The 114637-nt window shown below is 45.1% G+C and overlaps 2 protein-coding genes across 3 annotated transcripts in view; one reads left to right on the top strand and one right to left on the bottom strand.

The window, feature by feature from the left end:
- Positions 1-2254, top strand: part of EXT2 (exostosin glycosyltransferase 2) — a 110117-nt gene extending 107863 nt beyond the window's left edge. For both annotated transcript variants that reach the window (XM_024214540.3, XM_024214549.3), the window contains one exon: positions 1551-2254. In XM_024214540.3, coding sequence (XP_024070308.1) covers positions 1551-1689 — 139 coding nt within the window. In that variant the 3' untranslated portion in view covers positions 1690-2254. The remainder of the gene's footprint in view (positions 1-1550) is intronic.
- A 13261-nt stretch (positions 2255-15515) lies between these two features.
- ALX4 (ALX homeobox 4) lies at positions 15516-79154 on the bottom strand. Its single transcript, XM_024214433.3, has 4 exons — positions 78598-79154; positions 35229-35539; positions 25769-25897; positions 15516-17772 (listed from the first exon to the last, which is right to left on the bottom strand). Exons 1-4 carry the CDS (start codon positions 78983-78985, stop codon positions 17449-17451), a joined length of 1152 nt encoding a protein of 383 aa, XP_024070201.1. The 5' UTR covers positions 78986-79154; the 3' UTR covers positions 15516-17448.
- Positions 79155-114637: the final 35483 nt, after the last annotated feature.

The following is a 114637-nucleotide window of genomic DNA, read 5'->3' on the forward strand; positions in this document are numbered from 1 at the left end:
AAAAAAAAAAAAAAAAAAGCCGTGATCGGCGGGGCAGTACAGCGGCAGGTCCTTTGCTCCTAGAGGGAGTGAGGGACCTGCCGCCCCCGAATTGCCTCAGGTGCCGCCCCTCTCCCTTGGCCGCCCCAAGCACCTGCTTGTTCAGCTGGTGCCTGGAGCCGGCCCTGCCTCCCAGGCTTGAGAGCCTGGGGGGAGGAGGCAGGGCTGGGGATTTGGGGAAGGGGCGGAGTTGAGGCGGGGCCGGGGGTGGGGTAATTAAAAAAACGGGGGCGGGGGAGGGCGGCCAAAATTGTTTTTGCTTAGGGCGCAAAAATCCTAAAGCCGGCCCTGCTTGAGAGTTTTTTGGGTGGTGCTGAAGCAGTCCCCATTGCAAAACTGTCACACTTATTTGGTATGATTGGCCAATTCTGCTCAGGAAAGCTAGCCTGGAGACTGAATGACCCCCTCACCCTTAGAAGGGTTTGAAAGTGAGCATGGGGGTGGAGAGACTTGCCCTGAGACTGTTTGCAGCACACCACTGTTGGAGCACAGTCCTACCTTGCTTTTTCTAGCCAAAATACTTGCTGCTCTTTTGTCTGTTCTTTTAATTTGAGACCAGCAAAAGAAGCAGTGACCCTTTATTTTCTGGATGGCTCTCCATCGCTTGAGCATCTTGGAGGCTCACTTGCTGTGACTTGCAGTGTCAGAAGCTTTTTAAAACTATTGTGTTAAACACAGACCTAAAATTAGCTAAGCACTGGCTGAGATGAGATTAGTTAGGTTTTCCTTACTCTGCCTCCCCCACTCCCAGCCTTGCAATGAAGAGATTAAAGGGGGACTGGACTGTACAGTTAAAAATCATGCACTTTAAAAAAACAAACAACCCTCCCTGTTACTCTGCTACTGACACCTGAGATTATTACAAGTGGAAGAATGATCAGAAATCTAATTTTTCACTAATTTTGATCCTTTACTGTTCAATTTTGCTTCATATGGACAGATAAACTAGTCAGTTTCACTTTGTAGTTTTTTATTCTGCTTCACTTTTAGGATCCCAAGCACAATCAATGCTGCTAACTTTATAGGGGAATGTTTGTTTATTTAGTAAAGAAAATCCATTTCTGTTGGAGTCTAAAAAGCAGAAAAAACATTTCCATAGGTCTTCAGTTTCATAAATGCTTGGTTTTTGCAAAACCTTCATTATGAGTTAAATTTGACCCACCATTGGCACTTTGAGATGTGTTGGCAGATAATCTGTTCTGCTTTACAGCATGTGTTGCTTTAAGAATGACTGGAATTCTAGGGGGAGGGAGAAGGGAAGCTTTGACCTCCATGTGCACATGTGTTGCTGGCAGCATCCCCTTGCTCTTCACTGTGATTAAATGGATAAATCAAAGAGCACTAGCCCTCTTCCAAACCCTCTGTCTAGTGAGGCTCCTTCTCCTATTTCCTAGTAGCCAGTGTGGATGAAATATTTCCAAGAACATGAGATAAGGTTATCAAGTTCTTTTTGGGGTGGGAGCTAGTAGCTGGCATGGTCACTTAGTTACATTGCTGTCTTTTTCATACAGGTCCGAATGCATCAATAAGTTTGCCTCTGTCTTTGGGACCATGCCCCTGAAAGTGGTGGAGCATCGTGCTGATCCTGTCCTGTACAAAGATGACTTCCCTGAGAAACTGAAGAGCTTCCCCAACATCGGCAGCTTGTAAAAAGGCAGCTCGGAAGCAAACTTGAGTATAAAAAACAATGAGAGAAAAAAGATGACCAGTGCTAAGATGAGCCTGAGGCCTTGAAGGAAAATGCCAGCGTGTGGGTTATAACTGAGGGGAAGAGGATTAATGCCAGGTTCTGATATATTAATCCATCCTTCATAATACACAGAACAGTAATGCAGAGCACTGCAGCTATTTCTATATTACACACAAATACAGGACAGGTTCTGTGCTTGTGGCTACTGAAAATGCCAAACACTTTTTTCCAGTGGAGCCTGCTTATACAGAAGGATAAAGCAGAATCTTGCTGTGTAAGGAGTGCCTTACATGACTCCCCTGTTCTGTTAAATATACTCTTTTGGTGTGATGCAACCACCAGTATAAATGCAAACTGCTTTCAATACTGGCTACAACATGTATCCAGCCTGTTTTTCCCCTTATAAGGCTGGCATGCCTACCTCCATTGAGGTTAGTTGTTGGCTTTAAGTAATTGAGCAACAAAGATCCCTGCCTGGCTTTTTTGCTTAGCAAGATAAATGTTTTTCTTAAAAAAAAAAAAAAAAAAAAAAATTAAAAATCCAATCTTTTGTTGTAGGGTTTAGGGGGCTAAACATTTTTGCATTAAATGAAAAATATTTCAGTGGGAATTGACGCAGATCACAGCCAAGGGGATGGTCTCCTTAATTTAAAGACTTAGATATCCCTACCATCACTACACTTCTCATATGTATGTATAAATCTCAGGTTTTCTGCTATTCTCATAGAAGAGAAGTCCATTCAATATAAAAGACATTTTATGGAGAGGAAAATGTATCTTCTGCCATTACTATGTTTTGCTATCCCCAAAGCTCTTCCTTATCAAGATGGAACAGTTGTTTGTTCATACAGCAGATCCATATACTGGGGTAACAGCTAAAATAGATGTTTGTATATGTGAACCCTCTTCAGAAAACAATGTGCTGTAGGATAGATTGTCATGCACCTCCATCTGCAGGAATTCCACTTTACAGCTGGTGTGTGTATGTGCAGTATATTAATAACACATACTTAGCAAACAAACCCATATAAGCTGCCCTCATTTGAAAAATTGCCAAGGGTTAGCCTGTGATTAACCTATAGAACCCACTGCCACAGGATCTTACTTGAACACATGGCTTAGTATAATTTTTAAAAGGTTAGACATTTGTTATGGAGGGTCAAGGTGTTTCTCCATGGTTAAAGTTGATCTGAATATTATCTGTCTACACTAGAGACAATAAAATTTTCAAGGATGGTCAGTCTTCGTGCTCCAGCATATAAACTGATCCCAAGCTGGAACCAGAGAGAAAGTCTCCTCTTTGCCCAAGTGGTATAGTGTCCATCTATTTGGTGCATTATGGGCAGTTTGCACTTTCCTCACTAGCATCCAGTACTGCAACTGTTGGAGGCATCATATTTGATGGACCATCTTTCTGTTACAGTATGACCATTCTTATAGTTCTGCCAAATCCCAAACAGCAGGGCAAGTGTTAGCACTCTTAGTTCATCCCTCTGCCCTGAGAGTGACAGGCAGCAATGGCAAAAATCAAATGGAAGTCAAGCCAGAAACAGGAAACATCTGCTCCCTGTTTGTGTCACCCCAGTAAAACTTTCCTCATTGCCCAACACAGTGGAGGTGTTGGGAATGAGAAGCCTGTTAGAACAGTAGCTGTGAGGGGATACTTCAACTTAGAACTCTCAAGGGAAGTGTCTGTAAACTAAATTGTCTCATTCTTGGGAATGTTTAATTACCGATAAATTCTAGGACCTTGCAGTCTTTGCTACGTTCTAACTGTGCTGTGGGGGATGGTAGTAGGCAGTGGCAGGAATAGCTGTCCCGGTGATGGTAATGCTAATGACTTTTTGCATACAGGGGGTACCACTGGGTGAGGAACACTGTTTCTCTGCTGCTGAACAGTTCTTCCCTGCAGCCTCCACACATGCACTTACTTCCTGAGTCTGTTAGTTTATGTCTCAATTATGTCCTTGTGCTTAAGAATCAGACTGCAGCTCAATTTCCATAAAGCAACTTGTTTTTAAAAGGGAAATTATGACAGCAGAATATGCTACTGAACTGACCCCAGAGGTGGGGCTAACCTCAGGATGGCAGAGGTTTGGGAGTGTTCCAGAGAGAGAACTTCTCCCATGCACACAGTCTTGAAACTGCTGCAACCTGGTAGTTCCTCCTTAAGTTCATAGGCAAAGGTTACATGTAGTTTTTGCACAAACACTTATAGCACAAGGCAGATTTCAGATAGGGGGGAATATGGTGGCCTAGAAATAGAAGTGGTGGGTGGCAGCCTGACAAAGAAGAGCTCTGTGTAGCTCGAAAGCTTGTCTCTCTCACCAACAGAAGTTTGTCCAATAAAAGATTTTACCTCACCCACCTTGTCTCTCTGAAACCCACCTAAAGTGATCTCTAGGTTTGACACTCTAAGTGATCAACAGCCCCTCATGGCCAAGATCATGTGGACTTGAGCAAGTGTCTCTTCCTTGATAAGCCCAAGAGCCATTACGTCAATTAACCTGTCACATTTTGTCCTGCATCATTTCACAGGTGTTTTTTATATTCCAAACTCTATTTAATGATGGTATGTCTCCATTCTGTGGTATGGAAAGTGACTGAATATAAAGTTGGGCAGCTGTCAAGTCTATAGGGCCACTTCCCCAACCCATTTATAATTGTTGTGTGTTTCTGAAAACGATTCAAAAACTGTAAAATAGCAAAGTGTGTGAGAGAGAGAATTGGGATGATTCTATTGTCGGTCATTAAATTAAGAGAATTGTTAACTGTTCAGCTTGTATGTTTTATTAAAAAAAGTTCAATATGGATATTAAAAAAAATTAGCTCAAAAGTATTGATTGTATTCTGTTTGACTTCTGAAGAGTTGACTGTGTACATTCCCTAAGGAACTGTGGAAGTATTCTGAAAGGAAAACTGGTTTGAAGCCGTTTAGAATCGTTCCCAGTGCGCTCAGTGTAATTGTAGTTTGAGGTAAACTGCTGTTAAGCAGTCTTGCGTCTGCTGATCTTCAGCATTCCAGTGTCTGCCAGGCTCTCATAGCTGCTTCCATGGCAAATTGTGCTTTTCATTAAGGGGTGACAGCAACAATTGAGTCAATTAGCTGAAATGGTGTGGTGATGGTGGTGGCCAGGGCATTACCCACCTGAGGAAACACAGCACAGCCCTGATGGGTATTCCCAGCAGAAATCCTGGGAATGCTGCTAGGCTGCCTGCTCGATGTCTTCATTTTCTGGAGATGGTTGCAGCAATTCTCCAAATGTTCTTGACTTTATCCCTGAATGCCTTGATTGTCTGTTTACTTGGAGAAAGACTGAATGCGTTGTTAACTCCTTCCTTTCCAGACTGGAGTGACAGCTCTGCAATCCTTTCGATCCTACCTTGTGAGATGGTGACAACGTGGGATTACTACATTTCTATAGTAACTGCGCAAGGCCATGTGCTTTCCCTGCCACCGGTTGTTTTGGGATTGGTTTGGGATTTTTTTTGCGTTGACAGTAAACTCTGGGATGGCGACGCTTCAGGTATTCAGACCATTCTCACGCCCCTTACTGCCTGTCTGCAGCCACGTAAAACTAAAATCTGCTTCAGTTGCTTTATTTGAAAGCAAACGTAGTGCTGCTGAAAGTTGTTCTGCATGGGCAGCAGTGGGGATTAAAGTTTTGTCCACACAACAGGCACCAGTGATGCAGGCTTCCTTTTTCACTGTCCCCTAGCGCTGCAAGGAAGCTCAGTCCCTGTGACCCATTCACTTAGCCTCTTTGCTGAGACCGGTGACACAAACAGTTGTGGGGTGTTTTCTTTTCTGTTTTTGAAGTCATTCGTCCACAAAGAGCTGGTCATTTCACATAACACAATGAACAGCCATAGGATGGTAATAATTTTCAGTCATCATCAGTTGCTGTGTGATACAAGGCTTCATGCATCATCCCCAGTCTTCTGAGCCACATAGTTCCCCATTCATTCTCTCTCTTTCTCTCGCATGTGCGTATGTACATACATGAAATGATAACCTGGCACACATGGCTCTGAAATGAGTTCAGTCATAAAGGAATGACTCAGAGCTCGTATGGAGACTGCCACTTATGGGCAGGTATTCTGTTATGAACTGGTACAGAAGGACCAGTAATGCTGTTTCTTGAATTGGAATCTTCTAATCTACTTTGTCATTTGCTGGGTTGGTGCATTAGTTGGAATATAGAGCAGTGATGCACATCCTGCCCACTCCTTTTGCACCTCTTCTCCTCTGGGCTCATATAGTTCAGTTTTTATATGGACAAAGGTCAGTTCAAGTCCCAAATGTAGGTTTGGTTTAAAAACAAGCTTTTCTAAAACCAAACATCACTGGAAATATTTCCATAGTGCTGTTTGTATAACTACAGAAACAGTTTAATTTGAAGGAATAATTTTCTCCTGCATGTTTGTGGTATCCAAAATGGTGCACCATTCTGCTAAAGTATGCCTAGAACTGTACACAAGAGTGAACGTGACTAGATGGTTTTAATTGCACTAGGGGAGTGTAGTGCAAAAAGTAAGCAAAACTGTCAATCTTTAGAATTCTTCCCATTTTTAATTATTTAATACTTGTAAATAAATAATCCTTCTCTTAAAGACAGAAAACATATATTTGAACCTTACAGCGTCTCTTTAATTTTTATATGTTTGGTTTGTCATTTTGTTGTATTGTTTTATTTTTCAGTGAAGAATGATACTTTTGAGAGTGTAAATCTGCAAACTTCTGTTGTTGTTGATGACTGTAATGCACCCAGAGGTGTGCCGGGGGACTCTCAAAACAGCTAGACAAGAACCCTGCTCCAAAAACGTACAATCAGAAACCCAGTCCTGAAATCATATCAATGTTGGGGGGGATCCTTGAGCTTCCGCTGAGCCCCTTGAAGTCAATGGGCCTCCTGCATGATTGCCAGAGTCCACCAAGTAGATCTCATGGTAGGATCAGAGCCTGAAACTTGGATGAGATACAAGTGAGGGAGAGAACAAACAGGAGGATGGAGAAGGGAAAACCAGGCTTCCGTAAACATGATCAGATGGTGACTGAAGACTTGTGTTGGTGAGCAAGAATATTTTTTGGTTTAATGGCTAGTTCACTTCATGAGGGATTGGACTGAGGAGCAAATTGGAATTTTCTGTTGGCTCTAATGGAGACACAAGGAGTGGGGTATAAGCACCTTCATGAGAAGTGATGGGGTCCAGGAGCATGCGGCTGGGTGGTAAAAATCTGCTTCCTGCCACACCCCCGCTTGCACTTTATTTTTGTTGGGGTTCAGACCCTCGGTCACCGGCTTCAATGTGACCAATAAAATGTCAAAGTATGGAACCAGCGTGCAGGTGCCCCTTGTGACCCATGCATGATGGACACCCGCACAACTGTCATCACTTAGCATCTCATTCCTACCTGCTCATGTGGTGCACACCTGTGGCCACTTGGCAATGAACCTGAACCGCTCAGATCAAAGGCCCCTTTGTTCCCTCGTGTGTGTTTATTTTTGACCCACCTTTCATATAGCTGTGAGCTGTTTTACTCATGAATATACTTATATTTCACACCTGGTTTACTCCATTTTCTAGGTCATTTTTTTAAACTATTGAGAATTGTTTTGTGACTGTATATTACTGGAATTATGGGCCAGATCCTCAGTGTATCTCCATTGTAGTCAGTGCTGATTCACACCAACTGAGGACCTGGCCCTATAAGTTTACCCTTGCTGAGTGTAACCAGGCCACTTTATACAGGGTAGAAAAAAAGTTCTAAATGTAAAAGGATTGAAAAGTGAAGTCCAGGAAGAAAGCAGCAAAAGGAGTAAACTACTAGGTGCAAGCGTCTGTCTTTGTCTCGTCATTGTTACAAATAGTCTGAACATTTATGCAGTTAAGATGGGGAAGTGGAAGATCTTTTACAAGTAATAAACTCATATTTGTCTCAGATTAAATGCAACACCTTAACACATGGGCGCCATATGGCCATAAACAGATGCAGCTTTCATGTATTTTGCCTTTTTCTCCAAGGGGGAGGTTGTGATTGGCCCATATTATTAAAGATTAGTTGCCTGCTTTTAAAAAAGAAAGAGGAAAAGAACCCAAAGCTGTTTAGACTAGTAGAGTTTATAGAAGAAATTGCTTTTCATTTGGATGTCTAGTACACTAACACACATACACACACAGAGGTCGCACTTGATGTTACCCCTGGTGTCCTGGCCAGATTCCCATGCGGGAAATTACATTCTGCCTCCCTAAATTCCTCTTGGAGTTTCAGTTGTAACCTATCCTCTGCCACAAAGGATGGTGGTTGGGAGATGCTGTGGTCTAAGCCTGTCTCCACCACTTTCTCAGACAGGTGCTGAGCAGAGCACCTAACATCTCAGTATCTTAATTTCCCCAGCTGTAAAACAATACTTCCTAGTTCTTATGGATGGGGTGCAGCTGTCTGTCTGTACAGTGCTCTGAATATGAGAAAGCCCAGGTTAAATATCGCTACATATAAGCTCCATTATTGTAGGTGTGTTTAATTTTAAAAATGGTATCATCAGCCCTATTCATACAGCTCAGCAAAGGGCCCAGCCTTCCATGTCAACCTTCAAACGAAGAGCAAACGTTTATGCTGGTTGTGTAGATCCCTGAAAACAGGAAATACTGAAACTGGGTTTAAGCCGCCAACAAACAAGGCTTTGCCAGCATGTGGAGACTCCGACATCTAGTGCTTGAGGGCCAGAGGAATTTTTCTCCTACAAGTGATCCAATCCATGACGCGGAATAGACAAGGGGTACACAGAATCTTATTGTTAGTTACACAGTGCCTTGTGAGAGGGAAAACAGTTACGCTATGTCTGAGCTAATGTGACACTTGGCAGCTCACTGAAGGCAAAACAAGAGACACCTGTGCAGGCACAATGCCGGGTACAGCTTAGCAGCAGCACAACAGTTTGAGTGCGCCTCAGCTCTGCATGGGCCCAAAGGGCAAAGTTCAGATCCCGATCCAAGCGTTCTCAGAGTTTGGAGCTAGTCGGGAATGCAGAGGTTTGGGCTAATCCCTGCTGGTGGCTGCTGGTGGCAAACCTGATGAGTTTGCGAGATTAGTCTGTAGATTCTCAGAGGAAAAAAATGGCCACAGCTGGAGGTGATTCCCCCAAGGGAAGCAACAGAAGATGTCCCCACCGAGCATTAATTTCTTCACTCAGAGCTGAAGGTGTGTGGAAAAAGCAGAGCAAAGGGACCAACAGGAGACAAAACCTGCTCCATGGCCTCTAGACTCGGCCTAGTCCTGCCCTTGAGAAGCTGCAAACTGGGAATCCACTCAAGCTGGTACTAGCAGCCCCTCTGGTGTGGGAAGAGCTAATGCTGATTGAAGGGCATTGCTAAGGGAGAGACTGAACCTTGTCTGATCACCATCAAGCCCATCTTTGAAACTTGGCAGTGGCTGAGAGTGCAGGGGACCTTGCACAGTAAGGCCCAGCAGGCTCCCACTGGACTCTTAGCCACATGTGCTATGGGGAAAGGGGATGTGGCAGGTGAGTTTTGAATACCTGACACATGAGACAAAGTGGCCCTCTCGGAGGCTAATTCCCAATACACTAATGTTTCCCCTTTGTCCCTCAGAAACCCGGAGTCACTATATCTGAGCTATTCTAGCCAATGGCCTATTGAAATGCAGTGTGGTCTACTGGTTAGTATAAGACTGAGGAGTTTTATTCTTGGGTTTTATTCCCACTTCTGCTGCTGACTTGTGGGACCTTGGACAAATCACTTCGCTTTTCCATGCCTCTGTTTCCCTATCTGTGAAATGGGGTGTATTATCAGCCGGCTTCATTCATTACTATTTGGGAAGTGTTCCGAGACCGTAAGGTGAAGGAGCTGGAGAAGTGCCAGGTATTATTTATAGCTTTAGAGGGTTTGATCTCTCCCAGCAGAAATAGTTCCTGATACTATCTAGTGGGAATAGTACCACCCACTTACCTCTGCTCATGCTCTCCAGTTCACCTACTAGCAGCCACTTTAAAGTACACTCTTTGTAGGTGCGAAAAGCACTCACTAGCTTTAAGTTTGCCTGTGGGGTATTGCCACGGCTGGGTTTTGGCTGTTAACAATCTCTTTGTATGGGGGTAGAGGCAGCAGTCCTGTGAGCTGCCACCTGTTGTTAATCTAGCCCCGGCTAATCCATTCTGCACTGTGTCAGCAGTTCAAAAGGGCACTGTTAGTATTTTTTGCCAACTTCAATTAATGTGAGATTTTGGAGGCCCCCTCTGATCACATTTCATCTGTCATGAGTCAGGAACAAAATAGACAGATTCCAGTTGGGAGGAGAGAAGAGAAGGAGTTTATTGCAAACAAAAACAACAACAGTTGGGTCTCCTCAGACAGTGCTGCGAGTAATTCAGTTCATTTTGACTCCTTTAAAAAAAATTGGCACCTAGAAATTCCAATCCCTCCCACCTCACCAAAAAAAAAAAAAAAAAAAATTTCTAAGTGCAATAACTTACTCCCAAAACAATTCAAAAAGAACCAAGATGCAAAGCAGTTTGTTCTTTTTTTAATATTACACTGTAACGAACTTGTAATACATGTCTGTATAGGCAGTAAAATTGTATGACACAAACCTCACATTGCAATATCTTTTCATGATTTTTTTACTCATTTTTTTCCGAAACTTTTTTTTTAATTTTATTTTTTTAATATATTCTACCCCAGGCTGTTAAGCTAAAGAAAAAAGTTGCGTTTACACAAGGTTACAATATTTTACAGCAAGACCAATAATATTGATTGAGGTTTGTTTTCTTTCTTTCTTTCTCCTTCTCTCCCATTCTCTCTTTCAAACACTGCACACCTAAACTGATATATTATTATACATTGAAAACTGTCCTTCAAAATCAGTAGTATAAAAGTCCTAGCTCTATCTATGTATCTAGCTATGTGGGATTGGGTGGGTAATCATGTTACCAGCAAAGAGTTACTAGGTACAAGGTCAGTCTTTCACCGCCCTGCAGTACCATCAGCAGAGTTGAAACTGGCTGAATGAGTTTCAGGCTGATTCTGCCCCAGTTCCCATTTGGGTTTAATCCTTGATTCAATCTGTTTGCTTTTCGCTGCGTCAGTCAGAACAGTAAAATAAACACAGTCCTGCGCGGCCGTTTGATTATTTTTGCAGCCCTTTCCAGGAAACTACCTTTTCGCCTTTGTTTGTTTTTAGAGTGTTTTACAACATACTGCGATGTCTGGGTGTACGCTGTCAAAAAGGAACACATGGGGAAAAAACCCACCCCGTAGAAACACACACGCTCTGCACACAGACACTCTCTGCACTGTATGTACACATCTGTACAGTACACACTATCCAGATACACACTGACCACATACAGATACTGTGGTATGTACACACAACACACATTGCATATACATACGTGCAGGGCATTCATTCCTTACATACTGTACATATACAGTCTGCATACAATGCACACCCCTCCCATACATGCCTTGGAACATATGGACATATTTACACATGGATACACACACACACACACACTTTTCTCTCTTGTATTTTATTATCTAGACACGACCGGCCGGGCCCCTCTCTTGTTACAGACTCTAATTCTGGAACAACAGGTCAAGCAAATTCTCCTTTGACTTGCCATCTTAGCCTGCCTTTCCAGGGAGCTAGCAATACTAGTGCCTGAGAGATGAGTCTCTGAATTCATAGCACGTTTTAAAGGAAACAACACAAGCACAGCAACTGGCTTAAGGGCCTGTGAGGAGCTTGGCCAAGAGGAGTTTTGGAACCTGCTGTGTGGAGGGAAGCAAGTCCTCTTGCCTCAACACTCACCTATGCACACAGCCCAGTGGTCTCTTAAGATGCTTGTTCTGCAGCAGCAGAGTGGAATTTCAAACCCTTTCAGAGACCTGCAAATTCCATGGGCCAGAGCTGGAGCAAATGCATCTCCATTCCCTCTAGAGTGGGCTTAGGGTAAAGCATTGTGGTTCTTGAAGTGTGGTCTGTGGCTCAGGGGGAGCCCTCCCTGGTGACTGGCAGAGGACAGCAGTGTGCAAGCCAAGCAAGGGGGGGAAGGGGATTGGGGACGAAGGGTAATGAGTAAATGTTTGCAAGTTGTTACAGAAGCGATTCTACTCCCAATAAAGCTGTGCTGCCAGGCACCTGGATAGCGATCTACACTCTGCTGCTTGTAAAACCAGCTCTGAAAACCATGCTGCTGTTGCTCTCAATTTTGCCCATTCCCATTTCCAATGTCCTCCCCCTCTTGTGTTTCTAATGGTGGTGGAGCAAGGTGGCAGCTGCTTATGTCCCTCTTGGTGACGTAGCCGTATGGCCACACTCGCTGCTGTTCAGGGGAAAGTTTTGTAAATCGACTGCCTCTAGATACTAGTAGAGGGCACAGGAGACAGCAAAACCCCATTGCGGGCATTGGGCCTAGGCCCCAAGAGGGCGAGTCTTCTAGTGCTCATTATACACAGCTGTTGAGCTGTTTTGAAAATTCCCTCAGCAGGTATTATTATTGTTAGTTCTAGTACTGTAGCATCTAGCCGTTTCAGTCATGGACCAGGGCTCTCGTACACGAGGAGATGTGCAAACACAGACCAAAAAGCCGGTCCCTGCCCCAAAGAGCTCACTTGTGGGCTGGTGCCTTGTGTCTTGTGAAATATGGCTGGTGTGTTTTCCTTTCTAAAGGCATGGCCAGAGCAAAATCATCACAATGGCAAATTATAGAGCGGAGCAAAGCCCTAGCTAAAGGAAGTATTGACAGGGTCATAAAGAGAATAAACATGAATCTAAAAGTGCCATCCCAGCCCCTCAATATAGAGGAGGCGTGAAAGACTCAGCAGTGCCATTGCGATAATTAGGAAAGCAGAGAACTCTGCAGCTGGGCAAAGGAAGCACTAGTTTTTAAAATATTTTTTTGGAGTTAAATTAACAGTTGGGTAAAAACAAATTCTTAAATTAACTAAAAAAATTGCTTCCGAGTAGCTCATAGACGCTTTCTTGCCTAGCTGTGAAAGTGATTTCTGATGCTTTCAAATGTCGCCACTCATTGTTCCAGCCTTACTTTGGGGTATCAAAATTGGGGCCCTGTTTGGAAGTGCCAATCAGATGGCAGCTCCCGTTGAGCGCGAGCGAGAGAGTCTGAAGCAGTGGCAGGTATTGCTTAACTAACAGGCTAACACTTCATTTGGAATGCCAGAGCATGCAGTCACTGCATTTAGCTAGTCGAGGTCGCAGAGCTGGGCACTATTGGTTGTTTGCAACATAAATGTAATGACTCTAAAGAATATTTTGCACAAGGATTTTAAGCTAAGTGAAATTTGGGGCTGAACCACCCTGCTAATGTCATGTCTCGGCTATAGCGTGGCGAGTGCTCAGTACCCTGCTCGATCAGGCCCAGTCCTACCCTGTGCTCCTCTACAACCGCCTCCCCTATAACAGCTCCTGCCACCCCTTCCCCCCCGGCAATCTTTGTCTCACACTAAAAATGTAGTTAAGAGCACTCTCCTCGTGTGTCCCCACTCTGTGCTCTGTGTGTAGTGCACAGGCGCTGCCTCCAGCTGGGGCTGTTTGTAGGTCCCCTATGAGAGGAGGCTTGTGCCTGATGTATAAGTGAAGGAGCATGTTTTACTGCTGAAGGCTGCAGAGTGCAACACTCGTCAGCTATGGCAGACACTTTCTGGGAACTGTCCCTACTTAGCCCAGGACCACCTCGTTTTCAGTGCCAGATGTAAGTCCATTTCAGTGGTGGGGATGAGGGAAAAGGCACGTGTTGGGTTAATAGGGGAGGAGAAGAACTGTACTGGGTTCCCTTCACCCCCATGTCGCCTCGCCCCCCCACCCCCCACACAAACATCAAATTCCAGCTGAACTTTACAGGATAGGTTTGTTGTCTCCCCAAAATCTAGCATCTCTTTAGCAAACTGTGTGAGATCAGGGCGTGTAGGAGAACACTGCTCCCTTTCCAAGGCTGAACCTCTGCAGAGCCCCAGCTGGTATGGGGAGGATAGTGTAGTCAACAGTCCCTCCGACAGCTGCTTAGTTCAGGCCGCCTGGATTTAGAAAGCATAGTGGTGACATTAAGTAGCTGGGAGTCAGAGTGAACCACGCAGTCTGGCTTTGGCCAACAGACTCAGTAAGGGATCCTCTTTATGGTCATCCCACCTGGCTCCTGGCTCTTTCCTTCTCTACAGGGCAGAGGGTGGCAGAAGTACTTTTCAAATCACAAAGGGCTGCTCAGTCTTGCTGAGGCGGTTTGGAGTGGGCGCTAGATCTGCCCCAGCATCACACTGGGGGCTTGGCTGTTAGATTTCTGCTTAAATAACATTTTAAAAGATTTTTTGTAAAACCAAGTAGCAATGGGCTGAAGAAATGAAAACAACAATCAAGGCAAGCTGGCTCTTTTCTCCTGCAGCACTGGACATCCAAACCCAGGAGCTTTGCGCTAGGGCAGAGTGAGGGTGAAAATGACCAGACCAGCAACGTTGTTGATGCAGAGCGAACAGCGAAAACTAAATGAGCTGCAACAATGGGGAAAAGCCAGTTTAGGCCTCAGTCCTTCAACTGGAGCCTGGGTTCTGCACAAGCCCCTGGGGCCACCTACTTGGATTCTATTCCATGCTCTGGACCTTAGAGGTTAAAAAATCCTTCAATTTTTATTAGGGAAAGGAGCTTTTACTAACACTAGGCGGGTGGGGGTTGTATTGTTTTTTTGTGGAAGAGGGGATTAAAATGTGGGGTTTTTAAACTTTGACAGTATCTCTCTAAAACATACATGAAAACTGGAGAAACTTTTAAGAAGGGCTTAAGTTCCCCCTGTGACTCTGGCTGATGTGGCAGGCAGCCTTGTTGCAGCAAATTAAAAACCCACGCAGGGAACATGTGCCTAATCCAGCGGTTCTCAAATTGTGGGGCGAGACCCAAAAGTGGGTCAGGACCCTGTTTTAATGGGGTCACCAGGGCTGCATTAGATTTGCTGGGGCCCAGGTTCTGAAGCTGAAGCCCGAGCCCCGCTGCCCGGGGCTGAAGCCAAAGCCCAAGCCCCAACACCTGGGACCAAAGCCCAAGCCCTACTGCTTCAGCCCTGGGCAGCGGGGCACAGGTTACAGGCCCCCCACCCAACCCAGGCTGAAGCCCTTAGGCTTTGCCCCACCCCCAGGGGCAGCAGGGCTCAGGCAGGCTCAGGCTTCAGTCCCCTCTCCTGGGGGGAGTAATCTCCTTGTGTAGTAATTTTTGTTGTCAGAAGGGGGTTGCAATGAAGTTTGAGAACTGCTGGCTGATCATTAAGCTAATCTTCTACCCTGAGGCACAACTCCTGCTCATCCTTGACTGACATAGACTCACATGGACTTCTGGATACGCGCATGACCCTTCCCTCGCTGAGTGTGGGGGAAAGATTCACTTAGAATTCTACTGACCCCAAAGACTTTTGAGGAAAAAAGAGACAGAAGTATTAGTTTCACTTAGTCTAATAAATACATATGAATGTTAGATCTAATATAGCTGTATTATTTATATAGGGCACAGCAGCGTGCTAGGCAGTACATAAATAATAATAATATATACACATAGCCAGAAACCTGAATTTTGGAAGTAGTTTCTTTGGAGACATTCCAAACCATTGTGAAACAAGACTCTGAAAAGAACCCTTAATACTCCCAAAAGAACTGACTTCCTAGCACCCAGAGACAAGGAGTTGTGGTAATGTCTTTCATTGAACCAACTTCTGTTGGGGAGAAAGACAAGTCTCTCTCCCTAACAGAAGTTGGTCCAATGAAAGAACCTCACCCACGTTGTCTCTCCAATGGCCTGGGACTGACATGGCTACAATAGCACTCCCTATTGTCCCTAACATGTTAGGCCAAGTTCATCCTGATTTAATGCTCCGGAAGTTACTGGATTTACATGTGGGATGAAATGAGCCTCCACATCACATGGGGTAGCCAGGTCCACCATCGCTCTTGTGACAAGAGAGAGGTGAAGCTATGATGCAGCTGCTCTTCCTCATGAGCCAAGGTGCCAAAGCCAGCTGCCCCTAGCCAATGCTGTTTAACATCATCACTTGAGGCATGTGCATGTGTTACATACGCTGTCAGAATTACCCCGTGCTGTTTCCAGTGCTGCTTCAAGTATCCATGGCTTTAAGCCATGGTGCAATGGGAGCTTCTGAGACTATCCCTGGCACCGCAGACTCAATGGAAAGGTTGGGAAGAACTTGGCCTTGCAGGGGAAAACTCACCCAAAGGTTTACAGTTTAACTTTGAATAGTTAATGCAGCCCTGGGTAACAGGAAACAAACAGGAACTACAGAGAGAAATCAAGAAGTACCATTGACTCAAAGGACACAGAGAGCCCAGGGAGGTTCTGCCTGTGTGCACCCTGCTGACCAGCATTTCAGAGGATGCAGACTGGAGGCCACTGCCCCCTACTACATGCTGTTCAGTAGGAGGATGGTGGTGAAATGACAAGGGATCATTCCGTACATACTGACCCAGGACAGCGGCTGTGTGTGCGTGGAGGATTCCACAACACATGAAAGCCAGCAAGCAGGGGGCACATGCTAGCGCTTGAGCTGTGATTCAAGGGAACCTCACTTCTGCTATGGAGACACAGCCCCATGCTGGGCAGGGCCCACATAGCAGCTGCACTTATACAGTTGCTAGCTGTAGGTAGAGGCCAGTAACTGCTGACCCAATAAACACCTCTTTAAAAAGATGGAAGATTAAAGGCCTGCCATGCCCTCCCTGCTGTGGACCTGTGCTTACAAACCAACTAACACCAGCTTTTTCCTAGAAGGGGTGAAGGAACCTTAGCTTACTGGGTGCTAATCCCCTCTGAGCACCTAAGAGGCAGGGAAGGGACACTGGGAAGCTGCTATCTCCCTTAATGAGCCTGAATAGAGGTGAGTGAAGTAGGGTGCAGCTGATAGGCTTAGCCTGTAACTTCAAGCTTTTCCAGCAATGGTGGTACTTAGCTCTAGCCTTGAGGTGTGCTGTAGGAAAAGACAGACCATCCCTTTCCCCATCCTCCCTTGGCGTCTCTGCAAGTCCTTGCTTCAGCTAAGCTTGTGCAACACCGAGAGGAACCGGGGCAGGAGTCAATGGGGGTAATTTCTCTTTCTTTTGGGCCAAGATTCTATTGCAAACTCAACTCGCTAGTTGTGACTCCTGCTAAGAGGCCAAGAGTGATGGCCCTGCGCCCACCCCAGGAGGTGCCTCCTTGCTGGTGCCAGGCATCACCCCCCGCACCTGTTGCCTATATGGGACAGAATAAAATGGATTAGAAATGACACTTCAATACATGGGTGGAGGGAGGGGGAAATCAACTGAAAATGACGGGTGGCTGATTGGAAAGTCCGATCTGGTGTCAGAAAAGGCACGGGGAGAAAAATGCCCTGGTTATTGGGAAACACAAGCATGACAGTGAAAGGGAAACGCCACCTGTTAGAAGAAAACCCAAGTCTAGCTGGGATAGGAGCGACTCCGCCACTTCCTCTTATCCTGCTTGAGCACAGGAAGCTGGGAGCTCCCTGTGTGTACGTTTGAAACACTCCACTTACGGTAAGATACGTGTTCGCTGTACCTAGGATAGCTAAAAGTGCTGCATTCGGCTCCCCAAGGAGGCAATGGCTGTCTTGAGTCCAAGCGGATGGTGGGTTTTTTTGGTTGTCCCTGTTTGCTCTGTCAGTGTCTTGAGGGCGTTGGCTGCAGCCCTGTCATGTCGCCCAGGAGATGGCAGCACTGTGCTCCTTTGCCTTCATCCTCAGGGCCGCGATGCTGGAGGTTTTGCGGTCAGGCTCGCCGCTCAGCTCGTAGCCGTTGATGCCCGGGCTGATCCCAGCGGTGCCGAAGAGGCTGCCCATGTGAGTCTGTCCCACGTGGCTGCCAGGGCCGGAGACACTCAGGAACTCGGAGACGCCGCCAGCTGCATGGGGGTGAGCGTGGGGGGACATGCAGGAGGGCACCGTGTCACAGGGGACCACGCAGGCGGGGACTGGGGAAGCGGCGCCATTGTTGCCAATCCAGGATGGGTTCTGGATCTGGGGGAGGAAAAGAAAGCTCAGTGTTAGCTCTAGGGCAGCCCTGGAGACGGAAGAACTGGAACAGCACAGGGAGGAACAGTCCTGGCTTCTGTCACCCCATGCCCTGACTGCCCATGGGCCTCAACCCTGACCCACAGGGGCCCCTTGTAGAGAGGAGAGGGACAGTCAGGGTCTGTAGCCCAGTCAATCCTCAATCTCCCAGCTGAGACCATTAGCAAGGGGGCCAGCTAATGCGAGCTGTGCTGTGGACACCTGGCCACCAGAAACTGGCCTGAAAACCATCAGCCCATTTCACAAGGGCCCCAAACAGCCACCGCATGAGAACAACATGCAACCTGTGCCAACCTGGCCTAGATTCAAATAAAGATCTAGAGGGAAAATGCTCCATGTCTATTTCCAGTCCCCACAGCCCTTCATTTTAAACTCCACTTACTGCAGCTTGACATAATATACTGGGTACAGCCAGAAAATTGCTCCCATGAGCCCCTTATACACTGAGCACCTGCTGAGCATTGGAATGGTTAGCTTAAAAGAACACATGAGCTACAGGAATAAAAGGGCTAAGAGCACAAGCAACATCGGCAGCCCTCTGGGGTCTGGCAGCTGCTGTTCCTGGGTTGGTTATGAGTACTTGGGACTGTTAATCCTGCTGGCCAAGTAATAGGGTTGAAAGAAGGCCCATTAGCCACAAACTCGGTGTAGGTAACCACTGAGCAAGGGAAAGGTGTAAGAGCAGAGGGGGAGAATTCTTAAATGTGTGTGGGGAGTAAATCCAGTTCTATGTCAAGGAAAGTTTTCCAGAGAGCTTGGGTGTGTGTGTCTGGAGTCATACAAAGCATCCTCCAGCCAGGAGACTCACGAGTGAGTGCCATATTAGCCCCAAAACCACCTGAGATGAAGTTGGGCCATGCTGTTTTGCTCAGTGAATAGGGAACGAAAATGTGTTTAACCCTTTGGATACCAGCTAATCCCAAAATGCTTTACACCATGGGGATGGGTTCCTGGGTTTTGGGAGAGGCTGCTGAAGAGGAGGGGACAGGAAGCACTGAGTGATCATCCTGAAGCACCCAGCCTGCTTCTGGGATAGTTCCCTCCTGACCTCGCCTGTGGGAAAGACTTGCCCCAGATTCCACAGTTGCTGGGTCTGCCCTACCCAGGAAAGCAGCAAAGCCCAAGAAGTTAAGCCAGGTACTTCCTGCCGTGGAAGCCAGAAGCAGTCCTGTGCTGAAGGTGTGGCTGGTGAGGGAGCAGAGGCAGCTGGGGAGAAGGTGCTAGGGAGCAACGTTTCTCAGCTATCTAAAGTGCAGGCTAAGGAGATGAGAGGTGATCAGGTTGTGGAGCTAGGCAGGTGGTTTGCAGGGAGAGGTGGGAGATGGGATCTGAGTCAACTCTCCTTCCACCCTTCACCTGAGAAATTTGACGGACACGTCTTCAAGTTAAAATGGCAATATGATGTAAGATCTCAGATCAGCAATGAAATGCAGAGGAATCTGCTCTATTGGCATCAAGTCCATTCCTAGCAGGCTGGTTGGTGTAAGTGCTCAGCCAAGTCATCCATGCACCCACCCAGTGTGGACATCACACCAGGCGTGGCACGTGGATGTGCTAATAATGCTGACTCAGTAGCTGTTCTCCTCTTTTATCACCACCTGGATCTTCCCTGGCCTCTTCCCTCTTCTGACTTCCACAGAAATTTCCTTATGAATTGACTAATTAACTTACCCTAGCTAGGGAGAGAAGCTTCCCTTTTTGTAACAGAGGCATGAAATGATCAAAATGGAAGGGGTAGAGGTTGTGTTCATATGTCCAGAGATTTTGTTCAAATTAAACAGGGGGGTCAAATTAACCAATGAATTGGTTAAGTGGAAGGCTCTGTAGACTTCAGATTATATCTACATAAATCAGTAAGGCAAGTCATGGTAAAGAACAATGACATCCTGAGCATTTGTAAGCAGGCTCATAGTTTTCAGAGGATTTCCCCAGTGGAACTGACCCCAGTCTCAGAATTGGCTACTAGTAGATGCTATGCACTAGGTTCATCAGACAGCAGATCATTGTGCCTTTACTTATCTGCCAAGGCTTGAGTGTAGGGTATTTACCCTGTAACAAAGAATGACACCACAGATGCCTAAAGCAGCACAAGGAGGTCAGTTTCCTGCCCCGCTTTAGATGTTAGCAAGGTCACTACTTGAGGCCAAGGAAAAGCAGAACCTAGAATGCTGGTTTATACAGGGAAAAATGTTTGAGGTCATTCTTATGTCCCAGCATATTGCGAGCACTCTAAAACAAATCACACAGCTTCCATGGGAAGGTACATGATGGTGAGCTGTTTGCACTGTCTGGGGATCCTCAGAGCATCCAGTAGATCCCCAAAGTCCCTTCCCAATGTGCACTGGGCTCCAGCTGAAACCTGCAATGGGTTCTCTGAGATAGGCTTCTTTGGCTGTTCCACAGTCCTGGGCAGGATACAGAAAGGCCATCACCAGGATATTATGTTCACCTTTAAATTAAGGCCTTTACGAGGTACATCGCTTCTGGGGGTATGACAGATTATGTTTAGCAATTGAGAAATCCAGACCAGAAATTACTGCGCAAAGCCTGCAGGCCACATTTAGACCCAACGGAAAAGCGAGTGCAGCTCCACACCGCGCTGCCCAGAGCGCCAGGACAGGCAGCCCTGCTGGAGCCGGGCCACGCCACCGCGCAGCACAGAGCACTGGGTAAGGCCGGGCTCTGCAGCTGCACTGCCCTGGGAGCTCGCAGCCCCACCGCCCAGACTGCGCCAGCAGCGGAGCAAGCTGAGGCTCTGGGGGAAGGGGGAACCTCGGGGGAGGGGCCAGGGGCTAGTCTCCCAGGGCAGGAGCTCAGGGGCCAGGCAGGAGGGTCCTGTGGGCCGGATGTGGCCCACGGGCAGTAGTTTGCCCACCTCTGATTTAGACTGTAAGTGCTTCAGGTCAGAGATTGTCTCTTGCTGTGTGTCTATTCAGTTTCTTGCAATGCTGTTGTAGCCGTATTAGACCCTGGATATTACAGAGATAAGGTGGGGGAGGTAATATCTTTTATTGGGCCCACTTCTGTTGGTGAAAAAGACAAACTTTTGAGCTATACCAAGCCCTTCTTCAGGTCTGGGAAAGGTACACAGAGTGTCACAGCTAAATACAAGGAGGGACAGATTGTTTAGCATTAGTAGTTAACCATATCTAAGTCAAAGTGGCTCGTTAACACCCCTGTGGTCACTGGACAGATTGTTGTAATAAGCCATAAATTTATTAAGACCACGATTTTTAGTGTCTAGCAAAGTTATGAAAATGTAGGCTCCCAGGCTCGTCTTTTGAAGGTAATGTGCAGGTTTCCTTTGAGGACAAGGGTTGAGAGGTCAGATATGGAGTGATCACTTTGTGACAAGTGTGCACCCGTAGGTGTTACGTTGTTTTCGTCCTTGATCATTTTTCTGTGTGAGTTCATTTGAGAGCATAGTGATTCTCTGATTTTGCCAATGTAGTTGTTATTGTGGCATTTAGTGCATTGGATGAGGTACACCACGTGTTATGATAGGAATAAGTAGGACTAATGAATCTTGATAGTGTGTTGTGGGAGAGTGTTGATCATCATAGCAGTGGAGATATGTCTGCAAGTTTTGCATCTATTGTTATCGCAGGGTCTGGTGCCACTTTGAGTTGGTGGGTCCTGGGCTGTGGAGACCTTGCTTCTGATGATGAGTTTGGAGAAGCTGCGGGATTGTTTGAAGGCCAGAAGTGTGGGTTCAGGAAAGATTTCTTTCAGAATGTGGTTCCCATCAAGTATAGGTTGTAATTGTTTAATGATGCCCTGCAGGGGTTCCAGTGTGGGGTGATAGGTGACAATGAGGGGTGTGCAGTCAGAAGGGTTTTTTTTCTATATGGAAGCAGGTTCTCTTGGGGTATTTGGGTGGCCCATTCCATGATGCAATCTACTTCTCTGGCGAAGTGTCCTTATTTTAAGGTAGGTATCCTGGACTTTCTCCTTGAAGCATATTCTGTGGTATCTGAGGGCCTGTTTGTAGATAACAGATATCTTGGGGCCTTGGGGGTGGTTACTGGATCTGTGAAGGTAAGGATGGTGATCTGTGGGTTTCTTGTATATAGTTATCAGTAGGGTTCCATTGCTGAAGCTGATTGTGGTGTCCAGGAAGTTGATGCTGGTGCGGGAGTGTTCGAGAGAGAATTGAATAGATGGGTGGTTGTTGTTGAAGTTGTCGTGGAAATCTATGAGGGAGTTTAGGTCTGTCCAGAGGATGACAATATTATTGATGTATCTCAGATATATCATTGATTTCACAGTGCATTTGTCCAGAAATTCTTCCTCAAAGTGGGCCATGATGATGTTGGCATACTGCGGAGCCACCCTAGTACCCATGGCTGTTCCCATCATTTGGGAGTATACGGTTCCTGACTCAATTGGGCCCTGACCTTGGTTAGGGCCTCTAGGTGCTGCTGTAATACAAATAGGTAATAAAGTGTTTGCAACACTCCAGTATGCTTGTCGGAGAGACACTGGTGTGTTCTGGTTGCAGTCTCTGGGGCAGACCATTTGCTTGCTTAATTTTTGCTTAGCATATGCTGGCTGGTTAGAGAGAAAAAAGGAAACCCCTGCACGTGCCCCCCACTCCCCAGATAGCAAAGTCAGATTCAAGTGTCCGGCCATCTGGGATCCTGAATCTTAATAATAAAACAAAATGATACTGCAGAAGAAGAGCAGGATTTGGCAGCGGGAGGCCCTTCCTTGGGGAATAGGTGTGTTGGGGAGGGGGGGATGAGATGAAAGAATGCAACAAGAGAAGATCCAGATGGAGCGAGAGTGTGAAGAGCCCAGCATTCCCCAGCCCGGCAGCACCACTGGCTTCTGTTCCACTACTGACCTTTTACCTCCTGCAAAGTACATTTTTTTAGGCTGGGAGAGGAGGTGGTGAGGAGTGAGGGAGGCGATGAAAGTACAAAGGCAGAAGAGAGAGTGTTACAAAGTGCAGTCTAGTGCGTCCTTTGCTTGAAAGATCCTTTGGTGTCTCTCAGCTGTTTAATAAGGGCCTCTTATTCCTTCCAATCCAAAGGGGAAGCCAACCAGGGGGAAAGGCCAAGCGCTCTTGGCCTTGCTGCAGGAAAGCCTGCATGCCGTGCTCTCCAGGAAGACCAACCATGCATCTGACAGCTCAGGGTTGGAGGGGAAATCCCAGCAGCTGAGGGGAGCAAAGCTCAGCTTTAAAACATCTGACCTGGCAGACCCCAGGATTTCTTGGCTCCTGCATGACAAAGCCTGGGTGGCTCAAGGGGACGTGCTGTGGCCACCGAACCCAACTACCACTGAGAGTTTGAGTCCTTCCCTTGGCAGCCTTCTGAGAACATGGGAGAGGAAGGCCACTGTTTAGTGTGTTGGCCGAGGCATTGGCAGATGCAGGTTTGATTCTCTGCTCTGCCACAGGCTCCCAGTGTGAGCTTGGGCATGTCACTCAGGGTGGGATCCAAAAGGGACTTAGCCGTTACAATGGTGAGCGTCATGGCAACTCGACAATCACAGGAACAACACTGTGATCCACAAAGCTGGATGTAAGTGCCTCAGCCCCCATACGATGAATGGGGAAAGATAGGTGCCTAAGAATGCAATCCACAAATATCAGCACTGAGGAGCTGTCTAAGCTAGCCAAGGGGAGATGCTAATTCTGCCTCCCCCTCCCATGGAAGGAAAACTGCAGGGAGACGCCTATCTCTGCTTGGAAATCTGCTGCCTGGAGTCAGGTGGTTTAGGCACCTAAGACATTTCTTGCGGGAACAAGTTAGGTGTGCTCCACACAAAATGGCTCACGGAGGGGCCCACCTTCAAGCCCAGTGGTTAGAGCACTCCCTGGGATGTGGGAGACCCAGGTTTAGTTCCTCCCTTGCAGGCAGAGGGGGAGAAAGGATTTTAACAAGGGTCTCCCACCTCTCAGGAGCATGGTCTAACTACTGAGCTATGGGATAGTCTGATGTGGGGGCTCCCTCAATCCATTCTGGTGATAGATAATGAAAGAGTGGTTGGAGCAGGGGGACTGGAGCCTGGGTCTCCTCCCACCTCCCAGATGAGTGTCCCAACATGGGACTAGGGAGTTGTCTTTTCTCTCTCTGTCTGGCCCAATGACTATTTAAGTATTTATCCATAGTGGAACAGTCAGTGGGCCAGAGGGAGACAGAGTGTGAGAATAACTCTGGGCTTTGAATGGGACCCTCTGAGCACACCTACTGGATTGGGCCCGGCATGCGACCTAGGTGGCCAAACATCTGTTTTCCCCCAGTTCATGAGTTGCTCCACAGCTTAGATGGGAGATAGGCATACGGGCACCTAGAGGCAAGCAGCAGTGCACATGCTCAGAGGCAGAAACACAAGCCCCAAGGGAATATTTACCCTGAAAACTTAGTCACTGAGTGAGTTTAGGCATCTACTGGGCTTGATGGGAATTTTGTGGACCACAGTGGAGCCAAAATGGGGACTTAAGTGACTAAAACAGGGGCTTAGGTGCCTATTGGGGTTTACTTTTGTGACTCCTACTCTTAGCCTCTTGGTGCCTTTGCTCCTTATCGGTAAAATGGGGGTAATAGCATTTTCCTATCTCACAGGGTGTTCCGAGGATAAATACGTTACCAATTACGAGGTGGTCAGCTGTGCTGAAGGGGGACATACCAGTATCTAGCTAAATGGAGAACCCCTGAGCAGGGTGTTTGGTGTCTCCTCCTGCATGAATATATAAGAAGGCTATGTCTGGTGATATCACAGAGGGACAAGCTTGTCCTGGGAGATTTAAACAGATGAGAAGCCTGCGCCTAATGACTCCTACTTGATTCAGGCAGGGACTAGTGTTAAAAGAGAAGGGACATCTGGGGAATTTGTTTAAGGGTGACTATAAAGGTCCTTTCCCACCTTTTCTAAACCAATTAAATGTTTTCAGGAGTTGAAATATCCAGGGATCAGAACAGAATATAATTTAAGAACTGAATAGAACAGAATTGGAATGAATGGAGTGTGGCCAATGAATCGTTGTCCGTGCTGCTTCGTGTAGGGTTGGTCTTGGTGTCAACCCTAGAGGAGGCTGCAAAGGACAGCCCTATATTAGGGCATGGGAGATCCAGATCAACCTGCCCACTCTTAAGAGCTGGGGAGAGCTGCGTAATGATAATTATCATTTATGTATTGATTTGCATTACGGCAGCACTTTGGGGTAGAGTCCAGGCTCAGGAACTGACTGTGCTAGGTGTTGTACAAACACCAAGACAGTCCCTGCCCCAGAGAGCTTGCAATCTAGGTTTATGACAGGACGTGACAAGCCAACGGGAAAGACAAATAAAGGGGGGGAGTGGGAAGAACAAGGTAACAGCAAGAGGAGAAGAATTAGCCCAATAGATAGTGGTTTCACTGCACCACTTGCATAGCAGTCATCAGCTGCCAGTGTTTTGTAGGCAGCACCGCAGAGGTAAGTCTGAAAGAGGATAGTGTATAGCTCCAGACTGTGCTACCCCAGACTGTGCCTGAGATGCTCACAGGTCAGTACAGTGTGTGTCTCGGCAGAAGGACCGACTTATTGTGGGAAGCACAAGGGACTATAAGTCAGTGTCGTGTCAGGCATCTGTTGCCCAGATACACCTCTACCCCGATATAACGCGACCCGATATAACATGAATTCGGATATAACGTGGTAAAGCAGTGCTCTGGGTGGGGCGGGGCTGCGCACTCCAGCGGATCAAAGCAAGTTCAATATAACGCGGTTTCACCTATAACGCAGTAAGATTTTTTGGCTCCCGAGGACGGCGTTATATCGGGGTAGAGGTGTACTAGAAGTGACTCTGGTCTCGGCCCACCACCTCCCAGCTAGGCCAGCATTGCCCCAGTGCATCACAACCATGGCTAGCCTCAGGGTTTGGGAGGGAGCGACTGAAAGAGGCTGAACAGGGCAGTCGAGAGGCTGGAGTGGGGCAGGGCAGGGGACACTCACCTGTGCGTAGTTCTCTGCTCGGGTTAGGAGGGGCAGCTCATAGGCTGTTGAGAAGTGGGTGCGAACCTGCTGCATCTGACCAAACCGCTCTCGCTTCCTCCATTTTGCCCGTCGGTTCTGAAACCAAACCTGAGGGGACAAGCACAGATGGCAGAGATCAGAGAGGATGGGAACATGGAGTGAGCTCAAAGTGCCTCCAGAGAGAGTGGAGGGTAGGAGCTCCCAGAACACCAACCTGGGGGAGACTTTTGCCAGATAACACCTCTTCTGCTGTACCCAGAGTGCTTTGCAATAGAAGTCCCAAACCTAACTGGGGGCAAGGGGTAATTTTCGATTGTAGGCATCTTAACAAGTGCCCACATGCAGTTGCACAAAGGCCCAAATCCTCAAAGGTATTTAGGCTCCTAACTTCCATTGATTTCAATACAATGGAAGTGGGCCCCAAATCCCAGTTCTAGCTATCTAGGCACCCACTTGAGTTCCCATATAAGGCAACTGGGCACCCCACTTACTGCTTGCCCTAGAATTCGGTGAATCAGAGTCTCTTGTTTATTTTTGGCTAGATGCAATTTCTTACCTGCTAAAGTAAAAAGGATGCTGTTGAGACGAATGTCCCTGCATCACTGATAAGTCCCCCCCCCCCCCCCCCGAGATTAGTCAACTGGAAAGAATTTAAAATCTGTTTTTTTCTTTGTACCAATAATCCTGTGTGTTTCTTTCAGTACTTTCATCAGCTCAGAGAAGGACACTAGCCCTGTCATTTTCACTTTCTGTTCAGTTTCATTCCAGGGGTCCCATGGCTGCTGATCCCACTTTCTGACACTCTGGGGAAATTGTAAATCCCCCAACAAATTGTTTTCACAAAAAATAGATGGAAACTTCCCTCTTCCTCTGAGGATCCCAGTCCTTGAGAACTGAGCTTCCTCCCAAGATGGAGGAAAGTGGGAAACACTTCCTAGTTCAAGAGGGAAGAGAATCGCCTCTGCATTTACAGAGCTGAGATCTGGGTTTTTCCATTGTTGGATCTTTCTGGTGCAAGGGATTCCTGTGGGAGCCGTAGAAACCCACTGGAAAAATTCCTTGAATGAAAGAAAAAGCATAGTTGTCTCATGTATCAACCTGGCATCATTTTTACAGTAGGGCAGAGAGATCCAATGGAAATTATGCTGGCCCAGGAGTGAAGAAACTTGGATTCCAGTCCTAGCTCTGCTATTGACTCTGTGTGACCTTGGTCATGTCCTATCACCTCTCTATAAAGATGATAATCCTGACCCACCTCCCCTGTTTGCTGGGTGGATTCATTCCTATTAGATGAGAGGTGCTGTATAAAAGTACGTATGAGATCAACAGCCCTGGAGTCTCAATTCACAGAGGCCACTCATGGCAATCTGCCACCCTACGCAACACTTCAGGGTGCCCCGCCACCATGCCAGTCCAATTTGGCCCAGCTGCCCCCTCTGTCATGATGGAAGGGCAGCTGGACCAAATTTAAGGGAATGGTGTAGCAACCTGGTGTATGGGGGTCACAGTGCCACTCAGGTTTGACTCAGCTGCTCCTCCATCGGGGGGTGGCTGGGCCAAATCTGCCACCTTAGCAGCTTCCTTGTTTGCCTATAGCTAGTGCAGCCTCAGTCAATTCATGTACTTATCGACTGAGCAGGTAGCAGTAGTGCCAGCTTTTTCCTTACTGCACCCCACTGCCTGCCACACAAGACTCACTGCGCTGGGCAACCTCTAACAAGCCTCATTTGGGCCAATTGATGTTTTTGCCCATGGCCTCAGCCTAGCCCTAACCCAACCCTCCCTGATTTGGAGATCCTGGGAATGAACATGAACATTACTGGGCTATGTCTGCTTCCCTATTCCTGCCCTGCTCGCTCCTTCAGCTGAGCTGAATTATCACCCTCTGATCAGCAACGTGGATCAAATGAAGATCTTCAATAAATAGACTATATGTTGGTGCCAAGTTCGGAGCATAGATCTGGGACCCAGGAGATCTTAATCCTGGCTCTGACAATGGGTAACTCTAGGGTCTTGGGTAACTCACTAATCTCTCTTAGTTTTCTCATTTGTAAAGCAACACTTCCTTGCTAAGCTCCATGAAATGTAGTGGGCACTTGCTTCATGCTTAAAAGTGCTAAGTTATTATTATTATCACACATCCCTTATTTTACAGCTGTTTATCTATGGAGGTTTAATAAGTACTTAGCTGAAATTTAGTTGTTTGGGTCTTGTCTAGGCAGTGGAAAGTCTCAGTCCCCGATTCTGTTCTGACTTTTGCTGACTGCACATCAATGTAACTGCACTGACTTCATAGATCCCAAGGCCAGAAGGGACCATTTTGATCATCTGCTCTGACCTCCTGTATGACAGAGGCCATTGAACTTCCCCACAATAATTCCTAGAGTATAGATTTTAGAAAAACAGTCACTCTTGATATACAAATTGTCAGTGACGGAGAATCCAACACAACCCTTGATAAATTGTTCCAATGGCTCATTACTCTCACTGTTAAAAATTTAAAAATTAACGCCTTATATCCAGTCTGAATTTGTCTAGCTTTAACTTCCAGCCATTGGATCATGTTACACCTTTCTCTGCTTGATTGAAGATTGAACAGCCGATATCAAATATTTGTTCCCCATATAGATATGTGATCATGTCACCCCTTAACCCTCTCTTTGTTAAGCAAAATAGGTTGAGTTCCTTGAGTCTATCAGCATTAGGCAGGTTTTCTAATCCCTTAATCATTCTCATGGCTCTCCTCTGAACCCTCTTCAATATATCAATATTCTTCTTGAATTGTGGACACCAAAACGGGACACAGTATTCCAGCAGTGGTCACACAGGTAAAATGACCTCTCTACTCCTATTTGAGATTCCTCTGTTTATGCATCCAAAGATTGCATTAACCCATTTGGCCACAGCGTTGCACTGGGAGCTCATGTTCAGCTGATTATCCACCACAACTTCAATGGAGTCACTCATGATTTACACCTGTAAAGCCAGTTCCTGTGCGTTCAAAGCCTCCTGAAGCTGTGGGTCAGTGAAATGTATCCATCAAGAGCTGCTTTGAAGGGCTCTGACAGATGCATGCAGTCACAAGGGGCTGGAATGTCCAGGTCAGGCTGGTGCATGAAAGGAGCTGCCAGGAGCTACATGGCAGCTCAGGGAGCATTTAGCACTGAGCATTCAGTCAAGTCACAGGCGGGCTTGGGGGAGAGAAACAGCTCCATTGCTTATGAGCAGATTTCCTTGCCATGTGGGCTGGGGATGGGTTAGAACCCAGCAGTGTGACAGCAGGGAGCTCACTCACACACATGCAATGGAGCCTGCTAGCTGCAGCCCTGTCAGCTGACATCTTCCCATTTAGGGATAGCCTGCATCCTCTGCAGCAATTAGCAACCGCCCCACCCCCTCCGCGGGTAGGATTTTTATGGGAAGTAATGAAACCAAAGGGGGCTCCAAAATACACAGAGACAATGCTGCATTTGAATAATATCCCAATGGAACAGGTCTGGTGCCCCAGGCATCTGTCTGCTTTGTGCTAGCACTGGCCCCACCTCCGAGCAGCCCAGCTGGAGGCCAGTCCCAGTGCTGGCCAGCTCCACAGAGCTTTGATCTGCAGATGCAGTCAGTGGTGGTGACCCTGCTACTCCCTATGTTGGGGAGACCATGCTGTGCATAGAAGGCGGGTAGCAGCTAGGGAATGTGCTGTGCACTGCACACAAGGCTGCTGAGAACATGTGCCACACACATGTGCCCATCTCTGAGCATGACAAACACATATAGCTGTCTCATGCAACATGCACATCCCCCATCCCTCACACCTGAGATCCCCACTGAGAGACAATAGAGTGCATCACATTCTGGCAACTCTATGCTACCCGGGACTTCCCCAGGCAAGGGAAATCCTTTAAGTGTCCTGATATTCTGCCTTTAGGTCTCCTTTACATGGCCAGAGCCTAGGACAGCGTCTGGCTGCTAATGTGTATAAAACTGAGCATACTGCAGCAACCTTCAGCTTTACAGGAAAACTTCAAAGGGATAAAAATAGTGCACAGGGCTCTCTTTTGTTGTTTTTGTTTTGGGTCTTAAAATACCAGCGATCAGGGAAACCTTCAGCAAAACTCTGGATGAAGGTCTCACCTATGGAGTGGGAGTTTTCTGAGCCCTTTGTGGGTGGGGGGAAGTGTTTTATTTTTAACACCGAGCTTTCCTCCAGCTGTTTATTCAGGCATTCAGCTTCAACTAGTGGTAACAAAACCCAAATGCTTTAAACAATCCCGGTCCCTTTGCTCTGCCATGTTTTAGTTGCTTTGTATCTTTGTTCTCATAAAACTGTTAGGCCTCCAGTCTTCCACAGAGTCTTCCAGGAAAAACAGGGCAGATAAGACATATAATATAATGCTCTAAGCAAATCTTTCCAGGCCTTCTCAGTGAATTCTAAAGAAACAGAAAATGGTACAAACCCAATTTTCTTTTCTTAGCAGGGTACCTTTAATAGAGAGGAGACTACAGGTCCCAGCATGCAATGTGGCCTATCCATTAGGATCAGGAGGCAGCATTGTGTACTGAGGTCTGCAGCTCCATGCTAATGGTCAGGGTGGGCAGCAGTGTAGTGTAACATGTTCTTCACCTGCAGGCTGCGTGTTGACAAGCCCTGATATAGCACAGGAACAAATCAGTCTTGTAAAATCTATAGACTAGAAAATGTTCTATGGCTCCATATACATCTAGCCTTATAGTGGTACATCAATCCATTTACATGGATTCATGTTTGGGGATAGGAGAGGCAGGGAATAGTTTGTAACAAAGAGGTCAGTAACTTCCTCCTTTCCTCCCCTCTGCTGCCCCCCCTTTCAGCTGGCGCTGCCTGTTCTCACACAGCGGGCAAATGTCCCCACTCCTCACAGTGCTCAGCTGGGTATTCTGAACGCCCCACTCCCATGCTTACATCCCCCTATGCTTCTGATGCAAACAGAAGTGATGGGGGAGGGGGAGCTCAGTATAGTTAAAGGAAAGAAGGGCTCATTCTGCAGAAATGAGAGCTGGATTTCAGAGCCAATCCCCACACGCTTCAAAGTTCAGGGAGTAGGGCTTGGGGCTGAGGCTGGGGCTGGGCCCAGCTCTAGTGGAAGCTCTTTGGGTTTCTGTCTCCCTGTCTGTGGCTGCATTTCTCTGCCTCTGTCACTGTCCAGCTCCAGCTGTTTCTGTGTTGCAATCCCTCACAAGCTCTCTCTCTCTCTCATGGTCTCTGCCTCTTGTCTATCTCTTTCTCACGGTCTCTGTCTCTTTCTCTTCCTCTCTTGCTGCCCTTTTCTCTCTCACGCTCAGGCTCACAGTCTGTCAGTGTCTGTCTGTCTCAGCTCCTCCCTTTTCAAGGCCAGGCTGTCTCCCCTTCCCTTGGTGAGGGCCACAAGCCCTTCACTTTCCAGCCTGCAAGAACAGAGCCAGAATTCATCTTTAAGCGCTGAAACTGGACACCATTTTATCAGTGGCCTGGAATGGGAAATTGGAGCCTGGGATGAGAGAACTGAATAACTTGAGCTTGTTTTCATTTCATGTTTAATTTCCTGCAGGCTTAGCTCAGTCTTTCCGCTCCTTCCACCAGCCTCCCAGGGTTTTATGGGGGAAAAGGGATCAAGATATATTACTTCTTGTTTTGCTTTTCTTTTTTTACCAAGGCAGTGATTTTGCTACAGCGGAGTTTGACATTTCCCCCTTACTTTCAAGCCCCTGCCGCATCACAGGGTCAACACTGAAAAGATTTTCATTAACAACCCGGCAATCAGGAGGTCTGCCCTGGGGAGGGGCAGTGGGGTGACATTCCCTGACGCTGACCCCATGGGGAGGCGGCAAACCAGAATCACAGCTACTGTCTGCCAGTGAGAGGTATGCTCATGCGTTGGTATTGAGCTGGGGTGCACTGCATGGGGGTTGGGAGGGGCTGTGTATAAGCAATTGTGTGGGTATGCCTGGGGAAGGGGAGGCGCAATGGTACGTGTGTGTACACAAGTGTGTACCTCTGTGTGTGTGCATGCACATATATGCATGGGATGGAGACTTCGCAGTGGTGTGTGTGTGCATGCCTCAGATGGATGGGGGGTGCAATGATGTCTGTGTGTGCATTTATGCATAGGCACGGGCGTTCGACTGTAGATGTGAGCACATGTGCACAGGGAAGGAGCTGTGTGTGTGTCTGTATTTTATGGGGTGTGGTGGAAGGTCATGCAGTGGGATCAATCAAACCTCAAAGGGCCCCCTCGGGATCCTGCCCCTGGTCACATAGCCTTCTGCAGCTTTCACACCAAAGAACCAGACCAGATCCATATAAAGAAAATTAGGTGGGACTCCAGGAGCGGCCGACCTCAGGGAGGAAGCAAGGCAGGGGTCCTGGGCTTGGAGGGAGAGTTGGTAACCTAGTTGCATTGATCCACTAAGTCCTACAGATTTGTCTCAGCCTCTCACACTGTACTGGTTTCAGTGGTAGTTATTTGTGATGGATACATGCCAAGCTGCAGTGCTGCTCAGGGGGGCTCACTACCCACTTATGGGGGGGACGGGACAGGAGGAAATGCATAGACATGGCCAGCAGCCCACTTAGGGGGAGCAACCTTTTGTGCCTGACCCATCATCCCCATCCTAGCCCTGGCCTTTCCTTCCCCTGCTGCCCCTGTTTAAAAGTTTGTTACCAAGCATTTACTCCCAATGGGTATTTCCAAGAGGGCCCAGAGACTTTAGCTTGCATGGTTCTATAGTCTGTAACTTCCTTCTGACTCCACTGAGGACCTCCATGGCCCAGAATAATTGAAAGGAGAAAAGAAAAAGCTAGGCTGTACATAAACAAAGCTGCGCTAGAGGTTGCATGCCTTCCTGCCTTTGTTTACATGTACCGGTAGCATGTAAGGGCAGGAGTAGTTTGTTGAGTGCTCACTTTTATAAAGGTGCCTCTGTCACTGCAGCAACCTTGGAGCACATTGGGATTGTCAACTGCTAAGGCCACTGCAGTTTGGGCCATGCGATATCTCAGCTAGCTGGCTCCTTTAAATAAGGTTCAGGGGCATCTGCAGGCAGGGAGTGAGAAAAGGAACAGCACGCTGCACCTCAGGGGAAACTCAGCTTTATTGCCTGTAGCCACCAGCTGTGGAGATTAGAATCCGAAGCAGGCAGAAAAGTGGCCTCTTCAGCATCTGGAAAGAGGCCAAGCTGTGGAATGATTTCCAAAGACACTCCATTCCAGAGCTCCGCAGACAGAGCCCACTGTGCCGGGCCTGCTGCTGGGGTGAGTTCTTCTCCAGGTGCCTGGCTCCCAATCGGGTATTTCACTAGCAAAGTGTGAGCTGGGGAGAGGTTTGGAAAGAACCAGAGCAATCACTTGTCTGTCTGGGCTCTGTCACTGCTATAACCTAGTGCTTTGGGGACTGTTTAGTTCTGGAGAGAGACCAGCTTGGCCAGAGGGAAGGCACTTCCAGGACCAGGCCAGGCTTTTACTGAGGCAATTCACAGCACAGACCACCTCATCTCCTCCCCGCCAGGCTAGGGAGGAGAAAGGTCTGGCTTTTGGTTCACCTATTACAATATCTGCTCTTTAGGGACCATAAAGCTCCCTGTTGGAGTCTCAGGTTCGGTTATGGGCCAGCCACGCATTCACACACTACAGGTTAGAGCCTCAGGCAACAAACTTTCATCAAAGTCAATGGAGCTATGGTGATTGGTAGCCACCAGGAAAGGGGGCTCACCTGGCAGGTGAAATCCATTCAAGTATGTTGCCACCATTTGGCAGGTGAAAAAAATACTGTCGTGGGGACTTAGGTAACTTGCTGTATGTTCTAACATTAGGTTTTCTCTTGCTTCTTGCAGCTTGAGCTTCCTTAGGTAAAGGAATCTAGTGACTTTGGCCACATGCTCCATCTCCACAGATCCCTGCCCATTCTCAGGACATTTTCTGTCACCCTCAGTTCTGTAGGCCACCTTTTTCTGGCACAGGTCTTAAGTGGAGGGGCAGCAGCAGGGCAAAGCTGGATGGCTTTGGCGCGTATGATTAACAATCTGGTCACTCCATTGTAACAAAACCCAGGTCTGCAGACAACAGACACAAATATTAGCTAAGTCTCTCACACATGAGCCAGGCCTAGAACTCCGGTCCTTTGGCTCCAAAATACAAGCTTCTGTCACTGTAGAGGTGAGGTAGTGCTCCATTAGTTAACAGCAATGGCAGGCCCCCTAACATGTCTATGGGCCAGACTCTAGAGGGGAATATTCATTCACTCAAACACGCACAGCGCCAGACTCACTGCAGCCTTGTACTCTGTGTTGTCATTGCCACTACTAGGGCAAAGTGTACAATACTATCACTCACTTTGCACAGGTGTAAACAATAATGAAACATGCAAGGCCATGGAAGATCAGGTACCAAATCCTCTCCTCTACACCCCCTTGAGTGCTCCTGGAGAATCTAAAATGCATAAACCAGACTCTCTGGGATGAGCATGAGAAGGAGATTCCCCCATCCCACTACCACTGACATAGCATTGCCATTCCTAAGCAAAACAAGTCAGTCTGTGCCGTGTGTGATCAGTAAACCTGAGATTGTACCCTGACTTCCAGGAGAAACCATCAGCATTTGCGATATGTCCCCAAGAAATAGCCACTTCCTGGGATCTCTTCTATGCAAGCACTGATGAAGCCTCAGCTTACAATTGTGTGAGACCTGGCAGCTTTGCAGCCCGGGGCTGTTGTTGGACTCTCCTGTTCTTTTGGAGGTGGCAGCCATACCTTTTTGCCCCAAAACAATAGGCTTCCTGCATTGTCCCTGAGCCTGCTCGGCCAACCAGGCAGCAAAACCCATTTCAATTGTGTCTCTGCATTCTCTGTTTTGACTCCCTGGCATGGCAGGTCATGATGACCTCTGCCTCCCCCACCTTGCTGGCAATGGGATGTAGCATGAGAAAGGTTGGCGCCACCCTGGCTAGTGAGCCGGTGTCCCCATCTGATTCTTTTGGAGCAAAATAATTTACATGAGAGCTTTGTTGGAGTAACTATCACTGAGACTACCTGCTGCCTTGTTGCTTACCAAAATGTTCCATTAGCTCAAGGAACAGCATTCTCCTCTGTGAACGTCAGAGGATACTAATCCAAAGCAAAGAAGTCTGCACTAACATCAGGCAGGAATAAGGTCCCCTGCATCTTTGTCTGTTCCTTCCCATGGCCTAAGAGAAGAGCATGAGTCTGTGGCATGGACTTTGGGTACAGCCCTGTAGGCTGTAAGTTTAAGTGGAATTAGAGGTGAGGTTCTAGGCAACCTCAGCTAAGATGTAACATTGTAATACAGAGCCATATTCCAGATCTAACAAGCCTCAGTGAATTTTAAAACTCATTATCTTGCTGCCTGGAAGGTTCTTGGTTCACACACTGAAGACCCCACTGCCCCCATCCACCCCAAAGCTTCCCCCATTACCTGTACTCGGGCCTCAGTGAGATCGGTCCTCATGGCTAGTTGCTCCCTGGCATAGACGTCTGGGTAGTGGGTCTTCTGGAAGACTTTCTCCAGCTCCTCCAGCTGGTAGCTGGTGAAGGTGGTGCGGTTCCTCCTCTTCTTGCCCTTGTTGCTCTCCGAGTCGGCCTTGTCCATGGGGCTGGGGAGGTCAGTGCTGGCCCTGTCTTGGGGCACCTTCACCCCGGCCTCCTTCACACTGAGGTAGCTGCCGTCCATTCCCGCAGGGTCAGAGCTTGGCTGTAACTCAGCCTCTCCCAAGGAGCTCTCTTTCCCTGTTTGTATGGAGAGAGCGGGAAACAGGGATGGAGGGAGAGAGAGAAAGAAAAGAATGTAAAGCCCAGGACAAATGAATCAGTCTGAACAGGAGTCACTCCAGTAGGGAAAAGAAAAAACTCCAACAGAGAGAGCAAGGGTCAGATGGGTGATGAGGAAGGAGGGAATGTTAGAGATGGGGTGAGGGAAGGAACAGAGGCCAATGGGAGAATGGGGCCCTGAGAAAGGAGAGGGATCGGAAGAGAGAGACAGAGCTGTGGGGGTTGGATTAGAGCTAGAACATGAGAGGGCTGGGAGATGAATGGGAAGAGGGGCAGAGAGAGGGGGACTCTTTTTATGGCATAAGGGAAGATAAACAACACTTTAATTTATATTCAGTTGGAATTTTGCAACTCTGGTAATAATGCCCCAGATGAAACCCATGGCAGAAAGTGAGACTGATGCCACCAGGGGGCAGAAGCAGACCGAAGCATCCCATGGGTCCATAGGGAGGAGGAGGGGTAAGGATGCCACCCGCTCAGAATGTCCCTGGAAAGAATGGAACCAAATTGGGCCTCTCCCACCCAGTTCTGGTTGGAGTTTGGAAGCCTGTTTCAATGTGAAACTCAAAGCCAAACATGGGAGGCCTGGAGGAGCCCCCACCATAGAGTGGAAGCAGAGGCAGGTTCCTGCGGCTGTCTACAAAGAGAAACTGTTGAGATTTACACAGATTGAGCACCAAACCAACCCAAGCCTCCTTGCCTTTGCTGATTTCCAGAGGACTGACTATCACTAGACCTCAGCTTCAGGATGGAACTTTCCCAGGATTTGGCGGGTCTCAGTATCTGGTCTGTGGGGGTCAAACTTGACTCTAATTATATTTTCTTTAAAGTTCAGATGATGTTTATTATGCCAGTGAAGGCTGATCAAAGCAATATCACCCTCCATAGACCTGTGTGTCCATCATAGACTCCTGTGCACCAAAAGGGGTAACAGCGTATGGAATGGCTATCATTTCCAGTTCAGATGAGTGCAATCTGCTCCCTTCTATGGGAATAGGTCATCTGAACTAAATTTCTCTATGATGCATATATGGCCATTACCATGTTATCTGAGCACCTCACAATCTTTGGTGTATTCACCCTCACAGCACCCATGTTCCACTCTATACAGGGAGAACTGAAACATAGGAAGGCAGAGAGACTTGAGCAAGGCCATGTAGGAAGTCAATAACAGAGCAAGGGACTGAAACTGGACATCCCAGGTCAGCAGCCTAACTTCTGGACCATGCTTCTTCTCCTGTTGAATACAGGTTGCTAGAAAAACAACTGGAAATGGTAGCTACATATTATGCTCAATAGATCCTGTTCCCCTGTCATGTACACCCACATAGCTTCACAGGCATCAAGAGAACTACTCTGATTTACACCAGTGAAAATAAGAGGGGAATCAGGCCCATTGTGTTTTGTTAGGGCTTCAATAAGTTTTGGAAGAGAGGAAGAAGAACAAAACGATAGCAATCACTGAAGAAAGTGATAAGATAATAGAACCACAGAAAAAAAACACCCAATTCGAGTATTACCTAGTCAGTTTACAGCCTCAGAGAAACGAAGGGAATCCAATTGCTGCTTCCCATCAGACTGTCCCCAGCAATTAATAATTAACCAAGTGACATATCAAAATAGTAGAGTGAAGAAAGAGGGTAATAATGTTATTGATACTGTGTGTTAATTTCTGTCTCAACCCCTATCCTGAAGGCTAGAACCTCTTTGAGGTTTCTTTAAAAACATACCTAGAGTTATGTACAGAAAATAAAAATTATGTTTTATTTCTTTAAATGCAATGATAAAAGGAAGGATCTTATTGACAATCTTTTAACTGGAGATGAATTGTTCCCTTACTTTCTCTCCCCAACTGTCATGTGATGTCCCTGTCAGCTGTTAAACAGCTACCGTGTTCCACACGAGAGGTGGCTGACTTTCAGTGGTGGGTGAGGTGATCTCTATACAGTTAATGGCTTTGGGATCCTGTGACATGGAAGGCACCATGGTTAAATAATGGGAATTAGGAAGTCCCACTTGCTAATCCCAGTTCCACTAGCAACTGCCTCTGGAACCTTGGACAACTCATTTAACCTCTCTCCATGACTCACAGTCCCCATCTGTAAAATGGGAACACTACAGTACACATCTGTTTAAATGTCTGAGGATTAATCAGTGAATAGTTGTAAAGAACTGTGAATACAAGATGTGCTATTTAATTGCTAGGTGATTAATTAAATACCCTACAGCATGTACAATATAGGGCAGGTATCTCTCATATTATAATTGACCATAACATGCCAGACACACTTGAGGGGCTCTGTAAAATAATAAATCATATGCATGTAAGAGAGAATAATAATAAATCTCTTATTGCTCTCATCAATAGAGTCATTATATATATATATATATATATATACACACACATGTATATATTTCTCCAACCTAACATTTCATTCCACAGCAACCAGACCCCACTGCGAGGGTAGGAAGGGTGGGGTGTAAATTCAGCCTGTCTGTGCTGACGGCCCTCTCTCGACACACTAGGTGTGAATTCATACACACTAATTTACACCTTGCCATGTCTTATTAGTTCATTTAGCCACAGCTGATTTGTGTTGCCATGTCACTTCTTTGAGCAGAATTCAGCTCCTGCTCAGGAACTGCTTGGTTTTAAGCCCAATTTAAGACAGGTTCAGAGTTGTCAGGACTCCAGGTGACTGGGTATGCATGTGGCTATCAACTTGCTCACGCCGTCCTGCCGTACCAGTTGTGTTGTTGCACTAGTGTCTGAGCAGTGCCAGCCTGGTGTGTACCAGAGATGACCAAACTTGGCTCAGAATTGTGCCATGAGTCCAAAGGCCAGGCCTAATTTGCATAGAATGGAGCAGATTTTGCTACTCCTATCTTCAGTAGGGAAGGGTATCTCCAGGCGACTATAGTTCCCAGCATACAGTGCTCCAAGTGGCCTGGCTACTCAAGTCAAGGTGGAGCATTGCATTCTGGGATGACCCCTTGTTTTGAATACAGGGTGTGTGCGCACATTGTAGAACTCTGTTGGTCACACTGTGGGCTGCCCTAACCTGTACGATTCAGGATTTTGCAAGCCTGTGACATGTAAGGGTTTCCTGAAGCACATTTTGCAAATATCGAGTACAGTGAAGCATGATGTGGTTAAGAATCATAGCTCTTCAGCCACATTCCTTCACTGCTAACTCTGCTTATCAGTGACTATACCAGAATAAAGGGGAAAGCTGAACTGAACCGCTACAGGCTGGGAACCGACTGGCTAAGCAGCAGTTCTGCAGAAAAGGACCTGAGGATTACAGTGGATGAGAAGCTGGATATGAGTCAGCAGTGTGCCCTTGTTGCCAAGAAGGCTAACGGCATATTGGGCTGTATTAGTAGGAGCATTGCCAGCAGATCAAGGGAAGTGATTATTCCCCTCTATTCGGCACTGGTGAGGCCACATCTGGAGTATTGCATCCAGTTTTGGGCCCCCCACTACAGAAAGGATGTGGACAAATTGGAGAGATTCCAGCAGAGGGCAACAAAAATGATCAGGGGGCTGGGGCACATGACTTACGAGGAGAGGCTGAGGGAACTGGGCTTGTTTAGTCTGCAGAAGAGAAACGTGAGGGGGGATTTGATAGCAGCCTTTAACTACCTGAAGGGGTGTTCCAAAGAGGATGGAGCTCGGCTGTTCTCAGTGGTGGCAGATGACAGAACAAGCCGAGCTCCATCTCAAGTTGCAGTGGGGGAGGTTTAGGTTGGATATTTGGAAACACTATTTCACTAGGAGGGTGGTGAAGCACTGGAATGGATTACCTAGGGAGGTGGTGGAATCTCCATCCTTAGAGGTTTTTAAGGCCCGGCTTGACAAAGCCCTGGCTGGGATGATTTAGTTGGTGTTGGTCCTGCTTTGAGCAGGGGTTGGACTAGATAACCTCCTGAGGTCTCTTCCAACCTTAATCTTCTATGATTCTATGAAAGAAGAGGGGGCAGAATCGGCAAACTTTTCAAGCTTAATTTTGAATTCCATATGTTAGTCCTTGGGCGACAATTCTAATGCCTTAATGGCTTTCACCATTAGGACATCGTCCATGCTATTCAGCCAAGTTGTCAACCCACTACTCTTAACTCAGCCCCCCCTTGTACCAGTACCACCTTAACCACCCCCCTTGCATTTTTCAAACACTTGTGTCTGGTTACAACCTCCCTTATAGCCCATTCATTGCACATGGGGTTTTGTCACAAGCACATATTTGAAGGCAAGAAAAGATGCACAAGCAGAATTTTGGAAGTGGCAGGACAGGAGTAGGAAATAGGGGCAGGACATGCTATAGATATTTAGTAGATCTAAGCCTTGTCTTTTGGGGGGTTCCAAGAAACAGTTCATTCTTCCCCCTTCCACTTATTTTGGTTGATCCAGTACTATCAGGTTCCAGCTGATCTAAGAAGTAGAAGTCTAAGGAAAGGACTTTTTGCAGGGAAGTCTTCCCCATGAGATCTTCTGCCTTGTCTTAGAGTCTTAAATGCCTCAGATAATTGGGGAAGCATCTGTTCTGAACCCAGGCTTGCTCCAAACAGTTTGAGGTTTGGCCCTCCCTGTTTGCAGTAAACTGTGTTGCTAGGAGGAGAAGCACCTCAGAGGAAAAAAATGACATGAGAGAGATGATGCAATCTAAGGAAATAGCTTCTCCCCCAAATTACCCTGCACAGGCACACCTCTCCATGACAGGGGGTAACAAGAGTTTCCTCTGCATCATAATTATGGGGGATTAAACAATTTAGGTCATCTTAATGGAGCAAAACTGTTGATTAATGACTATAGAATATGACTGTTTGTGTTTGTAAAGTGCTTTGAGATCTTAGGGTGGATGGTGCTGTATATATGCCAAATTCTCCTCTTCATGACACTGAGATAATTTTGTTGACGTTGATGGAGTTGCATTGCATTCACTGAGAGGAGAATTTGGCCCTGTACTTTGTCTCCTGCAAAGACTCTGCTGCCATGAATAAGCCACTGGCCGGGATTTAATCCTTAGGTTCCAGCAGCACAAGGCGTTCTATATCGGCACAGAACATCCACCAGGAATGAAGGCACACTGCATTCACTGCCCAAATCCCCCCCTTCTCCAGCTGGAGATCTGGAACCAGCTGATGCTACCCCTAGAGTGCATGGGGGGGGGGGCAGCCAAAATAATTGAACACCTCCCGTAAGTGCCCTCTGCTAACAGAGCTCATATGGCATCCTAGCTGGATTTTGAAGCAGACCTCTCTGAATGCAATTGCCTGGTGATGGTGGCAATGGTACTGCCAAAGTCCTCCAAGGCGCAGCTGCTCCTGCAGATGCAGGGGTGAATCTGGCTCATTTGGTAATGACAGGGTGTCTTGACAGCGCAGATGGAGAGGCCAGTGGCTATGCCATTCTCAGCGGGGTTGGAGCACTGACTTCTGCTGTGGTTATTACTTTGCAGCTATGCCATAGAGGAGGTGGGAGGGGCACTTTCAGTGTGTGGGGCATGGGATGGTGCATATATGCAGGTGCAATACGTAGCTGTCCAGGCATTTGTGCCAAAAAAAAAGTACATTGGACTCAAAGTCAGCAGCCTGAATCTCCAGCAGTTAGTCTTCAAGGAGAAAGAAGCATGTGTGACAGGGACATGCAAGTGCTTTTGCGGCATTAGGGAGGGCCAGGGGAGCAAGGAAGGGAGAAGCATCAGCATTGGAAGGGCTCTGCTAGTTAAACCCAGAGCCACGCGAATTCCCTCTGGGGAGCTGGCAGTGGAGCAGCCTGAGAACAATGGCTCGGAGAAGTGGTCAGCTGCCATCTGCCAAGCCTCCCCCCCCATTCACCCCCTATGGCTTCTTTCCCTGTTCACTAAGCACAGGGCGGGTGGCCTGCAGACCCTAATAATGACTACAGGAGGGAAGGGGAAAAAACCCCACACACCAACATGGGAGAGCGCTGGGTCTGATCTAACTTCATTGACTGCATTACATAAGCCGCAGCTGGGAGTTGGACCCAGGGCTTTCAGTGGAGAGATTTAGCCCTTGATTTACAAACAACACTGTTATGCAACCCCAAGGACAATATAGACTGGATCTGTCTCTGGCAGGGGTCGCCCTGGCTTCCTGACATCAGTTCCAACCCCCCTTAGCCTCCTTTCCTTTCCTTTCAAGTCCCCACCCTCCAGCCCTTTATTGGTTGCCTTTATTTTATGGGATATTTCTCAGAGGATTCTTTTTAGACAAGAGTGATTGTTTTCATGCCTGAACAGCAGAGCAGAGCTGAGCCACCCGGCTCTCACCCTGCCTGTAGAGACTCTTGAACTGGCTACCTGCAAGATGGTGCCAGGTGACAGGCAGAACTTGCAGCAGCAAGGACTTAGTGATGGTTGAATTTGTAACAAGAACCTTCTCTTCCTCCCACCCTTCTTTTGTCACTCTTCCCTGCCTTTACTTGGACTGGCTAGAGGGACAAGGGGCATCTTTAAAATAATGTATACTGAATATTTTGCCCTTATTAGGTGCTTTTCATGTGAAGATCTCAACACATTTTACAACGGGGGATACCGTGTCAATTGCCTCATTTTACAGAAGGGGAAACTGAGGCACCGAACAGGGATGTTCCTTGCCCATGGTCATGCAGGGTGTGATGGGCAGAGCTAAGACTAGAACTCAGGAGTCCTGGGTCCTAGTGTCCTACTTCTTTGAAATACACCCAAATATGTGACTCTCAGAAATTAGAGGGAGAAAAAGCTAGTTCATTCTTTTTGGGTGTCAATGCAAGATTGTTCCTGTGGTATTTTTCTCCAGAGATTTATGCAGTCTAATTGTAAATGTCCCAGGTGGTGGGGGACCCACTGCGTGCTGTAGGGAGACAATTCCACAGTCCAATAGAGATGATGATCCGTGCTAAGAATGAGAAGGAATTAAAATGTACTTTAAATAAATAATGAGAATGTGATACTCAGTCAGACCTTCTATGTGCCTTTCAGCTCTAGGGCGGGATAAAAAAAATCTGACTGGGGGAACTGCAGATCACATGATTAGATGAGAGCCATTCTAGTGGTTACACTCGGGGGTTGCGGGTGCGAGTCAAGACTCCTGGGTTCTGTTCCCAGCTCTGTCAGCGCACAACCCAGGCCAAGTTGAGCCATAATTTCCTAGGCTGTAAAATGGACTCTTACATACGTAACTACCGCCAGGCAGGCTGGCACAGTTTAAACGTATTTGCAAAGTGCTCTACAAGATCCTCAGGTGAAAGGCACAATAGGCCAGATGGGCCCTGCTGCTCTGAAAGGGAAGGGAAGGGAAGGGAAGGGCTCTCTTCCCTACACAGCAGCATGGCACAAGAGCAGCTCCTATTGTGGCCTCTGGAGATCGAGACACTCTTAAAGGGACAGGGGTGGGGTGGCGTCATAGCTGGCCTGTGCCAGGGCCCACTATGCATAGGCCAGTGGAGCTAGCTAGCCATGCAGGGGGGAGTATGTTGTAGCAGATGCACTGCCTCCGAGTGTCAAGGAGGAATCCCCAACCTGAGGCTGTGTCTTAATGGCACAAATGAGCCCCATAGTAGCATTATACATTTCTTTTTAGAGTGACTTGGTTCTTATGGCCCCCGTTCAGGAGTATGCCAGGAATGGTGGAGAGAAGCAAAGGCAGGAGGGTTCAGTTATGGTCAGCCCTAAAGAACAAACATAAAAATGGCTGCCACGGATCTCCATGGGACAAATTCTGACCTGGTGTGACAGCCATTGATATCAACAGAGGTACCCCAGGAATGGATGTGGCGGCATTTGCCTTCTGCGCTCTTCGGCCCTTGGCAGAAACAGGCTGTCTCTGAAGTGCCAGTTCCATCCCAGTGTTGACCCAGCTGAGACTGGGGCAGGAGCAGAAGAAACCCCATTTATGACCCACTGTCAGTTGGAAGTGGGAATGGCAAGGAGTGGAATGCAGAGAATATGTCAGACCTGTATGGAGGGGGTGGTGTTTCTCTAGCCTAGAGAGGGTTGCCAAGAGAGGAGACTTGCCTCTCCCAAGGAAAAGGGTCACCCCTGTCTAATAACCTCAAAATAGTTCTGTTAAATACCGACATGAAGTAAATTACCTACATCTGCCTAGGGACAGACAAGTTCTGACTTCTTGTAAGCAGAGATAACCTCAAAGTTTAGATCTAAAGTTTGAGGGTTTTGGATGAAGGCTTTTTTCTAGTCACTCTGAGCTACATCATCATGAAGATTTCCTTGACCAGGAAGCAATGTAAGCATCACTTATTCTCATGACACCCTTTAGGCTCTAAAAACCCAGATATACAGTTCCGTGCCTTCCCTCTGCTTCCCAGAACCCCTTAGCTACCCTGAACAGCAGCACAGGGAGACCTATTCAGCTCCTGAGCTGTACTGGTGCCTCTGCTGGCAGTCTTTTCAGTCACAGGACACCATGTGACCTGCTGTCAGAATCCCCAAGCCACCGGATACAATTTGTCAGTGTGCAATGGCAAACTAGTATAGTTTGGCGCCGAGCTCCTGAACAGCATTATTGTTCCATTGCTATGCAGGAGATCCAAGACTGGGGAGGTTCTCCCACATCCAGATTCTGTTCCTCACCCCCCCTCCACCCTCCAAGTCTGGTGAAAGGAAGGAACTTTGTTGACAAAATGTATCATTCCTCCCACTGGATAACTCTGAGGACAGCTGACGTCAGCTACTCTGAGGAAGATAATTGCTCCTATTGCAGTGGACTAAGCATTTGGAACCCACCCACCAGATTTTAGCAGATGATGTCCAGGAAGGCAAACCCACAGGAAGGTCCTTACCAATAAACTCAGAGGGAACATTTTTTCCTGACCTCAGATCTGGCCAATCAGTTTTTCAGTGTGAACCCAAACGATCGTAATCAAGCATTGTAGCCCGTTTACACTGAGACAACTGTTTTATCCACCCCGTTGGACCCTGTTATTGAATCCCTTTAAGGTGAATCCTACCGGTATTGTCCCTGTAGCAGAGTAACAGACTTTTATCATGCAATCACTAAGGCTGCGTGGATTAGCAGCTCGAACCTACATCACTGTATTTTGTGGAGGGTAATAGGGCCACGCCGTCCTGGAATTCTGTCCTTTCATTCAGACTGAGTTCAACGTTTGCCGTTAAATGTTCCCACTGGAGTGATATGTGAAGATTTTGAACAAAGACAACACCAGTAGGCCCAAGTTGAAATGACAAATGTTTTGACATGAAATTTGGCCCTGCCTCTAATTTCCACACACATTATATTTAAGGCCCTGATCCTGCAAATTGTTGCATGTGGCTAAAGCCTTGTGTCTGCATGGAGCCCACTGCAGTGTCAGGCCTCATATAGATACTAACTGCAAGACAATTACATGATCAGGGAGATGCACTTACACTGAAAATCTATGGTTATCACTGTCTTTTAGTACTGCAGATCGCCTAGTAATCACTAGTGAACCAAAGAGGCCTGCAGGAACCTGCCACTGCTAATGTAGGTAGTGTCTATGTAATTGTTACCAGGTTGATGTTATGACTTTACCATGTATCTTTGTACATCATGATATTCCAGCTCCATCATTGAACCATAGCTATTAGTGAAAGAAGAGCCCTGTTCGCCCTATCTAGCCCATTCCTCCTGGCGAGTGGTGACCAGTCTAGTGTTAAAGGGCTGCCTTAATTCTAAATCGTGGCTTTGCCGTGAGCACTGAACAAGGGGCACCCTATCCTGCCCTCTCCCTGCATAGGATAGATCACAGCTGCTCTGAGGAGGCTATGTCCCGCCCTGCACGGCCACTTGTGAGGTGGGTAACCTGTGCAGGGGAGTAAGGAGCGCTCAGCTCCTCAGAGGAATTTAGGCTGTTAACTCCCCGTGAAATCAATGAGAGTTTGGCCCCTAAAAACCTTTGAAGGTTTAGGGTGAGAAGAATTCTGGGCAAGCGCCCTGCTCATGGTAAGATACACACAGCTTTCCACTTCTATAGAGCAGAATATTGTATGGAACTGGCTAGCATGTGTGTATGTACCACGGTCCTCCACTGAATGGACCCAGAACTGCCCAAGCCTGCTGGACTAGCTGCTGATGGAGAAGTGCTGTACCCCTTTTTCTCCGGCATGGAAAATCAGGTCATGATGTAGCCCTTAGTTCTTTGAGCAATTAAGTTTATTTTGGTCTTAATTTCTCAGGCCCAGATTTTTGGGAGATTCTTTAACCTAATCTGGGCTCTTCATGCCATTTTTGAACCCCTGTTTTAACATCACTGCTAAACTTTCCCCCAGATATGGACATGGGAGCAGATTAGCTGGTGAGGAAGATTTACATTACCAATCCACTCCATAGGCTTGGCCATCTGTAGTAAATATATCCAGTCTTTGTGATCTTGCCCTAACTTACACATGCTGAAGCGATTATATTTTTCCCCCCAAGTTGTCTGTTACAGCCCTTTATTTATGTCTCTTGTCTACTTCAGTTGAGAAGTTGACACATGGCTGTCATTTAAAAACCAAACCAAGTACTGGTTTAAAAGATAAAATGGAGCTTCTGGATTTAGTTTCACAAAAGCCAAAACCACTCAGTTATTCACATTCAGTGAGCAAAGACCTTGGTGCTGCCCAAGCACAGAGGGAGACACAACCCTAAGATCTGAATGTCTTGGCTTTTATCACTTTATTAATGATTACTGGGTGTTTCATAAAGCCTTTCCTCCTGAGGGATCCCAAACAGATAGGGAACACTTGCTCCCCCCTAAAAATGCAGCCATCTCTGGGGTGGAATGTAGCAGCTGTTCGACTTTCTAGAAGAAGCAAAGATTACACTGCTCAGTTGAAATTGTAGGTGGAATTTAGGCACAAAAGGCAGAATGTAATTAACCCAACTGGAATTTGGCCTCAACACCATACGCATCTGGCACTGACTCTCGTGGCTGTTATTGCATGGCTGGCTCACTAACATGAAAAGTACCCAGGGATCCTTAATGATCACAAGTGGTTAGCACAAGGAATGTAAGCTGGATCCATAAACACAATACAGGGCTTAGTTCTGCTCTCACTTTGGGGTAACTCCTCTTGTTGCAAAGGTGTTGCTCCTGCTTTGCACCCTGTGAAGGAAGCACCAGGCCTCTTCGTAGTTTCCTGCACTCATTTTCAGACAGTTAATAGAGGAAGTTGCCTACAGTCCATGCTCGCTTTGGCAGATCAATTAACCTCTTCAGTGCTGGAGAAAATACCAGATAACATGGGGCAAAAAGCACTTCCAGTTCTCCTCCCTTCTCACAGCAGCCGTGTTGCTACCTGAAGCGTTGATGTTCCTATAGGAGATCAGCTCTTTTGAGGAGTTTAACAGTCAAGTGTAGCAGCTAAGGGTTAAAGGCAGGAGCCCATTACCAGGGCTACTCCTCAGATAGAGCAGGAGCGCTGGGCGAAGGGCCTGACAGTCTGGGAGCCAATCCCCACAACACTGGAGCTCTGTGTTCCCAGCACTATCTCAGCAGAAGCCCTGATGCAATCGAGAGGCTCCTAACCCACCGATAGCCTGGGCCAGCCCATGATCTGCAGCAGAGTACAGAGTCTAACCACACTCCTGCACCGGTTACCTTGCTAAGTGACTGGAATTAGAAGGAGATTCAAAGGCCCTGATTCTCCATTGCCCTGCAACTTGTGCGATCCTTATCCTACTGCAAAGCGGGTGTGAACACCATCATTCTGATGTGGGAACATTTTATACCTACTTTGCACAAGGCGCTAGGCCATGGTGAATCAGGCCCCAAGTGCTGACTAAGGGATCTACTTATTTTTTCCTTAGGCCACATATAAAATGCAGCTCGTTTCCAATTCCCCAGTGTGTTTCTTCTCCAGGGGCTAAACGTCTAAATAAAATGAGCTGCTAGATGCCTCCCTTTGGACGTTGCAGACTCTGCTGACTGAAAGCTCACTTCAGCTGTTGTGCCCGTTTGGAGCATGTTTAGTCCATCTCATGCTGTGCCCTCCATAGGTCATCTCTGCATTAGGCTGCCTTAGCTCTGGATAAGGATGAATACAAATTCCTGGGTCACATCTTTTGGTGTCTGCCACCATCGTTATGCAGGTGTGTGTGTGTGACTACCTGAAGGGGGGTTCCAAAGAGGATGGAGCTCAGCTGTTCTCAGTGGTGGCAGATGACAGAACAAGGAGTAATGGTCTCAAGTTGCAGTGGGGGAGGTCTAGGTTGGATATTAGGAAACACTATTTCACTAGGAGGGTGGTGAAGCACTGGAATGGGTTACCTAGGGAGGTGGTGGAATCTCCTTCCTTAGAGGTTTTTTAGGCCCAGCTTGACAAAGCCCTGGCTGGGATGATTTAGTTGGGAATTGGTCCTGCTTTGAGCAGGGGGTTGGACTAGATGACCTCCTGAGGTCCCTTCCAACCCTGATATTCTATGATTCTATGACGGGGTGGAGTCCTGCAGGACTGTTTGGTTTTGGGATCCTTTGTTTACCCACACCAAAGAAAAAGTCTGCCTGCTTTGGCAGAAACTGAAGAAAGCTGCTGACTTGCCTCAGAATTCTGGGTAGCTGCCCTGCTCATGGTCAGATACACACTGCTTTGCACTCGTCTAGAGGAGAATATTGCATGGAACTGGCTAGTATGTGGGTATGTATCACTGCCCTCTGCTGAATGGAACCACAACGGCCCAAGTCTGTGTCATAGGCCCTGTCCTGCTAGCTGGTAATGGAGATTCTTTAACTCAAATGGTGGAAGCTGTGTTTTTGGAGCAGTAGGATCTGAGTTCCCGTTCCTCTGCTGCCGTGATGTTCCAAATGGGTCAAATTTGCAGCATAAAGACAACTATGAAGTTCCTCGTTGGTGCTGGCCACAGTTATGTTAGAGCATGAAATGGCTACAGATGCAGCGGTCTGCCCAGAACACGCCTCCTCCTGGGGGGGAAGGTAAGAGGGCCAATTTCTTTCTATCTAATGCACTCATCGTCACAGTAGCTAAGCGACGGGCATAAAACCTACTGGCCCGCGCTCCAGCTCCGGGCTCCGCTCCAAAGCCCTGGCTTTGAGAGCCTAGCACAGAAGTGATGTATAGGGTGCTGCAAGCTACACATTGTAAGTCGTTCCATTGGCTTTCTGGTGATCTGACACCCGATATGTAACCTACAACGCCAGTTCTGTCCCCAGTGTGGTTGGCCCAGAGACTTGCATGAGAGTCATCCCCCACTTATCTCAGGCTGCACACGACCCCTAGTGACTGGCTGTCTATGTTTTGTTTTGATAATCCCAATGTGGGTTTTTAGAATAAATGATCTGATTTGTAAACCTTAACTTCAGCGCATCTAACAAGCTCGCATCATGTCAGTTCCAGCAACAGAGCCTGTGTGTGTTTTTATGCATGAGTAATTTTATTCTCTATGGTTATTGTTGTTTTTGTTGGGTTTCTTAAAACCATGTCTCTTTTATCCCATAAAACATCTGCTTTAGAGGCACATGTTGCCTTGTTTACTGATTAGTTGAATTCATACACCCTGTGGCTACTTGGGGAGCACATTATCTGTTTAAATGCAGCTGGTATTGTCTGTTTCTCTCTCATGCTAGTTACAGGACACTAACTAAACCCACTTTTGTATAAGATAATATATTCTGAAGGCCCTGAACCAAGGCTATGGCTGGAATTCAAACAGGGCATGGTTAATGCCCTGAGTTCTTCTTACTGTAGCACTTAGCTGAACTAGAAGGAAAGACAGAGGTGGACAGTAAAGCTTTTACAGCTGCTTTAACATGCAACTTATGCCACTGCTCACTTCACAACTTTCAGAATGCAAAATATTGTAATAAACTGGTGTGTGTGCGCGTGTGCTTGCCACTGCCCTCTGCTGGACAAACATAAAGTTCTTCAACTGTATGTCCTAGGTGCTATACTGCTGACAAATGAAGCAGTATTCTCCTTGAGTTAAGAGCTTGTCCATTTGAAGTAGAAAGATCTTAGTTCTCTCTTTGCTGGCCCTGTGAATTGAGAGGCCATGGTTTTCAGCATTGTAACATATGTGAAATTCTTCATTGGCCACAGATGAGTTATACAATATGTTAGAAACCTCCTGCAGCCTTAATCAAGATCAGCTACTAGGTGGCACTTTAAATAAAATTAACATGATCATTAAAAGTGAAATTCACTGGTGTGTACAAGGTCAGCCCAAGGCCTATGCATTACTGAAGTCCCACTTAAGCAGGATTCCTCCCTCGGGTTGACCAAGATCAGCTAATGAGTTTTTAAACATGATTTGCCCTGTCTGGGTTAGAAGTAAAGTCCTGTATAAAGTCACGTTAGTTAAAGTGGGTTAGCTACTGCATTTTTACACACCACTTTTTCCCCCTAGCGTATATGTGCCCTGAAAGAGCTGGGGAGTAAATCCTAACCTAGCTTCTGGGCTCACTTCCCTGTCTCCATAAACATGTGTGTGAGCTATTCCAAGTATATAAAATCTCTGCCTTTTCCTGCACTGACATTGAACTGTTGGTATCTGAGGGCATGTTTACACTCTTGTGCTGCTGTAGTGTAAATGCTTCCTACAGCAACACAAGGGTTTTTTCCATTGCTGTAGGTAAGGGCAGTAGGTAGCTCAGTGGAAGAATTCTTCCATTGACCTATCTGCATCTACCCTGGGGGCTAGGTTGACCTTATTATGCCACTCAGGGTGCAAACTTTTTCCACAGCCCTGAGCGATGTAGCTTGGTTCATCTAATTTTTAAGTGTAGACCCGGCATAACTCATTGCTTTTAACAAGAAAGGTGCTAAACCCCCCCAGTTTCCTTGCAGTGTATTTTCAGTGGGAGCCTGTATGGTGCAGAATGAGGCAAAAGAGTATTTCCAGGGCACCTTAAACAAACTTGCAGCTTCCTTTAGATTTAGGATTTGATAGCCTTCATGATGAGGAAGGTCTGGGTCACCTAGATGAGTTCTGGATCTGAAAGAAAATGTTTCAGTCTCCCAATCAGAAGCAGGTGTTAAAAATAACAGTCCTGGCCAATGCCACTACTGCTAAGCAGCCAGGGGCCCAAAAGATCCTTGGATTGAGCATCTTAGTAACAAAAGGTGGGCATCCCCCTTTATTGAGGGGGGCAGATACCCAATCGGTCATCTCCTTCAGACGTTTCCCCAGCAAATTGGCATTGCCTCCATCTTCTCTGCAATGAGCCTCAGCTATTTACCCTTTAAAGGCCCAGTCTTGGCTAAACACTGAGTAACCTGAGAATCTGGACTATCAGGGTCAAATGGAGGTGAAAGTTATCAGTGTAATCATCCAAATTACTCAGATGGGTTTCACCCAATATTCAGTCTAACCACTGGCAGAGTGAGGCAACTCCAGGCCCCACATAGAAATCAGCCAACTTGTTACAAAAGGAAAACCCCACTTCAAAGCTTACTCCACTAGAGGAATTTGAATGTAGCTCCAGAGCCTGGCAGTGGTATGGTTTCAACTCTGTACTGCATACTTTGATCACAGAATCGTAGAAATGTAGGGCTGCAAGGGACCTTGAGAGGTCATCTAGTCCAGCCCTCTGCGCTGAGGCAGGACCAAGTAAACCTAAACCATTCCTGACAGGTGTTTGTCCAACGTGTTCTTAAAACCTGCAATGATGGGGATTCCACAACCTCCCTTGGGAGCCTAGTCCTGAGCCTAACTACCCTTATAGTTAGAGTGTTTTCCTAATATTTAACCTAAATCTCCCTTGCTGCAGATTAAGCCCATTACTTCTTGTCCTACTTTCAGTGATCATGGAGAACAACTGATCACCGTCCTCTTTATAACAGTCCTTAACATATTTGAAGACTTATCAGGTCCCACCTGAGTCTTCTTTTCTCATCGCTAAACATGCTCAGTGTTTTTAATATTTCCTCATAGGTTAGCTTTTCTAAACCTTTTATAATTTTTGTGGCTGTCCTCTGCACTCTCTCCAGTTTGTCCCCATATTCCCAGAACTGGACACAGTACTTCATCTGAGGCCTCACCAGTTCTGAGTAGAGCAGGACAATTATCTCCCATGTCTTTCATATGACATTCCTATTAACATACCCCACAATAATATTAGCTTTTTTTGCAACTACATCTCCTTGATGACTCATATTCAATTTGTGATCTACTATAACCTCCAGATCCTTTTCAGCAGTACCACCACCTAGCCAGTTATTCCCCATTTTGTAGCTGTGCATTTGATATTTCCTTCTTATGTGAAGTATTTTGCATGTGTCTTTATTGAATTTCATCCTGTTGATTTCAGACTAATTCTCCAATTTGACAAGGGCATTTTGTATACTAATCCTGTCCTCCAAAGTGCTTGCAACCCCTTCCAGCTTGGTGTTGTCTCTAAATTTTATAAGTATACTCAACACTCCATTATCTAAGTCATTAATGAAAATATTGACTACTGCTGGACCCAGGACTAACCCCTGGGGAACCCCACTAGATAAATAGAGCCCTGCGCAGATACAAATTTATATCTGTGGATATAAATTGATATCCGCAGAACCGCAGGGCTCTCCCAGGAACTACAGCAGCGAAAGGAGCAGAATGTGGGGCCACTGCTCCCAGGATCCAGTGCCCCATGCCGGAAGCTCCTCCAGCACGGCTGTACTGCCTGCAGCCCTACCCCCAGCCCTGCCCTCATCCCTTGCACGCAGCTGTCTGCATCTCTTGTCTGGGGGCGCGTGCGCTGCTTGAACACAAGAGCGCGACCAGGGACAGCTGCCAGTGAGCCTGGTGCCCGCCCCAGTGGGCGGGGCTATGGGCGGTACAGCTGCGCCGGAGGAGCTGCCGGCATTGGGTGCTGACTCCTGGCCAGGCGGCCCCACGTTCTGCTCCTTTCGCCGCTGTGGTTCCTGGGAGAGCTCTGCGGTTCTGCGGATACCAATTTATATCCGTGGATATAAATTTGTATCTGTCCAGGGCTCTATAGATAAACCTTTCTAATTTGACAGTGAACCATTGATAACTACTCTTTGAGAATGGTCTTTCAACCAGTTGTGCACCCACCTTATAGCAATAGCATGATTCAGCTCATCACACTGAAAAAGTGCCAAGATGGACAGGGGTTATGTGATTTGTCTGTCTGTCTGTCTCCACCTGTCTGTCAGTCTCCTTTGCAAAAGGAACAGATTAAACAGTCACGTCAAAAATACATCATTGAAGCTCAGCTGCCTCCCAGAGGTGACTCAAGACACCTGCTTTGTGCCTCTCATACAAGAGCTCAAGGTAAGATAACAAGTGGACTGAATGGAGGGAGGAAGCAGCTTAGAGTTATTTTGTCATGAGCTGAGCAAGAGCTCAGCCACCTTAGCATTACGGGATCCTGTTTCAAACTAGTGACAAGCAAACTTCAGAAGGCTTGGAGATACAATCCAAAGGGGCATCCAATATGGTGGATGCTTATCTGAAACTTACCTAACCTATGGCCCGGACCCAGCAAAGCACTTAAGCAGGTGCGTAGCTCTGCTGATTTCAGTGTGATTACTCGTGTTTAAGTGCTTTGCTGGATCACCGCCCTGGTGAGCATCTTGGGGCTGCAAAACTGATCTAACAATCTCCCAAGATAGGTTTCCATGAGGTTTCTGGTGCTTCCCAGAAACAACACAATAGAGATGATTTGGAGACTCAGAATCACTTGGATCCAGATCTCAAACAAACCCAAGGGTCTAGAGGTTTTTGGATCTGGGGCACAGATGTAGTTTGACTTCTATTTTTGGTGGGGGCAGCTCCAGTCAGGTCAATAAGGTCATGTGTGGGGGGGGGGGGGGGGGTGCAAATTCCACACCTGCCTGCGTCTTGCAGTTTGAGGAGGCAATATCCCCTCTCCCCTCCAAACTACACTCATGATCTGGGGTACTAGTTCAGATCCATTTCTAGCCAAGAACAGCACTTCTTTGGGGAATTTGGCACTTTCGTTATCAGCTGGAAATTGGAAATCGAGAGTCATCTGAAAATGAAAGAAAAAAAAAGTTGGCTGGACTTTGAAGCACACAACAGCTTACTTTTGAATTTTGGGCTGATGTTTGGGCCAGGTACTTTACCCAAACCGTTTTGCCAGTTTTAAACAAGTGATCAGTAAAAAAAAAAAAAAAAAAAAAAAAAATGTTCAGATGCAAAAAAATTATTTTCTCTTCCCACCTAGTTCCTTTACCAAACAGGCCTGCTCTTAGAAATAAGGCTAAAACTTACGTCCATTCTGACTGCCCATTACAGGACTGGGAATTACTAATGTCCCTACAGGCATAAAACATTTGTAAATATACTGGAGAGAAATTTGGATTCTGGGAGCCAAATCCTGCAAAGGTTCATGGACGCAATGGGGCAGGGGTTGAAAAAGAAGCCAACATCAGCAAGACAGGATTCTCTGGCCCTAAAGAATATTATATGGCATTGAGGCATCTGTTGTCTAGAGGATGTTGTCAACCCCTTCAGTCCACTGGTACCCTGCTGCATTAAATGTGACATACACACATCACAGAGGTCTGTGTGACAAAGGAAGCTTTTATCTTAGGGTTTGTCTACACTAACAGTGCTGCAGCTGCAACCTTTGCAGATGTGCCGCTGTAGTGCTTAGTGAAGACGCTACCTACGCCGATGGGAGGGCTTCTCCTGTCGGTGTAGGTACCCCACCTCCGTGAGAGGCAGTAGCTATGTTGATTGGAGAAGCCCTAAACTGCTGTCTATGCTAGGAGTTAGTTCGGTATAACTGCATTGCTTAGGGGACTGGTAGTTGTACCAACACAAGTTTGTAGCACAGACCAGGGCTTAGTGTGGTCTTGAACTCCTCATGAAATATATTCCTGTACCTAGAACAGGGGTCGACAATGTTCGGCATGGGGCTCGCCAGGGTAAGCACCCTAGCGGGTCGGGCCAGTTTATTTACCTGCTGACGCGGCAGGTTCGGCCGATCGTGGCCCCCACTGGCCGCGGTTCACCGTCCCGGGCCAATGGGGGCGGCGGGAAGCTGCGGCCAGCACATCCCTCGGCCTGCGCCGCCTCCCGCCGCCCCCATTGGCCTGGGACGGCAAACCGCGGCGAGTGGGGGCCGCGATCGGCCGAACCTGCCACGTCAGCAGGTAAATAAACTGGCCTGGCCCGCTAGGGTGCTTACCCTGGCGAGCCGCGTGCCGAACGTTGCCGACCCCTGACCTAGAACATAACATCTTACTGAACTGATGTCAATGTGATATGTTCTTCTTAATGTAAATCACTGAATAGATGTCCCCCCTCAATGAGAAAGAAAGAAAGAAAGAAATGGTCTGAGTCTGACCTGCCTGGAAACTCCCGGTGCCCCTTACACAGTCTAAACAAATATTTATTTAAATTACTCAAAATGCCCCAGTCTTTTATATGTATCCCAGAAGAGCGCCATAAAACATCTACAAACAGGACTCCATTAACCTCTGCTGCCCTGAGTTAGAGGAGCATATTTCAACTGCAGTTAAATTGAAGTTTAATAAACTCTTGGCCTCTGTTGGCTCCCTCCACAGACCCCTTCCCCCTCTGTCTTTCCTCCATGAGTTATTACATTGGCATTCAGTATGAACAGCAGCTGCCAATATGGGGGACTCATTAGTGCTGCTCTTGCTTCTGATCTGACTAGTAAAGCACCTAACAGTGTTCAATCAATCACAGCTCTAAACGGCTGCTACAATCTCACACCTCCTATTTTTTCTGTGGGGGAGGTGATCGAGTGGCCCCTTCTGGCCTTAATCTCTATGACTCTATGTGAGTCCCCAAAGTTGGATTGTCCTTTTGACTGAAGAAGGTTAGATGCAACTCTCTGTCACCACAGCGGCTCCTCAATGGGCAAAGAGGAGGTGTTCACCCCCAAAGGTTGGAACTCATCCCAGCAGCCCAGAGAATTTGGGACCAAGCTGGGTCTTGAACTTGGATGACAGAAGGCCTCCATCTACTGACACAACCACCATGAGCTTATGAAGATGTTTGAAAATACTGAAGGTTTCACCAGTTTTAACACAGCTGTTTTATTCATTTGAACACATACATGCAAAGCTCATTATTCTCCCCTTTCACAGGCTCTTGCTATCCAATCAGGGAGTGGAAACACTACCACATGATTTGGGCAACCAATGACACACCACAATTGCCGAAGAGTCAAAACACATTGTTCACAAACAATCCAAAGGCTGAACATGATCCACAGGAATGATATGGCAAATGCTTACAAATAACAAAGCCATTCACAGAGACTGGGATCAGTTTGCAAACGACTTCTTAGCTAGAAAGGGAGCTAAATTCATAAAGAATATTCTAAATCTATAGCTTAGCCAAATCCCATCACAACTAACCAACTAGCTCAGGGTTGATCTGTTTTAATTGTATATAGCGAGGCACAGAGAAAATGAAATTAATTTAAAAACGCCATTGGATAATTTTGAGCTACCAAAACATTGAGACAATTGCACTCTGTTTGTGGAACTGTAAAGGAGATGATGAATTATTCAATGGATAAATTGCTCATCTGAAATCATTCACTAGTTCTTTTCACTGCAGCACATGAAATGGTGAATTTTGTTTCACTTAAAATGTCAATAGTTCCTGCAATAATTTTAATTGTCACAAACAAACAATAAAACTAAGATTACGTGAGTCCAACAGAATTTTTCTCTTTGTTTTTTCTACATCACTGTTTTGGCTTTGTTGTCACAATCATTTGTTTCTGTCAGGTTTTTCAGTATTTCATCCCTTACTACTTTAACTTCCTAAAGGCTTGATTCTGCACTAGTGACTTCAATGGGAGTATGGTCATTGACTTTAATGGGAACTGGATCTGGGTCAAGATTTTTATACAGTAAACATACAGTGGAAAAAAATAATATGTGATCATGCAATTAAAAACTGGATCATAATGCACATGCACATGCTGAATGAAGGTTCCGCAGACAATTTCCTAACTTTCGAGTTCTCGTCTTTGCAACCTTAATAAAATTCTTTTAACATAGGAAATTACACATAAACACCTACATTTTAAAAAAGCAAATGGAACCCTCTGCCCCAAATATTCCATCATGTGGCATCATATTCACACCCACATAGGTCATCAGCAGGGTTGGAAATGTTAGATCAACCACACAGTCTTCTGCCACTTGAGCTAACAGAGTAGCTGATAGCAGTAGTAAGTTGTCATCCTCTATGTGGACCAGCACTAGAGGGGGATGGCAGACTTTGCCAGGGGCTTCACAGATATTTGCTGACAGCAGAAGAATGCTGACACTCAGGAATCTTGGGTGCCGTTTCAGGCTCTGGAGGAAAGCGTGTTCTAGTGCAAGGGTTCCAAAACTTGGGAAGTGGCGCGGGCCGGGCCACCACTTCCCGCAGCTCCCATTGGCCAGGAATGGCGAACCGTGACCACTGGGAGCTGCGAGCAGCCGTACCTGCAGATGCTCAGGTAATCAAAGTGTCTCATGGCCCGCCAGGGGCTTACCCTGAACAAGCCGCGGACCAAGTTTGGGAACCCCTGTTCTAGTGGGGTTCTGCCCCATTCCCTCCAAACTGTCCCTGTCCTGGTCCTATCTCTTCCTCACCCCTGACACCTCATCTCACTCTCACTTAGCCAGTCCCAGTCTCCATACCTCAGGCTTCTCATCTCAGTCCCAGTCTCATTGCCCAGTTATGCTTCTTCAGTCAGGGAACAAGAAACAGGCTAATGCATCTAATTGCAGCTAACCTACACAGATCAGATTTCAAATATCAAATAAATGCCTCATATACACTCTACAGCCCAAGGCAGAGCCGTCCCTTGAGTACAGCGAACCGGGGCGACCGCTCTGGGCCCCACGCTTTGGGGGGCCCTGAGGGCCGGACCAATGGTCCCAGAAGTGATGGGTCAGTCCCAGAAGTGACACATTCGTCACTTCCGCTCTGGGCTCTGCACCCCCCCAGGGACGGCCCTGGCCCAAGGATTACTCACAAAAACTGCTCAGCAAATAATCTGAGATCAACAAATCTGCAAAAATCATAAGTTTCTCATAGACAATTCACAAACAGAAAAAAAGGATAATTCACTCAGCTCTAGTCCTGGATAGTGAATTTAGTCCCTGGATCTTACAATCTGATCTATGTGGGAAGAACTTTGTTTGCATGCACAGAGTTCTATTGAATTCAGTAAAGCTCTGCATGGGCAAAAGGGTCTGTCCATATGGAGCAGATTTCATGACCAGGATTATAGTTCTTAAATTATGCCTCTTCTAGTCAGAGTGCAAGTGAGGGAAAAATAGCCGGGAGAATTTAATGGAACATGTGAGTCAGAGCAGGTATATGTAAATAATGTGTGCGTGGGAAGGGTAAAAATCAGTGGTCATAAAAAATTAAATTGCACCAACATTTGTTAAAGACATATATCCAAAAGGTACTTCTGTCAGATATGAAATTCTGAAACAAGTAACCAAGCTCTCCCAGCCCCCGCCAATTTCCTTCCGCTCAGTTCTTTAGTGATGGGCCTATCTGCAGGGGCCTGGAAAGAATGAAATTAAGGAAGAAGAACGGATAAACAATTCAGGTTCCAGTGCCTAGAGAATCATGGAATTCACCACAGGGAATACAAGGGAGGGAAGAAATTTGCTTAGTATTGCCAGAGACTCTGACTCCCAAACTGTCCCAGACTCCAGGATCAGTGGAATGATTGAAAGGAAAGTTGTTGTGTCTGGGGTTTTGTTTTGTTTTTTTCAAATAGGATTCCTGCTTCACTGTCTCCTCAGTTTTCTAGCTCACTTTGCATTTGGGTCAGAATTGTGCAGGCTCCCTAAAAAGGCAGAAAAGTGTAAGAGATTTTCCTCATCAAGTTTTTTTGAGGCAGCCCATTTTGTTTGTGCCACCACAGGCATCTTAGGAGAATAGATCTAGTCAGAAGTGAATAATGATTTTCCTGACTGAACAACTCCTTCAGTGGAAACAGTTAGGCCATCTCCCACTGAGCCTGTATATTTCAGAAAGCTGGGACTTCAGAACTACAGCTTCAGTCCAGGGGGACACTGTGGAAGCACTGCCCCATGTGCAACGGGTAAAGCTGGAATGGAGGAAGCATCATCTTGTGTCTTTGCAAAGCACATGGTCTGAGCTAAACAGTTAAGTGACAACAATGGGAAAATCCTGCATGTGGAAACCTAGGTCTCTGTGACATTCTAGGAGGATGGTCTAAGGTTTCCAACAGGAGAATGGGAGTTTGAAGGGCTAGATTCTTTGCTAAGTGACTCTGTGCCTCAGTTTCCCCTCTGTAAAATGGGGATGATAATACTTGCCTTCCTCATTAGGTGCAGGGAAGTTGTGGGGCTCAGATGCTACAATAAGAAGTGAGACAGATAATAGGATTAAATAGTAACTGTTCACTTCGATAGCCTCCAATGAAGGACAAGAGAAATGTTCAAAGTATTAGAAAATAATGCAGGCAGATAGCAAGCTTCAAGGGGATGGGAATGGGCCCAGGGCCACATAGGTATTTAGGCTCCTAACTTCCAGTGAAGACAATGGACCTTTGAGGATCTGGGCCATGGTGTCTTTCATCTCTAGTCTGCTTGTGTGAATCCAGAGAGGGTCGGGTGACCAAAGTTACTACACCTCTACCCCGATATAACGCGACCCAATATAACATGAATTCAGATATAACGCGGTACAGCAGCGCTCCGGAGGGGCGGGGCTGCGCGCTCCGGCAGATCAAAACAAGTTCGATATAACGCGGTTTCACCTATAATGCGGTAAGATTTTTTGGCTCCCGAGGACAGCGTTATATCGGGGTAGAGGTGTATCAACTGATGACTGTTCAGCAGCCAACGTGAAGTGCATTTGGTGGCTCTTTGGTTAGTTTCTAGTGGACAACCATTTACATCACAAAAACACCAGCACAACTGCCACTAATTGTCTCCTTCCCTGCACAGACCCTAAGACTGAATGGGACGCAGAGTTTAAACTCCCCTCTAACCCTTACATCAGGTCTGAAGCACATAGGCAGGGGATATTTTATAGTCTTTGCTTGACCTGTTCTGTGGATAAAATACTTCACTTTGTAGGGCTGTTAAATAGGCCAGTACTTTTCACAAGCACCAAACTGATATGTATACACACACACGTGCTTTTTATAGGACCATAGTAATGTTCACTATACAAGCCTTGGGGCCCAAAATGCCCCTTCCTATGGATTTCCTAGTTTACGCAAAGAGATTGATTTACGGGGGTTGAGGTTGAATGACCTGTTTGCTGGGATTTGTTTTGATACAAGAAAAAATTATACTGAATGACAAGATAGAGGAAGGATGCAGCTGTTACCCTTGTTCACCTGAATGGTTAGACAGTATTCAGGGTCTTGCAGGAGAAGTTGATGACGGAGTCAGGTATTTATTTGATACAACCCTCTTTGTTTACAAGGAATGAGCATAATGTTCTGTTTCCTGAGCACAGTAGGACTCAAACAACAGAAGGCCATTTTTTGCTCCATATTCCAAACCTCTTTTTCCAGCCAGCACTTTACCCAAAAAGCTCTCTCTTAGGGTCACACTACAGGTGCTTCTCTGTCTGTCCTGGGCTTCCTTGTTGCCTTCTCTATCTGCTTCTGAGATGTTTCTAACTGCATCCATTCATACACACACAGCTCCATCAAAACAATACCCAACCCTCTGCATTTGCATTCAGTCCCCAGCAGAACCCCTCCACTCTCATAGCCCAGCTCCTGACCCACCTTGCATATGGCCTGTGTATTGTCTAAGCTATTTTACTCCAGAATGAGTTTAACTCTTCTTATATTGATCCTGAACGATGGGCAGCTGTCACACCCACCAGCTTCAATGAGATTTCACCTAACTCCCAGCATAACCATGCCCTATCTTAACTGACCCATTGTGCCCAGTGAGTCCAAAACGGTGATGTCCTTTATGACCCCTCCCAAACACAAAGAAAAAAATTATTTACCAGTTACGAATGATCCAAGCTTAGCTATTCATTTAATTGGTTAGTTCTCATGCTGTTTCTTGGACAGTGCAGAGGCCAGCCAACACATTATGTGCCTCCATGATATTCTGTCCTGAGCCAAATCTGGTGCATTATGAGGTAGGATGCCTGTGAAGGACAGATATCTGTTGACGCCATCCAGCCATCATGTTTTAGGTCTTCTGGTTGGCCGTTTCCATCCTGCTTTCATTTGGTTGAACTCAAAGATGATTCTCACAGGGAAATTGGTAGGGATTTAGCCCAGATGATCAAACCACCTTAAAAGAGCTCTGGGTGACTGAGAGAACAGCAAATGGATCTCTTTGTTCAACTTCAGTTTATACCATTTGATGTTTTCAGTTGTTCGGAGATGTTTCATCTGAATGGTGTCCAGCTTCTTTTCTATCTTGACAGTGAAGGGCCATGTTTCATAGTTCATACAATTACATAATGTTTTTCTGTCTGAACACGTTCACATCACCAATCCAAACTGATTTTACTCTAGTCCAAGTTTCCTTGAAGTTCTTCTCTCCCTGCCCAATTTCCTTTCTACCACCCAAGTAGAGCTCATCAAAAATTGTCTGTTGTAATGCTGGCTGACAGACAGAAACTGCCCATTCTGTTCTAATGGGGAACTCATTACTGTCACGACTCTCCCAGCCTCAGCTTCCACAGCTACAGTCTCAGTTTTGGAGTGGTAGTAACACTGAAATTCTGTCCCCCTGGTACCTCCTCAGATGGTCCTTATGAATAATGTTGGGTTTAGGCCTGGGACTCAACTTTATCCTATAAATAATGTCATTTATTTAGGTCAGTACTGTAGAGGGTCTCTCTCAAGGTTTATCCAGTTTAGGGCTGCTACCCTTCTTTCACCTCGGGTTGTGAAACCAAACCAAATCCCTTCTTTCCTTATATGACCTTCCATCATAGAGGGTTTTTTCATTTTTTCAGAGGCTATCAAATTTTTTCCAGCTAAGGTGTGGGCTTTTTCAGTTCTGGATTGTAGGGTTTCTACATAGTCCACATGGTTCAAATCTTTGTTCCACCTCACGAACTCCATACAAAAAGTTTGCTGGGATCCTGAGCTCATGCCCAAACATGAAGAGTGCTGGGGTACATTTTGTACTCTCATTGACTGCTGTTCTATAAGACATCAAAAGGAATGGGATATGCTGGTTCCATTCCCTTTGATGCTGTTCTACAAACGTAGTCCCAGAGTCCTATTGAACCTTTGCTCCATCCAATCAGATCGCAGGTATGCTGGGGTGTTGCAAGTTTTGTGAATCCCTAGACTCTCACATACCTGCTGAAACACTTTGAATTCAAAGTTTCTCCCTGGATCTGTGTATAACTCACCTGGGACCCCAAATCTGGTGAAGAATTCATTCACTAGGACCCCTCCTACTGTCACAGCCTCTTGATTCCTTATTAGATAAGCTTCAGGCCATTTTGTAAAATAGTCCATGGCTACAAACTAATATGGATTGCCAGACTCTCTCAGGCAGAGGCCCAAGTACATCAACAGTAATGCACTCCCTCGGTGTCCCCATGAGATACTGCTGCCTAGAGACTCTCCCTGTCTTAAGGGGACCATTCTTTGCCAGGCATGCATCACATTTCCTGTGCCAATTTTCTACATCCTGCCTGCATTTCATCCGGTAGAAATTCTTCCTTAGTTGGCAAAGGTTTTGCAACCCTAAAATGCCCAGCAGTTTTCAAATCATGACATAACCTCAAAACCTCCTTTTTCCCAATATGGTACAACAAGGAGATACCTCTCAACGGTATTTATCATCTCCAGGGTTTTCCCATCTCCTATACAATATTTCATCTTTAAATTCCAAGCTTTCCCACTCGGAGCAGAAAGCTTGTATTGTGGTATTCTGAGGGGCTACTATATTCCAAAGTGACTGCATTTGCCAAATGATTTTCCAATCACACACTATCCTGATATTAGGATCTTCTCTTTGGGAAGCTTTTAGCTGCTCTGGAGTCCATTCCTGCAAACTCACATCCTTTGTTTCAGTGGCTGAACCAGGAACATTTGCACTTCTGCAAATTATGGGAAGAGAGGCGACAGCCATCAGTTCCGGAGCACACTCATTCCTTTGGGCAGCCAACGCCGTGCTCTTCTACTTCGGGCAGTGTTTGTAATGAGCCTCCTAGTAAAGCCATCTGGACAAGTCATCAGCATTTCCATGCTGGTGCCCAGACCTGTCTGTGACTATGGAAATCACAGAGCTGCAGTTTTTCCAACCACTTGGCAAGTAGCCCCTCAGGATTCCTGAAACTAAAGAGCCGTTGCAGGGATGCATGGTCTGTCCTGACCACAAACTTTCTGCCATACAAATAGTAGTGAAAATATTCTATAAATTTAACCAGTGCCAGGAGTTCTTTTCTGGTGGGGGAAAAATTTCTCTCTGGAGAATTTAGACTATTGCTGCAATAAACCACCACCCTCTCAAGTCCCTTGTGCTCTTGGGTCAATACTGCCCCCAAACCGTAAGCACTAACACCTGTGTCCAATATGAAAGGGGTTTTGAAACATGGGTAGGCTAAGACAGGAGCAGTCACAAAAGCCTTTTCAACTCTGAAAATGCTAAATCGCACACTGCTGACCACTGAAATGGTTCGCCTTTCTGATTCAACTTGCAGTGGTTTTGTAGGATTTGCAAAGCCACAAATAAACCTTCCATAACAGGAATAGAAACCTACACAACTGCGCATGTCTGCCAGTACAATTCTGTACAGCCTTGATTTTCTTTTTGGCACTGGAAATTCTCCCCTCATTGACTGTGTGCCCAAGTTAAGAAGTTACCTCTTTTTGACACAGCTCACATTTGAGTTTCATCTTGGGAGCCTTAAGCTTATGACAGACCATTTGTAAATGTATCAGTTCATGTTCATCAGGTATTAGCGTGCACCAGGATATCATATCAGTATAGCAAATACGCTTAGAGTGGTGTGTCATTCCATGCCCTTTCCATTAGCCTCTCAAATGTGTCTGATACACAGGCCAAAAGCCATCCCTTTAAATTGCCACAGGCCTTGCCCTGCTGTGAAAGCATTCTTTTCTCTGTCCTTTGGATCTTCTTCCACTTGCCAATACCCACTTCTAAGATCCAGTATGGAAAGCCAGATTGAACCTGATACAGCATCCAGCATACCATCTATTCATGGTAATGGATACGTGACTTCATTTCGTTTTCTATAGTACACATCGAATCTGATGCTGCCATCTTTTCTTCTTAACCAGAACTATGGGTGAAGTCAAGGGCTGGTTGAAGGCTTAATTATGTTTTACAGATTTGTTTCCACAATGGCCTGTAAAGCCACTTCCCTCTTTGCTACTGGTAAATGGTGAGGTGGCTGTTTAATGGATTAGTTTTCCCCAACATCAATCGGGTGCTGGACCAGTGCAGTGCAACCTACATCTTTGTTAGTTCGGAAGAACAACTCCTGATCCCAACCAGAACTCTTTTAGACTGTTCAACTGCTCCTCATTTAAATATACAATACTGCACTGGAACAAGTCCAGTAGAAACTCTGGGAGCTCACCTGACCCCCTTCCTCTTGTAGTTTTCTTTTGCATGTATTAGATCCACTAGTTTACATTTTGCAATAGTGGTTCCCTTTTTTTGTTTTTAAACTATTTGCTGCTTATCAGAAACATTCAGCAAATGATCAGGAATCTGTTTCTGATTCAGATCCACAAGAACTTTAGCAGATATAACCTAGATTCCCCTCCTGAGATCCTGGATCTCAAAGCAGGTTTATGTAGCTGATGTTATCATTTCTGCCCCTGGAGACAGGACAACTTGTTTACTGAAAACCAATTGCCTATAAGCCATGTGCTTCACCTGGGCTGCATCTTTAAAGGGAATTTCCACAGACTTAATTAGTAGGACGTCTTTTCTGGCATTTATTACACCATTATTAGCCATAATGAAACCCAAACCAACATTAGCTCATCCACTGTCTTGGCTATCCAGACTTCTTGCCTGAATTCCAGAGGTTCAAAATACAATTTTGCCCGGTTTTGGACCAATGTCTTTGCTCCAGTCACTGTCTCCATTTGAGACTAATTATGTGGCTAAGTTTTGGATCCCCTATTCCCTATCCTTTGTGACTGGTCTAATAACTATTATGTTTGAGCCAGTGTCCACTATTACTATTCAATTCACAGATCCTATCACACATTCAATAGGCAAACTCCCATTGTTGTTGTGTAACAGTCCAGATCTAAACCAAAACTATGGGGCTAATCCTTGTATCTCCAAGCTTTGCCCACTCAGTTTGGGTGCCTCCCCATTTCCTGAGCTGGCCGAAGGGTTTCACTATACATTTGTGATGCTCTGTCCTGGCCTGCTTTATATTTATAACAATCCTTTATGTGGCCAGTTTTTTCACACTACCAGCATTTAACTGAACTGCTTCCCTTCATTTTTTCATTATTGTCAATTTCCCTTGTTTTACAAACCAAATGAATCATTTTTCTAATAATTCAAAAATGTAATAAACCAGATTAGAATACCCTTTTCCATCATACATACTAGACACAGAGCTATACTTACAGGGCTCATGGCAGTCAGCTTCTATCTTCCTCACTAGCAGCTGTTTCTTCCTTTGGTGAACAGCTGCAAGAAAAGATTCAAGTTCTGTGACAAATTCCGAAGGCTTTCCGAGTGTCTTTGGCCTCCTTTGGTTGATCTGCAAATCCAGGTCCCACTGAGCATCTATAAACTGGTCCATTGCAAATTTATCCTGGAAAGCCTGTCCTCACTGGTAAGTGGATATGCCAGGAACACAAGTCTCCTTAGGCCCGCTGCTATTTCAGATGTGGTCTTCTTCCCTCTCCTTCTAGCTCTTAGCTGTGCCCTGGCCAGCTCAGATTGACCACTGTCTCCAAATCAAATATCAAGGGCTTGTACCAGGTCTGGATAACTCAGTGTCTTTTCTGGGGCTAAGTTCTTCAGCACCGTCGGAGCTGGATCACGCTAGCTGGCCGCTAGAAACCTCACTTTCTGTTCATCTTCACAGCCATTTATTTGATTTATGGCATTAAACTGAGCCAAATAAGCCTCCCAGGGAGTTTTCCCTTCAAAGACAGTGGGGTTTTGCACTACTTGAGCTGGGACAATCTGACCTATCCCCTCTGGGCTACAAATGGGAGAGAGAAGTGTTGTAAATGTTCTACCTTATCCAAATCCTCTGGCTGGCCCAATTCCTCATCCAAGTGGCTGCCTTCCATTGTGGTCTGTGACCCTTTGATTTCCTTCTGAAGGTGATTTTTCAGTTTCCTATGTCCTTGCTGCAGCTCATCAATGTTTGCAAGTTCCAATTTGGCCAAAGCAGTCCTAGTCTTCCCTATTTAATGGAAAACCTTGTGGGACATGGAAGTCAGGTAACTGGTCACTTCATTGATCCATCTTGCCATTCCAGACTGGGAATATTGCACCTGGGCCTCCCATTGTCCCTAGACATTGTGTAGTTGCTACCCCAAGAATGATTTCATCTCTGCTTGCAGGTCAATTTTCATTCTCTTCCTGGGAAACCTCCAGATATGACTTTATTTCCTTTTGTGAAGCTTCCAGCTTTAGATTTAGATCTTGATTTAATTCCTTCCGGTTTTGTTTTACTTTCTTTTGTCCATCTATGATTTCTGTGAGCACACTCATCATGTGTGCCATCTCAGGACATTAGGAATAACTGGCTCACAATTTTTCTCCTTGGAAACCGGATCCCTGCCTTAATACCAGCTTAACCCTTTTGACATGAGCAGTTGACCAATATTTGGGGTCTTGTGGATTGTGGGGAAGAGCAATTGATGATAGAACTAGGTGGTTTTTTGACTCAATCCTGTTTATTTACGAAGTAGTACATATAAAATCCTGTTTCCCTGAACTAAATGGGAGTCAAACAGAAGACAGTTTCCTTGGTCAATATTCCAAGCCTCTTTTTCTAGCCAGCACTCTACCCAAAAAACTCTCTCAACTTTTCTCTCAGGGTCACACTGCAGATGCTTCTCTGGCTCTTCTTGTCTTCCTCGTTGCCTTTTCTGTTTGCTTTTGAGGTGTTTCTGGGTGCATCTGCCCACACAGCTCCACAGCTGCACCAAAACAATACCCAGCCCTCTGCATTCAGACCCCAATGAAGCCCCTCTGCCCACATCACAGAAAGTTCTGCTTGCCCCTTCTCACCACTCTGTTCCCAGCTCTCTCCATTTCTCTCTTTCTTTGCATCTCTCTCCCTCCACTCCCTTTCCACCTCATAGTTCTCCTCTCCTTCCCCAAATCTCTCTATGATTGAAAGAAGATCCTAGAAAGATCAAGGGCATTAGAACCATTCCTATTATGGCATCTCTTCTTAATTAACAGTTGAAATATGGATCTCCATTCACTACAGCAGAGGCAAAAATTGTGAAGTGCAATAAACAATATTTTTGAAGAAAATATAATATTCAAGTATAGCTAAACATCATTTGTTTAAAGATAGATAGTTTTCTTCCTTCAATATGTATACTGCCATTTAAAAGTCTGGAGCACCTGAAAAGCCAGTGACTGGTATAAATCACCATAACATTCTCCTTATTTATATGAAATATTTCTGTTCATCTTTATGTAAATATTCTTAAATTGCAAAGGTACTAGTCTTGCTGGGGAACGCCTCAGGTTGTTCCTAATTCTGAACTAATGTTCTTTCCTTTTTGAAAGTACTTCTCTACAAAGATATTGGCCTTACATTTTCAAAAATGACTTGTGATTTTGGGTGCATTCATTTTTTGAATGCCCAACATGGGACATCTTAGAGACCTGATGTTCAGCATTTTCTGAAAGTCTGGGCCCTTTCAGGTGTCTCAAGTTGGACACCCAAAAACGGAGTCATCCATATTTACTACTCACTTTTGAAAATTTAGGCCATTAATGTCTTTTGCAAAGTTAACTGGTTTAAGATAAAGACAGGTCAGGGCACATGAAAACATCCAATCAGCTACAATTTAATACTTTGAATAAGGGTCTGCCAATCAAGAGACCTAGTTTCTATCCCTGATTCTGCCACCAACTCACAGTTCAGCCCTGGGCAAATCACTTACCTTCTCTGTGCCTCAATTTCTACAATTGTAAAATGGGGATAATAATACTTTCCCATTTTTGCAATGCACTTAGAGCTCAATGGATGAAAGCCACTATAGAAGTGCAATGTTATTGACAAAATAATAAATGGCTTTAAAGATTTCAATATGTAATTGACAATAGAGCCAGACACTTGGACAACTAAGTGGCTAGGGATGTGGCTGGAGATCTCCTTAAGCACTAGACGTTGGCTGAGAGCCACCAAGACACCTCCTCCCTCTTACAAGGGAAACTCATCAAGGCTTTGCATGCGGGACTTGGAAAGGGAATAAATCTTTTAGATCTGAGGGACTGAAGTCTGCACATTAGCTCCCCTTAAACTCTGAGTGCATTAACTTGGGAGGTTAGAAACCAAAGCCAAAAAATCTCTTTTGATTCACAACTTGTTTTGAGCAGTCAGCCATAAAGCAGCCAGTGAATCACTCCCGCCAGTTAGTCATGCAACCACAGTGAACGTACACTCCAAAAGGAGTACAAAATAAACAGCCTGCAGCCCCAGATAACACACACACAGAGCTCATTTGTGCTATCTGGCATCAATATATATTGTTAATGGGACTCCTACATCAAACCCTTAGTAAAAGACACATTTGTTAAGCATCTCCAAGTCTCTCTCCCCATCAGCTTCTTCATCTGTTTTGCAGCGTGTTGCTTTCAAAACAATTCAGACTAATAAACGTTTAAGACTCTGTTTTCCTCCTCCTTCTGCTGCTGGTAAAACCTTTGCAGAAAGAGGTGGATAAAGCAGAGTTCATGCCAATCAGCACAGGACAACTTGAAAATAAACAGCCCTAGTGAGAAAGGAAACCTTCCTGCCTAGAAAAGAAAGATACAAATAAAGGGGAGGTTGACACATCAGTGTTATAAACTGCTTGGTTCAGGAATCCTATAAAACTCTCAAGCCAGATCTACCGGCCAAGCCAAGAGAAGCAAAACGGGTTGGAAACAGACTCAAATAAATCATCTTGCGAAGACCCAGGAACACGCACGAGCCATACCTTCGACTCCTCCGCTGCTCGATTAGCTCACTGAGGAAATCCTACAGGTTTGTGTGCGCAGGGAGACTCCGCTACCTCCAGTGTCCGCTTAAACCTAAGTTTAGCCAAACTTCTTGGCGCACGCCCCCTCCCCTCCCTGGGAGGGTGCTGCTGGAGCCTTTGAATGGCAGATCTGGTGGCCCTATTGTAAAAAAGAGAAGGCAATTGCCAAAGCAGCGTCAGCTGCACCTCGTGGAGCCCTAAGACGCGAACCTGGCACACAAAGCCGGCGTTATAAAACATGGGAAGAGGCCGCTTCTCAAAGGAGCCAGCTACGCTCAGAGGCGAGCCCACGGGCCGGCTGCTCGCTCGCGCTGAACATCTGCCTGCTGCGCTCCCTTGATTTCTGCCTCCTTTCCCCAGCCTGTTTCCCTTCCTCTGGGGTTGTCTCATTTCAGTGTTCGCCTCTTTCTCTTCTTCCTTCCTGTTCTTCGGGCCCGTCGCTCCTGTTCCCTTCCTGGCTTTTCGGGGGGGCGTCTCATTCCCCCCCCCCCTCTTCAGGCGTTGCTTGTGTTTCATGCCGGGTTTCTTTCTGTCCGTTTTCTCAGTGCTAGGCTTGCTTTTCCCGCATCCCCCCTTGCTTTTCTTCCCGCCTTTCCTTCCTTCAGCGAGCTCTCTGATGTAGTCTTTAATGTCACTCCAGTTATGTATCTCCAAAACATATTTACTCCTCCAACCCACCCATACCCCCTTGCTCTTTACCACTGAAGAGAGTCTGTAGATACCCGGAGTCTTTCTCAACCCCTTTATCTGGATGTGAGGACTTTTGTCAGGAGCAGAGCCCAGTTCAAAGCGTCGGAGGGGAGTGAAAGTTCAGGACCTGTAAAACCGGCCCCATTCAGCCCCGGCCTAGAGAAAGTCTGACTCTCTCCTGAGATCCACTTCGGCTCTGATCCCTATCAGTCACATCTGGAACCTGGGCTCCCCTCTGATCCCTATCCATCACATCTGGCTTCAGGGCAGTACGGCGGTGCAGGAAGGGGCTTTAGATGAGGGGAGATGGAGCGGGGAAGGAGATGGAGGCAGGATATGTGTGTGTAATCCCCTCTTCAGACAGTGCCAGACGCTGCCCTGGTGACACAGCCATAGTGGGTCCCTCCCTTTGTGTGTTCCCCTCTACGACTTTCAATCTTTTATTGCTTGTGGGGGATGCAGATTAAAGGAAGAAAAATTGGGTCTGAAACAAACTTCTCTCTGCATCTCCGGCTGCCTTTGGCCGACGCAACAGGCGGTCAGAATCACCTGAAGCAGGGGGGATATTAACTACGGAGGGGGCTGCACTGCTTGCTCCCCACTGGCCCCTCTTCAAACTCTTTCTCAGCTCTGATCCCTGTCCATCCCCCTTCCCAGGTAGCAGTGAGTCTAACCGACTCGTAGTCCCACTGCCTTCTAAAATGCTTCATGAAGAGAAGGGAGTGGGGTGAAAGAGGAGGAGGGGAGGGAGTTTATGTTCAGGGATAGGGAAGTATAAATGATACATTCCCCAGCGAAGGGTGACCACAGGTCCCCCAGGGGAGAGGCAAGAACACCCAGTACTTAGTCATGCCCCATTCTCTCTACCCCACAGGCCCAGCGTGTTGCTTCGGTCCCTCGCCTCCAGATCGCTCAGAGCAACCCGCATCTCCCTTGTACCTTGCTGAATCCGGGGGATCTTTTACTTTCACTGAATTGGGACCCGCCCTGGAGTCGCGCTAAGGCACCAGAAGCTCTCTCTCTCTCTCTCTCTCTCTCACACACACACACACACACACACACACAAAGAGGGGGGGCATTTGAACACTTTGCGAATGGAGACTTCAGGGAATTCAGCGTAGGGGACTCTCCCGCACCTGGATGGGGATAGCAAGCAACAAATAAACAAACAAAAATGTCTCTTGGTGGCCACACGCAGCAAAGATGCTGCCAGCAGCCTCCCAGCCCCTCTGAACGCAAAGGAGGGGAAGGGGCATTGCAGAGAGAAGGGAAAGCTTCTCAGAATGCCCCTTCCTCAACTTCCTGGCACCGGGGGATCTGCCGGGCAGAGAGAACCCGAAAAGAAAGGCAGCCTTATTGACGGGAAATCATTAGACATCTTGAGATACACCAACAGGAGCCTTCTCCCCCACCTCCTCTCCTTAGCTAGCACTGTGGCGGCGCCTCCAGCCACACGCAATACTCAGGACACGCCTTGGGTATATTCTCTAGTGGGGTCCTTATATTTCCACCCCTACACTAAAATGTCCACTTCGAAACTGTGACGACCCCTTCCCCTTTAAGTGTGACCCACAGACCCCCTAACCCATCTCCTCTCCTCCACATATTGACGCAGGCAGATGTGGAAGAGCTGATATTTCCCTCAATAAAACTGCTTCACACGTAGAGAGCAAATGGCAGGAGAATTCCACTTTAACATGTCACCTCTACGAGCTTGGAGCGCGCAGAGAAGAGGAGATTGGCTGCCCAGATCACAACTGATTAGCGCTTCTCAGTGAATACCTTCAAGACAGGGAACTATGCGCCTGATCCAAAGTCCCTTGAAGTCAATGGGAGCCTTTCCATTGACTTCAGTGGGCTTTGGAGCAGGCCTCAAATATGTTTTAAGTCTTTAATGTCAGCTAATCGCTCATTCTGGAACAAGGTTATTTCTCGTATTCGTACATTTTAAAACGCTTGAAAATTCTTATACGCTATTTTGCAAACATGTAAAAATAAAAATAAAGAAAGTGCATTAGAAATATATCAGAAATATAACAGTGTGGAGAGATCCTTTAATTCCTGTGGCAATTCCTTTCTACTCTTATTGATAAAGCGTTATAGATTGCATTTGATATTTGCACAGAAATAAAATAGATCGTTATTATTTGCATAACCTTGTACTTAAAGATTCTCCTATGCCAGGAAAAACAGTTTGCATTCATCTAACCCGCTGAGCAAACATCCTAATGCATATTTCTCTTTCATTCCCCTAAAGGGTTCCCCCCCCCAAAAAAAACCCTGTATTTCAAGACAGCAGTATTTTCCCCAGGAACTGTAATTTACATCACCTCTACGTAAAAGAAATGGCAATTCAGATTACTTTAATACATAAACCACTTGATGCTTTTTCCCCACCTCTAAACCAAGATATAACTTGTGCTTTTTTCCTGGTTCCAGTTTAGGGGATAATCCATAACTGGTAGTTTGACTTCAGTGAAAAAAGGAAAGCAATGTTGCTGCATTCAGGAGATAGAGACGCCTTCAGTGTGCGTACAACATGCAAATTCTATTAGTAATATACAAAGTCTATTGTACAAACATCAGACCGAAGTTCTTTGACTCTAGACTCCGAAATCTGTTTCCACGACCTGTCTTGGTGCATGCCCGGTCCAAGTCACTCTCCTTTGATTTCAGCGAAAACAAATACAATTTGGAAATTAAACGTTATAAGTGATTCGACCATTTCCTTTGCTTTTGCGAAAATTACAGATCGGAATAGTGAAGATGTGGTGCCCGCAATGCAAAATGGAAAGACTCGTGAGCATCACTAAGCAAACTAAAACCTTTCATTCGCCTCGGTGACCCCACAATCGAAATGCGCCATAAATGAATTGGAAGCATTTATGTTGTCGCTTCGTTATTACACTTGACTATAACTCCCCTTATGCTATATTTATAGCTACTATCCAGTAGATAGTCTGGATAGTAGCGTAGGGCAGCCACAAGCTTTTTATAGTTTCGAAACAACGTGTTTATTAAAAAACATATATCCCTAAAACCCCTCTCCATCAGGGAATCTTTGCTGTTTGTTTCGTAGCTCTAGGTTTGTACATTACATTCCAGCCAAGGACCTAACGGTGTCTAAAGTGGGACACCAGCACAGAGTCTCACAGTCGCTTTTATTCCCATTCTTTAGATGCTGATGATCAGAAAAACGCAGAGGGCCGAGTTACGGGGCTTGGTGTGTTTTGGATGCAGGTGGAGGAGAGTGGCGGGGAACAGCATTTTTAGAAGTCATCAGAAGCTGGCCAAACCCAACGGAAATCAACAGGGCTAAGCCGGTTGAAATTAACAAAGGGAAACAGCTACTCAGAAAGAGGAGGAGGTATGGGCCGATCCTGTCAGCAAGATTCGCACCAGTGGCCCTCCCTTACTAGTACAAGTCCTGCCATCCGGCGAGGGTAGAATCAGGTTTTTATCTCGCCCTAGTTTTCTAGTGAAGACAAGGCCTAGGGGAAGGAAGACTACTGCGCTCCGGATCGGGTCCCCTCCTATGTGCATTCTTTGCGCATCCAAAACTCCATGGCTTCATTGGGAATTTGGGGGCTGGGAGAAGGATCGGACCTTATTGTTCAGATTCGGGATACACTACGCGACAGCGGAAGCCCAAAAGGATCGGCTGAGCGAGGGTCCTTAGCAGGGGCAAAGTGGAGAGGTTAGAAAGGACAGCGCCACGAGATAAAGGGGCCAAGGAAAAGGCTCAGCTGGGAATTTTATAGAGGGAATAAGGCAGTGCAACAAACTCGCCTAGGCACTGCCAAAGGGACTTGCTCGGCACTCCTAAACTGATCTCCCTCCAGCTTACCAGTGAGATACAGTCCGGATCACTCAGCAGGGCAGTAAACTGAGAGAAAAATAACAAGCAAATAAAACTGCATTTTTCTTGGTTTGCAGAGGCCATTAGCGCCAAACCTTCAACTCTCCACACTTGTTGGTCACGCCCAGCCCAGCGAAGAAAAGCTGAGTGGGGCCAACATGAAGCGGGCGATTTAGTGAGCCGGAGTGCCTTATTACAGCGAGTTGACAGCCCAAATGAAGGCTTCTCGCAGCCCCATCTCTAAATTGAAGCCCTCAGCCAGACCTGGGATCGGATGCGGCCCACGCCAGGGGGGCTGGAACAATTTGTAGAATGGGGCTGTTGAGAGCCATTGAACCAAACTGTAAACCCTGCATACAGCGGAAACCACTTCTAGCCAGGGGGTTCAGCCGCCCCTAGCTCCAGCATCTATGGCCCTCACAGTTCTGAGCCGCTCTGGCCCAGCTCCCGGCACACGGATCCTTCTGTGGCAGCGGCGCCCAGAGCCTCGGCACTGCACGATCAACACTGACGGATCCAGGATGGTGGTTGTTACGATGCTTGAGAAGGGGTCCCCCCTATGGTTCCCGTAGATTCTGGGACCCGCAAGAATCAGCACCTTTCCCCCCCTTTGGCATAAGTCTCTTTCCACAAGTGTTTTTCATCCTCATCCGAACGTGACCCCTCACTGGCGCCAGGGTCCGCGTCTCCCCTCAGACCAGGGTAAATTAGGAATAACTCCAGGGAGGCCAATGCGGCAACGCCAGTCCAATACTGATGCCCTGGAGGGGCGAGTCAGTGCCAGGCAGCATAGATAGTGTCACGGTTTGGGATTAGGTTAGCCACCTAACTAGCTAACACAGAAACAGCTGCCCCAAAGGACGGGATTGGCAGTCTCCTGCTATGCTCATCTGTATATTTCTACCCGCCGTAGATATATGCCCGTATTAACAGGGAGCTAAACTCAGCCTAGAGTGACTGGACTCCCAAAGCCCGAGATTAGTAAAAGACAACCCTAACTGGGGTTTGGCAAAACTACAAGCCCTGGTTAACCAGAAATACACGAGAGCGATTATTCATTATTGCAATTATGCTAATTTCCAATGTATACAAATCATCCCAGGGTACAGCGGCATGCGTGCGAGTGTCGACTCAATATAGTGGTGGGAGAATTATTTAAAACAACACAGCGCGCGCTCTCTGGGAAGCTCGCCCTGGCCCCAGCTCCTGAGCAGGAGGCCCAGCTGATTTTCGCTTCTCTCCCACCCCCTCCTCTTCGCTGCTTGTGAAGCAGGAATTCTATCTCTGGGATGGTGTAACCCGCAAAGGAGGGGTTAACCCCCCTTTTACATTCCAGATACAGAACCCACATAAACTCACACGGCTCTGAAATTTTCATTTAATTTTAGAAAAGAAGAAATTCCATCTGTCTGCATGCCTCTCTTCCCTCTATGCAGCAATCCGTCCAAATCTTACAGTGGACACTTACTATTAACCAGAAACTATTTTAATCCTTAGCCATTATTATTATTAATTCTCCTCACAGATCCGTGTGGCTTTTATTACATTGCCATGTATTCTAAGCCACATCACACCAGACTTTTAAAACTGTTAGGGGTTCTATGGTACCACTAGTGAATTGGGAATTCTGCTTAATAATAAATAAAACAAAACAAACAAACAAAGGCCTAAATATGCAATCGATAGGAATACAGAATCCCGGTGGCATTAATGTGGGTGATACATTCATTTGGTTCTATACAGCCTTGTAATGTGTCATCAGATGTTAAGATGTTGCCCTGGATTTTTCAACCTAAAAAAAACAAATCCAGTTAGCAGAGAGTTTTGAGAGAAATCAGGCACCTCTGAGGAATGGCCTCAAATACTATTTATTCACTAATTAATTAGTAATGACTTATGCAGCGCCATCCCCGTCCATTGCCCCAGAACACACGCAGAAAGATCCTCTCTGTCCCAAAAAGTTTACAATCTGTGTTAAAGGCCCAGCGAATTATTTAGTGGAGTCCAATATAATGAAAGTCGTTATTTAAAACATATCGATGGCACATGTTTGGGGAGTATAAAGAAAGACGCTTCCCTCCCTCCCCTTCTCCTGCCCCAGCGCCTTCTGATTTATCATCTTGAAATTCGCAGGGAGGTGTATTGGGAAATGAGTGGCTGAAAGGTTCAGGGTAATGACATATAATGTTCCAGGTGAGCATGTGGTTATTACAACTCTGTATCAGGTAACTCGGAGTGCTCTGTATCGTGCGCATTAAAATTCATATGCGCTGTAACTCACTGTATCGGTCTCTGACACCGCGCATTCCCTCCTGGGATTCCATTAGTGGTGCGTGGAGTTACAGAACGGCGCAATGAAATTTCAAAGTGTTGGGGTGTGGGGAATTTGGAAACAGCACATCGAATGGGGGAGGCGGTATCTGTATTTCTTTTTCAGACTCTTGCAACCCCCCTTGTGCACTAAATCTTTCTTTCTGCCCATGAAGTGACCCAGGGCCAGACGCTGATCTCAGTTACACCGCTGTAGGTTTGGGGTAGCTCCACTGACCAGTGTAAAGAAGAATAGACATAGTCCCCATTCCACATGGACGCAAGGGATTTGCCCGGCACTGTTTCTTTCTGACAATTCAGCCACGATGAGTTTCCAGACCTGGCGTTATGGGGTTGGAGGGGGAGAGAACTCGTGCTACAAGCCCCAGAGCAAACAAAATCCATGCAACTCCACTGCCCATTTCCCTGCAGCATTTCTGGGGGAATTCTTCTCTTCAAGACTCTGATATCTGTATTTTCTGTGTCATCAAAGGCCCCCGAAGAAAAATGTTTGGGTGTGAAGTCTTGGGCGCTGGTAGTTTAATTTCAGTTCTCGGGGAAATGAATCTACATCGCTCTGGTTTCTTCTGCGCAGAGTCTTTTCTGGGAAGGAAGGTCCCACATTCCTCCCATCCAGAATGGTGTCTGTGGGAAAGTTAGGGACTGGAGCTCACAAAAGCCCGGACCCTTGGCAGGTGGGGAGTGGGGCTTCTTCGGAGCATTATAAGGGGCTATTTTCTTTTTTTTTTACAGCGATTACATGTTGCGCTCTCTGCCTTTTTCATTATAGATGGGGGTAGCAGCCTGTGGATTACAATTCCCTCGCCTAGCAGCCTTTCTCCCTGTACTGCGCGCGGTGCCTGCGCCATTTGCGGGTGCACAGCGCACAGATTTTCCCTGCACTTCACCAAAGGTGGGGGACTCCTTTGCAGAAGGCGAGGAGCTTTCAAGTTGCTGGGACAAGGGAGACCTTTCCCCTTTCCTCATTGGACTTTAGGAGCCTCTGGTTCGATCTATGTCTCTGGAATCAGCTGTCATTCGGGGAAATAAATGAAGCTAACGGGGCTGGGTACAGTACAGCTGAAGATTGGCGTACACATATTTCAAAGCATCTTTCTCCGCTGCACCCCTTTGAGAGGGGCTGCCCAGGCTGGCTCCTTGCAGCACGAGTGATGGATGGCTTGTTAATGTAACCCCGGGCCCCGTCCCTTCCAGCTTTTCCTATAGTCAGCAAACACTCCAAGCCTTCAGGAGATGCTTAGGGGGTGGGGGTGGGGGGGAAGGAAGGTGCCTTTGACTTGTTTCAAGTCTGGAAAGGGGGAAGGGAGGTGCATGGAGAGAAAGTAAACAATAAAATAAAAGCAATTGGAGAAGCTCAGACATAATCCAAACCAGGGTTCAAAGAAAATGGAACTAAAGAAGGACGGATAGGAAGTAACCCCAGCACACCGCTGCTGCACTGTGGAAAAGCAGGAGCTGCAGAAGACTTAACTTTCCCTTGCACTTCTGATCTCCCCTTTGTAATACTTCTCCATTGCTCACTTTGACTGGCATCGCTAGTGTTTTGCTTCTCTTCATTCTTCTAGTTTGTTCCCGGTCTAGGGCTGCTTTGGGTAACTTTTGATTGATGGAACAGTGGAAAAAAATGAACTTTCACTGAGACCTGGTTTTGAAAGAGCAGTGAATTCAGACTGCAGTGAATTCAGACTGTAGGAGTTAATTAACTAGCATTTGTGTAGAAACAGGGAAGACAGATAGTGAGATAGATAGATTTTTATTTTCACTTTCCCATAACCAGAAGAAGAGGATTTTTTTTAACCTCCAAGTATAACGGAAACGCCTAAACAAACGTTAGTCTGTCATTTTAAGTACATCCCCTGAAAGATAATGAGAATAAATCCGGTTTAATTCTATTTAGTTTAGCGCCAATGCGAGGAGATGTCTTAATTGCCACTAATGAAATGAAGAGGATGCAAGTGTGTTACCTTTGATGATTCAAACGCAGGGCAGAAATCAACAGAGTGGCACGGGGAGGAAAGGCGAATACTAAAGATAACCCAGTAATGGGGAGAGCAGATTTCTCTCAGCGTTCACATTTAAACAGAAGGCCACATTAGGGAATATTTTGAGTAGGGATTAACTAAAACTTGTTGGCTTTTTTTAAGAACACAATTACGGATTTTCTTTAATTTGTAGTGGCAGAACAGCAATCTCTAGGTGTGCATCAGATCTAGAGAAATTATAATACTTCATTGCAGCGGGCCGAAAGGAAATAAGCTGCTGTCATAGAAAATACAGGGGTTTTTGGAACACGGCTGTGCTTGGAAACACAAAGACGCATTGGCTTTATAATAATAATAGCAACAACAATAAAATTACAACCGAGGGATGCGAGTCTGTACATGACTTAAGTCATTTCTATGCGAAATAAAAAAACAGAATAAAACCCATTGTTTCTCCCAAGGGCATGTTGTTGCTTTGTTTCAAAACGCGCATATCCCCCCCCCCCAGACATTACTGGGACAATTTCAGAGCAACCTCAGGAAAATGGGTAGGGGGGAGCTTTTATACATCCCACCCCACTCTTTTCCTGGGAGTATGTGCATCTGTAGGGGAGGGGATGTGGTTGTTTTCTTCCATCCTCTCCCGTTATATGGTCTCTTCTGCACTGGAAGACGGGATCCCGAAGCCGGCAAAGGGTGCACAGTATCAGGGGAACGGCCCGCGTTGGGTTACTGCTCAAAGTGCATGCTGGAAAGACACCGGTACCACACCGAATCTGTTTACCTCTCTCCGACAGATACAGGCCCGATCCCGGCACGGATCCCCCTCATCTCCAGCAGGGCTTTAGTCAGAACAGGGACAGAGCACACACTGAAGGAGAAGCGGGTCCCAAGCATGTGGCCCCTGTCCACCAAAGGCGCGCTCGTTTCTCCCTTTTCCTGGCACTTCAGTTTATCTGCGCGCCCCTCTTCTCATCTCCCTTCCCCCCGCCCCAGCCACGTTCAGCGGCAAACATGCCCCTACCAGAGCCGTGTGCACGGGACTCACCGTAGCAGGAGACCTGCAGGGCTCCGTTGTGGCTGCTGGTCTCCTGCAGCTTGAGGTTGCTCTCCGGGGGAGTTTTGCAGGGGCCTCGCTGCATGTAGAGATGCTGCTGCTGCTGGTATTTGTTAAAGGAGCCTTGTGCCCCAGCAGAGCTGGGAGCCTGCCCGCTGCCATCCAGGGACTGGCATTCCTGCTGGCTATAGCGGCTCCGGCACTTACTGCTGCTGTCACCAAAGCCTTGTCCTTTGCTGGCCAGGAAAGTAGGGCTGAACTTGTCACTTGCTTGAAATGCCCTAAAAGGCGAGGAGCCCTCTGTGCTCTGGGAGGCTGCGTTGTAGTAGGAATCCATGGCAGCCGGATCACAATAAGAAACACAAGTATCAGCATTCATTCCTAAAATTAAAAGGCCCGAGTGTCCTTAATGCGCTTGGAGGGGCACCAGGAGCCTGCCTCTCTCCCTCTCCCTCTCTCGCTCTGTGTCTCACATGCACACTCACAGCTGGGCCAGGGAACTCTAAGAGGATTCAGATGTTCCTGAAAGCTGACCAGATCTCCAAAGCCTTCTCAAGATCTTGCAGAGCGAAAGGGATCTGCCCCCCCTTTCCTCCCTCTCTCGCTCACACTCACTCTCTGTCTCACCCTCCAAGCTATCTAAAGTCCAAAGAGACTCTTCTCAACACTTTCCCCCCCACACACATACAAAAACCGAGACCTCTCCCACAATTAATATGTAGATGATGACAGTGGAGGGGAGGGGGCCAAGGAAGGAGGGGAGCAGCGTGGGGGGGGGTCAGATCTTTTGCATAAAAAAACTTTTTTATGATTAAAAAAATAGAAAATCAAACACATGACATTAATGCAATTAGGGGATGAATATAGGGATCTGTGCAGGGCGGAAGAGCAGGGAACAATTTAATGGGTATGACACACTCGATTCGTTCTGGCCCTCTTCACTATTGACTTTGCAACGCAGCTGCAGGGACCTTAGACTTTGTAACCCCCTCCCTCCCCATTAGGTCCTTTATTAAAAGCAATATGGATTTCCCCCCCCCCAGCCATATCCCTTTAAGACCCTCACCCTTCCCCCCAATTAACCCTTTGGCAGCAGCCCCGCTCCCTCTGGCATCTCCAGGACTGGCAATGACTTTTTTAGACCCTTTCAGTGTTGCTGTGGGGTATTTTTCTGCCCCTTGTTAAGGGCTGAAGACAGCCACCCCATACCCAGGGCAAGTTCGTCCTTGCTTCTAGAGGTATTATTAATTAATTATTATTATTACAACCCAGGGGAAATTTTCACATTTTTTCCTCTATCAGATGTAAACAATTCTTTGTTGCTCGTGATTTTTTATTAAAATCCCTCTGGTAGCAGAGCAGTGTTTTACTAGATAACCTGCTTCCGAGGCGGTGAGACTGGAACTTGTAGAGGGACTGGGACTGGAAGAAGCCTTTTCTGGACTGAAAGGTCAATTGCAACCCCAAAGGGGCTTAAAAGCAAACCAGTATCAGCCCCGGTCCCATCAGCCGAACTGGACTCCACTCCTGCTTCCCCAGTTAACTCCTGCTGCCCCTTACACGTATTTTTTTTTAATCCTGCCTTTCTTCCATCCCTCACATCTGGTTTCTATCGCGCTCTTACCTTGAAGTTTTCAGTAATAAAGATATTACGCAAACTGCATCCACAGCTCTTCAGTCAAAAAGGCCCTTAACCCTTTCCTCGCCGCCTGTAGCCGGACGATCATTTCTGCCTAAGGCCGCGAGGGAGATGAGCCCAAATATCGCTAAAGACAGAAGGCCCGGCTCCTGCCACTAAGGAAGTCAGTGGGCCCAAGGTCCGTGCAACGGGTGGTGCGCGGGGGGAAGGGGAGACGAGAATTGACGTTTGTCTGTAAATATACACTCGGGGCTTTTGCAGATGTGTTCTTCTCCCCCCCTTTCCCTTCTCCACCCCCCACTTCGGACTAGGGGGGAACAGACTCACGTTTTTAGATTTAGTTACATAGTCGGAAAAGCAAATTTGCAAAACTCGAATTTAACAGAACGGGCCTAGGGAATAATAACCCTGATTGCAAAGGAATAACCGTCCTGAGGGGAGGGGATTGGGGAGTGAAGCGGTTTAGACGCTTGCAAGTGGATTGTTACAGTAGGCAGGGAGATTTTACACTAATAACCAGCATTGTAAATATCGTTGTCTGACAAACTCTATATCGCACATTAGTAATAAATACATTATGATGCAGCAAGGGGGGCGGGCTGCCCTTTATCCCAACGACACACCGGGGTTTCTAGTGAGGTCCTCGTTAAATAGCCAAAGATGGATTCATTTATTAGATTTCAAAACATTTTCGAGTCTCCCTCGGAGCAGAGCAGCAGCGCTGGGCTTGCTCAAGTTTCTGGTCCAAGAAAGCTTTCAGCGGATTTCCCTTCTCTATTCTCTTTATTACCTGCTTAATTCTTTCCTCATTTTTTCGTTCCTCCTCCCTCCCCCATTCTCGCTCTCCCTCTCTCTTATGACTTAATAAAAACCAAATCAACTCGATACATTCACATCTTTCTAAAAAAAAAAAAAAACAACCACCCACTTCTGGACGGCCAGTGGGAAATCCTCAGAGAAAACTCAGCCATGCGAGCCTGGGATTCTCCTCTGGGTCTCTTTCTGCAGGGTGAGTATCTCGCCTCGAAGATAACCGCATCTTTTCCAGGTCTGGCTCCAGTTTTATAGCCAGTAGCTCGAGTTCATTGAACTTTTAGACACAGAAATGAAGGAGAATACCTATTTGTGAGTGTTGAGTAAAGGGGTTTCTAGCCAGTGGTTTCGAGGGCAATTCTATTGGCAAAGAATCAGCACCCAGCCTCAACCACTCTAATCAAGAAATGCTAGGGTATTTCAAAACTCTTGGAATAAAAATGTGTGGTATGGTACTTGGCGTTTGGATTTCTCTTCAACAAAGCTACCATTAAAAAGGAATGAGATACCCAAGATCCTGAACTACAACAATAAATATACACCGGTAATGATCAAAACGGCATCTCTCGATGGTTGAAACAAAGGTTCTGTCCAGTGAATCTATTCACCATTCGCTAACCCAGCCCCTAGTTGCAACGAAAATTTAATTAGCTTCCAATCAAGGATAATCTGCAGCACTGTGGAAAGGTTTGCTATAAAACTCTCTCTCTAATGACCAATTTGTGTCACTGGAAGTGAGAGGTTAACGCAGGAACCGTTACCGAGTTAAAGGGTGTTTGGAAAATTCATTGAAATCTAGCGATTAAAAATAATTGGAGAATTGCTTTTCATATCTATGTTATTTTGTTGTTGTCCAAAGTCCCTTCACAAATCCGAACGATGATTATTTTTGGTTGTAAACGAAGCTGTGTAAACAAATAAAAGCAAACACCGAGTCTATAATTATACACCGTCTCTGCTCCAAATTAATATAAGCACACAGCTGATTTCCCCAGACTATCAGGTTTACTGAATGGGAACAGATTTTCGTTCCTATATTTAAAAAGAAGAAAAAAGTAACATCTTTTTCGACTTTCCTGCAGTCCTAGAAAGCCAGACTCATGAATATGTTATCAAATGCATTTAATATTTGCAGGAAACGTGTTGAACAGGCCATTATCGGACTGAAGCGACCGCACTGTCTGTTGATCAGTATAAAATCGATGCGAAAACCAAAGCTCACCTCTCTCTGATCAGCCCCAGTCTGCTTTTATAATAAATACATATAAAAAATCCTGGATAGCTTTTCAGTTCACATCATGATCACATCAGTTTAATGTTGTTTTGAAAAGAAGTCCTTGCTGAATAAAGATAAGATATATTGAAACTCCACGTGCCTATGAACAGTTGAGTTTGACCGAGACAGTTCTGAGTGCACCAGACCTATTTGCGAAATCAATCGTGTTTCCCAAACCACCAGAGTCCGGGCTACTTTGGGAAATCAGCTCCACACTATCACAGCTGCACCGCAGCCTCTCGCTGGGGAAATAAATAGCGCGTGGCATCCTTGCAAAGTTTTAATTTCAAGCAGATAGTCTTTGTTGGAATAGAAACAGACGAGTGCATTTAAATGGTAGCGATGTCGTCTTTTGATAGAGGATTATTCAGGCAGTTCAGGCTCCAAAATAAACGTCTATTTCGGTCTAATGGAAAACCCAGGCTCGTGTGGTATCTAATGAAAAATACAGTGGTCAGCAATTAATCTGTAAACATATGCATACGTGTATATACAGAGACATAGTATATTATTCATACACACTTATATGATGTCATCTACACAGAATTCTAGCATATATATATATATATATATATATGAAAGAATATGCTAGAATTCTGTGTAGATAACACATATATGATTGATGACCTACTGGGCATTTGTATTAATCTCTCGGATTAATTATTCTTAATGATTTAATCTGTCAGAGAGAGAACATATTTCTCTGGGCAAACTGCTCACCAATACAGCTTTGAACAAGTGACTGGATTCAATTTCTCTTTTAAAAACCTTAGAGGAGCGGAATCAAGGGGAATGGGATTCCTGGTTAAAATATTCATTGTAAGGCTAAATCCGCCACTCTTTCCCATCTAAAACCATCATCATTTTTTTTTCAGGCTCTGGTTGCTTCACTTTTTGTACCCCCGCTTTGCTAAAGGACCCTTTTTATTGTGACTGGCTCCAGTCCTGAGCTGTGCAGGGGAATAGCTTGGAAGGCTGTGGGACGACTCCAGCACTCTCCTGCAATCCCTTGTCTGTCTTTCTCCTATTATTCTGTGAGAGGAGGCGATGTTTCCAAGTTGTGACTAAATACCCCCATTCCGCGAGTGGGCTCCTTTCAAAGCGTGGGGGAGGGGTAGTTTTTCACATCTTCTTCCCCTCCGTTTTTTGGCAGAGACCTGCTCTTGGAAACTATCACGAGTTTGTTTTCTCATAGGCTTTGCCCCAGACTACCAAACTGCCAGCGCCTTTTTGTACCTGATCTGAGCGAACTTATTTCTAACGCTATTGCTGGTGATGCGGATGGAGGTGGGATACATTTTGTGCTAATCTCCAAAACTTTTTGCAGCGGAATTACTGTTGCATCTTTATTTCAGGAGCTCCCGGCTTAGTTTGCATAGCAACAGCGCTCTTGGCCCTTCCGTGTGTTATGTTTTTTACCTTTTATTTTTGTCTCCCACTAAACTAAACTAACACAGTCCATGCTGGGTACTGGTGGGAGAAGCTGATGTCATTGCCTTCCTCTGTCCTGGTTGTTTTTCTCGGAGATCTTTTTTTTTTTTTGAAAGCACATTTCTTGGGTGATGAAAGGCCACTCTGAGGAAATGGGACCTGATCCAACCCCCTCACTGAAGTCAGTAGGAATCTTCAATTGACTTTGGATCAGGCTCCTGGTTCAATACTGGCCAAATCCTTTCCCGGTATTATTCAACATCAACCCAAATAGTTGGCACCAAGGCTGAATTTGGCTCATTTTTTTCTTGCATCAAGTCATCACGCGCCTGTAAAGTTCCATGTGGATACAGTGATATGTCCAGCTCCGCTCTTGCTATTCTGACTTCTTAATTGTCCATCGATTATATCTAATTTAGATGGAACATTCTGAACTGCTTGCCAAATTCCCACAGAGCATGGGCTTCCACTTAAGCACAGGTTATAGAATAGTTGTTTTTAATCTTTCACGTTAGGACTCAGAGAAAAATCAGAAAAATCGGAGCGGTCCCCCCCGCCCGCACACACACACTCTGGATACAGCGCCGCTGTACCCCACCCTCACTCTCCACTTCCCCACCCTCAGAATTCAAGGGCTGTCCCTGCGGGGTTCAGAGACGTTCTTTTCTCAGAGGGAAAATCTCACCCTTGGTGAAATGCCGCACTAATAATCACTCCCCTTCTTTTCGTCCTGATACAAACGAGTTAAAAATCGGTAGCTGTTGTACCCGCATCTGCTCCACACGTTTCTGTTATTGAGGCTTCCTTTTAGCGCCACTTCAATCAAACAGAAACTTCGGAGAGCGGCCAGTGTGGAGCAGAGAGGTTGGCTTGTTGAAGAATTGCTGGGATTTTGCACTGAGGTCTCCCTCTTTTCCCACATGCTCTGGCTTCTTGGGAGAACAGACGCTATTTCGTGTTTGCTTTGCACACCGATTTTCTTTTGTCTGCGCAGCTTCCATCAGTAGTTTGATCCCAGAAGAGAATTTCTTGTGTCCATTGTTTCATTGTGGGTCTCTCTTTTTGCTTTGGACACAGTTTGCTCATGCTGGTCAAATATTTCCAGATAAACTCAACACCTGTTCAGTGGCTGGGCAGTCTCTAGAAAGCTTGTGGAGAAGAGAGTCCCGGCTTCAGACGCACTGCTTTAAAGATTGCATTCTACACCGATGTTATGAGAAAAATCAGGAACAAACGACAAAATAATGTCGTGCAAAATAAAATAAAATAAAAATGTCAATGGGCTTCGGAAGAGAAACTATTGTGGGACCCTTCAGTCTCATTTGCAAGCACCGTTAGCAGGGAGAATTCTAAAAACTGTACATAAAGGATCCCCTAATTCTGTCTTTTAATTTTTCCCCACAGCTATTTTCTGTTGCAGGAGGCAAAGGCTTTACAGATTTCACGGTGTCTGTGTCACTCCCCTCAGATTCTACTGTCGATTGGGACTGGCCATGACAAGCCATGTGGTCCCATCTTCTTCTCTATCCAAGAGCCCACTGTAACTTTTATGAATTCTGTATCAATCTCATTGATTTGCGGCGGGGTGATGAGATCCGTCTTTTTGAATCACTAGTTTGTGCCAAACAAAACCCAGCTGCAAAATAGCCGTAGAGTCTTCAGGCATGTGATATGAAGCTGGGTATATTCATTCCACTCGTTACTTGTTTAGACGCAGGTATATATAACAACAAGAATGTATGTAATAGAACAGATTGGATCTTGCTCTTAAATCCGGAATTAATATTTGAATCGATTTGTGAATTATCAGGGAAACAAGTGAATATACTTCCCCCTACTCTTTTACCCGCGGCCTTAACCATGAATGATGAAAGTATCAAAGGACAGATTGGGGGTAGAAGTTTCAAGGAAGGATTTGTTGCCACTATTTTAGTAACAGATCCAGAACAAACAAACAAACCCAGGAGTCCTGATTCCAATCCCATGGGTCAAACTGAGTGATGCACACTGGTTTAGTCTCCTTTAACAATGTATTGCAAATCTATATAAATATTTGGAATGTTACATGGACCTGAACCTTCTCATTTTGAGATATAGTAACAATGTGATGTTTCATTTTTAAATCTTCCAAGATTTGCTGTGTGAGGAAAAATACTGAGATTGACTTTATCCAAGGTTTCCTGGGCAGGAGGGAATCCCTCCGGAAACTTGCATTTTATTTGTGATTAACTGCGATGCTGGTGTCCAGAAGAAGAGGCCTCAAGAAGTCCTTTCAGTTACTATTCCCTCAACACAAGAAAAATATAGAACTGAAAAATATTACATTTTGTATAAGACTCCATATCATCCAACTATTTAGAAAAATAAGGGACAACTGAAAGGCTGAGTAGATGAGATTCAAGTCTACACACGTATATATGCGAATATACACCCATTACATATGTTGTATAGTAAATGACCACATAAATAACCCTCCTCAATTAAATTAAATGAAGAAATGCTGCAAAAGTGCATGTCAATTAAAACTTCAGAGGCAACTAAGTCTTCAGTTTTCAGAATTAGATTCCAGATCTTGAAATAGCAGGTCATTTGCAGAACTCAGAATGGCAACAACAAAAACAAAAGACCTGGCAAACAGGCAGGTTGGGGGCATCTCCTTATGTTCTGTAGAGCCTGGGCACAAGAAGAAATGAGAAAGGCCAGGGAGCTTCTGCAATGCTGCAGCCAGAGGACGGAGCTGGGGAGAGTCTCTGGGACCTGACACACTGAGCTGGGGAGCAAAGCAGTGTGGGGAAAAGAAGGGAGCACCACAGACCAAATCAAGTTAAAGCCTTGAACTTATTCCCTCTGCCCTTCCTTCTTATGTCTCCCTTCCCATTACTTCACTCTCTCAATCCCTTCGTCATTTCAAAGAACCAGGAAATAATCTTTTTAGCATTGGGTGATCAGCTCCTAAAGCAGAGCTGGCCACTGGATTTCCTCTGACTCCTGGATGGTTTGGATTGCTCACGTATTCATGGTTGAGCCATCCTTCAGCTGTGCCTCTAGGAGCTTCTTTCATCTGGCTGTTACAAGATAGTCCGATCTGCAGCAGGGTTTTAAAACTAAACTTCCATCTTCATCCGGAGCCTACAGAGACCAGAGTCCCGTCGAAGTCAGTGGACATTTTGTCTGAGTAAAGGCCATATAATAAGAAAATAAAGCGGATTAAAAATTCAAGGAGGAGGCCTGGAAGCAGTTCCGAATGCTGTTATGGCCTCTTCAGGAATGACTTTATGCAGGGACAGCTGTCGGGTTTGACAGTATTTTTACACATTAATTTTTTACATTCTTATAGATGTTTCCTTCCAGAAGGGCTTGCTTAGGATGAATGAGTGAGACTTTAGTTTATACCTTTTTTTCACAACAACTCCTCATCCTTATTATTGCTTCTGCTTGGCTTTCCCTGCTCATTCTTTACAGTGAACCACACAGCAACATGCCAGGGAGCCGAATAAAAAAGTAATCCCCTAAAATGGGGAAAGGTCGATGACAAAAAATGGTGTCTATGGATTTAGAAAATGGATTGTGTCTATGGAGCAGAATCCTAGACCCACTGGGAAAAAAAACACTGCCAAAACTTCCATTGATTTCAGTAGGGCCAGGATCCCATCCCACATTTACATTACCAGCTTGGATTCAGTGGCCTGCTATTTCCAAAAGTGACTGGTGACTTTGGATGCTTCCGGTTTTGTCTATGCCCAACTGGAGACATTTCAAGGTGTCTGGATTTCAGAGGGTAGGTGCTCATCACTTTCTGAAAATCAGTCCCCTGTTAATTGTCACTAATGGGGGACCCAAAGACTGTCACTTTTGAGAAAGCAAATTACTGAATATACTATTTAGTTTATTCTACAGACCAGTGTTGCCGTTGTAGTACCTTTTACTCTTTAGCTTAAGAACAACAATTAACACAGAAAGAGCCACCAATAAGCGAGGCATTTGTCCAAAGCTAAGGATCACTTCACTTCTCTACAGGCTGCCTTGGCCAAAGCCAGCGAGTGATGCTCAGCCAGTGCTCTGCTGTGGCTATTTTTCTTATAGTCCTTCTTGCTAGCTCTAGATTGCTTTTAAAAACCTTCCTGGTGTACAAGCACCAGCCATATAAAGGAGACTGGGCGAGCCGAGACGCTTTCCCACTGTTGTATTCGAATCAGAAACCAGGACGATTTTTTTTTGTGACACACTGGGGAACAGTTTGTGTTGAGTAATTCAGCCTGGTCCAAAGCCCATAGAAGTCAAGTGCAGTCTTTCTATTGACTTCAATGGGTTTTAATCAAGCCCTTCATCTGTGGGATCGAAATTAATTTTCCTTCAAGTGAACTCTGGACCTACAGTCTACAAGGCGGAGGGGAGTTTCCCGTTAGAGAGGGCAGTAGAAGGGGAGGTCGCTCCGTGCTTCCTTATGGTGCAGGCAAGGAGAGGGGTCAGCGGGTGCCAGGGCTGATCGCTCTGAATGGGGTATTTCAGCCCCAGCCAGGACTTCTCTCCAGGGTGCCCGTGACCTTCCTGGAGGTCAGTGGGAAGCGCTCCGGCTGCGGCCTCTTGGCATCAGCTCCTCCAGCAGTTGTGGCGTTTACCGCCCTCGTGGGATGCGTCCCAACCCTGGGAATTTCCTCTTTGCCCTCTACCCGGGGACACAATACAAAGAGGGCAGGGGAGGGAGGGGGCATCTACTGGCATTTCGTGCACCTGTCAATGCGCAGCTTGAGCGGATCACCATGACCTTTACAAGCACGGGACAAGCTAGAGCCAATGCGGCCGCCGACGCACGGGGGGCGGAGACGGTGAAGGGGAAGAAAGAGATGGGGGCGGAAAGAAAGAGAGACGTTGTGACCATGAGAGAGAGAGCGAGAAGGGGGCCATGAAGGACTACAGGGGAAGAAGACAGCTGCAGAGTGGAGGGATGTGTGTAAAGGGCTGCATGGGAGAGGCAGGGCTGGGATTTTAAGGGCGTATCAGTATTTGATTGCTCTCGAGGGCTAATATTTCTGCAGCTAACAGCCAGCAGTGGGGGGTGGACAATGCACGCCTCGAGCGCGGCACTACACCCCCACAGGTTTGAACAGTCCCGCACGGCACAGGGTTTTCTCCCACACTCGGATGCCCGCTCACCCCGTAACCCAGCTCCTAACGAAAGCACCCCCTGGCTTGCAGCCTCTCACTTTCCCTTCACTGGGGAGCAGCTGGTGCCTACTGCAGAGAACTGATGGGAAGAAGCGGCGGAGAAGCGGGGACATTTGTAATGATGGTGTGTTCAGTGAAAGAAAACCCCAGGACTTAGCGACACCGCAATATTCTCCAGCCACTGAATCCCTTATTCCCCTTACCAGGCTAATCTCACATTTGAAAATGACTAAACCCTGTGCGTTCGCCTTTTAAAGGAGATCTGTGCAGTTTATATGAACTTCCTCGGGCGCCGACTGGCTTTTAAAGCCGATTGTGCCAATATAATAAAGAAAGATAACGAAATTTTATATCGCACTGCAGTTCTTTTTCGTTTGTTGTTCTTGTGGTCACTTATTTCTGATGGGGCCTAAATCCCATGATCATTTGAAACAAAAAAAAGAGTAATAAATAGCACAGGGCTATGAAAAATACAGTAGTGTACAATGTGGTCACTACATCCTAATTCAATTGTGTATTTATCACTCATTGTAAGAACAACAACAGAATGCGCACGATTATGGATAGTAAAATGATTTACAGTGCGGTTATTATATTATTCACTAGAATATGTATTACTAATATTCAGATGTACAGAGTCTCTCCGTGTGTGAGTACCGCGTGCGGCTCACAAGTACAGGAGATCAAACTCGCTTCCCATTTATGTAAAGGGAAATTACATTCATAATTGCACAGTTAAAATAAATATGCCACGCCAAAAGACACTTTAACTAGCCAAACGATCGGAGCTAATCTGGAGCACATGCCCTGATTTCCATTGCGGTGGAACTGTGAGCTCTGCTCTGGCCGGTAGCAGACATCCCTTCTTCCCCGCAAAGCAAATCCTCTCTCGCATAGGATCGCTGTCAGGCTGACATGAAAAGGAGAAGAAACAGTCTTTTGGGTTACACAAGCAAACAAACCCAAACCTCTCTTGCAAAAGTACAACGAAATGCCCCAGAGAGTAAAGAAGGCAAATGAAGGAGGAAGCAACACGAGAGATGAGACAAGACATTTTAGTTGCTTTAATTTAGGAGAGGAATCAAACCCATCCCCGCCGCTGCATTTATAACATCCTTCTCCTCTGAGCTTCTTATTCATTTAATAGTGACTCACTTTAAAATAATTTGCTTGGCTCATTTTCACTGTTTAAATCAGACAATGGTATAGTCGGGCAGCATCCACCCACCCTTCCAGTTATTAGATAATATCGACGGTTGCCCCAAATTCTCAGTTTATTACAGGAGAATGGAAACCTTAAAGGTATCACATCTGTTGCTAGGTTCAGCCCCTGCATAGGAGAATAAATATTAACAGTTTCCCTTTGCCATAAACAGACCACATGATATAGACATAATCAGAGGTCGTATTTTGATTAAACTGCGATATAATTCGAAAGGGTCGAACCTGTTACCATTACAAGCATTTCCCTGCCGTTGTGATAAGACCTCCAAGAAGATGTGAGTCTAGCAGGTGTTTAATATCCCTCTGTGAATCTTCTTGCTCTGGTCCTGGGGTCACTTCAATGATATTTTCTTTTCTTTTCCTCATTCAATTTTTCCTCCAAAAACATTTTCCTTCTTTTTATTTACAAGTGCCCACAAAACCCTGAAGATTAATTATATCTTACAATGAGAACTGCATTGTTTTTTTTTAAAAAACCCAGATTCACAGAGCATAAAACTATGCAGAAATGATCAGATTTCTTGTTTTAAAAAAACCCTTTCAAATTGTTGATCTTAAAGAATTGTGCAAACCCTAGGGCAGATCCTCTAGCATTATAAGCCAGAGAAGCTACCCATTTACACACCAGAAGAGGATCGGGCTTATTAACGCATTAAGCCTACAACCAGGAAAGCATGATTATCTGCTTTTTTCAGATTGGGAAACTGAGGCACACAGGTGAAGTGACTTTTCCAAGAGCACACAGCTGATTCTTTGATTCTCTCCTGATTCTCTGTCCCGGGCTCTAATCACTAAATCTCCCATCACACGTGATTTACAAATCAATACATACAATCTATTAACTGTGTCCCAGAGTTCCAAACCTGGGTGCCTACAGCTAGGTTGCTAAATCCATATTTAGGCATCTAAATAAAAGTGGCTGATTTTCAAAAACACTGAGCACCCACAAACCCTAGGAAGTCAATTAAAGTTGCAGGAGCTCAGCTCCTCTGAAAATCAGTCCACTGATATTTAGGTCCCTAACTTTAGGCATTCGGGTTTGAAAATTGTGGACTGAGTAATTTCCCCTTGTAATCGAGAACAAATATGCTCAATAGTCATCCTCAGATTGTAAAACCTCATTCACCCAGAAATAGAACCCTGTCAATAGCTATAGGACAAACCTGGAGTAACACAAGGAAGAGACACAGAGAATTCAAACATTCAGTAATGCAACAAAACTAACAAGACAGAGGAATGATTGATTTTAAAGTGTTATCTTTGGGGGGGCGTTAAAGGTCAGGAGAACAAAATGCAGGGAATTAAAACAAAACAACACAACAACAACAATACTGAAGCTAACATCAGTCACTCCAGAATGATTCCAGTTTGGGATTGAGATGGACTATAGGTTGCATTTATTTGGTGGTTGGATGGAGTGGGAAGACAGTTAGAAATGACAGTCCAATCAGCTGAGTCCCAGGGCCACCTGTGTCCTCCCTGCTGCTCAGATTTATAGAGTGTAACATTTTAATAAAAAACACACACACCTCCCCACTTTGGTGCATTAAGAGATTTCTAGCAAAACACAGTAATGCTGCCATAAATTTCACTCCCAGCACCCTCACAAGTAATAACTCAAACCCCAGCATTTTGTATTTAATGTTTATTTTGATGGCTGCATTCCAGAAAGAAAAGAGAAAAGAGGCAAAATCGACTTTCCCCCCTGTTGCTATTAGCCTGATGTTTTCAATAAAAGTCAGTGCAAACTGGGAAACAAACACTTAGAAAAAGAAGGGAGGCAAACAAGAGAGCTTATCAGTTGGAGCAGCTGGTTAGTGAAACTTTCGGGCAAAACTCCTATTAAAGTCACGGACCCTTACGCAGTGACCTATTGAGGCCTGGGTTCAAATCTTGACTTAAGTCACAAGTGGAATGAGTTGGGCAGCTTCCCTTTCTATTCCACTATTTCACCATATCTGAACATCCCAACCAATTTGGCACAGTTGGTGGCTGTGCTCAGAAAAGGCTCAGAGCTGGAACAATATGGGTGCTGCAGGTCATGAGTGAAGTGCATTGGCAGAACTGTTTGGAGGCACAGGGCTGGAATAGCAGAGGGCTGGAGGTTAGGATAGAGGGATATTGGTAGAGTTACATAGGACCAGGTGATGGAATAGTAGTGCATGCTGCAGGTCACTTCTGAGGTTCTTGGAGGAGCAGCATAAAGCTTGACCTGCATATATTAAGCCATCAATTGCTCCCTTTCACCAGCACTAACTCACATTCACCATTAAACAGGAAAATCAACCAGACAAACCCACCAATGACTCACACAAATGAGCCATAACAATGCTTAACTAGTACGCAAGCTCTAAGCAACGATTATTGACCCAAGTAGGAGTAATAAAAATCCCATTGAATATTTATCCAGGTGGGAATTAGCTTCTGATCACTTACCCAGGAGCAGAAATCCTTGCACTCTACCTGATTCAAGGGAGACAAAAATTGACCTGTGGCTGATGAGAACTGTAACAGAACACAGAATCAGGCTGATGACTGACAAATGATGGGCCCCATGCTAATAATGGGCCTTATAGCTAATGTGTAAACTGTACATGTGGTAGATCTTGGGTCACTTTACACTCACTGTGGATGAAATTCAGCACTATGCAGAAACCAGAAAAAGCTTATGGGGTTAGGGTTAAGTGGGATTTAAGTGCTGCATAGGCCTTGTGCTTGTGATCTGCACAGTGGTGAATTTCACCCTGTCTTAACTAAAGGGCAGTATGGACAGTAATATAAGGAGGATCACACAAGGGCGTACATGTCCCTGTCTTTGTTCTACCCAGCTCAACTGAGACCTGGATTTTTCAGATTGCTTCCTCCTTTTAGAGAAAAATAATCTTATAATCCCCCAAATCATTCCAGACCCCAAATGGATACAACATAAGCAGAAAATATTTTTTCTCCATGACATCTCATAACTACAAACATTTACCCCCCCATCCCCCCATTTGCAGCTGTTCACTGGCCCCATGAAGACTCAGTAACTTAGGGACCAGGTCAATCCTATCTCATCTATAGGTTTTTATACTGTGTGGATTGCTATGGTATCTGAACATTAATTACTGTGGTATCTTCCTCTCTGGCACTGAGACCAAAGGACATGGGGCAACTCATCATCTGATCTGCTCACTATCTGGCAATGAGATCAGACGGGGAGGAACGATTTCCCACCCTGGAGCTAAGGGACCAAAGAGTCATCATCCAATTCAGTTCAAGTGGCTTGGGGATTCATTTTTGGAGACGATCTCACCTATGGTAAGGCCAGCTCCGAGTTAGTCATCAACATCCAGAATTGTGAGGTTAAAGATACTTAAGTCTCTGATATATATGGAGGCACTGTAGATTCAATCCATGTTACACTGTATGACATGACAATGTTTGGTTCCTTAGTCCAGTGGGACCTGATAAATTATGGATTGTGGTCCTGATTTTCAGCAGTGCTGGGATCTGTGAGCACCTATTGATATCTAAAGGAGTTGTTGAGCTCAGCTCCTCTGACATATTTACAAATTGCACCATAGGTGAAAGTACTTTAGTGGAACAAACCAGATATCAGGAGCACATCTTGTTACCACTGGGGAGAACTTTGTGCTGTCTCAATGCCACCTGAGTAGCATATGTCAGGACCCTGGGAAACAGGCACTAGTCTTAATGCAATCCAAACCACAAAGAGAGTTTTGATTGCCAAGTAGACACTAGTCAAACCCAGACTAAGGTAGAATGACCCCCTCTTTGGCAGCGTGGAACAAAGTGTCAAGATGTGATGCCAGGTACATTGCCATGGAGAAGGGGAGGTGCTGTGGGTGTGTCAGTAGGGTATTTCTGCTATAAGGCTAGTAAATGCTTTCTGATTCCTGCCTTTGGTTAATTTGGCCATTTGCATGTGCATTTACCCCATTTACACATGAGTAATTGTGCATCAAAATTAGGTAACTTTATGTGCAGGCTGTTGCGTGCCTACATAATTTGAAAATATACCCCCTCTGCTATCATTGTCAGGCTCCCGTTAGTGAACACCCCATTGAGATGAATGAGAATAGTTCATAGCTTTCTTGTAGCTGTTTTTGAGGCTGTCGAAGACAGTTCTGGGCCACGGTCACATTTACAATCTTCACAACCAGGAGGGCTAGAAAATTAGTGAAATGAGACGGATTTGCACTAGCTAAGGATCTGGTCCCTCTTTTTAAATTATTTACTATATTTTTAAAAATAGAAGCTTAAATGCTGCAAACCCTGAATCTGTTAAGCAGGACTCATAAGTATTAGAGCTGGGAAAATACTATTTATCAAACGTGTTCTGCAGTGAATAGCAGGAGCATTTGCACAATCATTTTTTTCAATTCATGTTATTTGGAACATTTGACCTATTCTAATCAATACAACCACCAGGCTGGATGCACATGCAAACTCATGGGCCAGGAGTTTGACACCCCTGTTGCAGACAGAGTTCAAGACACAGGATCCTAACACTTACCTGTTATATTTATTCCCATCTTCCTCCTCAAGGGAGGCCTTCATCTGCTTTTTTTTATTTTATGAGAAACTACAAAATGTTGGGAGAAGAGAGGAAGTTCCTCCTCAAGGTATTGAGCAGCACGAAGGAAACATATTCTCTAAGACCCTTAAGTTGACCCAGTGGACTAATACAGTTCCAAGATGCTCAGCATTTCATTTGGTATTAGCACTTTTTTTTACTGTGTTAATATTATTGTTACATGGAGAATGGGAATAACATGTCATTCTGGACAGCTGGAGAGGTGTACTTCAGTTCCATCTGCACCCATCCACCTCACAGTCCAGGCAGCTCCTGAGGATGAGGTTCACTGGGGGAGGGTGTGTGTGTGTGTGATATCATTTAAACAATGTAAACATGTGAAATGAGACTTTTAAAAAGTTTTTGAGGAGATGGGAAGAGATTTATTTTAAATGCTGCAGTCTCCCTGAATCCATACATTTGTTTTGCTTTTGGATAAACAGCAAGCAAGAGCTCACTGAACCACACAACCAGGCAGAGACTCACAGATACCACATTCACAAGAACTTGATTACCGTGCTGGCTGGGGTTGAAGTGAAATTACATCCAAGGTTCAAAAACCCAACGAAACCTTCCAGTGAAACCTATTTTGCTTCTAGCCGTATCCCCCTGGGCTACAAGCTGTGAGGCTGAGTTACTGCTTGGGCATGTACCATGGGAGACATCCATGCACTGCAGGAAGGGGAGTGGATGATTCAGTGACAGTCTTTCTTATGAGTGATACTGAGCTCAATTTTGACAGGGTGCTGTGCTGCTGGAGGTGCTGTCTTTTAGATCAGATGTAAAAGTCCTTAAAGATCCCAGGGCACTTTTTGCAAGAATCAGGGAGTCCAGTGTGATGATGATACTTAGCTCTTATCTAGCACTTTTTGGCTGCAGATGTCAAACCACTTTCCAAAGGAATGCAAATACAGTTATTCCCATTCTATAAAATGAAAAACGCTTGCACAGGGAGGGGAAGTGTCCTGCCCAAGGTCACACAGCAGGTCCCTGAGAGAGCTGGGAACAGAACTCAGGTATCTGACATGGGTATTTACATTCTGTCTATCTAAATGCTTCTGTACATTATATTGATACTTTATTCCTCACTGATGAGCTCTAAACGGTTGGGTAGCATTGCTGGTGCTGTTATCATGGCTTCTGCATTCCAGAAGTAAGTGAGGAGAACCCTACAGGGGATGCAGTTTGCTTTAAGTCTCACAAAGGACATGATATAACTCAATATATCATAGCTACACAGGCATATGCCTCCATCAATAAGTTCTGCCCTGAGATTGTTCAAGTGGTCCAAAGAAAGGGTCCTCTTAAATTCTCTCTTATTTTCAATTCCTAAATAGCTGTGGCAGCAAAAAATGCTCACTTTCATCTGAGACTGGAAGATAACACCTCATCCTTTCAGACACAGATCTGGCCACAGTGATCCACACATTTGTGACTCCCAGGCTGGTTTATAGCAACTCATATCTACGAATGAAGCCACTCTCACTGAAAAAGCTCCAAGTAGTATAAAACACATGAGTCTACTGCTTTGGCAGCTCAGGTCACTGCGAACACATCACCCCAGTGTTCTGCTCTCTGCACTGACTCCCTATTGAACAAAGAGGCTAGTTCAAGGTCTCTGTTTTGATTTCCAAAGCCCTTTCAGGGACTGGTGATAATTCTCTAAGACACACACTCTCTCTCTATAACAATGACTTCCCATGACAGCTACATTTCACTCATTCTATGAAGCTGCTGACCAAAAGAGAGAGATCTGTGTCTGTGGGAGACAGAACTTTCAACAGAGCTGGACCAAGACTACACAACTTTCTGTTAGATAAAATAAGAATGATCATTAACCTCCACACATTCAGAGCTAAATGCAAACCTCATCTCTTCCACCTAGCCTTCCAGTCTCCCAAGCTCCCTGCCTAATGGACTGCAGAGGAGCTGGGGACATGGGCAGGAAAAAATCGATCTCTCACTTTCACTAATTTCATTGTCTCTTTCATATTGATCATAAGCCTAATATTCCCTCTTCTCTAGAAGCAGCAGCAGCTGCTAGCAGTTAAATATACAGATATTAAAATTCCTCCTGACTAATTCTACAGTAATTGACTAAAAATAAAAGTTATATGGCTAAGAAACAAACAATGCCTTTCCCAAACCTCTCTGATCAGAAATCCCCAGGAGACTTGGGTTTCAAATTGGGTTAAAAGCTTTATGATTTGTTTAACCAACCCATATAAACCCAAAGGCTATTTTTGACCCAGAGTGTATTCTTGGCAAGTAAAGGGAAAAGCATTTGTAAACAGACAGTTACACTGTCTCCTCTGTGCTGCTGCCCAGTTGGTAAATGAACATCCTTTCTAAGCCATATTGGAATGGAGCGGTTGCGTAAGCAGCTCTCTAATGGAAGTCATGTGAACGGTGTTTTTGAATTGTATGGGCAAAGACTAATACTGACATGGGTTCAATAAATCATTCTGGAGAACACCATGCTCTCCTCATGGCAATTGAATTACTACAGCATTGCTGGGAAAAGAAGAAGACAAGAACCATCAAACAATCTCCTAATTTCTCAATCTCTGTCTCTCTTTAATGGGAAATCAACACTTATGGTTACAGGCGCGGTCTTAAATAAATCTTAGTTCCCCAGCGGTGTATGGCCAAATGTTGAGAACCGAATGGAAGGGTTGTGGGGAAGGTAAAGCCAACCCTCTGTAATCTAGTAAAAGATTTATAGGCCTGGGTATTGCTTGTGGGTTTGGATGATTGCTGAGGAATATTAGTGTAGAGATGTGTTTCTAGGCCTCCTGCCCAGCCCCCTGCAAACACACAGTGGCAATCACACTAAGCCAGATTCTGCTCTCAGTTACAGTGGTGTAAATCTAGAGTAACTCCACAAATCCAGCCCTCTGTTTCTACCCTGCTCATTTTCTCTTCCTATTACTTTATCTCCTCAGTATACCACAGGGCACTACTTAGCAATGGCCACATACATCCTTCCCAGAGCTTGGAAAAGGAGTATACCCCTTAACTGAAAGGCTGGTAAGAGGCCTGTGGAAACGAAGTCAGTCCACAAGGCAAGTGCTTAAGCCAGATCCTGAGTTTTTAGCTTATCATATTCTGTCAACCAGGCAATACTGAGCGAATAATAACCTGATTATTTTACGTCAAGGCAGCCAATCTGAGAAGGAAAAGGATATTTACTAGTCTCTGGATTCTGCAGGACTCTGATGCAGCAGACTGGATATTTTGCAACAGCTTCTTAACAGCATTTGTTTTTGATGACATAGGATGCCAGGGTGGTTTGGAGCTTAATCCAAAGATCACTGACAAAGGCTGTCTTGGACATCACTAGGGTTTGCCTAAGGCCCTTGGTGCAAATAAATAATTAACTATTGCGATGACTAGCAATACACTCACACTGGCCGAGGCATGGCTGTACAGCGGCTGGGTTAAACTGCAATGCAGTGTACAAAAGATTATGGGGAATAGTCAGTTGTCCTAAACCAAACAAAGGCCAGAGAGGAGTGGCCTTCCCCCTGCAGTAGCATGTGGTGATACTAAAGCTTCCTGGTCATTTAAGCACTTTGGGGCCTTTATTTTATAGGCAGGGATAACATCTATATTCACCTTTTTTTTTTTTTTCAAACACCATCACCCTCTCTTGTGCTTTGTAGAGTCCCAAGCTACAGTTGCAGAGCTGTGGTCAGGATAAAAGCCGACAGACCGACCATAAATCAGCCAGATCCGAGTTCCTTAACCTTTCATATTAACCTCTTGCATTGACTTGAGTTAGGTGCTCCGCTCCGCTGCTGTAAATCACCCCGCAGTGAATTTATGAGCATCAGCACAATAAAGCGGGTTTTCTTTATTTCTCCCCACACCTCTTTCACTTGGTGCACTTCAGAAATCATGCAGGAAAGGCTAATGACTGAGATCTGTGAATATTACTAACTCATTTCCCCCACCAAAGGGATCTGGCATGAAGAGGTGGGGAGGGAGGGGACAGGGTGTCTTAATTTCAGTCACTGGTGACGTGATCAGAAAAGTCTATTCTAAAGACCCCAAGAAACCATTAAGTCCCCCTTGGAACAGACCCCCCAAAAAACAACCCCCCCAAAAAACTCTAGCAGTTAAACCCACTTGAGGGTTAAAATAAAAACCCAGTCATATATATACAACCATCATCCCATTCTATCTGCACCCTCAAATCCTCAAAGAAGGGCTTACGGGCTGGTTTGCCCAACAGAAACCTTGAAATACCTGGGTTTTTATTAACCTGATGGATTAAACCTACACAAATCATGTAGGGCCTCATGATTATCTCACTTACACCTAATGTAAATCAGGAATAACTTTACTACAGCCAGTGAAATGACACTGGTGTAAAAATGAATGTGAGAGGAGACTCAGACTCTCAGTGCTAGGCATTCATTTGAATGACTGGTATAATAATTATTTATTTAGCAATATTAGTCATTTGTTCCTTTTCCTTCCTTTATGTAAGCATGGACTCCAGGTTCAAATGTCCTAATCTTGGAGATGCAGGAGCTTCAAGGAATTGCCAAGGGAATTTTAGGGACACTTTCTTCAGGAAATGCAACTTTTGTGGGGAAAGCAATAGGTATCACTAACCTCATTTGCAGATTTACCTTCTTAGCATTTAGTTGCCAGCTCTTTTTGTACTCACATCACAAAGATAGATATTTTGCAGGCCCAGCAAAGGGCTTTTTAAAAACCCAACAAGATGCCCTAGAAGACCACATCCCAGACTGCATTTGTTCAGCAAGCTCTAGCATAAGATATTAATGACAATAAGGGCCCACTAACACACAGCAAGGCCAAACCTGCAGGGCTTCATGGTTTCCAGGACAACAGGGTTGGTGGGAAGGGGAGACAGGGATGGGATCACTACAAGGTTTCACACAGTAATGGAGCATTATTTCGTTTTCTGATGGGACTTTAACAAGTGAGGTCCTCCCTGTTCTGTGCAGACACTGGAGATCCCAGGGGACATTTTTTGTAAGAGCAGGAGCTTGCACAATGCCCTTGACCAAATCTTCCCTTCTCCCACTATTGTACAACATGTTGCCCCCCTAACTACTGCTCTCCACCCCAGAGATGGCTGCATTTCAGTGATCAATATAGTTTTTATGAAGTGCTTTGAGATCCTTATATTAAAATGAATACAGGATTGTAATTTGTGGCTCACATCCTCATCCTGGAATCTATCAGACAATCTACCGGTCTAAGGTATTTCTTTAGTGCCCATCAGATGAAAACTAAGAAAGCTATTGTGAATAAAAATGAACTCACTCCTAAATCTGACCTTGAAACATGCAGCTGAGCGCCTCATGGGAGGTACTGAATGCCCTCAACTTCCACTCAAGTCACTGGGGAGTTCAGGAAACTCAATATACTGAAGGACTGGGTGCTATACGCTAGCAACTGGCACTCTGTTTAAACATTTTAAATGCTTCCAGCACCATAACATCTAGGCTCCTGATTTGGATGGGAGTAGTTCTTACACACGCATGAGCAGTCCCATAAGTCATTGAGACAAATGATATGAGCGTAGGTTACTTGGTATTAGTAAAGGGTTTGTAGGATTGGTCTCTTTGTTCTAGACTAGCAATACAAGTAAAGAAAACTGGCAACAGCAGGGGAGAGGTACCCCCCAGAACTTCACTCAAGAAGTTATCACATTTACTTAGATTGGAAGCTATTTAAGGCAGGGATTGTGTCTTTCTCCAGCACATTGTGGACACACACTACCTGAATACTACTACTAAACCAAGAGTAAAGGGAGAGGGCAACTCCGAAAAACTCTCCTGTTAGCTTGAGCTAGCAAACTGGGAAGGGCTGCTGCTTTTCTCACTAATGGACAATTTGATTTCAATTTGCAGTTAAAGAAACAGAAAGCACTGGCTAGGGTTTGATTAAAAAAGAAAAATCAACAGCTTTCTGCTGTATCTAAGGGAGAATTAATCTCAGTGGCACTTTCAAAGATAAAATGGGTAATCATAAGCTTAAACATAACTGTTAAGCTCCAAAAAACCCCATTCCTTTTCCCTTTGGGATGATTGCTTTCTACAATTCATATCTACCAATACAGCCAATGACCTCAAACCACAGTAACTTTACATCTGTTAAGGATAAAGAAGGTAAGACTCAAACCCAGGTCCAATTACACAAGAAACCACACTGCAAGATTGTAATCACCATCAAACAAACTTGCATTATGTTACCCTGCCTGGGCAAATGGCATATGGCATTCCATTTTTCTCCCCATTATCATCCTAGGCAAGTGAATGGTTATGCCTGGCCCAGTAGATATGTTTGATAACATAGCAAAGCTGCATTAGGTTGTTCACCGTAACAAGCTTCCTTAGGATCTGTATTGTTCTAATTAGGGATGCAGTGCAACGGTTTCATGTATAACATGGCAAAAGACATTTTAGAGTAAATATTCGGACAGAGGTGAAAGAGAGCAAGGTTCATAGTAACCAGCAAAGAGGAGGAGGGACTGGTTTTGTGCCCCCCCTTTATGATGTATGAAGAACGCTTGAGACGTTTTTTGTTCAAAGGTTTTCTTCTGTTTTCCCTTCCTTCTCTGCCCACTGTTAGAAATACCAGGAATGCCAAGTCTTGCAATCAATGATTTTGCTGAAGGACTACTTGGATGTCTCAGCCATACATCCTGGGAGTTTTCTACCTGGTTTAGGGTTTTCTTTAGTACCCACCACTGAAGTGTCTAAGCTGTTTTTTCAGTCCGTAACTTACGGGCCAGAGGTGTGGAAACATTAATAAAGGCCCCACTTCTCCAAGCTGATGGAGCCTCATTTGCCTCAGGGGGCTCTTTGAATCAGTTTTCAGAATAGAGGGCAAAGATACTATGGTGATGTGAGCCAGAGAAGTACTGGGAGAGACAGACAGAGAGTTTCCAGGCCCCCAAAACATTTTAAATACCTGTTTGAAAAAATCCTTTCCAGGTCACCTTTAAGAAACAGTTTCAGACTATATTATCCTGTAAGACCCAGCTGAAGTGTTAAGTGAGGAAGGATAGCCTTGGGTTTAAAGCACTGTTGTGGGACTCAGGAGAGCTGGGTTCAGTTTTATGCTTTGCCACAGATTTCCTGGGTGACCATGGGCAAGTCTCTTGATCTCTCCATTCCTCAATTCCCCATCCGCAAAAGCGTATAGCAGTACTTCCCTTCTCCCATCCCTCCTTTGTCTTGCCTGTTGCAGGCTCTTTTGGGGACAGGGATGGTCTCTTACTATTGCATGTCTACAGCATCTAGCACAATAAGGCTCTTGGGACCTCAAAGCACTTCTGTAATATAAATAATAATAATAAAATCCATTGGGAAGCAAGATGCCTTGCCAGTGGTAGCTTTCCCTGGATGCTCAGAAGGATTCGAGCTCAGTCTCTTCTTTCAGCCAGTTCTGGCTGGCTAGAAAAGGTATATAAAGGCCTCTCTACCCCATCCCTTTCAGCAAAGAGAATACTCATACCTGCAGTTTACTGAAAATAAACTCAGATCCCTTATCTCATCTCTTTCTGTTCTATCTGAACATCCAGATTTCCTACAGTCCCTGCAGTATGTTTCTTTGTGACTAAGGCTCCACTTAAAGAGGATTTTGGAGAATGAATTCATATTATCAGAACAATATTCTATTAATCTTCCAAATGCTCTCAGTTTGGCAGGATTACAGCATTTGGATTTAAATATTTAGTTTGCTGTAAAACAGCAATGACCCCCAGCATCCCACACCAGACAGGCACACTAGTGTCCCTTCCCCAGCACTGTGGAAAATGTCTGTAATATAAAAACAAGAGACACAACACAGAAAAGCCCTGACTCCACAGCCCAGATAATTCAAAAGGATATTTCAAGTTACAAGTTTGTTTACCTTATACAAAAGTTAATTGACTCCTTTTGATCTTACATGGGAAGCCACAAAGGAAATTTTGTTATAGTAGGAGCAAACTGCAGCTTGTAAGTTACTCTCCAACTCGAAATATTCATTAAAACAATTCTGTTTGATTCTTAATTTAAAGAAAACATTTTAAAATGTTTTTCTTGCTTATTATTAAGAATACCCCTGTCCCTAGGCTAGGATGTAAAGTGCTTTCCCTACATATAATTTTCTTGCTAGCTGTCAACATTGTGCAGTTTATAACCTGTCTTTAGGGTAGGGGTCTGTGTGTAAGTATGTATGCATGTATACACATTACTCCCATAATATTTTATATATATAAAGTCTGTAAGGATGCGGTTTTTAAAAATTGTCAAATATTCAAAAGTATTCTAAATCTTAATATCCTTAAGAATAATGATGCTTGCTTTAAAGAAGGCTATTTACATTTTAAAATCTAAGTATTGTAGATTCTAAAGTGTAAACATCTTCATTTCCAAATCTGGCACAATTATTAAAGTGAAAACTTTGAAAGAAAAATTTCTTTTTTGAGGTTTAGCTAATTAGTATGCAACGTTAGGGAACAATCAATGCAACCTAATTATGGAGAGGTATCAGAGCATAATAATAATAATAATAAGTAATAAAAATAAATGTGATATTTAAGAGAAAGCCAAGTAAGAAGCAAGTAGCTGATTTTTTTCTCAAATCTCTAGATATTTAAAATTTTGAGTAGGTTTTAGACACCAAACCTTTGTTGTCTATATGATTTTTATTTTAAAGATGGGAATTATTTCCCCCCTCTTTTCAACAATCTAAAGATTTTTCTGCAGATAGCAGGATTAAATATCATCCAGATAAGGAGGAAAATACAAACAAACAACAGAACAAAACAAAAACAAAAAAGCAAACAATTCCCTGCCCCTCCCCCTCAAACAAGCAAGTAAGCAAAAAACCCAAACACTGCAGAGCAGTAGAAATGACTTGCTGAAAATACTGAAGGAGCGAACTGGTGAAATAAAACAAAACAAAAAACAAAAGTGATTTGTTCTCATATTGGGAGATAAAACAATGGCTGGTACAGATAAAAATCTGAAGGCACAATCTTTGGGACGTCTTTATGTGCAAAGCTCACAAATGTTAATTGTAAAACCCTATGGTTTTAAAAGGTGAGATTTATATAACATGTTCTTGAATATTTTCCTTGTTCTCACTTTAGAATCAAGCCACATCGTGTGTCTAGGCATACATACATATGTGTATGTATCTTTTTCTCTCTCTATCTGTATACAAATTCAAATATGTACTCATATCAAATAAAATAGACAGACCTAAAACAAAAATTAGTGTGCAGCAAAGAAATTTCGCAGTATTATTGTTTGCATATAATAAAGCCATGATTGATTCTACACTGAACACGAATAATCTGAATGCTAGTTAGAATTTTATGCTTTAAGACATTTTATTTTAATTAAATATTAAAAAACCCACCTACATAATTACTAAGAGAAATAAACGAAGTAATCCTGAGTTAAATGCTTAAAATATTGATTGGATTCTTAGAATTTTTGCCGCTACAGTTTTCAGAGGTAATGCTGAATGGGACAAATTTTTAATTATTCAACAATAAATGGAAATGTTTGTCTTGACTATTTTTGAATGTTCAGTTTAAGAATACCATGGAACTACCATGATATAATAATAAAAACAACATTAAACTAGTTATTGCCTTTTGTAGTGATATCCCAGAAACTGCCTCTTATTAAAAACAAACAAACAAAAAACCTTTGAAGAAAGCTGTTATAATTCCTATTTACATTATTACTGTATATTTGGTATTTCTAGTTTCAAAATATTATTTAAATTTTTATAACCATGACTATTTCCTTTTCCAAGCAATATAAATATAGACACAAACAATGAACCCAAATATAATAAAAATCAATTTTTTAAAACTGGATGAGCATTAAGATATTCCATTTCTCAGTTAAGAAACCAGGAAATGATTGAATAAATATGGATGATATTTAATTAAAAATAAATGATACTGGACCATTGAATTGCTTAGAGTGAAAAGCAAATAAAAATAATTGGAGTATTTACATTTTATCTCTTCCAAAATATTATTCTGAGCTTTTTATGTTGCACATTTTCTTCCCACCACACAAGGGTTTGAAGAATTACCGGGGGGGGAAAAAAAAGAAGCATTTTTTTTTTTAAAGGAAGAAATAACCACAACCAAGAATTCTTGCAGGGTTGTGACTAAAATTAGATAGTTCAAAAGAGGGGAGAGGAAGAAAGACAGCGAACTAACAAGAGTGATGAAAAGTGCAATCAGGCACTGGAAATGCAAGTGTCCCTTTGCCTGATTCATCTCCGTGTTAAAAGAAATGAAGTTTCCCAGCAAGGAAAGAAAAGTTCAGACCCTACCTTTTTCAGCTGAAAAGTAATGGGGGAACTTGTTCCAAAAGTGGGTATGACCTGCACTGCCTATATGGTATGCCTTACCTTAAAATCTATACATTTCTAACCAAAACAGCTTGGAGCAATTCACATAAAACAGACCCAAATGTTACCCATTCCATGTAAAAGATCAGGTTTCTGTCTCAGCTCAGCCTCAGCCTGTGATATCAGGCTTGGTTTTTTTAAAAAAAGATATGTATTCTTATGTTTCCAATCCTCCAACACACTTTTTTCATCTTGGTAAAGTTCTCTTTTCAGAGGGGGTGTTTGGGAAGGATTTCAAACTTGTCAGGGTTCTCTTTTTTCAATACAGCTAAGCTTTCACTTTTTGAAAGCTTGAATGATTTGCTGTGGTCACTGGCTCTCTATTATTAATATTGTTGCAGATACATAAAGTTTACTACAAGCTGTAAATATGTCAGGTTTTGCCATGGGGTTTGCTAATAAAAAAATCTTAGAGGGGGATTATTGATGGGGAAGATAATCTTTTCAATAAGAGTTCCTGCTTTTTTCCAGGGACAGCAGGGGCATTCCACACCAAGGAAAATTCAGACATTTGAATCTCCTAACCTTTTGCTCCGGGCAAGGCATAAGGAACTTTGGGCATAGCACTTTATTCTTGACTTTCTCCTGACTAAATGTGATCCTATCTTTCAGCACGATTTTAAATGCCCTATTAGTTTTATTAATATCTTTGGTACTATAGTTTAAAGAGTTCTTAACCATAAGGAACTGATTGATTGCCCTGTGACACTTCCAAGTTATTTCCATAGCTGTCCCTTTGGGTTAATACAATGATAGTGAAAATAGCTAATGTCTTTGTTTCTTTAACATTCAAGGGACATCATGAGGTTAATCAATTTTTTAAAGAAATTGTTTTAAAAGAGCAGAGCAGATTTTTATTTCTTTTCCTCTGGCATTCCCCCAGGCCTCACAAAAAAAAAAAAAAAATGGGTCAAGTCACAATAAGTGGCTGATCAGTCATTCTTAATTCACTTTGGTATTCATTGTAATAACAATAAACATGCTGAGTTCATCTGGTGCTAATGTGGTTGTCATTTGGTTGCCCAGAAGAATTCTATGGACATTTACCATGAATTAAGTGCATCATTATGAATTGTGTCTACAGTAGAAAAAGAAAAGGCACATGAGTTTGCTTGACTGCAGGGGTTAATGGTGAGTTATTATTGCACCTAAGTGAAAGTTAAAATTTCAATTCCGTCAAAAGAAGGCAGGAGGACACAATAACCTGCAAGAATGTGTCCAAATGGGGTTGTCTCTAGGTGTATAAACTAATGTCAAAGACCTTGGAGAAGATGACAGGAGATTTTGCCTATGGGAAGTTTTCATTTGACTCAATGAGAAACGCTAAGTTGTGGCAGAGGAAAGAAAGCAGCAGAAGTTTAAAAAACAGATGCCGGTGGGAATTTACCGTCCTTTCCCAAGAGCTTATACATTGAGGGCTGGGAAATAGGTTTCTTTATCATGGAGAAGGTTTTAGAGTCCTCAACTCCCCTCTGCATCCTTGGAAGGGTTCCAAGCCTGGAGAGCTGGAGGGATGGTTGTGAATGGGGAAGGGAAGCCAGCTGGAACTTTGTGTATTCTCCTCCCTGACCCCATGAGAGACTCCAGGGCAAGTCAGTATTGACTTATGGTGTTTCCTCCTCCATGCCATAGGAATTTCTGGGGGAAGCCATGGTAAGGACATAGATACGACAGTGATGGGCTATAGAAAACCGTCAGCTAGCTAGGAAGGTCTCTAGGAACACTCCTTTTGGATGAACTGTGCTACTCAGGAGCTGGGGGAGATCTGTGAGGCTGAGGCCAAGTGCAGGGTGTGGAAGCCTTTGCCTCCTGAAGATCCCGAGAGATCCAAAGAAGCTCTTGGGGGATTGGTGAATTAAGGCATGGAATTCCCATTGGGAGTGCATGGGGCAAACCCTGCCTCCCTATGGAGGAATGAATAGGAAACTCTGCAAGTTGAAATTCTTAGCGATTTCTCTCTGTGAATCATTCCTGCATGATCATTCCTGTATTGCAGTGATGGGGAGGCAAAGTGACCTTTGTGTAGAGTTTGTATATCAGTGTAAGTTTGCAAAATCCTTTGTGATATGAGGCATGATGCAAATGGATATTAGCATTCATTAAAGCATTGCACTGGAGAGCACATAGTAGATCTTTTGTTATTATTATTATTACTTTTAGAGCACCCGAGCATGTGCTGGGCACTTGACAGAACAAACAAAAACACAGATCCGGCCCTAGAGAGTTTACTATCCAATTGTAGAGGCCAAAGTGAGTGGAGTTAACAGACAGTAGGGAGGGTTTAGGGTGAGGACGGATGAGAGATATAGCCATATAAGTCCCAACAGGCATGAGATCATCTTAGTAGCTCAGCTGAGGGTTTTAGTGTAATTTGTAATGTAAATAAGTTATTATTATTTCCTCACTTCTTTTCGGCATCACAATGTTAGTCCTACAGAAGGATGTGAAGGAGGTGGAGGGGGTGGCTTGGCAAAGCAGAGGCAGGGGAGAGTGTTCTATGCAGAGGGTGGGTGGTGTGGCCATGCTTCCAGGAGAATCAAAGGGAAGAGGCTGGCATAAATGAGGAGGAGATAGTGATGTGATGAGCATGTGCTTAAAGTTAAGCATATGCTTAAGTGCTGTCCTAAATAAGGATAGATTTTAGCATGTGCTTAACTGTTTTCCTGAATCAGGGCCTAAAAGCAAACAGAGCAGCCTGAGTCTTTCCAAATGTAGGACTCGGAATTACTCACGTAGTACTAGCCCTAGCAAAGGAGGAGAGCTGTCACCATGGTCAGGATCAGTTCAAAGTTTTGCTGTATAATTGCAAGCCATTCCCATCTAGGATCAGGAAAACTGAACATGGGGCTTGTTTATTTTAGCCTTATCCTCCCCCCCCGCCCCTCAGGCAGGTGGCTAGGTTTAGATTTCAGCCTGATAGCTGTTCAGACCAATGATGTGAGAGCACAAGGGCTTTTTTGCTCCAGTTAGAGGCCTCTGCTGAGCCTGTACGAGTCTCCTGGCACTTCATCCTGACTCAATGTTAATGAAACCCCTTAAAATAAACACTTCCTTTATAACATGCTCCTTGACATGGGGTGGGGGTGGGATCCTTTGACTTGGGCTCAAGAAAGCACCATGTCAGACAGAGGCAGGTACATCATGCTGCAATCCATTGGAGAGAAATGGGCTGATTTATTCCAACAGGTCCTGGGTACAATCCTTTAGTCCTTTCTTCACTTTTCCTCCTTCTTCCTTTCTCACCTGAATCCTCGCAGGCAGACATGAATGAAACTGACACAAACAAGCTGGCTCATTAGCACTGTCTATGCATTTCTAATAGTGGCCTTGACTGCAAAGTTGTAGCACAAGTCGTGATTGTCTAGTGCCCCTATGAATTAATGGAGGAGGATCTCCTGGCATAAAAGGCTCTGAGGAATGTCAAGCTAGACATATGCATTTTAGACCATCTGTGACATTGAAGGGGCCTCTCTGAGATTAGAGGGCCAGATTCTGGTCTCAGTTCTATGGGTGTAAATGGATTTCAGTAGAGATACTCTGGATTCACACAGGCAAGAGATCAGATTATGGCCCGTTGTAATGTATCGATTGCAGTGTTGCTGTACCCATGCTGCTCCCACAATATTAGAGAGACAAAGTGGGTGAGTTAATATCTTTTACTGGACCAGTTTCTGTTGGTGAAAGAGACAAGCTCTTGAGCTTACACAGGGCTCTTCTTCAGGTCTGGGAAAGGCAGCACTCAGTGTGTCCTTGTACTGTACTGAGTCACATCATCTTTCCACTCTTCCTGCCCTGGTCAGATCCAGGAGTCTGCCATGTGGGCATCTCTCTTCTTGATGTCTTGCCAGAATTTGATTTGGAGCTCATGTTCAGGGCCGGCTCCAGGGTTTTGGCCGCCCCAAGCAGCCAAAACCAAAAAAAAAAAAAAAAAAAAGCCGCCATCGCGATCTAAAAAAAGCCGCGATCGCGATCTGCAGCAGCAATTCCGCGGGAGGTCCTTCACTCCCAGGCGGAGTGAGGGACCGTCTGCCGAATTGCCGCCGAATACCTGGAACTGCCGCCCCTGTCCGGAACGGCCGCCCCAAGCACCTGCTTGAGAAGCTGGTGCCTGGAGCCGGCCCTGCTCATGTTGATGAATGAAAACTATGTCTCATCTCTCCCTCCTAACCATTTGCATCCCTAGTATCAGGCCCATATTCCTCTTTGTTCTGCACACTGCTGCTATCTAACCTCATTATGATAAATAGTCATAAAACGGTGCTCTTTGACATCAATAGAGATCTACTAAAATACTAGGGTACAATATATTCTTATGTAAGTGATACTAATATGTAATATGCACCCCTGTACTCATCACCTCTGAATCAGGCCCACACTGGGTGTAACTGAGTCTGAATTAATCTAAATTAGCATAATTTATACATCAGAGACTGGAAGGTGGAAGAGGCACTAGATTACCTCTTGGCCCCTAGTATCTAAATGAGAACCTGGTATCATAACCTCAGCCATAGAATCACTAATGGGAGTTGAGGGCTGCTCAGCACCCTGTATGACCATGGCCCACCTGGGCAAAGTAGGGCAGGGATCCCTCTTTCTACCAGGTGAAATTGCTGCATGTAGGTTAAACTGAAGTCCCACACTATGAAGAAAACAGGGATAGTTTCCCAAGCAAAGAAGAAAATAGTGAACATTTTTTCATTTGTAAAATCTGACAAGTCCACAATATTACAGCTCTAAATATTTCTCTTGCCCCTGTACATGATCTGGCAGAAGTGGGCAATAGGGCCAGATTGTGCTTTGCCGCGTGCTCTCTTTATGTTGGCTTGCTAGTGGATTCTGGCTGTAGAGCCAGTTCATCCAGCCATGTGAGGATCAGCTCAGTGCCAGGGGGATCCTTCTGTGGTGAACAAACTGATCATGTGCTTAAATGCTTTCCAGAACTGGGGCCTCAAACTGCATTGGTCAGAGCCCTACACTTCCTATTCAGAGATGTTGCTCTAGCCAGCTGTTCACCACAGGGTTAGACTGCTGAATTGGGGCCGAGTTATTAGGCTGCTAAGCTGATTCAGTGGCCTGAAAAGGTTGTGATCCTTATGATATAGAACTCAGTTGTCATTGTTAACCTGATCAAACCTACACTCCTGGTTACACCCCCAGTGGAGCCCTGGAAGAGCCATCCCTCTCTCATGACTACCAACACTTTCACACCTGCTGGGAAGGCCTCTAGCTTCTTCCAGTCTCCTGTGAAATTTTTCTTTTCATCGGAATCTGCCTGAAATCGGTGCATTTTTCCCTGGAGACCCCACTCTAGTATCTTTTACATTAGAGTACTGCTACAGATCAAGGGCAGTTCTTTCTGTTGCTTTGACACATGGTCAACCTGTGGAACTTTTTGCCAGAGGATATTGTGAAGGCCAAGACTATAACAGGATTAAAAAACGAACTAGATAAGTTCATGGAGGATAGGTCTATCAATAGCTATTATCCAGGATGGGCAGGGATAGTGTCCCTAGCCTCCGTTTGCCAGAAGCTGGGAAGGGCCGACAGGGGATGAATCCCTTGATGATTACCTGTTCTGATCATTCCCTCTGGGGCACCTGGCATTGGCCACTGTCGGAAGACAGGATACTGGGCTAGATGGAGCTTTGGTCTGACCCAGTATGGCCGTTCTTATGTTCTTATATTCATGGGGACTGTTTGGGAAGTATTTTGCTCTCATTTGTGAGAGTTACAATGCTCAGCAATTAGGAAAAAGCAGATCATTTGACTTTGTTTGGAAAAATGTGTCTTCTTATCGCCTGTTGTGTCCTTTCCTGGTGGTATTGATGGAGTAGTCCTAGCAGCACTTCTAGGATTGTGGTGAACCCATCACCAACAAGAAGGATTTCTTCTCTCACCAGCCTTTTCATCTGCCCTTTCAGGACAGGCTCAGCTATGCTGTAGGTGCAGTGTGCATGAGCAAATATTTGTTGCTTTTATTTACTGAGGATTGTGCACTACTTTTATGAAACATAGAAAAGTCAAGCCTGGGCCCAAAGGTGTTGACTTTCTAAATCCCACGTGCAGTTCAGAAACTCAATGGATGGTCTAACCTTAAATGCATGCATGTCACAGCAATATCATTACCCACAGTGCTATGTAAATTTGATTAACACTGATAGAGTTTTAGGAGGGATTTAAAAACAGAGAGGGTGATCACGTGGAGCACAAGTCCAAGTTCCAGTTGTAAAAGATGGCATGGCAAGAGACATGCAGGGGAAAGTGGGGCATTGAGCTGTGTGGCTTAGGGACAGACCAGGCAACATGAGTAATCCAAAGAGGAGAGAGCAGACCTACAGATAGAGGAGTATTACACAGAGATTTGAAAGTGAAGATGAGATGTAATGTAGATGAATGGCAGCCCCTGAAGAACATAAAGCTGGGAGAGGTGTGGTCAGAGTATCAGGAGAGGAAGATTTAACTGCAATGCAGGTGTGAATCATGCCTCCTCATGGTGGGGCTTCTCACTTTTGTCCCTCAGTTTATGAGCATTTTTCAATGAACACAGTGTGGCAAAAATCATGACTTCAAAAACCCCAAACAGCTGATGTCAAGTATCTCCTAGGATGAGAGCTCATTGATTGTTCTTATATGTATCTTAGAAGCAAGTCATACTAGGTCATCAAGTGATCATCAAGTGATCCATCAAGTGATCCATCCCCTGTTGCCCATTCCCAGCTTCTGGCAACGGAGGTTAGGGACACTTCAGAGCATGGCTTTGCATTCCTGCTATCCTGGCTAATAGCCATTGATGAACCTATCCTCCATGAAGTTATCTCGTTCTTTTTTGAACCCTGTTATAGTCTTGGCCTTCACAACATCCCCTGGCCAGGAGTTCTGCAGGTTGACTGTGCCTATTAATTTCATTTGGTGACCCGAGTTCTTGTGTTATGAGGAGTAAATAACACTTCCTTATTTACTTTCTCCACACCAGTCATAATTTTATAGACCTCTATCATGTTCCCCCTTAGTTGTCTCTTTTCCAAGCTGAAGAGTTCCACTCTTATTAATCTTTCCTCAGATGGAAGCTGTTCCATACCGCTAATCATTTTTGTTGCCCTTTTCTGCACCTTTTCCAATCCCAATATATCTTCTTTGAGATGGGGCAACTTGATCTGCACACAGTATTCAAGATGTGGGTGTACCATGGATTTATATAGAGGCATTTTCACAGGTTTCAGAGTAGCAGCCGTGTTAGTCTGTATCCGCAAAAAGAACAGGAGTACTTGTGGCACCTTAGAGACTAACAAATTTATTAGAGCATAAGCTTTCGTGGGCTACAACCCACTTCTTCGGATGATATGCATCCGAAGAAGTGGGTTGTAGCCCACGAAAGCTTATGCTCTAATAAATTTGTTAGTCTCTAAGGTGCCACAAGTACTCCTGTTCTTTTTATAGAGGCATTATATTTTCTGTCTTATTATCTATCCCTTTCCTAATGATTCCCTACATTCTGTTAGCTTTTTTGACTGCCGCTGCACATTGAGTGGATGTTTTCAGAGAACTATCCACAATGACTCCAAGATCTCTTTCTTGAGTGGTAACAGCTAATTTAGACCCCATCATTTTATATGTATAGTTGGGATTATGTTTTCCAATGTGCATTACCTTGCATTTATCAACATTGAATTTCATCTGCCATTTTGTTGTCCAGTCACCCAGTTTTGTGAGATCCTTTTGTAGCTCTTCGCAGTCTGCCTGGGACTATTTTGAGTAGCTTTGTATCATCTGTAAATTTTGCCACCTCACTGTTTACCCCATTTTCCAGATCACTTATGAATGATATGTTGAACAGCACTAGTCCCAGTACAGACCCCCGGTGGACAAATTGTTTCCTTCTCTCCATTCTGAAAACTGATAATTTAATCCTACCCTTTGATTCCTATCTTTTAACCAGTTACTGATCCATGAAGGGACCTTCCTGCTTATCCCATGACAGCTTACTTTGCTTAAGAGCCTTTGGTGAGCGACTTTGTCAAATGCTTTCTGAAAATCTAAGTACACTATATCCACTATATCATCCTTGTCCCCATGCTTGTTGACCCCCTCAAAGAATTCTAGTAGATTGGTGAGGCACGATTTCCCTTTACAAAAAACATGTTGACTCTTCCCCAACAAATCATGTTCATCTATGTGTCTGACAATTCTGTTCTTTCCCATAGTTTCAACCAGTTTGCCCGGTACTGAAGTTAAGTTTACCGGCCTGTAATTGCCAGGATTGCCTCTAGAGCCTTTTTAAAAAACTGACGTCACATTAGCTATCTGCCAGTCATCTGGTACAGAAGCTGATTTCAGTGATAGGATACATACCACAGTTAGTAGTTCTGCAATTTCACATTTGAGTTCCTTCAGAACTCTTGGATGAATACCATCTGGTCCTGGTGACTTATTGCTGTTAAACTTATCAATTTGTTCTAAAACCTTCTCTAATGTCATCTCAGTCTGGGACAGCTCCTCAGATTTGTCACCTAAAAAGAATGGCTCAGGAGTGGGAATCTCCCTCACATCCTCAGCCATGAAGACTGATGCAAAAAATTCATTTCATTTCTCCGCAATGGCCTCATCTTACTTGAGTGCTCCTTTAGTATCTCAATTGTCCAGTGGCCTCACTGGTTATTTAGCAGGCTTCCTGCTTCTGATGTACTTAAAAAAATGTTTGCTGTTACTTTTTGAGTTTTTGGCTAGCTGTTCTTCAAATTCTTTTTTGGCCTTCCTAATTATATTTTTACACTTCACTTGCCAGAGTTTATGCTCCTTTCTATTTTCCTCAATAGGATTTAACTTCCATTTTTTAAAGGATGCCTTTTTGCCTCTGCTTCTTTTACTATGTTGTTTAGACAAAATCGTAACTTGTAGTAATTAAATTGTTAATTATATTAGTAATTTAAACTGTTATTAAAAACATGGCTGTGTAGGGATATATTCAACTGATATTAATTACCTTCGCCAATGTGGCCTAGCAGACAGAGCACTGGACTCAGGACATCTGGGTCTATTTCCAGCTTTGCCAGTAGCACGCTGGGTAAGCTTGGGCAAGCCACTTCCCGTGTGTGCACCTCTGCAAACGGGGGATAATGAGACGGATACAGACCTCAGACCTACTGAGGAAAAGCACTAGGTATTGTTTTTATGTGGGCTATGAAAAATCCAAACGAAATGAAGTTATATATCTTTGAAATCACCACCCATGAGGATGTTGGCACTTCCTGCTTTACTTAATGTAGACTGATGCTTCAGAGGAAAGAGAAAAAACCCATTGTGGACAATTCTGGCATAACTTGAGTAGAAGATTTTTTTTCATAACCTCAGGCAATTAATCTTTGGTTTATATTCTGAAGTATGAGGGTTGCCTACTTTATGCTTTTCCACACTAGCTAGTGTGACTGCAGCTCCTCTTATTTATATAACACTGCTCTACAGCCAAAATGCTTCTGAAATAAATGTAGTC

This window comes from Terrapene carolina, unplaced genomic scaffold (assembly GCF_002925995.2).
Source record: "Terrapene carolina triunguis isolate 2854851 unplaced genomic scaffold, T_m_triunguis-2.0 Scaffold96, whole genome shotgun sequence".
Classification (NCBI taxonomy): Eukaryota; Metazoa; Chordata; order Testudines; family Emydidae; genus Terrapene; species Terrapene triunguis.

Bases quoted from the DNA above. Each gene is read 5' to 3' on its own strand.
- ALX4 (XM_024214433.3), bottom strand. From the start codon at position 78,985: ATGAATGCTGATACTTGTGTTTCTTATTGTGATCCGGCTGCCATGGAT. The intron at 35,540-78,597 runs GTGAGTCCCGTG...CCATACAAACAG, and splicing joins CCTGCAGGTCTCCTGCTACG to GGAAAGAGAGCTCCTTGGGA. The intron at 17,773-25,768 runs GTGAGTGTCCCC...TTCCTCCCCCAG, and splicing joins GAGCAGAGAACTACGCACAG to ATCCAGAACCCATCCTGGAT.